Source organism: Sarcophilus harrisii, chromosome 6 (assembly GCF_902635505.1).
Source record: "Sarcophilus harrisii chromosome 6, mSarHar1.11, whole genome shotgun sequence".
NCBI classification, from domain to species: domain Eukaryota; kingdom Metazoa; phylum Chordata; class Mammalia; order Dasyuromorphia; family Dasyuridae; genus Sarcophilus; species Sarcophilus harrisii.
In genome coordinates, this window is record NC_045431.1 from 80,783,794 (window position 1) to 80,927,972 (window position 144,179).

Here is a 144,179-nt window from a genome sequence, read left to right on the forward strand (position 1 = left end):
GTCCTGCAACAATCTTTTTATGTGTTAGGGAATCCAATGATTCCTGCAGATTTTGAAGTCTTCCACCAGTCTTATGATGTCTCAGAGAATCCAATGATTCCTGAGGGTTTTCAAGTCCTACTACAATCTTATTACAATTTTTGATGCCCATGAGTCAATTGCCATAACTGCCACACTCTTTCAGTGGTGGGCACAATCAGCGATGGAACCACCCAATGTTTCTTCTGTCTTTTCCTTCATTTCAAGAGTCTGCTCCGTCTCTCTCCAATAGACAAGGATATGGCTCATTGGCCCCTATTTTATTCCTTCTCCATCTGTGGAGATACAAACAAACCCTCTCCCCCAAGCAGTTAACCTATGTGGTCCCTTCCATTCACCACTTCCTGGGTCTCTCCACATCACCTAGTGATTATCTAAAGATAGTGGAGATCCTTGTACTGGACACTGCCCTTCTGGTGGGTTATAAAACCTGTCTGCTGGAGCCAGTGCATCTTTGTCAAAAATCAAGAAGTTAATTGTATAAAGAACTAAATTTAGAAGTTCTCTAGGGTTACCTGTGACTCCCCCTTTGTTTTGTTTTTGGAAGAGCATCTTAATGTCTCTGTTTCTCCTCTCTATTGCCTGTCCTTGAGGATTAAAGGGTATGCCAGTGGTGTGTAAAATCTTATACTGTTCACAAAAGTGTGCAAAATGTTTAGAAGTATATGCAGGTCCATTGTCTGCTTTTATTGCTTGTGGCACACCCATAACTGCAAATGCTTGTATAAGGAATTCAGTGACCACTCAGGCTATCTCTTTTGCTGCTGGTATTGCAAAAGTGAATCCTGAAAAAGTGTCTGCCACAACATGGATAAAAGACAGGTGACCAAAAAATTTATAATGGGTCACATCCATTTGCCAAATTTCATTGGGTCTCAAACCATGAGGGTTCTTCCCTAGAGGGAGTGTAGAAGTGTGGAAAGGAAAGCAAGCCGTACAGGCTTTTACTATGCTCCTAGCTTCCTCTCTTGTTATTCCAAATTGTAAATGTAAAGCTTGAGCAGCCTGATGATATTTAGAATGAGATTCTTGGACTTCTTGAAATAAAGGAGTATTGGACAACATGGTTAGAAGGCTATCTGCCTTTGAATTGCCATCAAAAGCAAGATCTGAAAGTCCAATATGCAAGTGGACATGTGAGATATAAATCTTACCTGGATGCTTTCTCACTTGCTCATTAAGTTCCTTAAAGAGCTGAAATATATTGGAGGCTAAAATTTTATTTGGGCTGTGGCAATTTTTTGTACCACACCTATTGAATAGGCTGAATCAGATATTATATTTATATCTCCTGGATAATAAGCAAGATCTAGAATGATTTCATACAATTCATTCTGAGTGGCCTGACTGAAAAGGAGTTCTTACTACTCTCTTTATAGTTACATCACGAGGGTATACAGCACAAATATTATTTTTGGATGCATCTGTAAAGATAGTTGGTCCTTTAAGAGGAACTTTAGAAACCTTTTCTTCAAGAATCCATTGCCAATTATGTAACAGCAGTCTGGTTATCTTTAATGGAGACCTGTTGATAAGATTTGGCATCATGGCTAAAAAAATTTGCCACTCTGGGTTGCTTTCACAGCATACATTAATTTGTATATTAATATAAAAGATGTATATCTTGTCAGGTCTTATCCCAGATAATTATACTGCTTGCTTAATGGCCTTTAGTAAAATTCTAGCCACAAGCACTGGGTAAAGGAGTAAGGCTATGTTCTCTTTGTGCTGGGAGGTTCACCTACTCTATCACACTGTCTCCTTGATGGACTGCTATGGATACCTCTTTTGATATTTCCAAACTGATATTTCCAAGGGATTTTGAGTGACTCTTTTAACCACATTGGATAAAGCCAGTTCAACTTCTCTCAAAGCCTCTTGAGCTTCTTTTGTAAGCTGGAGTGGTGAGTTTAAAGCACTGTCTCCCCTTAAAATGTCATATAATGGTTGCAATTGATAGGTAGTCAAGCCTCACACTGGACGCCATCCATTGGGTATCGCCTATCAATTTCTGGAAGTCATTTAAGGTCTTTAGCTTCTCTGTTCTTAAGTTTTTGTACTGTAAGACCTTTAGAGTATACTTCATATCCTAATTATTGAAAAGGAGCATGTCTTTGAATTTTTTCTGGAGTTGTATGCAATTTGTATTTCCTTAATGTTTCTATGGTCTTTTGTAGACATGCTTCTAATATTTGTTCCTCAGGTGCACATCCCAATATATCATCCATGTAATGTAATAACATTATTTTTGGAAATGCTTTTCTTACTAATGTAAGAACAGCAGCAACATACATTTGGCACATAGTAGGGCTGTTTTTCATTCCCTGTGACAAAACTGTTCATTCATATCTTTTATAAGGCTCAACTAAGTTAATCCTGGGCACTGAAAAGGCAAATCTTTTCATATCCTCCTTATCCAGAGGGATAAAATAGAAGCCATCCTTAATATCTATGACCCAAAGAGGCCATTCTCTAGGCAATTGAGTAGGAGATGGAAGTCCAGACTGAAGAGTTCCCATAGTTTCCATCTGTTCATTTACCTTTCTTAAATCAGTCAACATCCTCCATTTTCCAGATTTCTTTCTTACAACAGATACAAGAGAATTCCAAGGACTTAGAGAAGGTTGTAAGTGTCCTTGGTCAAGTTGCTCCTGTACTATATTTAATAAGGCCTGAATTTTATCTTTGGCTAAAGGGCACTGTTATGTTATATCCACACTGGTTGTATCAGTTTTCCATTGAATAGGAAAGGTGAGTGTGTTGGCAGGCCTTCAACAGCAGCCCTGCCTAAAAAAACCGAAGTACTTATTTGTAATCCTGTTTTAAATGTCTCTTCCCCACAAATTGACAGGGATTTTTTCAACTATAAAAGGCATACAAACTCCTGTTTCACCTTTAAATGTCCTTCTCAAAGAAATAGCACTAACTTCAGCTGCTATTGATCCTCTTATGCCAGACAATGAATGCCTTAATCTTTGGCCAGTGACTGTGCCAGTTGGTACCTCTAATGACTGTATGATTTGCAACTGTGTCTACCAATCCTTCCATGGTATGCAATTTATATAAATAGTGAGCATAGGTCAGTCAGCTGTCACAGTTGCTGTCCAGAATATTCCTGGATTCTGTTGCTTGGAGTCAGAATCTGGGTGACTATCACCAGATTGCTTCTTAGTAGTCTGTATCAGTAAACCTGATGCTACTGCTTTTCCTGATTTATAAGTCACATATTGTCTACCTGTATTAGTGACTGGAATATTATCTACACATTCCTTAGTTTCCCACATCAGTGTATGGATGCTCACTGTTTTGTAAGTACTCTCAGGAGGTGAAATGGTCAAGCCTACTGTGTCTGGATACAAGGGATCCATAGGTTGGAGAGGAACAGATTTCACCTCTCCAGGGGGTATTCTCAGTTGTCCCAGCTGCATACAACTCTATTCTCCCCAATTCTAATCCCTTTCTCCCATCAGGTTGCTTTCTGGCTGATTGATTATGCAGTCCCTTTCTCTCATCAGATGGCTTCCTGGCTGACTGGTCATGTCTGGGTATTAAACTTCTAAAGGCTTTCTGGGTATAGCATCAGTTGACATCATGCCCCAAGTATTTTTTGCCTTAGGCCCTGGGGCTGGGCCCCTCATCCCATTTCTCTGAATCAGTCTACATTCTGATGCCCAATGGAAGCCTCTGTTGCATTTTAGACATGGGCTTTTGGGTCTTGTTCTCCCACCCTGTTTTCTCACTCTGTCTCTATGCCAACATTGAGCTTTCAGACATCATATTTTACCACATTGAAAGCATTGACAAGTCTCTCTGGAAGTCCCTTGCCAGAAGGGACCCTGTCTACCCATGTTGGGATCTTGGGAAGTATGCATCATAGCCTGGCTATAAAAGTTATTTGTGCCCACTGTGGCATAGCGTCTTATGATCTCCTCTGAAGGAGCATCCTTGCATAGTCCTAATATAATACTTTTACAAACCTTATTAGCATTGTCTTTAGCAAGTTGCCTTATCATAATTTCTGTTGCTGCATTTTCATCAATAGTTCATATGACAGTGTCTGCAAATGTCCCACAAAATCAGCAAAGGATTCATTTTGGCCCTTGTGCTATTTTTGTGAAGGTCTCTCCTTTGTTCCGTTTATCTGGGATAAAATCCCATGGTTTGATACCAGCAGAAGCAATTTGCTCATATACTGCTATGGGGTAATTAATCTGTATTGAAGTGTCTGCATAAGAACCTACACCTGTTAGTTGGTCTCAGGTGATTGGAGTATTAACTCCACTTTGAGTGTTTCGTTGGGCTTATATACTATAGAGCTCACTATATTCAGAGAGTCACAACAAGTTTTGTCCAGGTTCTAAGCATGTCCTTGCTATAGATTTCCAGTCACTAGGGGTTAAAATTTCTTAAGCCAAATTCTGTAAAAACATCTTAAGATGATGTTACCCCATAGAGTGCCAGTCTTTTTCAGGTCTTTGATGATTTCTAGATCAAAAGGAGTATATCTTCTACTTTCTTGACATGAAGAGTTAAACTGTTGAATTACAGGATACATATCTATTCTCAAATCAGCTATATCCTGTCCTCCTTCTGTGGCTTTAAATAGTGCCTTTTGCAATCTAGTCATAGGAGTTACAATCAAACCCTGTCTCTTTTTATCAGTTTGAGTATGCTTCCTGTAGATCTCCTTCAGGGTGGGGTTGGGGTTGGGGAGAATCTTTTCCTAATATCTGCCCCATTTCAGCTAGAAAATGAGAGTTAGTAGTTTAGCTCAAAGTTAAGTTCCCTGTTTGTCTATTAAAATACCCATTTTCCTGGTCACTGGGACTTCAGTGAAATTAAGGTCCTTGGTTCACACATTGGACATCAAAAGGTAAAGTCTAAGCTAACTCCCAGGATGCCTCAGGATCAGCCGGAGTCAGGATAAGCAAAATTCCTTGGTCTTTAGGGGGAGAAGTGAAGGGGATGGACAAAACTGCTAGGAGTTTTGCCAAGGATCCCTCCTTGATTCTAGAGTGCAGAATCTCCACACTTTTCTCCTCCTTGTCTTGTGGCCAAGTGAAGTTCTCTCGCCTCTCTCACTCCACCCCCTAATCCTTACATAGAATTCTCTTAACCCCAAATATTGAGGCAGCATTAACTGAAAGAAGAGAAATTTCCAAACATATGCTAATAGAGATATTGTCCAATAGGTAATTAGCCTTAAGTGATCGATTGTCTGATTCAAGCACACCTTTTAAGAGTTTCACCCCTTTACAAAGCATAGTTCTATATTGCTCTCCAGAATGGATGAATCAGTTCACAACTCCACCAACAATATATTAGTGTCCCAGTTTTCCCACATCCCTTCTAATATTTATTATTTTTTCCTAACCAATCTGAGAAATGTGTAGTGGTATTCAGAATTGTCTTAATTTGCATTTCTCTGATCAATAGTGATTTAGAGCATTTTTTCAAATCAATAGTGATTTAGAGCAAGCAATGCTAGAAATGGTTTTAATTTCTTCATCTTTCAAATTATCTGTCCATATACTTTGACTATCAATTGGAAAATGTTTTGTATTCTTATAAATTTGAGTCAATTCTCTGTAAGAAATGAGGCCTTTATCAGAAACCTTAGATGTAATTTTTTCCCCATTTACTGCTTTAACTAGAGGTAAAGCTTGTCTGCATTGATTTTGTTTGTACAAAACACCTTTTTAACTTAATATAATCAAAATTATCCATTTTGAATTCCATAATGTTCTCTAGTTCTTCTTTGGCCACAAATTCCTTCCTTCTCCACAGATCTGAGAAGTAGAGTATCCTTTATTTTTCTAATTTGCTTATAGTGTCACCATGTCTAAATTATGAAGCCATTTCAACCTTATGTTGGCATATAGGGTATTGGTTAATGTCTAGCTTCTGTCACACTAATTTCAAATTTTCCCAGCAATTTTATCCCAAAAGCTATGGCCTTGGAGTTTATCAAATACTAGATTACTATAGTCATTGACTTGTGTTTTGAGAACCTAATCTGCTGATTTTACTGATTGACTGCTCTATTTCTAAGCCAGTACCAAATGGTTTTTGAGGACCACTGCTTTATAATAGTTTTAGGTCTAGCACAGATAGGCCACCTTCATTTGCATTTTTTCATCAATCCCCTGAAATTCTTGATCTTTTTTTTCATATGAACTTTATTTTTTTCTAGCTCTGTAAAATAATTTCTTGGGAGTTAGATTGGATTAGCATTGATTAAGTAAATTAATGTAGGTAGAATTGTCATTTTTTTCTATTAGCTTGGCCTACCCATGAGTACTTGCTATTGCACCAATTGATTAGATTTGACTTTGTGTTTTATAATTGTATTTATGTAGTTCTTGATTTTGTCTTGGCAGATAGATTTCCAAATATTTTCCACCATAATTTTAAATGAAATTTCTCTTTGTATCACTTGCTGTTGGACTTTGTTAGTAACATAGAAATGCTGATGATTTCTGTGGATTTATTTTGTATTCTGCAACTTTGCTAAAGTTATAAATTGTTTCTAATAGTTTTTTAGTTAATTCTCTAGGATTCTCTAAGAATACCATCATATCATCTTCAAGAATAATAATTTGGTTTCCTCATTATCTACTCTAATTCCTTTAATTTCCTCCTTTTCTTCTCTTATTGCCAAAACTAACATTTCTAATGCTGAATAATATCGCAATATTACTATTGTAATTACTATATGTAATTATTGTAATATTACAATAGCAATATTGATAGTAGGTAACCTTGCTTCCTCCCTGATCTTATTAGGAATGGTTCTAATTTATCCCCATTATATATGATGCTTGCTGATGGTTTTAATTAGATGTGACTGATTGTTTTAAGGAAAACTCCATTTATTCTTGTACTCTCTAGTATTTTTAATAGGAATAGCTATTGGATTTTATCAAATACTTTTTCTGCATCTCTTGAGATAATCATATGACTTCTGTTAGTTTGGTTATTGATATAGTCAATTTTGCTAATAGTTTTTCTAATATTGAATCAGGACTGCATTCCTGATATAAATTCTACTTGGTTAGCTTGTATTATCCTGATAACTTATTTCCTTGCTAATATTTCCTTTAAGATTTTTGCATCAATATTCACTATGGAAATTGGTGTACAATTTTCTTTCTCCCTTTGATCCTATATGGTGTAGGTATAGCACCATATATGTCATGAAAGGAATTTGGTAGGATTCCTTCTTTTCTTACTTTTTCAAACAGTAGATTGATCTGGCCCTGGAGATTTTTTCTTAGAGAGTTGATTAATTAATAGGTTGTTCAATTACTTTTTTCTTTTTTTCTTCAGAAAACTTTTATCAAAACTTATTTTCAAAATATATGCATAATTTTTCAACATTGACCCTTGCAAACCCTTGTGTTCCAAAAATTCCCCCCTCCTCTCCCTACCTCCTCTAGATGGCAAATAATCCAATATATGTTAAATATGTTCAACTCTTCTATAAATATTTATATAGTTATCATGCTACGCAAGAAAATTTAGACCAAAAAGGAAAAAAATAAGAAAACAAAATGCAAACACCAACAAAAAAAGTGAAAATGCTATATTGTGATCCATTCTCAGTTCTCACAGTTCTCTCTCTGGATTTAGATGCTTTATCACAAGATCATTGGAACTGGCCTCATCAATTTATTTTTCTAATATTGGACAATCTAATTTATTTCTTCCTCTGTTAATCGGGGCTATCTATATTTTCTAAAAATTCATCCATTTCACTTAGATTATCAGATTTATTGGCATACAGTTAGGCAAAATAGCTCCTAATTATTGCTCTAATTTCCTCTTCATAGAAGAAAAGTTCTCCCTTTTCATTTTTGATACTAATGATTTGATTTTCTTCTTTCCTATTTCTAATCAAATTAACTAAAAGTTTATTTTTGTAGGATTTTTTTCATAAAATCAATCTTTAATTTTACTAGTTCAATAGCTTTCTTACTTCCAATTTTATTAATCTCTCCTTTTATTTTCAGAATTTCAAGTTTGGTATTTAATTGGAGATTTTTAATTTGTTCTTTTTCTAGCTTTTTAAAATTGCATGCCCAATTCATTCATTTTCTTTTTATGCAAGTAAGCATGTAGAGATATAAAAATTTCTCTAAGTTGCATTGCTCAATTCATTGATCTTCTCTTTATTTTATGCAAGCAAGCATCTAGAAATAGAAAACTTACCCCAAGCCCTGCTTTGATGCATCCCATAAATTTTGGTATATTATCTCACTGTTATCGTCTTGGATGAAATTATCGATTATGTCTATGATTTGTTGTTTCATCCACTCATTCTTTAGGATTAGATTATTTAATTTCCAATTAATTTTTGGCCTCTTTTCCCTTGGCCATTTATCAACTTTTTAAAAAAACTATTTCTGCCTTTCTGAGTTTAATTGAGATTTTTATTCCCTAATCCATAGTCATTTTTTGTGTAAGTTACATGTACCACTGAGGAAAAAAAATATTCCTCTATCCATTCAATTTTCTCCAAAGTTCTATCACACCTAAACTTTTCTAAAATTCTATTTACCTCCTTAATGTCTTAGTTACTCAATTTATCTAATTTTGATAGAGAAAGATTGCGATCTCCTACTAATGTAGTTTTGCTATCTATTTCTCCTTGCAGCTCTCAACTTCTGTAGGAACATGGATGCTATAACAGTTGGTGCATATATATTTAATAATGATATTACTTCATTATCTGTGGTATCCTTTAGCAAGATGTAGTTTCTTCCCTCTATTTTAATTGGATCTATTTTTACTTTTGCTTTATCTGAGGATCAGGATCACTACTTATGCTTTTATTTATTTTTACTTCAACTGAAGCATAATAGATTCTGGTCCAGCCTTTTACCTTTACTGTGTTTCTTGTAAATAACATACTGTATGATTCTGGTTTTTAATTCAGTCTGCTATCCACTTCCATTTGAATTCATCTCATTCACATTCACAATTAAAATGACTATTTCCCACCATTTTATTTTTATTATATTTATTATATTACTGAAGTTATATTTTTCTTTCTTTTCTCCCTTTCCATCCCTCATCAATGTTTTGCTTCTGACCACTACACCTTGCTCTCTCTTTTTATAGTCCCTCTTTCTTATGACTTTCCTCTTCTCTTTCTGTTAGCCTTTCTGTTATTTCCCCCTTTTCCTCCTATACTTCCCTATAAGAAATGACAAGTTTCTCTGTGAAACCAATTATGTCTAATATTCTCTCTTTGAGTCAAGTACAATGAGATTAAGGTTCACACAATGCTCATCCCTCTTCTTTCATCTTTTTTTTTTACCTCTTCATGTGATGTAATTTATCCCATTTTATCTCTCCTTCCCTTTTCTTCCAATATAATCCCTTTTCCACCCATAGCTTCTTTTTTATATCATCATAGTAAATTATATTTATTCCCTCTAAGTATACCCATACAAAGACAAAGTTCTCAGAAGTTAAACATGTCATCTTCCCATATAGGGATACAAACATTTTAGCATTTAAAAACAATTGTTTCCCTTCCCTTTTTATCTTTTTATGCTTCTCTTGTGTTCTGTATTTGAAGATCAAACTTTTTGTTCAGCTCTGATCTTTTCATCAAAAATACATGAAAATCCTCTATTTCACTGAATTTCTATTTTTTTCCTCTGAAAGAGAATGCTTAATTTTCCTAGATAGTTGATGTTTGGCTGTAGTCCAAACTCCTTTGCAAGCAGTTTATATTCTAATAGTTGAATACAATAAATAAAAAAGAAGCTAAAAGATTGGGGAAGTAATCTGTGAGGGGGATAGTATAATCTGGAAAAGAAAGTATGGTTTGGAACTTGATTCTTGGTCTAGTGCTCTACTATTGAGTCACCTAGCTTTCTTATATATATATACATAGTTATATTAGACATATGAAGGTACAATAGGAATTATGTAAATTCTACATATGGAAAAAATGATTTATATATAATTAGGAAATGAATGATAATTTTAAAGAAGTATTTATAATAGAATTACTTTAAATATCAGTCATGCATGTAGAGCCAATATCACTACATAATGAAGTAAAATATTCTTTGGTTATTGCTTTTAATAACTTAAGCATCAGAGTAAATCAATAGCACCAATATGAGACACATTTTTTAATATTCATCTTCTGGTAAACATCCATAAACCCTAACATCTCTCCTAAACACTAGTGAGAGGGGAAAATTAATTGATATTATTATTAAACAGTTTTTGTCTAACATAACAATTTGTCCAAAATCTAAATACATTTCAATCTCTGAGTCATAGAATTTTAGAGCTGGAAGAGACCACAAATAAATCCATAAATATTAGCATGTGGATAGCATTTACATTTTATTCTCTTTAATATAAGATCTATAAAAATACATTTAAGACATTTTACTTTGTGAAGAAAAAAATCAATCAAGATCTTTGTAAGTAATCATATTCGGGTTATAGCATGGGTATCTAGGGTTGTAATTTAGGGAACTTTTCTGTGACTCTTGTCTTTAATTGCCCTCCCCCCCCCAAAAAAATTTCTTTATTATAGGAACTCATTGCAACTTTGCCATTTTTCCATTCCAGGGCAATTCCTTCTATGTTCTTTAGAAGGAAACAAAACCTCATGTCTCCCCCTGCCCCAGTCTAAATGGAAGTATAGAGAATGACTTATTTTAATTTTAAAGTGGGAATGTTATCACCCAGCTAAGAGTAAGATTCAGGTTACTGTTGAAGGAAGAAAGCCATCAGTAATAACACTGCACTTAACAGTACCTGTGTAGGATTGGGGGTCTATGTCAAATATTACAGAAAAGTTGACAGGAATCTACTTAAGCTTACTATTGCGAAATAGCTTTGGCTGTGAGGGAAAAAAAAATCAGACTCAATGTAATTCAAGTATTTGGGGAAAATATCTCATATTTTAGAAGTGAAATAAAATTCTGACCCTCAAACTTTTAAAACATGAGTAGTTTTTTTTCTCCTCCCAGACAGTTATTTTTCTGAAAATTTCTTTAAAATCCAGTGTCATATCAAGACACTTTGTGTAATTCATTCATTATCCTGCTATTGGTACTTTTGGAACCTTGGAAATATTTAATAGTGTGGTTTTTGGTATTAATGCTTCCTTTCATCCATTATTATACTGCTAACATAGTTTTTAGTAATCTTGTCATACACCTCTCATTTCTTTAAAAGTTAATTATTTTCAAGATAAGCAATCATATGATAAGCTTTTATAAATTTACATGTTTAATTAGAATATTTTAACAAAAATTTGCCTCATCAGTGAGAAGTGATTCATCAAATGCCACTTATTTCCACAAAGTCTTTTTTCCTGAAGGGGACTCAGTTTTACCTGAACTGATAGTACAATTTATTCACCTCTTGTGGCAAATGCATATTTTTTAAATACCTTGAAAATAGCGGCCATGTGTCATTTATCTTTGCATCTCCCATAGGATCTAGGCCAGTGCATTATACTCAATAAGACACTCCAATGTTTGTGACTTGCTGAAGACAAAAATCAAGTAAAGAAAAAAAAAGCAAATTGTTTCTATAGTTTAGTTTACAAAAAAGAATTGTTACTTCCAAACTGGGAAAACATTTTTACAGTTAAAAGGTTCTGATAAAGGCCTCATTTTCAAAATATATAGAGAATTGGCTCTAATTTATAAGAAATCAAACCATTCTCCAGTTGATAAATGGTCAAAGGATATGACCAGACAATTTTCAGATGATGAAATTGAAACTATTTCCACTCATATGAAAGAGTGTTCCATATCACTATTGATCAGAGAAATGCAAATTAAGATAACTCTGAGATACCACTACACACCTGTCAGATTGGCTAAGATGACAGGAAAAAAATAATGATGAATGTTGGAGGGGATGCGGAAAACTGGGACACTGATGCATTGTGAACAACCAACCATTCTGGAGAGCAATCTGGAATTATGCCCCAAAAGTTATCAGACTGTGCATACCCTTTGATCCCAGTGCTACTACTGGGATTATATCCCAAAGAGATACTAAAGAAGGGAAAGGGACCTGTATGTGCCAAAATGTTTGTGGCAGCCCTGTTTGTAGTGGCTAGAAACTGGAAATTGAATGGATGTCCATCAATTGGAGAATGGTTGGGTAAATTGTGGTATTATGGAATATTATTGATAAGACCAGCAGGATGAATACAGAGAGGCTTGCAGAGATTTACATGAACTGATGCTAAGTAAAATGAGCAGGACCAAGAGATCATTATATACTTCAACAACAATACTGTATGAGGATGTATTCTGATGGAAGTGGATTTCTTCGACAAAAAGATCTAATTCAGTTCCAATTGATCAATGATGGACAGAAGCAGCTACATCCAGAGAAAGAACACTGGGAAATTAGTGTGAACTGTTTGCATTTTTGTTTTTCTTCCCAGGTTATTTTTACCTTCTGAATTCTTCCTGTGCAATAAGAGAATTGTTCAGTTCTGCACACATATATTGTATCTAGGATATACTGTAACCTATTTAACATGTATAGGACTGCTTGCCATCTGGGGGAGGGGGTGGAGAGAGGGAAGGAAAAAGTCAGAACAGAAGTGAGTGCAAGGGATAATGTAAAAAATTACCCAGGCATATGTTCTATCAATAAAAAGTTATAACAACAAAAAAGAATTATTTCATAAATAATGTAAAAAGGTCTTAAGGCTAAAAAAATTAAAGATGGGATTTTATTTTCTTTTGAGGCTTTCAAGAGAAAATATTAATTGCATGTTTTAAGTTTATTTCTGAAGGGTGGGAGGAATACTGCTGCATTTGTATGATTGAAGCACAGGTTATTGTTAAATAAGAAATAAGTTGTCAATTACATAACGGAAGTTTGTTTTAAGGGTTTGGGACTCCCCTGTTTGCCCTACTCACAAGATTTCCTTTAATAACACAAAATTAAAAAAAAATCTTTTCCATTGATAAAAATCTACCTTGTTCCTCAAATGTCCTCAGCACGTGGGCAATATAGCCTTTGCAGATGGGATGGGGAATGGGCAATCCTCTGTCCAGTCCAGATGTATAGTGATGTCACAGAATCCATCCTTAAAATTCTTGATGGTCTGTTTCCCACACAAAGGGGTCAGAGAGATTCATTCAAATCAATTCAACTAAATTCAAAAACTCATTTAAGCACATAGGTGCAAAGTGTTATGCTAGGTGCTCTCCAGGAACTTATATTCTACTTAGGAAATAAAAAAAAATAGATGCAGATAAACAAACAGAAAATAATTTCTCCAATATGGGAGTACAGTACTAGCTAGTGGGGTTTAAGGAAGGGCTTAACAGTCACAGGTTACTAGAGTCAGGGCTTGAGGAAAAGAGGGTTTCTGGGAGTTGGAAGTAAGGAACAGAAATCATTCTGCAACCTTGCCTTCAAAAGGCAAGAAGTAGATGAAACATCATTATGTGGGGGAATAGCAATTAGACCAATTTGTCTGGAATATATAATGTGTGAACAGAGAATATGAAATCAATTTGAAGAGACTGACTCTAGTCTAACAGCTTGTTTTTTTTAACTATTTAATTAATTAATTAATTTTTATTATAGCTTTTTATTTACAAGATATATATATATATATATATGCATGGGTATTTTTTCAGCATTGACAATTGCAAAATCTTTTGTTCCAACTTTTCCCCTCTTTGCCCCCATCCCTTTCCCCAGATGGCAGGTTGACCAAGACATGTTAAATATGTTGAAGTTTAAGTTAAATACAATATATGTATACATGTCCAAACAGTTATTTTGCTGTACAAAGAGAGTCGGACTTTGAAATAGTGTACAATTAGCCTGTGAAAGAAATCAAAAATCAAGCGGACAAAAATAGAGGGATTGGGAATTCTATGTAGTGGTTCATAGTCATCTCCCAGAGTTCTTTCGCTGGGTGTAGCTGGTTCAGTACATTACTGCCCTATAGGAACTGATTTGGTTCACCTCATTATTGAAGATGGCCATGTCCATCAGAAATGAGCATCATATAGTATTATTGTTGAAGTATATAATGATCTTAACAGGAGTCTCCTGTTAGGCTAGAAATAGCAATTTGGAAGCTCTATAGAAGATAGGTTAAAAAGGGAAGAGAGGGGAGGGATGCCGGAAAGTCAGTTGGGAGGCAATAATTTAAGTGGGAGCTGATGAAGGTTTGGATTAAGACACAAAATAGGTATGAGAAAGACTATGTAAAACTGACAAGGTTTGGAAAATGAGGGAGAATGAAAAAGTTGAGGATGATTTTGAGACTGAAAACCTGGGCAAATGGAGAAATGGTGGAACCCTTCACAGAAAAAGGAAAGTCAATAAATAATGAGGCCAGAAAACTGAAAAAAAAATACAAATTTAATATTAAGTATAGGGGAGTTCACAAAATTCTGAGGAAGATTTAAATAAATCTTTAATATTAAGCCTACTATATTTTATTACAACCAGGAAATCTCACAGACAAAAAGAAAGCTATATAGTCCCAAATAGAACATACTGCTAACATTGAAACTGAATCTTTGTCACAACTGGCACCATAGTATTTATGTTTCTCTCTCAAATATGCTAGCTTCTGGTTAACTTGATCTTTTTCAGAATTCAGTGATATCCTTCAGATGATATCACAGATAACACACTTTTCCTTAAAACATATTGTTAATTCCCAAAACAGTGCTACTGACTTTGCAAATATTTCACACATCTTATGTAATGATCAAAATCATCAGTGCATAGTCTAAACTCCTAGATGACAGTATGAAGGATGAATAATGTTTTTAACTTGCAGTGTTACTGGAAAATCTAGCCCAAGAGCAACTACTAGTCTGTAATATTGTCACAGTTGTGTAAAAGTTTGAATATAAAATCGATATTATGAAATCCTAATTTCATTCAACAAGTGATAACTACATTGGATGGGTGTACCATCATTTTAAAAACCACCAATTTCTTCACAGTATGAATTTCTTTGGACAGTTAGACTAGCTCTTTGGCTGTGAGAGTCCAACTACTTTTTAGAAAGCTGTTTTAATACCAAAATCTTGCTAGATTTTACAATTTTCCTATTATTTTCTATGTATTCCATTCGGGACTAAAGCAACACTGTAATTTTGAATGCATAGAAAAGGAGACCCCTTTACCAATTTTAAGATGCTAATGAATCCAAAGGGTTGTGATTGTATGCAGGAAAAGAAATGCTTGCCCTTAGTCACAAGGAGGACCAGGCAAGATGGCACAAGAATTGCCAGTGTCAAATTTACTGCCTTCTTGAAAAATATTATTAATGGCACGATCTTTGAACTTCTATGGAATTTTCTTGACAAATAAAGATAACACTATAGTTAGAGAACTTAGTTTCTCTGGGATAATTATAAAACAAGAAAGAGTTTGGAAGGAATAAGAGGGGTTTTAAAAAAAATTATTTGTGATTGTCACTTGAACCTAGAACAAAGGTGTTAAAAGTGCACTTATTTTTAAAAACTGCAAGTTTGTTTGGGGACAATGAGGGGAAATAGCACGATGATTTTTTTTTAAAAGAGAAGATTTGAGAATTATTAATTTGATAGAGCAATCTTCACTCACCAAAAATTAACTTGGCATAGTTTCAAAATTCTTCAGTGCAAATACAATAGCTTTAAAATAAAGAAAATGTTACATATATTTTCTAATAAATAAATATGAAAAAATAGACCTGAAAGTACTATCAATTCACATATTTAAATAGTGCCTCAATGATAATAGTACCTTGAGGGTTTGCAAAAGAAAAAAAAAAGATTCTGTTTCATAAAGAAATCAGAAACTAAAGTCGTCTAAACCGTGAAGAATTTTAAGGACATGATAGATTTTTTTTTTTTTTTTTTTGTCTAAATGGAAATCTACTTCTTGGCTTTTGATGCAACCTGCTTAACTATACCCTGTACAGTGCTTTCATCATTTAACTCCAAACTACTTTTTGTATTACAGCAGTCTTCTGGAATTGCAATATAAATAGAATTCCTATTCTAAAATAAAATATACAAAAGTATGTTCAGAAACCCCTTTTAAACTGGTTACTGTTAAATAAGGATTGGGCAGGATTGGAAGAATTCTCAATAATGTTTTGATGGTGCAAGTTTTCTTGGAGAACTCCATCGAGGAAATGATTCAGATGAATAAAGAACATGATGTTTCTTTTGTTTTCTCTCATGTTTTTGTTTTCTTTCTTTCTTCTCCTAAAAATAAAACAGAAGGCTGTAACTATTCTGTAATGCTAATAATAATTATTACATAAAGGGCTTTACAATTTTAAATTGAATTACCCATGTTATCATTTTTAACCTACGCAACAACCTTAGGAGGTGGTCATAATGCAAAAATTAGTATTTTAATTTTAAGATGAGGAAGCAGAGGGCTCAGAGATATTCAATGACGTGCAAGTTTTCCCAGTTAGTAAGTTCTAGAACTAAGACTCAGACTCAGGTTGGCCAAATGTAATTGAACACTGATGAATCATGAAGGATATTTTACTGCTCTACAGATTAACTTACTATAATGGAATATTGTTAATTAGTAGGGATTTAGGATACATATGTGCATTACATTTTTACCAATTAATAAAAAGTTTTAAATTTTCCCTTTTATTCTAGGTGGTGAGTAGGAAGAAAAGGTCAGTGTATTTAGAATTGGTTGTTTTTTATAAAAAGAAAAGCTATAATTCTGGACAAAAGGCCATTGAAATGGGGATATAGTGGTAACAATTTTGCTAATGGATAAATATTAAAACTACATATAAATACACAGAGATATCTGAATGAACAAAAAATATCAGGTAAATTGTCATAGACTGTGTTTGATTCATATACAAAGAACATTTTTTCCCAGAAGAAATCAAATTTAAAAAAGAACTATATCTTTATGTAAGTAATATTATATAGGTAAAATAATTTAATAGATGAAAAAGATTGATTTTATTCTGACAATCCATATATTCCTTAAAACTTCTATTTTGTTTTTTCCTTTGATTAGATTGTATACAGACACAACTATATGGCTACATATATTTTATGTCTATACCTATATATATATTTTCTTTTCCTTTTTTTTTTAAATTTGATTTCATCTGGGCAGAATACTACTGCCTGCATGTGTTTGCTTATGATGTCAAAAACAGTCTTATTATCCAAATGTGCTGCCAATGTCAATCAAATTAACCATCCTTTTACTTATAGTGTGATGCTAAACAATGATTTCAACTGTATTTGGTAAGCTAAATAGTATCCTATGGTTTGAAAAAAGCTAATCTACTTCTTTAGGCACCTAATTTATTATCAAGAAATTACAAATTTAGGAGAAGAAAAAGTCTTGCTACATAGCTGGAACTAGAAGAATAAAACTGACTGTGTACATATATTAGAAGGTGGTTACAAAGATTAAATATATGACTTAAAATGCTAATTAATTGCAATTTCCTGAGGACATCTGTGACACGGTCTGTCATCCAATTCAACTCAATAAATATTTCTGATGTGCCTATTATGGGGCAAAGCACTTGCCTGTTGTTAAAGAGAACAATTTAGTAAGGAAGTAGGATTAAAAGCCCAAGTGTAAAAAATTGATAAATGGTTTGTATGGAAACAGAGGCAGGGAGGGTAAATAATTATGTATTTGGCAATGAAATAGAGGGCAGATGTTGAATGATAGCTTGGCTGGGTTAACTCAAGTTAACAATTATTATTATTAATAGTAACTCAAACATGTTTGAAGGCAGTGGGAATAAAGGGAGAAGATATAAAAGATGGGGTAAGCTCCTGAAAAGTCGAGGAAAGGATGGATGATGACATAGAAGAGTAATCAACAGCCTAAGAATACAGGAAAATGGAGTGATGATTCCAGAGAATAATAGCAAGATGAAACAAGTATAAAGATCTCATTAGATAATGTCATCTACCCTTGTGTCCTGTGTGCTGTTTGCTAAATAAATTAAGTCTTTCTTCCCATGGGGCCAGCAAGCCCCATTCATAGGAAAGCAGAGCAAGTACCCTGAATAAAAGGTTGTGAGTTGTGAACACTTCCCTTTTCTCTATTTTACCTCTCAAAAGTGCTTTATAGCTCCCTCTGCTATTTCTTCTTTTATTGTAGTCTCTGAAAAAAGGGTGACCCCCCCCCTTTCTAATTGAGTCCTTGTTCCTGTCTTCTCTCTGAAGCTGCCTATAGGAATATCTATTTGCTCTCGTATTTTCATTCTCTCACTCTTGGGAAGTGTAGCAAAGAAGACCACTGGGCCTGGACTCAGGGAAACACCTCAGTCTATTCTCAGGAAGACCTCACATCATAATTATTAGTTTGTGACTCCTATGAGTATCAGTTTCTTCATCTGGAAAATGAGAATAAAAACAGCATCTACTTGAGAATGAAGCATACAAAACATTTTGTAATTCGTAAGGAGCTATGTAAATGGATAGCAATAATAATTATTATTTCATTCTCATCTTTTTGGATGAAGTTCAAATAGAAATGATCTTTAATGTCCTGATATTGCTTTATTTTCAGTGTTTTTCAGACTACTCATCCTGACAGAAAAAAAAAATTCTGTTTTGTTGTATTAAGATGCAATAGATTATCCTCCATATGCTTACTGTGAACATCCTTGATATCGGGGGTCCAGTAGCAGACAGAACAACAAGAACAGCAGCATCTTTATATTTTCAAAACTTTTCATTCCATGTAATTTGGATAAGTATTTTTGACAACAAAATTAATTGGTAATATTTTTATGATCATTTATTAGATAATTGAGCAACTGTACAGGTTATTCTGAGAACTCTATTTGTATTATGGAGATTTATCATATGATTATGTGGAAAAGGAAACTTATAGATCAAGCACATATTGATCAGAGACTGTTAGCTAAACTAATTGAAGCCTTAAAGGCCTCAGTTTTGGCTTCTCTGGAAGCATGTGATTTTAGATAAGGTCTGGACTTCATTCCATTGTCCAAAGAAAGATACATGGTGAGGAAGCTGTACATCACCTTATCTACTACATTCCACTGATCAAATAGGGGAATAAAGACTTAGTGACCAATCACACCATATAGAGAGTGGGATTTTGGGGGTTCTTTGTCTGAAATGTATAAAAACTGTAAGCATTCTCAAGGGAGTGGCTCTCTCCTGCTGTGAACTTCGGCTCACAAACTGGGATGGGTCTGCTTCTCGAGATTCTAATAAATAATTCTGCTTTTTATGAGTGATCTCTGAGTAGTCAATTTGGGTAGGTGTCTTTGTCCCAAACATGATGATCTATAAAAGACTGTGAACTTCTGATGCATAAATCTAAAAACCAGGGTCATGTCTTGCCTGTGTTTATTTAATAGGTGTGAATTTTTTTTAAACTTTTAGTGATATTTTACAAGATTATGATTTACTTGGATATAAGCTCATCTTCTGAATACTTGATAATGGCAATTACAAAGACAACCGTGGTAGCAGACAGAACCATCAAAACATTATATACCTTGGCTTCTTCACACCTTTTTTTTTTCCTTGAGGTAATCAGGTCTAAGTGTTAAGTATCTGAGGTTAGATTTAAACTCAGTACTTCTGACTGCAGGGCTGATGCTCTATCAACTGCAACATCTAGCTGCCCTTTTCCACATACAGTTTTGACTTCTTTTAGTTCGTCTTTATATTTCATAAGCTTTTTGATTACCCTCAATTTACCAATCATTAATATTTTACATGGTGGCATTTATTAAAAACCAGTTTTAAGCTTTTCTCAATGTTGTGTACTGAGCAGTTGTGGACAAAAGCTTTGTTTATAATATTTCAGATCCAGTGGAGTTTACTAGTTGAGTTCTAAATGATTTAGTAATGTTTGTTTGGTTTCTATCATTTTTTGTAAAGTTTGTTTTAAATACAACTGACCTTTTCGTAATTCCTTGTGGTGATCGGATAGTCCTGCTTTGCTATCATAAAGCTCTGTTTTAAGACAAAAATTAATAACCCAGCAATTTGAAGATGGTGGGTAGATTAGAAAATACCAGGCTTTCTAAATTTCCCCCCCAAGACAGAATATCACTTCAAAATGAATGCATGATAGAAATAAATAGTTGGGGGTCTAAGCCAATTTGAGAGGGTGTTGGGAAAAGCCTGATTCCTAGGGGAAAAGGGTTGGCTGGTGCAGTAAAGGGCAAACACTTCTGGGCAGACTGCTGAATCAACAAACAAGTTTTGGGGAGCAGCTGGGAAGGCAGCCTCACAGCACAAATTTTCAGCTTACAATGTTGGGGTCAGACAACTGAATAGGGGAGATTTTCTAGTGATGGCAGGCCCAGTGATAATGATCAGAGATGGTCCCAGGCTGGGCAAAAAAGCAGCAGAGGGGCAGGGACACTGCTGGTTTGGGGAACTTGCTGGAGAGTAGAGTCCCTGGTTTTGGTTTTGGAAACACAAAGTTTTACAAAAATGAATGCTGAAAATTATCTTCACATATATTTGGAAAAATAAAATACTATTAAAAAACATAAAATGGACTTCAAACAGATCTCTCCTGTTTGGAGAAATGACAGCAAAGACAGTTATTAATTAAATCAATCAAATTAAGTCAATAAAAAAAAAGATCCAAAAATTTGAGAATAACTCCTTCAAAATGAGAACTAAAAGGAAAATCTAATGGCATTATAAGATACCAAGGTATAATAAAACAAAACCAAAAGAAAGAAAATATAAAAGAGAATATGGAACAGATTGAGGAAAGAATAGTTATACTATTTCAAAGGCATGATTTTTAAAAGGGTCTAAATACAATATTACAAGAATTTATGAAGGAAAACTGCCCCGCAGTTTTAGAATGAGAGGGTAAAATAGAAACAGGAAAAAAAATCCACCAATCAGCACCTGAAAGATGAGGAAAATAAGATTGGGGGGGACAAATACAATTAGTAATTATTTATAACTAAATAAGAATGGGACAAATTCACCTATAAATCTGAAACATTTGGAGAATAGAGAAGACTGGGGAGATAGACTGGATTAAAATTAAGAATATGACAAAAGGTTTACAAGAAACACAAAAATAAAAGATACACATATAATTAAAATAATAGTTAGGCTGGAATGGAATTTATAATGCTTCAGTTGACATAAAAAAAAGCAGGGGTAACAATTTTAATCTCAAAGTTAAAGCTAAAATAGATTTAATTAAAAGAGTTAAACAGTAAACTATACAATGTATCATCAATATTATTCAATATTGTTTTAGAAATGTTAGTAGTAGCAATAAGAGAAGAAAAAGAATAAAGGAATCAGAATGTGAAATGAGGGAATGCATTATCTTTTTTCTTTGCAAGTGAGATGATGATCTATTTGGAAAATATTAAAGCTTCAACTAAAATGTTAGTTGAAATAATAATTTTAGCAAAGTAGTAGGATATAAAATAAACTCATAAAAATCATCATTTTTATATGTCACCAATAAAACTCTGTAAAAAGAGTCAATGAGAGAGACATTCTACTTAAAATAACTGTAGACAGTATAAAATACCTTAAGAGTACACAAACCCAGGAACTACATGAACATAATTACAAAACATACAAATAAAGTCAGATTTAAATAACTGGAGAAATATTATTCCTTAGTAGGCAAAGTCAATATAATAGAAATGACAATTTTACCTAACTAATCTATTTAATGCCATCCAAATTATCAAGTAACAAACTTCAGTTGGAAGACAAAAAAGATCAAGAATTTCAAAGAAACTAATGAGAAAAAATATGAAAGAAGTAGGCTTAGCAGTACTAGATTTTAAACTATATTATAAAGCAGTACTTATTCAAAACTAGCTGGTACTGTCTAAGAAATAAAAACCAGATCAGTGGAACACAGTAGGTAATTATTATGGTAACCTTCTACTTTACAAATGTAAAAGATTTAAATTTGGGGGATAAGAATATTTACTATTTGGTAAAATATTTGGTAAAACTTGATGGAAAAGCAATCTGGTAGAAATTAGGCATAGAACAATATCTTAAACCATTTACTAATAAAAGATCAAAATGGATATATTTCCCAGATATAAAGGAAGATGTCACAAGAAAATTAGAATATGGAACATATTACCTATTCAACTTAGAGATAGGAGAACAATTTATGTATAAACAAAAGAAATAAATCATTGTAATATGTAAAACAGATAATTTTGTACAACTAAAACCAATTAGCAGGAAAATAGAAAATCCAGGGAAAAAATTATAAACAATTTCTCAGAAAAAGGTCTTGTTTCTCAAATATGTATAGAACTTTGCCAAACTTATAAGAAATTTAGAGATATCATGTTATACTTATTAGATTGGCTAAAAAAACAGATGCTCTTCAACTGAAGAACGGCTAAGGGAGTTGTGGTATATGAATGTGAATGTTACATAATAATAGAAATTCTGTTCTAAGAACAACTTGGAATGATTAATTCATTTTGAGTATTATAAATAACTGACTACAAAAGACATATGAAAGAAGATGCTATCCATGTCCTGAGAAAGAACTGATTTAATAGAAATATTTAAAGTATGGTTTTAATTGTAGCCTTTTTTAGGGTAGGGGAAGGAATTAAAACAAACAAAATAACAAATAAACAAAATAACAAACAAATAAATTGCACAGCAGAGAACAGAAGAAAACTTAGGAGAAAACATAGAAAATAAGGATATCTTTAACAACAATGCACAGTATTAGGTTTTTTTAAGTAAACAGTTTGAAATGGAAATCCATGGTTTTATAATGAAGACTGTTTATGTTTTTCTGTGTACACAGTAATGGCAGAGTGTAGGGTTTGGAGTCAGGAAGACCTGAATTAAAATCTGGCTTCAGATACTAGCTGTGTGACTGGACAAGTACAGTTAACCTCTGTCAGCCTCAGTCTCATTCATTTGTAAAATGGGAATAATAATAGCACCCACCTTTCAGGATTGTTGTGAGGACAAAATATGACTTAGGCAAAACAAAGTGCTACATATGAGAATAGTAGCTATTACTATTGTTGTATTGATACAACATAATGCTCTTTTGCAGGTCAAGAGATTTCTCAAGGCATTTTTGCCATGGTGGTATTTTCCATCTATCCTTAAAAATATTACTTGATAGCTCTATCTCCCTACCATTATCTTATAGTGATAACGATTGTAGCATATGCTGTTGTATTACAAGAGCTGAAATGCTATTTAAATTTACTGAAGTTTTTTTCTAAATGAAGATTTTCACTTCAATTATCTTAGGTTTTCCCTTCAGATTTTAGTTATTCTTTCATTTTATTTATCTTTGTCATCATTTTTACTGTCCTACAAATATGCTCAGATTTCCCCATTCTTAAAATTTTTTCCCATGATGCCTCCCCCCTTCTAACTTTTTCTTAAAGGTGTCATTCTACATTTCTCTTTCCTTCTTCCTAGCCTATATCAGTAGGGTCAAACTCAAAGAGAAATGGGTAACAAGCTGTACATAAGATTCCCTGAGCCTTGCAAACTGACTCAGAAAATCATCTATTAACATTTTCTATGTTCTACTGCATTTATACTTATTTCATTAAATATTTCCCAATTTTTAATCTGGTTCTGATGTTAGAGTATATTTGATGCCAGATTTAAATCCTAGAAAGGGATCCACTCTTTTTGCTTCTACTTTCTTATGTCCTACTTCTCAATAATTTGTAATTCTTGCTTCTGACCTCCATTCCCACTGAAGATACTCTAATAATTTAATTGATAAATCTCTCCCCTTACCCCCCAGTCTCTTCCCTTTGTCCTCTTTGCAGCTTTTCTCACTGTTGACTAACTCATTCCTTAAAAATTGTTCCCTGCTTCTTCAGTTTCCAGATGCTGCTTTCACTTGATGTGGCTCTGACCTCTTTCCATCTTAGTCTCCTCTGTTGGACCATCGTAAGTCCTGCCCCTATGATTCAACTCTTTTATCCTATTTCTCTATTCCTCATCTAGGTAATCTCATCAATTCCCTTGGATTTAACTGTCATCTGTAGGAAGATGACTCTCAGTGCAGCAACAAGACGGCTAGGGTTACCACTTGTTACCTTAGGCAAAAATCTTCATTTCTTTATTTGTAAAATCAAGACTGGAACTAGATTATCTCTAAAAACACTTCTAGTTCTAAATCTATGCTCCTATATGTCAAGCTTCAACTGTTTTCCCGAATTATGGTCTCTTGTGACTGTTTCCAAATGGACATTTAAAAATGTTACAAGTCCAACTCCCTTCTCTCACTACAAACTTGAACCTTTGTCTTCAGGGCACCACTAGCATTTCAGTTACCCAGGGTTAGAATCTCAGCATTACTCCTGCCTATTCACTCTCCCTCAGCTCTCAGATCCATCATTCTTGTCTGTCTTTATTATCCCCTGGCCGAGCTTAGTGTGATCACCTGCCTAATTGGTGTCCCTAACTCCTATCTTTCACTTTTCCCCATTCACCTTGTCCAAGTGGCTCCCAAAACAATTTCTAAAGTCAGGTCTGAACACTCAACTCCTCTGCTCAAGGGGATTCAGTGGATGCCTCAGGTCCTTAAAATTTTTTCACACTTCAGTCATTTAAAGACTTTCACAGTATGCTTCTGACTACTTTTCTAGACTTATTTCACACCTCAGTCCAGATGCTCACACACTCAATGTTCCAGATCAAGTGATCTACCTCCTATTTCCTGAATCAGTCTTCTCTCTAGTTTCCTTTAAGAGGTTGTGGCCCAGACCAGAAACCCTCCTCATGTTGGAGGCTCACCCTCCAGTGTCACCTCTTGTGGCAGAAGCTTTTCCTAATCTACCAAATTCTAAGACCCTCCACTTAAGAGCCTTAGATGTTGCTTCTTTTGCAGATAAAGAACCTGAGATGAGAAGTGGCAAAGTAAGTTGCCTCAGGCCACACACCCAAATCCAGCCTCCAAATGGAATGCAGTTTTTAATTGGTACTGCTCCCTCCCATGCACATAAAGGATAGCTATCTGGCTGTGATTATTATTATTGCTGGTCATGGGCTGGATTCACAGTTTTTCAAAAGATATCCCTTACCATTAAAAACCAAAAAAGCTACATTCCTAAAAAGCACTGACTGAGCCCTAATGAAAATAAAAGTATTCAAACTCCCTACATTTTTATTGCTTAGTGATTTCTTGAGCTGTTTTTATGCAAGACTTAGCAGAATAAAAAAGTATTTTGCTTCCACCATCTGGTCATTTTCAAGAGAAGAATGAGTAATGAAAATAGCAACAGTTTATAATTACAAATAGATCTTTTAGATGAGATATGATGGATGAGATAATTAAATGGTTACATAAGAAAAACAAAGTTGTATAGTAGAAAGAGGTCTAGGATTCAGAAGGTTTGTGTTTCCATCTGGGCTCTACTCATTACTTTCAGGATAACCCTGCCAAGGCCATTTCTTTCTTCTAGATCTCATCTATAAAATAAAAGGGTTGGACTTGATGTTCCCTATAGCCCTTTCCATAATGATATGACTAAATTATTCAATTGTCTTTCCAGGACTGATTCTGGATCTCTTCTACATTCCTACGATAATTTCTATCATTTCTATGTATTTAATGGTACTTTCTCACGTTCCTACCTTCTAGTTGGGGGCATTCCCCAAGCTGCCACTGGTCCTCTGCTCTGCTTCCCACACCACTGATTTATTGGAATTCTCCCAGCTTCAATTATCTTATGTAGACAACTCTTAAACTTGCACTGTCCATCAATCAAACATTTAATAAACGCCTATTGTGAGCCAGACAACGTGGCAAGAGACAACCAAAGGATGCTGTAAGAACTCAAAATTTAATGGGGGAGACAACTATGTATAAACAAGTTATAAACAAGAAATAATTAGGAAAGGAAAAGACTAGATTTAAGATAAGTTGGCAAAGGTTTACTGCAGAAGATGGGATTTTAGTTGGGACTTAAAGCATGTCCAGGAGGGAAGTGGTCAAAGTGGAAGACGGAGTGTGTTCCAGAATGGGGGGGCAACTAGGGAAAATACCTGGAGTCAAGAGTTGGAGTATCTTTGGATCAAACAATATATAATGAAGAATACATGAAAAGAGAGGAAAATGCAAGAAAGTTAGAAAAGCAGGTTTGGGGTAGACTATGAACATCTTTAAGTGTCCAACAGAGGAATTTATATTTAATCCTTGAGGGAGCAATTGGACTTTATTAAGTAAGAAATGGCTCTGGATCTCTGCTTTAGAAAAACTACTTCAGAAACTATATGAAAGGTGTATGGAATGGGGAGATCTTTGAGGTAGGGAGATCAATTAGGAGAAATAAAATTCTAAATATAAATATAAAATGAAATAAAGTTCAGGTGAAAGAATGAAAGTCTGAGTAAGAGTAGTGGCTGAGTGAGAAGAGAGAAAGGGATAGATGCAAGGAAATAAGATTAAGCAATTGAATATGTGGTGGGAGTAAGACTGCAGAGTTGGGATGGCCTCAGGATTGTGGTCTTGGTGACTGGAGAGAGGATGGCATCTTGGATCTTTCCTTCAATACTAACTTTCCTTTCCCTGGGGTGAGGCCCTTACAAACTTAAGAGCAGGTGCTGCTTTTGACGTTGCACTCATACTATTCTCTAAATCTGTAACTTCCTTTTCTCCATGTTTACTTACTCCAATTCTATCTATCACTCAAGAAGATTTTTTTTTTTCTAACTATCTGATGTAGGAATGCAAAAGACACATAAGAAACAAGCCTTGAGCTGCAGGAGCTTACAGTCTAGTAATTCCATTTAACTCAACCCAACAGTCATACAATAGACATCTACTAAGTGTAAGGTACTGTGAGAAGGAAAATGGTGCTCTGAATACTAAATGCTTCAGGAATTCAGATGGAAGGAAAATCACTTTGTTTAGGACAGGGCAGCTAGATGGCACTGTGGGAAACAGTACTTGGTCTGGAGACAGCAAGACTCATTTTGTTGAGTTCAAATCTGGCCTCAAATTCTTACTATCCAGGTCACCGTAGGGAAGTCACTTTACTCTTATTTGCCTTAGCTTCCTCAACTATGAAATGAAATAGAGAAGGAAATGGCAAACTACTCCTTATTTTTTGTTGTTGTTGTTGTTGTTAAATGGCATCACAAAGAATCAGACATGACTTAAAAATGGCTGAACAGCAACAAAATAGGTTACAGAGATGACAACTTTATAAAAGACACCACTGACCTAGTCCTTGGCAGGATATACAGTAATCTGCTCAGGAGAGAGGGTGTAGGATAGGTACTTAAGGATCATGAACAAAGGCACTGACAAAGTAAAGCACAAAGTAGGTTTGAAGCACAAGTGAATAGACCAGTTTGGCAGGAGTAGAAGTATCTTTGATCAGAGTGTAAGAGATTGATCTCAAAAGAGTTTATTTTTCTGGAGCACAATGGGCTTTGAATCCAAACTAAGATGTTTACAGTTTATTTCAAAATCAAATGGGAAGTCACTGCAATTTTAAGCAGAGTATATAAGCTGCCTCCTGGGAATATGAATCTAAAGGTTTGGATAATAGACTGAAGAACGTTTAGGTGAAGAATGAAATTATTGATGGGAATTTAAAACTGATTAGATTTAGCAATATGGGATATGCAATAAAATTTAAAGTGACTGTGGTCTTGGAGTCAAGTGGTTGAGAAAATGATTGCTACCATTTGGAGAAAGGAAAGATGTTTCGTTTTAGACATATTTAGATTAATATGATGGGAAATTCAAGAAGAAATGATTGAAATGGAACTAAAGCACCTTTTCTTCATTAATTATTTGTACCCACCCACAAATCTTCAATCTTCTTTCCATTCTACCTGCAACTATGCAAAAGTGTCCCTTATCTTAAAATGTTCTTCTCTAAATTCATCAAACTAACATTTTCTTTTAAATTGAACTGCCTTCAGCAAGGTTTACAAGAGTCTACAATTGCTAGCTACAATTCCTCACCATCCATTCACTCCTTAATCCTTTGCAATATGGCTTCTATCACTAGCACTTCTATTTTAGCACTCAATTGGAATTGCCATCTTTATGATTAACAACCTTCCTTTAAAGTTAAAAAATCCAATAGCTTTTTCCATATACTTATCCACATCAATATTCCTGCTTGATTGGATACTACCGATTACATTTTACTTGAAACTCTGGTTCTCTGGTTTCAGTTACTCTTAACTTTCCTGGTCCTAACTTTAGATTAGGAGGTTGAATGTTCCAATAAGGTTAATATTATTGCTAAAGGAGATCAAACACTGGATTTGCAGTCAAAGAATGTGAATTCAAATCCTACCTTTGGTTTACTTATATGAGCATATGAGCATGGCATTTTCCTGCTATCCTATAAAATAAGGAGATAATATTAGATGGTCTCTTAAGATCTTTTCCAGCTCTAAATATTCTTTGCTATTACTAATTTTTAAAATAATCTCTATTTTCTTCTTCCTATTTCCTCAATGTAAGAATTTTTTATGTTTCTATTATATTTTTTTCCTTTTTACACATTAAAAAAAACAAAAAACCCTCTCCTATTCATTTTCCTTTAATCTCTGTGTTGATTACTCCCAATCTATCTTCCTGAGATTGTCTAACATTTGTTCTTGCTTCCTGGATATCTGCATTTTGTGTTTAGTCAGCAACTTAACTCAACATATATTGAAGCTGGATATATTTTCCCCATCAGTCTCTCTACTAAAGATTTTTTGAATTTCTGCAATAAGATTATTGCCATTACCATCATCTTGACCACTCACGGGCTTCAAAATCTTAGTCTTTGATTTCTTACTTTAGCTTCTCAAATACCAAAAGGTACATGTGCCTCAGGCTGGCACACAAAGAAGCCTGATCTGGTTCTAACCTTCCTTTCCAATCGTATGCTCTCTCTGCACATACTGCTTCTCTATTTTCCAAAGTGGACTGCCCTTATGGATCTTATCTTAGCTCATTCTAGTCCTTCAACTTGAATTTTAATTCCCTCTATGTCAAAAATCTACTTATCATTTAAGCCCTAGCTTTAATGTCAGCTCTCTATGATGTCTGTTGTCCTGAGCCCAGCAACCAAACCTATACCATTTTCATCTTTGTATTCTTCATGAGACTTAAGATAACTTCTTATATGTTATAACATAATCCATATGTGGTTTTTTTTCTCCTCAATTTTTTTGAGAATACTTAGCCTGGTTTGCTGTTTTTTTGGCTTCAATATACCCTAATCTATAATCATATTATTTTATGTAGATGTCTCAAATGTAACCTCCCCCTCACAGGTAGAATGTAAGCTCACAGAAGGCAGAGATCATATCATTTGAACCCTCCCTCTGCCAACTCACCCTGTTCTAAGAACTACACATAAACACAATTAAGTGCTTATTATTGAAATAAATAATAGGCAAATAGGTAAGTAAAATTGAACATTCCAAAATACTGATTACAATGCTTGAAAAATACAAGACTTATTAATAAAATTCACTTGCTTATTAACATGACAAGATACAAGATGATCATTACGAATGACAAATTGAAAAATATTGAAAAAACAAATAGAAACATATTAAAGAACACATACCAGCCATCTTTCATATTCACTAACAGCCAATTTGTCTTTATCTTCTTTTTCAATTCTCCTTATTTCTTGCCTCCTTCTTTCATTTATTTTCTCTTTCATCTTCTGTCTGATGAGGTAGTCCTTCTGCTCATGCCTATTATTATAGAATAAAAGAATGAAATATTACAAGAAGAATTTAAGAACTCTCAAGGTACATTTTCTCTTCCTTTTCATTTGCCTTGTCATATTTGCAGTTGATGTGGGCCATCGCCAGTCATCCTGATCTATATCTGACCATTGGACTCAGATGGTTCCTGAGAAGACAGGGAAGCTGGTGACTTTGCACAGTTCTCCTTCACTTAAATCCAATTCACTTGAATTTTATGGAATCACCCTGATGTCATGGTCATCTTTGAGAATGAAGGACAGACAACAATTGCAGTTCTCTGTGTATATGTTTAATAAAGTTATCTGAAATGACGAATTTATTTTTAAAAAGTATATTTTGAAATAGTAATAACTCATCATTTTTGTGTTCTGTGTGGGTATTATGTATTATAAGAATTAATAGCTAATAACTTCACCTTATAGATGAAAAAAGGAAACCTGTGAGAAATTAATTGGTCTGACCAAGACCAGAAAGAACAAATCTCTCCGCTAAGCTTCACATCAAATGTGGCTATGAATGTGGTCTTTTTATCACAACATAATACTATGTCTACTTATTTCTTAAAAGTTTTAAATCCATCATTTCCTCAAAGACCTCCTCTGATGTTGTAGTATAGAGATGACACAAGTTCTCAGAAGCTACACAAGAAGGGAAGCTCTTTTATGTGAGTATGGAGAGGAAAGATTCTCAGAGAAGTTAGAAGACCTGAAATTTGAGCTTCAGCTCTAATACTTGTCACCTGTTTGACCCAAAGCAAGTCATATAACCAAGTTTCCTCCTTTATCAAATGAAAGGGTTGGAATGAAAAGATCTCAAGAGTTTTGCAACTTTTTATCTATGTGATCTATGAGCAGTCTTAATAAATCTGAAGAAGAGTCTCACTAGAATGGCTTTAGAGTAATTCATGTTTTGGTGTTAAAATTAGCTAGAAAGATGCTGGAATCCATAGCAGGGGAGGAAGCACTCTCAATGAAAAAATCATAGATCCTTGAAATATTAAGTATTAAAAAATTATTAAAATATTTAATCATTGATTTTACCATCTTTCAACTGCTGATAAATTGTCTTTTATCTTTTCAGCATAATATTCTTCCTCTTTCTTTTTCTTTGCTCTTTCATATTCTCTTTCCTTTTTGTTTTTCTCTTTAAGATATTCCAACTTTTTCTCTTTCCACTTTTCAAAAGCCTAAAAAAAATTAGAAATATTTCCTTACTCCTTGCCATGAGAGAGCATGCCTTTTCCTATTATTTGTTTTCCAAATTTATCCTATGTGCTAAAACACAACTGAAATGATAAGTTTTCATCATTAATTCTGATAAAATCTGATTAAAACTGAATTTCACGAAAGCTAATCAAATTCTGTCATTACTCTTTGTGCTTCTCCTTTCTTTTCAGCATTCTCTTCTTCAATTTTCCTCATTTTTTTCTCCTCAATTTTCTTTTTTGCAGCTACTTTCTTTGCTTCCTTTTCTTTCATGGCTTTCCAGGCTTCAAAGGATGCTGATGATGCTTCTCTCTTGGCTCCTTTCTTTTTGGGGGGAAGGCAAGGAGGGGGAGAGGGAGAGAAAAAGTGATTGGGATGAGGTAAATGAATGCATTTTATAGTGTTGTCATGGAGATTTATGATTTTCATATTAATAGATATGATAAATCTAATGATTACATTATTTAAATTTGTTAGAGCTTTCCTACTTTCCAAGGAACTCTGACCCTAACCCTAACTCTTAGGAGCACTTTGCAGCTGACATGCAGCAGGTGAAAGTGACTAATCAGATCTGTGACATATTAACTAACAATCCTCAGGCACCAAGTGAACTGAATCAAGTTCCTCACTCCTATTCCTACTATTCAACTATGACTGTGCTCGGCTGAAGAATCACAAAGCTCAATGTCCCTAATTACTTGGACACTGTTCGCACAGGACCAAAGAGTCCCTATGTTGTGGTCCAGTCTTTTGTGGTTTTCATGCTTAAAAACTCTATCCCTGCCAAAAGTGAGCAAGACCTCTTTCTTCACTTGCAAGCTGTTTTCCTCACTTTGAAATTAAACTTCTGTTTGATTCCTGACTCATCAGTCTCTAGTCTGCTCTATTCAACTCTGGCCATCCACAAGTTGAAAGGCTGGTTCTGTCCAGTTAATATTTAAATCTTTAATAACTTTTATCATTTGTCATTTATCACACACACACACACTTATAGCATGGAGATTGTTAATATACATGTTAGTACATATGTATAATATTTTTAAAATAAGGAATTTATTTATTTGTTTGTTTGTTTTTTGCTGAGGCAATTGAATTAAGTGACTTGCCCAAGGTGGGTCACACAGGTAGGCAGTGTTAAGTATCTGAAACCACATTTGAACTCAGGTCCTGCTGACTTCAGGGCTGGTGCTCTATCCACTGCACCACCTACCTGTCCCAGGAATAATTGAGCAAGTCAGTTATTAGAGAATGGATTTGTATGTTCTAATCTTGACATATCTCTTAACAGCATAGATACTCCAAAGACAAAAACTGGTCTCAATTATGGGAGACCTGAATTTCTGTTGAAATAGTAAGTAGCATGTCAAATAACATTGGGAAAATGTTAAGTTAATAATAATGACAACTGTATCATCATACAGTCTGGTATTTAGTACTAAGTAAGTTTTCCTAATTCAGCTAAATCATTCACCCATAAGACTTAAGTAAAACATAATCTAACACAATCTTAGGAAAATTATATTAAGTTCCCTGGACTGATTCTGCTCCTGAATGTCCTGTATCTGTTGTCAGTGTTTACTTATCTTTTACCTTATACTGCTACTCTTTTTGCTTGGGGTCCTATTATATCCTAACTTTGTGCTGGTCCTTTGCCACTCATATTGGAGATCACTAGTTGACTGATTCAGTGATGTCCTGACTGCTGGGTATACTTCTTGACTTTCTTTCTGTCTCTTACCATTATAGCTATCTTCCCTAATTATATCTCTTAATGACTTTTGTCCTAATTTCAGATTATTTTCTTTGAGTGTGTTCAAGCTTTAGTCATTTCAAGCTTCTAGATACCTACCCTCACAGCCTGTGAATTCCCTATACATACCGCTGACCCTGCTAATCTCAGTTATTCTAGTTCTAACTTCATGCCTGCCTAAAATTTTTCCTCCTGCTTACTGGTCTTGCCCTAAATAAAAAACAAAAACAAAGCAAAACTTATTATAATTGTGATAGACTTCAGTTTACCTTAACAAAGCACATAACAACTGAACCTTGCTTAGGTGCTCCCCTCTGTTAGAGATTATATTTCATGAAAGCAAGGGAGTAATGTGGAACCTTCTAGAGTTGTGTATCAGGTCTGGAATATCTTGGAGATCCAATCAATATATAGCTATTTTTCAGTGTGCTAATCTTCTATATAAAAGTAATCAGGTGGCACAATAGGTAAGACTTGGAGTCAAGAAGATTCTTCTTCCTGAGATCCAATCTGGCCTCAGACACACAAGCTGTGTGGTCCTGATTAAATCACTTACTCCTGTGTGCCTTGGTTTTCTCATCTCTACAATGAGCTGGAGAAGAAAATGGCAAACCACTCCAGTATCTTTTGCCATGAACACCCCAAATGACCAACCCCAAAAGTCAGACATGACTGAAAATGACTAAGCAACAACGAAAGTCTTCTGAACTTTCTGGATTACACTAGAGTTCACAAACAAGAACCTTCATAAACAAAAATCTCTAAAGTAATTGAACTAGACTTGCCTTTTTGAGGGCAACTCTGACAAACACTGAATTCTGCTGTTTTATAACTTTAGCTATAGTTTTAAAGGTAACTTTAATAAAACACTAAACCTCAATCATCTAATCTGCCCTTAATGATAAACATCCATAGAGGCTTTATGATGAAAGTTTTAATTAAATGATGGAAAGTTAAAATGGCTGATTTTATTCTTAGAACTAATACTGTCCAAGTTCATATCATAGTACAATTATTAACATAATTTCTAAACATAAATGTAGAATGTAGTGCTTTTATGGATATTATGCATAAAACTGAAAGATTTCCATAAGTTCAATTAATCATTATAATTAAAATTTACATTTACATTACTTCTTTCTTTACACATTTTTCCAGATACCTGTTCATTTTGTATCTTTAAATTTTCAGCTTCATTCTTTTTAATCCTTTGAAGTTCTTGAAAACACAAATTTTTCTTTATAAGCCAATCCTATAAAAAGCAAGGGAAAAAGAGGTTCACCAAAAGAATGTTTTTCAGTTTTTATTTTATTTTATGAAATATTTTATTTCTTCTTAATTACATATAAAAACAATACATTTTTTTCCAATTTTGAGTTGCAAATTGTTTTATTCCCTTTTCCCCTCTTACTGAGAATACAAGAAATGTGACAGAAGCTATATGTGTATAGTCATGTGAAATACATTTTCATGTAAGTCATTCTGTGAAAGAAAAAAAAAACACAAGGAAAGTTATCTCTATCCTAAAGAATTAACTAAAAACTTGAAGAAACAACTTTAGCAAAGTTAAAGTTGCAGGATACAAAATAAATCCACATAAATCATCAGCATTTCTATACATTACTAACAAAGTCCAGCAACAAGAGATACAAAGAGAAATTATATTTAAAATAATTGTAGACAATATACTATCTGTAGGTAATATACTATTTGCCCAAAGTCAGCAATTATATGAACACAATTACAAAACACTTTCCACACAAATAAAATTAGAGCTAAACAAATGGAAGAATGTCAAGTGTTCATGGGTAGACCAAGCTAATATAATAAAAATGACAATCTACTGAAATTAATCTACTTATTCAATGCCACACCAATCAAATTGCAGAGAAATTATAGAGCTAAAAAAAATAACAAAATTCATCTGGAAGAACAAAAGGTCAAGAATTTCAAGGAATTAATGAAAAAAAAAATGCAAACAAAAGTGGTCAAGCTATACCACACCTAAAGCTATATTATAAAGCAGTGATCATCAAAACCATTTGGTACTGGATAAAAAATAGAGTAGTTGGATCAGTGGCATAAGTTAGGTTCACAAGACACAGTAGTCAATGACTATAGTAATCAAGTGATTGATAAATCTAAAACTCCAGCTTCTGGGATAAGAACTCACTATTTGAAAAAAAAAAAAACTGCTAAGAAAATTGGAAAATAGTGTGGTAGAAACTAGGCACTGACCAATAACTAACACTCTATATAACAATCCATACCTTCAAGATAAGGGTTCATGAACCCATGAAATGGGTTCATGATTTAGACACAAAGAGTGATACAATAAGCAAATCAGAACAACAAGGGAAAGACTATATCTCAGTTCTTTGTAAAAGGAAGGAATTTATGGCCAAAAAGAAGTAGAGTATTTTATGAAATACAAAACGGATAATTTTGTTTATACAATAAACAAAAAAAAAGGTTTTTGTACAAAACCTTTTTAATTTAATATAAACAAAACCAATGCAGCAAAGATTAGAAGTGAAACAGAAAAGAAGAAAAAATTGATTAAAATTTATAATACAAATAATTCTCCAACTGATAAATGGTCAAAGGATATGAAGACAATTTTCAGATGGAGAAATTAAAGTCATTTCTAGTCATATGAAAAAATACTCTAAATCACAGAAATGCCAATTAAGGCAATTCTGAGATTGTCTTACTACACACTTCTGAGATTGGCTAAGATAACAAGAAAAGATAATGATAAATGTTGGACAGGATCTAAGAAAACTGAGTCATTAATACATTGTTGGTGGAGTTGTAAACTCTGTTTTGGAGAGCAATTTGGAACTATTCCCAAAGGTCTATCAAACTATGCATACTTTTTGATTCAGCAGTGATTCACTAGTGTTTCTAGTGGACCTATATCCCAAAGAGATCATAAAAAAAGGAAAAGAATCCATATGTGCAAAAATGTTTGTACCATCTTTTTGTAGTGGTAAGAAACTGGAAACTGAGTAGATGCCCATCAATTAAGGAATGGCTGAGCAAATTATGGCATATGAATGTTATAGAGCATTATTGTTCTGTAAGAAAAGATCAGCAAGATGATTCCAGAGAGGCCTGGAGAGACTTACAAGAACTGATGCTAAGTGAAATGAGTAGAACCAAGAGAATATTGTAGAGAGAGCAATAAGAAGATTATGTGATAATCAATTCTGAAGGAGGAGACTCTTTTCAACAATGAGGTGATTCAGGACAATTTCAACAGGCTTGTAATGGAGAGAGCCATCTGCATCCACAAAGAGGACTGTGGAAACTGAAATGTGGATCACAACATTACGTATTTTCACTTTTTTTGTTGTTTGCCTTTTTCCATCTGACTTTTCTTGTGCAGCATGATAAATATGTATAAAAGAAACCTGCTGTCTAGGGCAGCAGGTAAGGGGAAGGGAGGGAAAAAAATTTGGAACACTCTGATTTTGCAAGTGCAAATGTTGAAAACTGTCTCTGCATTTATTTTGAAAATAAAAAGCTATTAACAACAAATGAATAATCATAAAAAGAAAAAAAATTATCTCTGATCTGCACTCAAAATCTACCACTTTTTTTCTGGAGATGAACATCATCTTTCACTAAAAGTCCTATAAAATTAGATCATTGTATATTTGAGAATAGTTAAGGTATTCATAGTAGATCATCATACAAACTGCTGTTACCGTGTACACTATTCTGGTTTTGCTCATTTCACTTTATATAATCTTATTTTTTTTTTAGCGCATTTTGCTCATCATTTCTTTAAGCAATATTCCATCACAATCATACACCACAACTTGCTCGGCTATTCCCTAGTTGATAGGACACTCCTTCAATTTCCATTCTTTGCCAACATAAAATTGGGAGATACAGCTGGTAATGGTAATTGTGAAAAGAATTTTGAAGCAAATTTCTGATAAAGCCTCATTTCTTACAGATATAGAAAATTGAGTCAGATTTATTAAAAAGAAAACCATTCCCCAATTTATAAATGTTCAAAAAATATAAAGTTTTTAGATGAAGTAATCAAATTATAATTATATGAAAAAATACTCTCATTATTGAACGGAGAAATGCAAATTAAAACAACTCTGAGATACTACCCTCATATCTATTAGATTGGCTATTGGGCCAGAAAAGGAAAATGACAAATGTGGGAGAGAAAATGAGATTTTAATGCATTGTTGATAGAATTGTGGGACTGATTCAACCATTTGAACAATTTGAACATTTTGCCTAAATGGCTATAAAACCACTTTGACCAAGCAATACCACTATTAGATTTGTATTCTAAAGAGATCAAAAACAAAAAGGTAAAGGACATATGCATACAAATGAAATGGGCAAAACATTTATTCTATTATTAAATATACATTTAATTTATTCTCTCTCCTTTTCATCCCCATTTCATATACCCTTTTTCTCCTTTCCTGTAGGATAAGATAAGATTTCTATACCCATGTTTCTAATAAGACATGATCAGAACTCTCTCAGAAAAACCTGGAAAGTCCTCAATAACCTTGTGCAAAGTGAAATGTACTATGTAAAGCAATAGCAATGTTGTGTATGGGGTGATTAGTTATAAATGACCCAACATTACTCTGAAGAACTGAAGCAGGTTGTGGTCCCTTTAAGAAACTGTATTTCCTATTGATCTGTGATCCCTTTCAGATTCTCAGCTCCTCCTGGGGAAGGCATATCCCCCTAGATAAGTTATCTTTCCAAGATGCCAAAGCCTTTGATTCAATTAGAAATCCTGGCCAAAAAGGAACTCTTTGAAGTGCTGTTAATTCCAAATAGTAGATTCCGGCTGTCCCAGGTGCCCCCCACCCCCCTTCCCCACTGGGTTTGACCTGCTTGGGCTGCCCCAGCCCTCACCAAGATACCCAATATAATAGCTTCCATCAACTAAAGTCTTTGCAGATGGACCTAGATAGCTCACTCAGCTATCAGGACCCTTCTGCTCACTAAGAACTGTATTCTCTCAGTGCAAAATTCCATTTTCCATACATCTGCCACTACAGAAGTCAGTCTCTTGGTAAACTGATTTCTATCTAACAATAAACTTTCATTTTGCAACTAATAATTCTGGAATGAGTGAATTCTTTCATTCCTAAAGCCTGTGGCCAAAAAGAGGATTCTTAACAACTCTCTTATAATTACTAACCTCTAGACCACTCAAACCACATCCTATTTTATAATGAAAAATGCCATCTATATCCAGAAAAAGAACTGATCACATATGATACAAACAATTTTTCTTGAAGTTTTTTTCTGGGGAGGGGGGAGATAAATCTATGTTTTATGGAAATGTTTTGCATAGCTTCACATATGCCTTCTCAATGGAGGTGGTGAGGAGGAGGAGGAAGGGAGAGAACATAGAACTCAAAAGTTTTAAAAACAAATGTTAATTTTTTTTTTTTTGCTTGTAACTGGGGAAAAATAAAATATTAAATAAAAAAGAATACAATTTCACCAATGGTATATTGTTTTAATTTTCCCACATGCCTTCCAACATTTTTCATTCCCTTTTCTGCTATATTAGCCAATCTGACAGGCATGAGATAATTGTCCAGAACTGTTTAATTTGCATTTCTCTCATCAATAGTGATCTAGGAACATTTTTTTTTCAAATAATTATGGACAGTTTTAATTACATTGTTGGAAAATTGCCTGATCATATCCTTTCACCATTTATATCAATTGAGGAATGGTTCTTATTTCATAAATTTGATTAAAAAATTTTATATTTAAGAAATGAAGTCTTATCAGAAAAACTCAGTGTAAACAATTTTTTTCACAGTAATAAATAGCAATTATATATTTCTCTCCATCCTATTTTTCCTACTTGTTTTTCTCTCTCTCCTTCTACCCCATCCATTCTCAAAAATGTTTTGCTTCTGAATTTCACCTCTCCCAAATTGCTCCTCCTCCTATCAGCTTTCCCCAACTTTCCTTTTCTCTTATCCCCTTCCCAAGATCATGTCTAGGGCTTTTTTTTTTTTTTTTTTTTTTTGGATCATGACTTTCAGGTAATCCAATAATTCTTAAATTATTTCTCCTGGATCTCCTGGATCCAATAATCTCCTGGATTATTTTCCAGATCCCGTTTTTCCAATGATGTATTTCACATTTTCTTTTCTTTTTTCATTGTTTTGATTTGTTTCTTTCTTGATGTCTTATTAAGTCATTGTCATTTACTTCCACTCAAATTCTAACTTTTAAGAAATTAATATTTTTAGTGAGCTTTTGCACTTTCCATTTGGTGAATTCTATTCCTCAAGGCATTTTTCTCTTTGTTGGATTTTTGTACCTCTTTTAGTCATTGTCTAATTTGTTTTTTAAAGTATTAATTCTTCAATTATTTTTTTGTATCTCTATTTTTTTCATGTTTTTTTTACTTTTTTCATGATTTTCTTGCATCACTCTCATTTTTCTTCCCATTTTTTCCTCTAACTTTTTGAGCTCTTCTGTGGCCTGAGGCCAAGTCATATTTTTCTTTGAGGTTTTGGATGCAGGGATTTTGAATTCGTCTTATCTTCCTTGCCTCTATCATGACTTTCTGTGGTCAGAATTGGTTTTTTCACATTTGCTAATTTTCCAGAGCTAAAATGGAACTCTGCTTCCCAAGTGCAGAGGACACCGTTCCAAGTTTGCGGTTTTATGCATAGCTGTTTTCAGAGGTAATTCTGGGGATCTGTAGGTTTTTAGCTCTTTCAAGATGGTATTGAAGTGGAAAAGCACCCAAGATGGGATCGTGAGAAACATAATTTTGAAACTCTGTAGTTAGAAGTTTGTTACTAGTCCTTCATGCCCTAATGTAGATGGTATTTTTACACACCCATATTTGCTGCCCTAGAAAAGCTAAGACCTTGACAACTTGATAAACAAAGAAATACTGTCTTATTGCAGTCTGGGAATGATACCCTTAGTGTGATAACCTTTGCCTTCTGTCTAGAATAGAAATTCCTTTTATTATGACAAATGTATCAAGAAACATTTTGATGTCTCTCTCTTCTTTCTATAAATATATGGCCCTGAGAGCACTCATTCACTGACTCCCCTGTTCTGGTGGGGTTCAGTCGCTAGCTAGCAATAAACGCTCTTAAATTTTCATTATTTTAGCTGTTCTATATTTTCTCTCGCACGGGCACTTCACTATGATTTAGGGAGAGTTACTTTTACTACTCTCCTGTTCTATGCACTGGTTTGTGATTGACTACAGCGCTATTTTAACCTTTAGAGCTATGACTAGGGTGCCTGCTCCCCTGCAGTCACAAGCTCTGCAATGCTAATGCTCTTTCCTTCTCACATTGGAACTAAGTCCCAGGACTATGACCCAGATTCAAATATAGGCAATGCAAAAGAGCCCTGCCCCTGTGGCAACAAAGAGTCTCCTAGAAGTCATCTTACCCACTGTTTGATCATCACCTTTACCATCTGTCGGCTGAATGGTCTGAAAACCCTCACAGCTACCACTGATTTAGGCCCCAAGGCATGCTCCTGATTTGCACTGGATTGTGCTCCTCTTTTACCCCAGATACAACAGACCTTTCCTGTAGACCTCCTAAATTATCTTGGGCTGGAAATTGTTTCTTTCTTTTCTTTTTTTTTTTTTTTTTTTTTTTTTTGAGTTCTGCCACTTTATAATTTGTTTAGCATCATTATTTAAAAGCATTTGGAGGGTCTGGGGAGGAAGCTAAGGCGAGTGCTTACTTTTACTTTGCCATCTTGGTTCCACCTTAAATGTGGCTTTATAATCAGCATTTTAGAAAATATCTGAACCAAATTTATTTTTAACATTTTAATCTTTAACATATGTAAAACCAATTTTTAAGTATACCATATTTATAAATTCTAATTACCTGGAAGTCAGTGGTTTCTACATTTTACAATGTCATTTCAAACAAACAAACCCCTTACAGAAAGAAAAACAAAATTGGTAACTCGTTCACTTCAAGGTAGATGCTAAGACCATATCAGAAGTTCCTAACCTGGGATCCACAGATAGATCAATTATACAGTATATAGAAAATTGAATGGGAAAATAATCCCCTTTTTATTTCAACATAATTTGTCTCATTTGTAATTCTATGTTTTTAAAAATACTATTCTAAGAAAGGGTCCAAGGGTCCACAGGCTTTACTAGTCAAAGGAGTTTATAATACAAAGGTAGTAAAATAGTCATGTGTGCATGTGTGCATGTGTGCATAATATAAATAAAAATGTATATATATCTACATATATGCATACACACAAAATATGTATCTATACATATATACACCATATATATATGTATACACATGCATATAAAATGCCTTTCTTTCTTATAAATAGAAGGAATTCAATATCAATTTAACTAAATTGGCACCAAACACACTTCTCTCTCTGAAATCTAATGGTTCCTTAAATCTACACCAAATAGGAGACAAATTCTCTTTTTAGAATTAGTGATAAGCTATGAAATTTCATTTTTCGTTGAACAATAAGAGTATAGTTTTAATTTAAAATAATACACTGTTGGAAAATTTATTATCTATACTTTCTTATACATGACACAAATTTTTAAGTAGATACACATGCATATTGCATATAACAATAATCTATTCCTTTATTATCAAAATATAACGTATTTTATTGTACTTTTTGCTGTTCTTGAGCCTTCCTCCTTGCTCTACCCACTTAAAGTCACTCTAAAAAAAATAACCATTTCAATTTGCTATGTAGCTTGTTGAATATTCTGGCTGCTCACCAATTGTGAATAGAAATCTTTTTTTGAAAAAAATTAACACAGATATCCTTGTCAAATTATTTTTTCTTCTGAAAAATATTATGATGTCTATTATCACTGTTAATATTTTACCTGATAAACAGCTGCCCGTAAGGAATCAGCTTTGTCAAGCTCTAGGCTCTGTTTCTGTGAAGGTTTCTGGTCCAAGATCTTTAAAGTCCCCAGGTACTGGGAAGATGCAGTTGTAGGCAGAGATTTTTTCCTAGAAGGAGATTTTTCTAAGAATTCAAAAGTCGCCAATTTTAAAAGATCCAGATGGATCAAGATAAAATTATACAATTCAGTTTGTAGAATGTCAGAGTTTGCATCTCTTGTAGAAAATTAAATGTCTTACATGAATGGCCTAATTATGACAAATTAAGTTATGACAAATTATGACAAAATTAAAATAGCTTTATTTGGATTATTCAATCAAAATTTAGACTAAATAAACAAAACAGATTTGAGGCAAGGTGAGTATTTCCTACTTAGATGCCTTCTAAATTAGCAGAATTTGGGGATTTAGCTCATCTTGTCCAGTGCTTTCCCTCTTTAATTATTCAAATTTATTCTGTTTATAGATTGCTCTGTATACATTTACATGTAAATGTGTACATTTACAAGTACAATATGTACTTATTTCACCCATTAGGCTATAAATTCCTTGAGAGACTACCTTTTCTCTCTGGTTTATATCTCCAGCACTCGGTACAGTATCTGGCACACATGAGATGATTAGTAAATATTAATATATCATGAAAAGTTGGAATTACAATGGCTAGATCTGACAAATAAATAAATTATTCACTTGGATATTTGGATATAATGTCAAAAAGTATTTTTGTATATATATATGAATTGTTGAGATATGCTTCAAGTCAGGAACACTTGGGTTTATATACCACCTTTTTTGACACTTATTAGCTAAAAGTTCTTGGCAAATTGCTTTCCATGTGCCACAAATAACTGTACAGATGGCATCTATAAAGACATAGATTTGCATCACTGAAGGCTTTCCCATATCAAGTGGTCTCCTATAGAGGTAGGGACAGAGAGGAGAATTGGGAGAGTTCCATTTGACTTTTGACATCTTTAAGAAGAAACAAAAATTGGTTAGAATTCCTTTGTTAATGCTAATAATTTTTTTGTGATTTATGTATTTTTGAATTAGTAATAAATGTCAATTTGGACAAACAGCCTAAGATAAGGGGTTTGCCTTCTGGTTATTTTAACTGATGATCTAATTCTTATGGTTTTTGAGTGAAAGAAATTTAGTATGTAAGATTTTTTTTTATTTTATTAAAAAATTTAAAAAAAAATTTTATTCTGAATTTGTCAGGTCTATTTACTATAGGATACTATTTAACAACCTGCAAGAAGTTGATATGCTATCACATGCTGATGAAAGAGGGAAAGATATCTTCTGTTATAACAACAACAACAACAACAACAAAAAACAGTGAATACAAAAATGTAATCTCTACACACAAAAGAAAACTACCTGGTCTAGGAAAAGGAAAAGGAAAAACACTTTCTTCATCTGCAAAAAAAGGAGTCTAACTCTCTAATATTCTTTCCTGTTCTAAATTCTAAAATGGAATGGAATATAACTGCAAGAGAAATAATCCTAGAGCACATGAAGTACTATATAAAATTACTCTCAGTGTCAGAATACCAAGAAAGTACTTTAGTGACTATGAAAATGTTTTCCTCACTTGCTACTGGGAGATGGCTCTCTGTGGGAACATATTTCTGATTTTATAAGGAAAGCCAATGAGACAATCTTGTCTTCTTCACAAAAATAAGTCTGGTCAACTCTGCTAAAATGCTAATGTATATGAAATCTTTGCATTTTATTACCTGCTTGATTTTGCTCTTTTAGATGTTCTCTTCTTCAAATTCTTATCTTCATTTTTTTTCTTATAAATAGAAAAAAATACATTGTACAGACAGCTACATAATTATTTCACAATTAAAATTAGAAATCAGAAGAAAATTATTTAAAATCTTGTAATTATGAGCAGAGAAATATATGTTAATTTTTTTTTTTCTATCTACTGGCTCAAATTCACCTGTTGTATCTTCTAGGAAGTTTGCTAAGTTTCTGTCAAAGCCAACTCTGCCCTCTAAAATTTCTCCTTAAGTTTTAACAAACTCCCAAACATTTGTTACTTTAATAGAACTTGAGGCATAAGTGGATCAATGAGGGCCTGGAAATAAGGTGGAAGTACAGAACTAGTATTCATTTGCCTTGGCTGCAAGTAGCAGTATCTTATGCTCCAAGGTAAAAAGCTGCCTGTTGACCTCCAGAAGATTCTGGGAAAATATACTTTTAAGAGGTCTATCCCTTGCTTTCTGCTGACAAGAAATATCTCTGCAGTGTCAGAAAAGAGGAACTTCTCTCTATACAAATAAATGTTAAGCTTCTATTTTTAGGTCATTTATCTATCTAACTGGTATTCTAAGCAGGCTAAGCATAGCCTTTATTCTGATGTATCATTATAAAAATTACATAAATTAATTTTAGAACAATATCCTTTATTATATCATGATAGTGACAACTATGAATGACCTGATATACATAGCATTTGGTTTATGCTTTTTTTAATTACCTTTCTATGTTCTATTTTTTATCAGTTATTTGTGTGTAACATTTCAATTCATAATTTATTTCTAAACTTCACCTTGACCTCATTAGCTACCACAAATAGTTCACTTACATGATCAAAAACTCTCCTAATGTTTTAACTTCCTCACTAAATCTATTCTTTATTTTCACTGTGGCTTTTAATCCCTTTACCAAACTCAAAATTTTCTCCAGGTCATCTGACCACTGCTCTGACATCACTTTGTTCCAATTCTACTCTTTAACCTATATTCAGCCAGTTCATCTCCATACTTTTCTCTAATCTCAAAGCCCTTGTTTTCCTTGTCCTAATGATGGTCATATACTTTGCTAAATCCAACTCTGTATTATCCCCCAAATCCTTTGTTTCTATACAGATACTGTTGAATGTAACATGCATGAGCTGACTGGGTCTACTTATTCTCTCCACCCCCCCCCCCCCCATCCCAATTCCATTATGTCCTCATATCCCCCTTACTTCATACCTCTACTGCACCCTCAGATAAGAACCTTACTTTATATTTTGCTGAGAAATTAGAGAGTATCATGTTCTTCTTCATTCATTATTTTACAACCTTCCTTCATATGTCATTCCTCTATCCTCAATAGGAGAGACATGTCTCTCCTCCTCTATCCAATTTCTGATGATTAAGTAACCTTTCTCCTTCCTGTCCAAGGCCAACTGTTTTACACATACCTTAGGATCCCATCTCCTTCAAATTTACCTAATAGATTTTCCTTCCCTGCATAATCCAACCTTTAATTTTTCCCTCACTACATTCATCCAACCTTCAATTTTTCCCTATCAGCACTAGTTTCTTCCTTACCTACAAATACTAGCAAGTCTCCTCATCTTTAAAAAACCCTCCCTATAAGGGGGGAAAAAACCCAAAAACTTGAAACACAAGGTTTTGCAAGAATGAATGTTGAAAATTATCTATGCATATGTTTTAAAAATAAAAAACTTTAATAATAAAAAATTTAAAAACCCTCCATAGGCTATCATCATCTTTACTGTCTTTCTTGAATTTCTAGAACTTGCCTATACTCATTGCCTCTATGCCTATTACTTTTAATTCCTTTATATAATAATCTGTTTTCTTGATAGAATAGAATGACTATTTCTTTTTGATATTTACTACAGGATATTCTACCAAGAGTACAAAAAGAGTATTAACAATCTGCACAAATTTGATATACTATAGCATACTGCTGAAAGAGGGTTAGCATGATGAATTGCTTTTTTGTAATTCTCATCCTTTATTACCTTTCTGCAGCATTTGACACTGCTGACTACCCTCAATTAATGAGTCCTGGCTCCTTCTATATATTTTCTTTACCATATTATTATCTGTATTCTGCCCCATAACTGTAGATATTCCCCAAGGCTCTTTTCTGAGCCGTCTTCTCCCTTTACAATCTCTGACTTGTATCTAATATACTTGTTGACCACATAAGCTCCATGAGGGCAGAGTTTTTGCTTTTGTCTTTTGTCTCAATATAGTGCCTTGGATATAGCAAGTTTGTGATACTTACTGATTAACTCACTGACTACTATTAATTATAATTTCAGCACAGTGGTATGCTAATTATTTAGAACAAGAAATAATTTTGATATGTTTTTCATTTTGTGACACAATGGTCATATATTAGTACTTCCACTGACACTAGGATGGACTTGAAACATATGTTACCCTGACCTGGTCTTCCTACCTTTAGATGGTTCTGTAAGGTGGGTACTGGATTTCAAACCATACATATTTCATTGCTCTTTTGCTATTTTTTTAATTATGTTTTTAACTTTTTTTCAAGTTATACTATATAAATATTGTAGCTCTTAAAAAACACATTTTAATCGTTATTAGATATATTGAAGCAACTGTGAATATGGGGAGAGAAAGCATTTTAAAGTTCATTTATGCCCATAATGAAATGGGTTTTACTGCACCAAGTCACAAAGTGCAGATGAAAATGAAAATCAACACCAAGAACAAATGATTATTATGAATCAACTTAATTCTCAGAAAGACCTTCTGAGGAATATAACAGAAAAGTTATTAAATTTATATACAAAAGGAGTTCTTGAACATGGGATCCATGAACTTTAAAAATATTTTAATAAGTGTATTTCAGTAAAATTAATTTTCTTTAAAATACTGTATATATTTGATGCATTAAAAAAACTTCATTCTGACTGCCCAAAGGAGCTCATGCATGACACAAGAAAGGTTAAGAACACCTTAAATTATGCTTAAAACATAACTAACTCTACAGCAAGTATCTGTTCTGGTTCTCAAATAATGTGAAAATGTTATTTATTCACTTCTCTCCACTTACAGAGTTATTATCACTTTTTGTTGAGTACTTCATCTCCCTCCGCCCATCACTGGCAGTACCTTCAGTATAGTTTCCTAATTGGTCTCCCTGCTTCAAGTCTCTCTCTCTCTCTTTTTTTTTTTTTTTTTTCCAATTTATGCTGTTCCATGGATCTGCCAAAATGATTTCTCTAAAAGATAGAACTAAGTAATTCATCTACTTAGTAAACTCCAACGACTATCTATTATCTCTAGATCAAATTTGAACTCCTATGTTTGACTTTTAAAAACCCTTCACAACTTAGTCCCTGCCTTTCCTTCCTATTACACACTTCTCCCCATTCAAATTTCTATTAGCCTTCTTGTTGTCTTTCACACACATTTCATTTCTCACTTCTAGGGCTTTTACACAGGCTGTCTCTCCCAGGTCTGAAATGCACTCTCTACCTTTTCTAGGTTTTAAAATTCCAAGGTTTCTTCAAACCTCAGTATAAACACAGGCATCTACATGAAATCTTTCTTGATCCCCTTAGCTTCTAGTATTGCTCATTATATTGTATTTATTTTCTATATATTTTGAATATATTCATATGTCCGTATTATGCCATCTAACAATATAAGCTCTTTGAGATCGGGGCCCATTTCATTTTTGCCTTTGTATCCCCAGTACCTATGTGTCTGGCACATGGGCACTCAATAAATGCTTGGTGATTATTAACCAATTGGTCACATTTCCTCTACTACCTTCTAACATTCATTTAAGGGCACAGTCTCAGGCTTAATTTTCTTTTTATCTTCCCTAGCATCTAAGAGTGTTCTGTAATGAATTCATAGGTTTAGAACTGGAAGAGACTTTATTAGTCCGCCGGTTCAATTCCTTTCACTTCACAGATTTGGAAACAGGTCCAGAATGGTGAAGAGTCTGACCCAGATCACACAAGCAGTAAATTGCAGAACTGCAATTAAAAGTCAGGTCTTCTGATTGTACATCCCATGTCCTTTTTGGGGTATACACAGTGCTTAATATCCATCAGCTGAATACTTAAGAGACATTATATAAAACACAGTCTCTGAAATTTAAAGCAAATTATCAAATAGGAACATATTGCTCTCCTGAATTTATGAGGATTTAATAGTCCAACTAATATTTAAGTTTTTAGAAAACTAAGAGAATAGTAATCTTTGACATCTTTTCCTATTACTGCATCAGAGGTCAAGCTTAGAAGGAGTTAAGCCCTTCAGATTTGGACTTCCAGGGACCATCATTCTTCATTCATTATCCAGTTTGGTAATGCTGCTGGTTTCTTCAGCTTCCAAATATAGAACTCTACATTTACTGGGATTGTTTTCTGCCCTAATCCCTTTAAGTAACCTTTCTCTATTTACTTTTCCACCTCTTTCCCAGAAAACTATAATCCAATCACCATTATCATGGAGTCTGGATGTGTTAATGGATTGCCCTCTTGAGCTATTCACCAATTTTTGTAACTTTTCAGAACATAATTCTTTTTCTGGTCACAAATGCTTTATACAAGGTGTCTCAAAAGACTTATTACAGTTTTAAGTTATTAAAAGTTTAAAGTATATGTGGTGGTCTCCATTAGAATGTAAGTTCCTTGAGGGCAAGAAATATCTTGCATTTGTGTTTTCAATACTTAGGGCTTGGCACTGTGCTTGGAAAAAGTAGCAGGTATTTAATAAATACTTTTATTAATTCATTCACTGACATAAGGAAATCTTAAAAGTGCATTGAGAAGCCAGGAAGATAAATAATATCATATATAAAGGGAGATGACCACATGATACAAATTTTGTATTATAAGTACTGGGCAAATGAAAAGCTTGAGAAAACAGTGCACAGTCAAATTTGTCACCTTCTTGGAAGAGGTGGTTCTTGAAGTCTTGATCTGGTTCTTGATGGAAAAGTAGGATTTAGAATTGTAGACAGAAGGGACAAGCAGATAGCAGGTTAGGGAGAGGGGAAAGCAAGGAAAATTAAAAATTGGGATGAATATAATAAGTTTCTGATCCTAAATTTATAATTTATCTATCAAAACTATCAATTGAAAGTTGCAAAGTAACTATAGAAATATGTGAAACGTAGATATTTGGCAACCCCAGTTATTTAGAACACCGTGGAATTTCAGGAAGTAAGAAATAAAAGCCCATGAGCAGTCACAATAGATACCATAATAGATATGTATAAAAACATGGAATAGATACTTTATTCATCTACTAGATGAATGGGTCTACTAGAACCACTCCCCATCTCAAGAAATTTACGCATAGGCAATTCTAATTAGCAATGTGGCTATAAGTTTAATGAGAGCTAGAGCAGCTCTTATCGAAATGTTATATCTCCCTCAGCTTCTAGCACCAACAATTAGCTTTGTGTATAACTTAGAAAGTTCATAGAAAATGAAGCTAGGCTATCTAGCTTCTAAAGCCAAAGTTAATAAAAGCAGTAAATACAAAAGGTGGTGCTATAGGCAAGTAGCTCAGACCCTAAAAGAACAACACTCTTCCCCTACCCCAAATGCAAAAAGTCCAAACAAGAACACAAGGGTGGTACTCTGGACCTTTTTTTTTTTTTTTTACTGCTTTTTCAGCTGCTTTCTAACCCTGGGGATACCTTTACCCCTAATATCTCCTTTCTGTTGTTGAATTCCTGGCTGAAACTTTAATTTGAGGAAGGGTCATGTCCATCTGAGCTCATTGCTCTCTCAGTTCTGTTCAAGGCTCTGCAGATTCCATACCTCTACCCTCATGGTCCCTTCCTTTGGTGAATTCCTGCCTGGAGCCTTTGTTTGAGGAAGTGCTCATGCCAATCATGCTCATTGCTTTCCCAGCTCTGATCCAGACAATAGATTTTTTTCACTTTGGGTATGTTCTTCACACTGCAGACACTTTTGCCTTTGTGCCCCCCTCTGATAGATGAGTTCCTATCTGGACACTTCAATTAAAGAAATGCTCTCCTGGGTCTGATCCACACTCAAGACTTTTCCGTCTCTTTTCCTGCTGCCTTCTCACCTGGGAGATTTCTCCCTGCTTGTGGGCCCCTCCTTGACTGATGAGTTTCTCCCTGAAAACTTCATTTAGGAAAATTCCAGGCTAGTTCTTTTCACCCAAAGAGTATCTAGGTCTTTGAACATCTATCCCAGCTTCCTTCTCATGTTAAGGCATGTTTCCATCCCATGGCTTCCCTCTACTAACTGGCGAGTTGCTTCTTAGCATTTAATTTTGAGGAAATGCCAAGGCCAGCCTTGCACACTGCTCTCCCAGCTCTGCACCAGTTTCTTTGGACTATTCCACCTTGATCCCAGTTGATTTCTGTCCCTACTCTCCAGTGTACTACTACTTTGATTGGTGAATTCCTTCCTGTAAACTTTTGAGGAAGTGCACAGTCAGCCAGCTCTTCCTGACTATGAACTTTTATACTCTTTCCCCTTTTTTTCCAGGTATTTCTTCCATCTTTTCCACTCCTTTTAAATACTGTCTTCTCTCATGAATATGAAAGCTCCTTAACAACAAGGACTGGCTTTCTTTTTGCTTGTATTTTATTCCTAGTGCTTAATATAGTGCCTAATACATAGCAGCAAATACATAATAAATGCTCTAAGGGACAAATAGGTCCAAACCACTTAAAAACAGTCCTAGCAGTATATTTTAAGAACTGATTTTATAATGATGAAACAATTAAGAAAAGGCTAAAACATACAGTACACTCTATTTTATAGAAGGGAGGAAAATCATGTCATACATGTTAAAATATTTCAATACAAAACAATTAAAATAAGGGTTTTGTTATGTCATCTAAAGTGGCAAAATATTAACTGTCTGAAGGACTCAGAATGAGGGTAGTACCAGATAGCTGGTAAATTTTAATTCATTAAGATCTTCAAAATATCAATGAATGTTAGCATCCACTATGAAAGTTCTAATGAAATATAGCAGGAAGATGTGTAATAAGTATATGCAATAATTTAAAAATTCTTATTTAATTATCTTATTCTCAATTACTTTAAAATATAATTCACCCTCTCTCACAATACAACTTTTATTTTAAAAACTACTTTATTCTATCCACATATCCAGAAAGAAAATTTTAAATTAAAACAGCAATTTATCAATGGTTCTCCTAATCATCAAATCAGCTAGGACACTTCCAAATGTGTTTAAGTAATTTATAAAGTAAAAATTCCTAAGTAAATATCTTTTAACCTGTAACCTGGCATATTTTGTATCTGCAAGTTTTTTTTTTTTTTTTTTTTTTTTTTTTTGGTAATAAAGCTTCAGGTTTTATATCATTCCTCAAAAATCTAAATTAATATGAACATCTTACAGGATTTACTAAACTCTTCCATGAAGCATCTTTAAACTCCTAGTTGCCTTCTGTCTCAATTTTATCCTAACTTAGCGTCTTTCTGAGGTATTTGTATTTGTTAATTTGCATATATGATAACACTTTGATAAATGCCTCATTGTGATATAACGTAACTGAATTTTTTAAAGCTGGAATCAAAGGAGAACAAATTCTGACAATCCCTATATAGATGGAAAAGCTTGAAATAAAGGACTGATAATAAACAAATTTGTCATCTGGAACTATACTAGCTAAGTTCTAAAAGGATCTAGAAATAAAAATATACTTTAAAAAGAATGACTCTTTAAGACCATCTACCAAATCACAGAATGACTGTGTTCTGCATCTGGGAAAGAAGCATCTAAACCAATGGATCTTGAAATAGTCAAATATAACTAATTTTTTTATATGTCACATATTCCAAAATACTGTTAACTTATAAGTTCCATGAACTCATGATATAGCTTATTTAAATTTTGCTCTGCATAGCATTTGCTGAATGTATACAATTGCTAAATTGAAATGAATACTAATCACATTATATAAAACCACAACTAAGTGAAATTTCCAGAGGCCTTCTTCAGGAGTACACAAAGATTAAAGCAACAACAACAACAAAACCCCACTTATTAATAAGTTTAAAAAAAAAAGTGAATGAAATGATTTTAAAAAATACCTTAAGGGATGTATTTGAACTGGAAGATTTTCTATCCTCATCCACAAACAATTGTAATTTCTTCATATTTTCTTCAAGCTCATCGATGGTTTCTTGATTTTCTGCTGCTTTCTCCAATGTACTCACCATTAGTTCTTCTGAAGGGGAAAATGTATCATCACTGTCTTCTGATTTCATAACATTATGATTTTCATCTATTGTTTCTTCTGGATCTATTTTGAGAAAGAAAAATAGGATTGAAAATAAATTGTAAGCCAATAACTTGGCAACAAATTAATTTGTCTTTTTTTAACTTAAGACCTTTATTTTTTTTGACTTGCAAAATAGATTACACTTAAAAGTATAGTTACTTTAAGTAGCTTTTAAAGGTAATCAATAAAAGAATATTTACAGAAAATTCATATCCAACACAGCATAACTAGAGGAAATATCTTTTCTTTCTAATAATTCTGTCTCTAAGAGTCCTAGTAAATCTTTTTAGGCTTTTTGATAGTATTCTATCAACAATGGGCAGATCATCAGGGCCTCTTCCCACCAGGATCTGTATGTTTCAACTCTACAAAGCTTTCTTATTTTTTCCAATGTGGATCTCTCTCAGGTTTACTTTTACTTTTAGTCAGCTCTTTTACTATTTCCTAAAAGTGATTATCTTTAGTTGGAATCAATGTCTGCTGTCAGCTAGAGACTTGAGAACTACAGGTTTTAGATAGCTATCAAAGCTCAAAAACTTCCAGTTTACTGGAGGGCATCAGTTTTAACTTAACAGTTCAGTCTTGAAATTCATATTAAAAAGTGGAACCAAGACATGTAAGCATGTAATAAGCAAGTGAACAATGACAGCAGTGATCATATCTACAAGTCTAGATGTTATACAAATAAATCATAACCAACCAAAGCAACATGACTGATATTTGCAAAACGAAATTGTACTTTTCTGTGTGTCATTATAGCAAAAAGAGGTATCTTTGTGGAAAAGAGGTTCATCATTCTCATGAAACAGTTGCTAACCAACTGTCATGCAAAAGGCAGGCAAGCCAACCTAGCTGAAGCAGTGGAACACCCTGAAAGGAAGACAGGATGGAACATATCAAGACAATCAAATAGCGACCCATCCTCCATGGAATCCTGAGGGAATTGACTTAGAACTCCCATACCCAAGAGCTGTGGGAACTGCAATATTCCCTCAAACTAGCCTCTACAGTTAACATCACCAATAGCAACAACAGCTGATTAAATACTAGTGGCAGGCCACCAACAGTCAAACAACCACCCTGGGGGTAGCACCCAGCACCATGCCCGACAATCAATCCTGCTTCCAGCCTCACAGATATGATCGGAGGAGATGGCTTTTATGAAGAAGAAACTAGCTATTCCCACTACTTCCAACAACCCCTTGCCTCTTCCAGAGCAGGTGAGCCAACCTAGCTGAAGTGCTAGGATCCCCAGGGAGCAGGATATACCAGGCAAGCCAAACCACTCCCAAAACCAGTGCTTCTCAGAATCTAACAGAGAGAGTCAAAGACTCTGAACTCAAAAAGCTTTAGGAATAATGCTGCTTCTGGCCAATGTCAAATGGTTTTGATAATATTAATTAAACTATTCCTTCAAACATCACGACTCATCTTGCCCTTTACTATTATGGGAGTATTTCATGCTCTCCTTGGAATATTCAACTCTGAATAGGAAAATCCTGCATTTCAACTTATTTAACTAAGAGATCAAGTGACAAAGTGTAAGACAGATTAAGCTGTCTCATTCATACAGAAGAATGATGAATGAAACTGCATCCTACAGTTACTCAATATTCTGAGAAAAAAATACCACCCTTTATAATTTGAAATCAAGTTATAACTCAATTAACTTTTATCAATTTAGCATCTATTTCTTTGTACTTGTATAGTTCACTAGTTGAAAAGAAGCATTTTAAAATTTTGATGATAAATATGAAGTCTTAGAAGTAATTTTTATTTATAATATATGACATAAAAATAGGAAAAAATTATATTTGTACCGTTTTTAGAAGATCTTTCTGCAGATGAAGGGAAAAGGTAGTCTCCAAGATTTTCAGTTTCTGGTAGCTGGTGAGGAATTGATAATGATGTTCGTGGGCTTGTTAACCACGGACCCTTAAAAAACAATATTTTAGGGATAAGTTTTAAATAATACACTAGAAGAGTTGAACCTAGTTTGTGATTTAGTCCCCAAAGAGTAATTTTAACAGGCCAAGTCCTTTGATTTTCTTTATGCTTACTTAAAAAAAAAAACCCAAAAAACTTAATCATCATTTTAACATATTTTTATATTATACCACCATAACCCCTAAATACCTCCCCCCCTTTTATTACCTTTGTAATAAAAAATTTCAGCAATGTTGACTGATAAAACAACTACATCTGACTTCATGCTTACTTTAAAAAAAACAAAAAACTAAATCATTGTTTTAACATTTTTTACGCTATACCGTAACCCCTAAATACCTCCCCCCTTTATTACCTTTCTTTGTAATAAAAACATTTCAGCAATGTTGACTGATAAAACAACTACATCTGAAAGTTTATACCAAATTTCACCCCCACTTCTCTAAAGAAAAGGTTACATTATCAATTCATCAGAACTAATATTGGTTATCATAGTTGTTAATTATTGTAATCATAGTGTGTATTTTATTCTTGGTTCTGCTTTTTCATTTTGTATCATTTCATGTAAGTCTATGTTTCTCTAAATTTCTCATATTTGTCTCTTTGTATAGCAATATAATACTCAATTATATTCACATATTAAAATTGGTTCAGCCATTTCCCAAAGGATGGCCACGCATTCTGCTACTGCTATGACTATTTTGTTATACATAAGACCTTTCTTACTGTCAATGACCTTCTTGGAGTATATGAATAATTGGAGGATTATTAAATCAATTATGAAAAACAGTGAATTTTCTTATATAATTTCAAATTAATTTCCAGAATAACTAGGCCAATTTATTGTTCTATCAATACTGTATTGATGCACCTGTTTTCCTAACACCCTTCTAAATCAAAAATATTTGCATTTCAGTTATTGGTAATCTGAAGTAATATTTCATGTGGTTATTAATAATGCACAATTATTTTTTTTAATATCTTGTTATGGATATCCTTGGTTTTTAATTCATATGCATTTGCAAATTGCTATAGTTATCTCTCTCTTTTTCCTACCAAGAAAGATGAAAGCTTTAACAAAAGACTTTAAAAAGGAAATTAAAAGTCTTGCAAAACTAAATAATATGCTGATTTTGCCTCAGAGGATATGCAGTATTTCATATATCCATCGTTCTCTTCTACATACTTCAATGAGGAGAAGGAACATTTTCTTAACTTTTCATGTGGCCAGTCTTGGTCAGTAAAATGGGAAAAAAACATGGTCAAACTACAATTAATCTTGTAAATATTATGCATATTGGAGATTTTTTTCTTGGTCTGATTAGTTCTGGTACTGCTTATTTATAATTCTTTCCATGATTTTCTGAACTCTTTATAGTCATTGTTCTTATACACAATAACATTCCATTAAATCTATTTTTTATCACAAAAAGTTTTATTTTTAATATTATGACTGTCATGAAACTTTTCTGCCTTTGACCTTGGAATATACACTTAGAAGTAGAATCTATCTCTGGGGATAGATGATTTAATTACATTTTTTTAAAGCATAATTCTAAATAAGCAATTATATTTTTACCATTCTATATTATGTACATTCCAGGCCAAAAGCCCCACAACTCCTGTATTTTAATATATATTAAGGAAATCTAAAAATCTGTAGAAAATAGTTTCTTACTCAATTCTAAAATTTCCATTTTCCTTCAAAACCTCTATATTCTACCTGCATTAGTGATTAAAACATCATTTGTGTTTTGAAGTCTTAAATTTCTTTTATTAAATTTTATACTCTCTCAAAATCCTTTCTAAGTTCTTTCTGGAATTATCATTACATGGGTCACCAAAAAGAAGTAATAGTTACATTTAATAAGTTAACTTTATATTACATTTATTGAAACATGGATGATTTCTAAGATGTGTTTTGAATAAAGGCTGTTCTATAATTTCCCATGCTCAATATTAACAATTCCAGGTACATTGTTCACCCTCTTGATCCTACCTGATTTGCATTTCTTCTTCTGAAAAGTTATATTCTTTGATTGCTTTTATCAGCTGAGGAATGTCTTGATCTCCTATGCTTGTGCTAATTTTCCTTCTACATCTATATTTTCTCATCGTATTGCTTGGATATCAGGATTTTATCACAGATGTTCATTGCAAGGATATTTTCTCCAACCAACAGCAAATCTCCTTACTTTGGATGCAGTGACTTTATTAGGGCAAAAACTTTAAAATTTTATGTAATCAAGACTATTTTTTTGTTGTTTCTACAGATCTCTTGTTTGGTAAAGAATTTTCCCTTCTCTCTCTCCCTGGTCTCTCTGTTCCTCCTGCCCCAGTTAGAGCTATATGAAAGATACTTCCTAATAGGCTCCTCTACTGTTCAAAAAAGTCAGGCCCTTTGTATAGCTTAGTTTGAACCTGCCACTTACTGGCTGTGTAAACTTAAGCCAGTACATAACCTTCCTGGCTTTCAGCTTTCTCATTTGTATCTTTCGAGGATAAAATTAAAGAGTCTCTAAGGCCCTTCTATCACTAGGTCTATGATCCTCAATTCATGATGGACAAACTAAAGATAATGTTTGTCACATGCCTTCTAGCTCTTCCAAGTAGTTTTTAAGGAAAAGTTCTTTCCCTGAGTTAGTGTTATTAGCTTTCTTAATCACTGGAATACTGCAGTCACTTATTCTTGAGTTTTGCTTATCTAATCCATAACAACTAATTGCTATTTTTTTCACTAGTATGAAATAGGTTAGAAGATGATTACTTTAAAATAAATAGTTTTAATAACTGGTCCTGCAACCCTCTTTAATTATTGCTTTTTTCATAAATCAAGAATACATAATTTCTGGAAAGAAACAGTAAAAGAAACGTATTTTTCTTTTTATATTATGAACTCAACAAAAATTAATCATTTGCTAGAGCCCAGCTTCTTAAACGGTGGTTCACAATGCCATAGGGGGTCTTATGTGGGGATCACAAAATTGTGATTATCAGTAAATATTTAATTTATATACCTATTTTATACATCTATATATCCTGGATCACATAAAAATTTCTCAGGTGAATAGGGATCACAGTAGAAACAGTATAAGAAATCCTATGTTAGAGCACAGTAAAATTATAAATACATAAAGATAGAATAAGTACATGCTTTATAGACTATAATGCAATAAAACTAGTAAGCAAAACAGGGGACCAATTGTGTAAAATACAAATTTAAATGGAGACTAAGTAATAATACTTGTTAACACTGAAGGGAGCAAAGAACAGATTATAGAAACAGTTTATAATTATGTAAAAGTGAATGCCGCAGTGAAACATACCAAAAATTTCTAGGTGTAGCTAGCTAGTGAAGTTCTCAGAAATTATAACTTTAAAAACATAAATTAACAAAATAGAAAACATTAATGAACTTAGTATGTGATTAAAAAAAAAAGGCAAAACAATCCACAACTAAAAATACCTAAGAGAAAAAATAAGAGAAAATGATAAAAATGAAAAGCTTCTTTAAAGACTACAAAAGTGCTAAGCAAAATCAAGAGTTGTTATATAAAAATCTAACAAAATTGATAAATCATTAGCTAATTTTCATTAAAAGAAATGAACATCAAATTACCAAAAGGAAAAATGTAATCAAGTGAATTCACATTGGACAGTGGAAAGAAAAAAATCATTAAAAATTATATGCCAGAAAAATTGAAAACTGAAAGGACATGATTACTTCTAATACTCCGAAAATAAACAAAACTGATTATAGAGATCTTAAAAAAACAAAGAAAGAGAAAGTGGACAGTATATATACTATGAAAATGATCCCATGTGTGGTGGTAGGGGTGGTGATTGAGAGGACAGAGACAAAGAGTCCAGATAGATCTCGAAGTGAACTACTTTATTTTAAAAGTCCTTCTTAAAGAGATTGAAAATTTTTATAACTCTTCACACATAAGAGTAATGTGAACAGATGCTTCATAATTTTTTTTTTTTTGCAGGAGAATAGGTACCCACAAATGAAAGACTATCAAAGTAAAAGGATTAAAAAAAACTATTATCCTTTTTTTGCATTGAAAACTATTTCTATTTTTAAATGTTGTGTGTATGGCAAGTGTTCATACATTATAAAATACCCATCATGAACTAAGATTTTTTTAAAATAAAGTGCCTAAATTTAAAATTTGATATTTTCTTATGAAGTTTCATATAGTTTACCTGTCTATATGTGCATATATGTGTGACATTTTCTAAAAAAGTAAATTTTCTAGTTTTATGACTATGAAATTTGTTTGAAAAGCTGTTAACATTTTATCATTAATTATTCGTGTTAAAACAAAAACATGACACATACCAAACAAGAAAAAATTAAAAAATATAAAAATATCTTAAAAAGTAAAGAATCTAATTTGTTAAATTTCATTTAGTATAAGACAATTTAGACTTTAAATTCCTTAAGGGCAGAACACGTATATATTTTATATATGTGTATATATGTATGTATATATATATATATATATATATATATTATATCCTTCTAGCATATAAATAGAATATGTTCAATGAATATTTGATAAAAATGAATAAAATAAAAAGAGCGCCAGTAGACATTTTCCCCAAACAGACAAATGGATTATCTTGTTTATTGCTTATGTAATACCATTATGTCCATGTCCTTTCTTTGTCATTAATAATACAAATGATAAATCTAACAAACCAAAATTCAAATAATGATGATCAGATGCAAAGGCTTACATTCAAAAACAAGACTCAATGTTTCAGACACAGTAGTTACCTCAGAATTTGGACTTTCAGAGAGAGTTCTTTGCTCAATTTCTAACATTTTGCCACCCAGCCTCATCAGAGATGAAGGTGCAGAATGTGAGAATTGTGTTTTGGAAAAAGCAGAAACATCCTCCTCTTCTAGTACGTCTTTATCACCCACATGGTTACTCTTTCTTAAGATGCCTCTTAGCCGTGGTAAAGGTTTAGCATTAGTATCTTTTTCAAGATTGCTGATGTTTTCTGTTGAGAAATCAAATATTTCAATTTTAATGCACAAACTTTAAATAGTAGAGATCAGTGTCAGGGACATACTGTTGCTCATTGGTCATCTCATCTGGATACTAGATACTAAAAAAATCTGAATCTTCTTAAGACAAGGATATTCAATTTATCTTCTACCAATCCGCAGTTAATACAATTTTAGGTTTCTTTATCTTATGACTGCCCTCACCTAGGCACAGTTTTTCACTGCCTCTCCTTCTACAATAAAATGACTAGAATGGAGCTCAATTCTTTTATCTGACTTCCAGACAATTAACTTAAAAATGAGATACTAGACACTAACAGTGGAAAAATGGGACATCTGCCTGTAAAATGCAAATTTATCTAAAACTAATTTTCTAATATTAAAATTTTAAAAAATCTAAACAGTACAGAAGATCTATTTTGATTTAAAATAACGAACCACCACTAAGTACACTAAGTACTCAGAAGAACAGAAGACAACTGCATTTAAGGGAGCAGTAAAAAATGTGTCCTTAGTGACCACCATTTTAGATATTATTACTATTTGTATAAAATGACTTGTCTAATCAATTTTAGTTTTCTAAAGGGAGAAAAATTTTCCAAACTTAACTGAACTTTTTTTGGTGATTAAAAAAAGGAGAGAAAAAGAGATTTTTGTTGACAAAGAAATTTTTAGCAACACTTATACATAAATACACACACACACACACACACACATGCGTGTGTATATCCTGTCGATTTCATATTTTCTGTATGGTTAAAGATAAGTAATTTTTTAGTATGACATAGTGGGTTAACCTTGCAATCACCAAGCTCTTCCCCATCATACATACTAACTACAGGTCACAACTTTTTAGCATCCCTGGAGACTCTGGAAAATTCAATTACAGACAAGAAGTCTATTTTAATATATTTAGAAAATGGCTTTTAAAAGTTCCCTACATGAGGTCACAGGTCCAGTACAAATATATGTATATATTTGCTTATTTCATGGCATAATCAACTATATTATGCACACTCTCCAGTCACACTATACTTGGTTCCTGATTTCTGATGCATTATGTTCATTTCTGGTAATGGCAATCTGAAGAGAACAAGAATGGTAAAAGGTCTCAAACCATATTAGGTGAAAACAAGTGAAGGAATCAAAAATGTATATCCTGGAAAAAGCTGGGAGGGAGAGATGTGTATCCTCTGTGAACCAAGATTAATACATGGAAAAGGAATTATGATTGCACAGGGGAGGAGGAGCTGCAGACATAAGAGAATCACAGCAATGAATCATTTGCATAATAATATTCTGATACTTATTAGATGTATGGCTCCCAAATAAATCCTTTCCCTCCTGAATCTTAACTTTTCTCATTCTTACAAAGAGGATAATGCTATTTATACCACCCATTTCCAATAGTGCTATGAGGAAAGTAATTTGTAAACTTTAAAGAACTAAATGAAATGCTGATTAATAATATTGTTATACTTAAGATTGATTTTCCCTAATAGTATATTATCCAATGGTACCAAATGGTTTATTGATTTAATTAATGTCTCAGGAAAAAAACCTACAATAATATCTCCTAGTGGGTGACCTCTAAATTCTTATTTTTAAAAATACTTGATTTTATATAATTTATGAGGGTCAGTAGAAAAAGAAAATTATCTGTTCTTTCCTTAAAAATTAAATATTAATTTCTCAAACTTCTACAAACTTTCTGAAACAATGAAATTTAATTGGAATAAAAGTAAATGAAGACAACAATGTCTCTACTGGATCTGTATCCCAAAAAGATCATGAAAGAGGGAAAAGGACTCATACATGCAAAAATGTTTGTAGCAGTCCTTTTTGTAGTGGCAAAGAACTGGAAACTGAGTGGATGCCCATCATTTGGGCAATGGCTAAATAAGTTATGGCATATGGATATAATAGAATATTGTTCCATGAGAAACAATCAGCAGGATGATTTCAGAAAGGCCGAAGAGACTTACAAGAACTGATGCTAAGTGAAGTGAGTAAAACCAAGCAAACATTTTACACAGCAACAAGAAGATCATTTGATGATTAATTGTGAATGACTTGATGATGATACTTGATGATGATCAACTGTGAATAACTTGATCCTTTTCAACAAGTTGATTTGAGGCAATTCCAATAGGCTTGTGGATGGAAAACACCATTTCCATCCAGAGAGAGAAGTATGAAGACTGAATATAAATCAAAGCATAGTATTTTATCTTATGTTGTTGTTTGCTTATTTTCCTTTCTTGTGTTTTTTCCCTTTTGATCTGATTTTTTTTTGTACAGCTTGACAAATATTGGAAATATGTTTGGAAGAATTGGACATGTTTAACCTGTATCAGATTGCTTGCTATTTTGGAGAGGGGGTGGGGGTGGGGGAAGACAAGGAAAAAAATGTGAAAAACAAGATTTTACAAAGGTGAATGTTAAAAACTATCTTTGTTTGTATTTGGAAAAAATGAAATACTATTAAAAATTTTAAAAATAAACACAAAGGAAAAAGGGGAACAGACAGGGGAAAACAACATTATTCACTTCCACTGAATTAAAAATCTTTTTTCCCTACCTGTTAATACTCTACAGAAAGATTAAGCAACAATTCTTTCATTTTTGTCCCTATAACATAGGAATAATAAAGCTTTTTGACATTTGATACTTCTGATAAAAATTCCATCATAAAATAGAAAATTATTGTCTAATAAGTTTTTTGGGGGGAAGGGAGGGAAGGTTGGAGATTTATGATTTTATCAATGTAGAGAGTAATATCAACTTGCTCCACCAATACAGAATGAATGTAAGAGCTTTGCCTTACATATATCCAAGGGTCACACTGTGAATCTGGCTGACTCCAAGGTCCACTCTTTGTTCTGCTGCCAGACTGCCTCTGTGATAATCATGGTAAGAGAATTTAACTAAAATGCAAAAATAAGTTTATGTTGTACAGTTAAATGAATTAAATCATTTAAATTTCAACACAAATTTAAATTTTCCTTGTATGAAATACTAATTAATATGTTGTTCTTATTCCATATGAAAAATTATAGTATTGGTACTTAAATCTTGCTGCCATCTTGTGGTTAGAAATTAATTTTAAACAACTCTAGTCATAGTCAAATCTTGAATATTACAATGTGGGTTTTTAAATTATCTTCCACAAGTATTTAATCCTATCTTGGAGCATACTTTAAGTTGTTTTCTCTTCTTAATTCCTGTATTATACAATTATTTTGTATAATTAAAATGTAATTAGGAATGAATTAAATAATTGTATTCTTCAGGGCATTTAAAAGGATGAGGAAGGTGAACAGAAACAAAGGTGGTAGACAGATGGTAAAAGGAGGAAAGGGGAACCAAAGTTGAGAAATTTAAAATAATTTCCTGAAATATAGTTTTGGTGGAGAATTTTTTTTCATGCTGCTTCATCAGGCTCCCTCCCCAACTACAAATCAGAGTAGTAAAATGCTTTTGTTGCATCATACTTTGTTTTTAACAGAAAAAAATCAGGAAAGGGAAGATGTTACCTTATTCAAAAAGTGTTAATTTTTAAAGACATAATTCTTGACTCTCAGCAGAAACAATGAAGATATGCCATAGTTTGGCCATGAGCAGTAGGGGGAAAAAGCCTCAAGAGTTTAGGGAACAAAGAAAGATAGCAAAAGTTTTCTGTCTCATTTTCTACCACTGAACTTTTCCCACCCTGTTCATTTAATAAAATGGTTGAACATTTTTTTTTTTTTATCTTAGGGAATAAAATTTCTTCTAGTCTTCAACTCCTACCTGTAACTACTTTCTTTTGTGTTCTTAAAAATGATACATCCAATTCATGATTTTCTTACCAATTTTCCTATATTTTCACTCTTATTATTAACCATATAGTTCAAGATTTCCAACATTTGAGAGAGCACATTATTACAAAAGTTTTTTAAAAGGACCCCATTCCTCTGCCCTCCAAAACATCTTAAAAGGACCCCATTCCTCTGCCCTCCAAAACATCTCACTCCCTCTTACAGGATCAAGGCTAAAGTGTCCTAGTAGGAGGCACAAACTCTTTGCCCATTCTACATAGCCTGCCTAGACTACTAGACTGGGCTTACCCTCCTATTCCACTAGATCACCTCCTTAGCCTTCTACACGGTCATATTGCCATTCTCTTTGTGGTCCCCTAAATGCTCATCCACCTTTTGTGCTAGGAACCATAACCAAATCAATGTCAATATTGATTTTGGAAAGGGTATGTCCACCTAACTCCACTAATACTGTACTATGTTATAACTCTCCAAGACCCAACACTCTTCTCTCATATGTATGGTTACCCTCTATTAGGATGTTAAGCTCTTGGAGTTCAGGAACAATTTCATTTTAAAATTTTTATTTCAGCACTACATATGGTGACTGGCAGCACAGCACAGTAAGCACACATTAAATGCTTTTTATTTATTCCCTCAATCATGCACTCCTACTTCCTTCTACAGTGACTCCTTTACCCTGATCTAAAAATATGCTCAGGTTCCCCTTATCCTAAATAAACTCTTTTGACCTGGATCACTTTTTCTGCACTAACTAACTTTCAGAATTTCTGTCTCCGTTTCTTTTCCATTCAATAACTCTCAATCCCTTATAATCAGCTTACCTCATAATCATTCATTCTACTGCACTGAAATTACCATCTCCAAAGTTAGTACAATACATACAATGGTCTTTTTCAAGTCCTTATTTTCTGTGACTTATTACTTATTACAGTATATAATTTTGCCAATTATTCCTTGAGTCACTACATTCTCATGGTCCTTGACTTTATATAGTATATAATTTTACCAATTATTCCTTGAATCACTATATTCTCATGGTCCTTCATGGCCATGATATCTCTCTTTCGCTCTTAGAGTCTGTTGTCTATTTTTCTTACTGCTCCTTTTTCGTCTCCTAAATTCTCTGCTCTGGTTCCTTCATTGAAGGGTTTTCTCCAATACCTTATCACAATGTGACCCTGGGTTCTTTTAAGACTGTCAAGAATACAAGCTTGGGATGCATGGTATAATGGACTGTCTCTACTATCTAAAGAATAGACTAGCTAAATTTGGAAACATTTATGACCAGAAAATTGGCAACTAGGCGATACATGTTTTTACCCAAAGGTACAAAGAGTTGCAATGTGAATAAATAAAACTGATTGACAAACTTGACAAATCTTTAAGGTGAAAGGTGAAGTGAGTGACATCCTTTAAATGAAGTACCTGATGATACAAATTTGACTAATCTAGGTGTAGATCTTGTTCTTGTTTCTTCTTGTTCAATTTCCTGATCTCTTCCATGAAACTTCGATAAAATCATTCCAAATTCATCTAAAGTATCTGGTCTTGCTTCTTTTTCTGTTTTCGTGGGGAATGTAAGCAAATCTTTTGTTACGCTGCTATTTGTTGTCTTTGTTTTCAAAAATGACACTTTTGGAGAACTCTTTTCTTCATCATCTGACACATAAAAATCATTAGTAAGATTTTTAGTAGCTGACTTTTCATCTACTGATGTGTCAGAAAAACCTCCCAAAGAACCTGAGAAACAGGAAAGAAAAGAATTTCAATGCTTGCCATGCAATTAAAAAAAAAAAAAAACATAAACAAGTCCATGGTGACGAGACATTAGCTTCAAAGGTAAACAAGATTCAATGACTAGCAAATGGTATTACTTGATACCAATCTGCCCCACTAAAGCAAGTTAAATGTTCTGGTGTTCAATTGTCTTATGGCACCTTCCACAATTCATGAATGGATTTATTACAGTGGTGGTGTCAAACTCAAATAGAACTGAGTCACTAATCCATAAATAAGGATCCCTGAAGCTATATATTGATTTAATTTTAAAAAGTAATATTACCTATGGCTTATTATTAATTTTATTTATTTTTTTAAAATATTTCCAAATTATATTGTATTTTGGTTCAGCTGCTTTTAAGAGTACTGTGAGTTTCATGCACATACAGATTGCGAGCTTGATACATTTGTAATAAGGATGACTAAAAATAATGATCTCTCATAATACAGTTAAAATAGTTTTCAACTCTTAAAAATTAAACTCATAAACAATTTTACTGGGTAACTGTCAGGTACATGTAAATAACACACTTTGAAAATTTATAACCACTATTTCACCAACCTGATCATTTTTACCTTTTCTACAAAAATTAATGGTGGTTATATTTAGTTCAAAAGATTCAAGGTTACTACCCCCAAGTGTAGGAATCTGTCTTTACCTTTTGGAAATTTTTTTCGGGAAGCTTGAGAGGATTCCAGCATTAAACAGGTGAACCCTCAGCCACCTCTTTTTCCTCCAGCCTCAGAGCAAACATCTTTTTCTACTGTCTCCACCACCCCCAACTATATATCTAAGCAATCATTAAGATATTAAAGAAAATCAGTAGGTCTTTACCAAAATGTTATGGACAAGCTTCTGTTGCCCAATTGAATTGGCATAATTCTATATGGTTCTCATAGCTTAGATACAAAGGGAAAGAGGAAGGAAACATACCAACATCATCACTGTCAAAATCATCTGAATAATCCTCACTTTGTTGTCGAGCTGTACGAGCTGAAACTGCTTTCTGTAATTCATCCTGAAATGATATAATTCAGTAAGTTTCTTTTCAAATATAAAATTCTCTTATCTAGATACTACTTCCTAACAGAACAAATGATGCTCTTCCAAAAGAATTAATTTGTTCTAAACTATGACTTAGTAAGAAATTTGAGTTTCTGTCTTTGTTACAGACATGGACTTGATGAACGCTGTACATTCAATGGCTTAGTCCACAGATACAGTGAACTGTATAAAAATTGATAGGGGAAAACTTAAGAAATCACCAGGAATCAGCAACAAGATCCTTAAGCATTACCAAAAAAGGTATTTATAAACTTGATGATGTTTAATTCATTAATATTTTAAAGGTTTATAGTTAGAATATTACAGCCCAAAATAATCAATTAAAATCTATAAAAAAATAAGAATCTAACCCATATATAGATGGTCCCCTATATAAATACCACTTATGATCACAATTTCAGGTTATCTTTGAAGGTAACCAAATTGAGAAGCTGCTTTGTAAACATTTCTTAGTGTTGGAATGAGGGGTTCCACAATATGGTTTATTTAAGTTAAATCATTTTGTAGCTCAAGAGAGCGTACTACAACCTCTCCCCAAATTCTTTCATAAAAAGTTCCTCACTCTGTTGCTTCTCCCTCTTATTTCTGCTTATGCCCTTTGCATCATCTTAATATTAACTATTTTGTGTTATGTGCAGAATAGAGGTGTATTTGAACCTCCTTTTCTTCTGTAGCTTAGTTTTTCTTTATCTTTTGATAGAAAACTTAGAAGAGGACAAGAATTAAACTTTCTCCTCCTTGTCCCTTTAACAAGTCATTTCATCCTAGTCCTAGCTAACTCCAATCAACCCCCCAAATTCTGTTACATTCTCTACCTAGATAATGCTGAGAAGGGAATGAAATAAGTCATTGATGCTTCTAAGCCACAAGGTGTTTTATCAGCTTTATAAAAACTTCAGGCAACTTGAGCCAGCTAGTCAAACTTTATAGTCTGTTTCACCCTTTATACTGAAACACGCCCCCCCCCCCCAAGTCTTTTCAAGTTAATATTTCTTTTTCATTGTTTCATATTTAAATTTAATAAAAATTTAAAATAACTGAATTTATTTTACCTGGAAAGTAGTTCTTTTGGTGATTTTTGGACTTTTGGTATAGGCCAAAATAGTGCTATACAAATCATCAGACATGGTGATTTTGTAAATAGGTTAAATAAAGTTGTTAATTTCTTTTCTTGTTTAAGTTACACAATGGCCAGTATTAAGAATGTTGATTCAATCTATATGAGGAATTAAAATATAGGGAGATAAGAGCAAAAAATTAGATTTGACACATTTTGTTCAGCAGATACATAAATTATATGTGAACTTACTTCATTGTGACTACATTTCACAACCTTTTACTTTTTTTTTTATCTGGACCTAGGGTTTTATAGGTGAAGGAAACTCCTAGTGTGAGAATTCCTATAAGGAAATATCCCTTCCAATGTGGATTAATTACTGAGTTTGGAATTTAAAGTCTTAGAAAATTGCCTGGTACATTATGAGGTTAAGGAATTTACTTGTAATAGCATAGTTAAGTCCATGCTAAAGGATGAACTGGAACCAAATCTTGCTAATGCCCAAGTTAGATGTCCCTCCACTAGATAATGCTGCCTCCTTTGACATAATTAAAAATAATAAAATGATACTTTCATAATATATGTGTAAGTCTTTTTACAAAGGTTTAAAATAAAAACAAAAACCAAACAAGAACACAAATTATATTATGATCCCATTCTTCTGAAAAATAGGGGACTAAAGAACTATATTTGTTTAAGGGATCTAGAATATGCTCTTCTATTTCAACTAATGTGATGCCCTTTCTAATTCATGCCCCACAAATCAAATACAGAAATAATACAATCATTGAGCCGTACCTTACTGAGCTACAACTTGTAACTGCAAAGCAGTATTTCTTTCTTTGTACTCTTAATTGTGAAAAATTGGTATAAACATTTTTATGTGAAATAGTTAATTCTAGAGCAAAACAAAAGACAATGTTCCTTCTCCCCACCCCAGGTCTTTTGAAAGATACCTCTAAGATATTTTTTTCTAAAAGTCTCCATTCTATTTCACATAATTTACGAAACATGTTGGACAAAAAGGGTCTCCAGATAGACAGGAACAGAAAAGTAATTTTTAATAGAAAGTTTTTTCACCCACTCACTAAACATCAGGTGGAATGATGAGAACTCTGGATTCAAGTCAGAACACCTAAATTCCAGTTTTAGCTTTGTTAATTACAATTTCAGACAAAATCATTTAAGCTCTCTGAGTTAGTGTCTCTGTCTGCAAAATGAGGAACCTGTTCTAGTCTTCAAAATATTTAAGTTTTAAATTCTATTATGAATGAATCATTTTATTCATACTGGTCACAGCTCTTCCTCACTGAACTAAATTATCTCTGATACCTTCTGGCTCTAAAACTTCATTTCTCTAAAACCTGGCTTCTAATCTGCTCTGCCATTGACTAACTGTGACTTCTGGCAAGTGTGACTTCCTCTCTCTGGTATTGTTTCCTCAACTAAAATGGTGGTTGGAGTAGATCTCCCAAGTAGTTCTTTCTACTTCTACCTCTGAATATTTTTAAAATCCTATACTGAAAAAGACCCACGTGATCACTTATTTGAATATCTATTACTTTTCTCTATACTCTCTGACAAGCTTCCAACTTCTATTTTACTCTAATATTCACCACCTCCAGGAAAAAAAATTATTATGTATAACTCTTAACTGTACTATATACCAGCCCTGGTAGGCACGCTCTCTTGGGGTCCATTGTCTCTATTGGTGGCTGCTTCTAAAGGAGTTAAAAGTCATTTCTACTCTTTAAGACCCCCAATTTCTTCCTTGGGTAATATGAGAAAAGTTACACTAGATGATCTCCAAGGTCCCTTTGGTGACAAAAACCTCTCTTATATCCGTTGACATGGAGTTAGACACCATTTGCCCTCTCTGAGGTCTTCATTTTTTCCCTATAAAAAGGAGTTGTTCTCTATGGGGCAGGAAACCTTCAGCCCATAGGTGGTATAAGGCCATCAGAGGCAATGATGAACTGATTGATAGCTAGGTACAACAATCTCCTACTGCTTTGAGTATTTTAAATTGATAATTTTGTATAAGTTGTGGATGATGTTATAAATATCTAAATGGCCCTTGGAAGAAAAAAGGTCCCTCACCCCTGGTTTATATGATGTCTAAGATCCCTTTCAGTATCTCTTTCAGTAATCTCTGGATGCAGAGACTTTGAGAACACTTTCTGAGTTTCAGCAGAGAAACAGACTGGCTTAACTTCCCTGCTGGATTTTAAGGCAAGAAGAAATGTTTTCAAACTCCTCATTAAGACATTCACTTCATGAAGCTCAGAAACTCATTTAGCTGCTCCGAAACTCAGTTCCCTTACGTAAAATAACACCCACCTCAGAAGGTCGTTGTAAAGTCCATGTGCGATAAGTGCAACATGTTTGCAAATGTTAAGATACAGTATCAGTATGAGCTATCATATTAACTTGTCATGCTTTAGTGGGAAAAAAAGCCAATTTTGGAATAAGAGGAACTGGCTTCAAATCAAAGGTTAGATGTGTCAAAGATAACGTGGATAGGTACTACTTGGAATAGACAATGCTTCAGCCTCTTCCAACTCTGAATTTAAGGAATTTTGGATCCTGACTATAATTACTATCTGTATGACCTTGAAGTCATTTGAAATTGTCTGGTCCTCACTGATAAAAAATAAAGACAACTGAACTAAGATAACCTCTGAGGTCGCTTCCAGTTTTAAATATCTAATCTGAAGAACTTCTGAATCTCTTAGGCTATGAGGTCTATTCTCCTTGGTTCTGTGGATTTCACAGGGTATTAGACTCGGAGCCCAAAGGGGCTTATTCACAGGGCAGCTTCCCTACCCCCTCATTTTGCAGATAAAGGAACACAAGAACGTGACCAAATTCCCCAGGGCAAGTGACCCTCCAGGTGGGATTTCGAGCTTTAGGAAGCTGCCTCCCCGCCCCCACTCTATCCTTTCCTCCTCTAAGCTTGATGGTATGACCTCCCAAATCCTGGTCTGCTTTAAAGGTCTGGCAATAGTAATAAAATTAGCAGAAGCCATCACCTAGATAGTATAAGCAGATTAAGGCTCGTGCCTCTGGAGCCAATAACAAGACACAGCTCTAAGTCCCAACTCCCGTACTTTTTTGGGGGGGAGGGGAGGGGGTCCCTGAGTTTCAGCACAGTTCTACCACCGGTCAGGCAGGTGCGACTGCGCACTGGCGGGGGAGTTTCTACATTAGCTCCCTCAGAAGAGCAGCCCTTTCCTGCAGCACTCACAAGGAAGCTTGGGGCACTACTTATGACTACAGACTTGTTCTGTGTCCGAGTCCCCGCCCCGCCCCCGCACCATCCCCAGGAGCCCACGGGGTCGGGTAGCTCTTTAGGTCTGGCTCCCCGCCGGGCATCCCCACCCCTCCTCCCACCCGGGACTGCTGCGGCTCGTGAGCCCGCCCCGGAAGCCCCCGCAGCCCGCCGGAGCCTCGCGGGGAGCCAGCCCCTCCCCCCAGAGACCCCGCGAGGCGGGGGTCGGGGCCGCGTACCCACTCCCGCGGTGGCTCCCCGGTCTCACTGAGGTCCGGGAGTGGTGCGTGGGTGAGGCCCAGAGTCCGAGCGTGAGGGACTCGGGGAGGTCTGGTCGTCTCTCTCCCCCCGCGGCCTTGAGGCCAAGGCTGGACTGAGTTCTCCCTGCAGTGTGGAGGCAGGAGAGGGGGCGGGAGCTTGCTAGTTGCTCCAGCAACGGAGCAAAGGGGAGGAAATGAACTCACAACACCTGGCCTAGTGCTCACCCCTTTCCTCACCCTCCTCTATACTCCCGCCCACCAGGTCTTTCTTACCCAGCCGTTGCCAGGGAAACGAGGTTGACATAGGAAGTGATGTCACGGTAGCCGATTTCACCCCGCGGGGCGGGACTCAGCTTCTGCCTCCTTTCGGTTTCCTAGTCTTGGAGTCGCTGGCCCCGCCTCTTTGCCTCGGTGGGAGGGATGGAGAGAGAAGGGAGGAGCGTGGAGGGAGGGGCCCGGGAAGGGTGGGGGCTAGGCCCCGCCTACCTCCGGTCTGGCTTCTGTGTCTGCCACTGGTGGGGTGAGAATGCCAGAAAGTTGTAGCAATCTGACTGGAGGAACATCTAAGTTCCAGAATGTTAGAGGGGAGAACCAGGGGGGTCAGCGGGCCCAGCCATCCCGGGGGTTACATGTCCGGGAAGAAAGGGAAGCCGCAGCGGGTGGTGACTCATCCAAGGTCACACACGGCCACTTGGGTGGAACTAGTGGGAGGAAAACCAAGCCCGAAGGTGGAGGGGACTCAGGGATTATCTGCTCCACCAGGACCGTAGCAATAATGTATTCTACAGCGTAATAATAATCACCGCCACCATCATCGTCCTATCTAACCGGTCCGGTAGCAAAAATGTATTCTACAGCGTAATAATAACCGCCTCCATTACCGTCGTCATCGTCCTCGTCACCGAAATCCTATCTAACCAGGCTGGGAGCAAGAATGGATCCTACAGCTAATGATCATTATCGCCACCAACACCGCCGTGGTCACCATCATCATCATCTAATCAGGCGGCAGCACGTTGTGCCTACAACGCAGTCCTCATCGTTCCTGTGTCTGCCTAGAATTGTAGCAAGAATGTTTCTGCTGAGGCAGTTGGGGCTAAGTGACTTGCCCAGGGTCACACAGCTGGGAAGCGTTAAGCTCTGAGGTCATATTTGACCTCACGTCCTCCTTACTTCCGGGCTGGTGCTCTGTCCCCTGTGCTACTTTGCTGCCCTGCAAGAACGTTTTCTGCAACATAATGATTATCACCATCATCAACAAAATATTTAACCAGCATTATCTCAGGAATATATTATTCAGTGTAATAATAATCCCCACCACCATCATCATCAATATCATATTTAATCAGGATGGTAGCAAGAATGCATTCTACAACATAATAATCATATCTAAACTGTAGCAAGAATTATTGTAAAACACAATAATAATCACCATCATTATCATATCTAACCAGGGTTATAGCAATAATATATTATTCAGTGTAATAATAATCATCACCAACATCATCATCAACATCATATTTAATCAGGATGGTAGCAAGAATGCATTCTACAACATAATAATCATATCTAAATTGTAGCAAGAATTATTGTACAACACAATAATAATCACCATCATTATCATATCTAACCAGGATTATAGCAAAAATATATTCTATGGTGCAATCATCATCATCACCATCATCATCATGTATCTCTACCTACAAGTGTAGCACGAATGTATTCTTCAACATAATAATAATCACCATCAACATATCTAAGCAGGATTGTAGCAAGAATGCATTCTACAACATAATAATCATATCTAAACTGTAGCAAGAATTATTGTACAACACAATAATAATCACCATCATATCATATCATATTATAGCAACAACATATTCTACAGTGCAATCATTATCATCACTATCATCATCATATATCTACCTAGAACTGTAGCAAGAATGTATTCTTCAACATAAAAATAATCACCATCAACATATCTAAGCAGGATTGTAGCAAGAATGCATTCTACAACATAATAATCATCATATCTAAACTGTAGCAAGAATTATTGTACAACACAATAATAACCACCAACATTATCATATCTAACCAGGGTTATAGCAAGAATATATTCTATGGTGCAATTATCATTATCACCATCATCATCATATATCTACTTAGAACTGTAGCAAGAATGTATTCTTCAACATAATAATCACCACCACCACCATCATCAACATCATATTTAATCAGGATGGTAGCAAGAATGTATTTACAACATAATAATCATCATATCTAAACTGTAGCAAGAATTATTGTACAATACAATAATAATCACCATCATTATCATATCTAACCAGGATTATAGCAAAAATATATTCTACAGTGCAATCATCATCATCACCATCATCATCATATATCTACCTAAAAGTGTAGCAAGAATGTATTCTTCAACACAATAATAATCACCATCAACATATCTAAGCAGGATTGTAGCAAGAATGCATTCTACAACATAATAATCATATCTAAACTGTAGCAAGAATTATTGTACAACACAATAATAATCACCATCATCATATCTAACCAGGGTTATAGCAAGAATATATTCTACAGTGCAATTATCATCATCACCATCATCATCATATATCTACTTAGAACTGTAGCAAGAATGTATTCTTCAACATAATAATAATCACCATTAACAATATATCTAATCAGGTTTGTAGCAAGAATACATTTTATAATATAATAATCAAATCACCACCACAACCATCATCATCATATCTAACCAGCTTTGACAGCAAGAATGTATTCTTCAGCAAAATAATAATCATCACGATCATCTTTTCTAATCCGGACAGTAACAGGAATGTATTCTACAGTGGGATAATAATCATTATATATCTAACTAAGGGGATATTAAGAATGTATCCTATAGCATAATAATAATCACCATCATCATCTCATCATCATATCTAACCAGGATGACAGCAAGAATGTAGTCATGGTTGTCATCATCTTCATCATATCTAATCAGGAAGGTAGCAAAAAATATATTCCATAATAATAATAATAATAATAATAATAATAATAATAACCACCACCACTACCCAGTAGTAAGAATCTATACTACAGCATAACAAGGCAGCAAGCATCTATTCTACATCAACACAATAAGATGACAGCATGAATCTATTCTACAACATAATTATAAATCTGATCAAATCAGGACAATAACAAGAATCTATTCTATATAATATTAATAATAATAGAAATCAGCAATAATCTATAGCATAATAGATCTGATCTAATCAAGATGGTAACGATTTATTCTACAGAATAACAAAACAGTAAGCATCTATTTTACATCATAATAGAATGACAACAACAATCTATTCTACAACATATTAATAATAATAACAGAAAGCAACACTAATCTCTTCTATACTATAATAAGGCAGCAATAATCTAATCTACATAATCCTCACCATAGATAATAGCCAAGAATCAATTCTACAGCACAACAATAAGGCAGCATTCATCTAATTTGCATCATAATAAGAGCAACAATTGATTCTAAAGAATATTAATAATGATAGCTAGCAAGAATATTCTATAGCATAATAACTACAAGGCAGCAAGCATCTACTATGCATCATTGTAATAGGATGACAGCAAGAATAAATTCTACAGCATATTAATAATAATGATAGACAGTAAAATCTATGATGATGATGACTAACATTTATAGAGTGCTTCAAGATTTGCAAATAGAATCTTTGTTTTTTATCCTCTCAATAACCCTGGAAGGTAGGTATTAATATTGTCTCCATGTAACTGAGGCAGGCAAAAGTTAAATGATTAAGTGCCCAGGATTATATATATAGTAAATGTCTAAGACTTGATTTAAACTGGATTTTATTCCTGATTCCTGACTCCCAATTTCAGTGCTTTACTATAAAGTTCACTGCACCATCTCCTTAGGTGTTTTGTTTTTTTTTATTATTTGATTGTTTTAAAGACCGACAACATTACTTCCCAGAAAAGCCCATTCCATTTTCAAATATTTATTTATTTACTTACTTTAGTTACTTACATCAAATCTGTCTTCCTCTTTGCTATTTTCATCCATGACTTTTAATTCTCTCCTTTCCAAATAAACCTCATCCCTCTTTTAAAATTCTGTGGCAATACTTGAAGGTTGCTATAACGTCCCCTGTATGTAAATCTTCTCATCTCTAGACTCAATAATCCCAATTGATATCCATTTTAGCATGCTCTCCAAGCACTTCACTCAGGTTCTTTGCATTTTTATATCAAATCCTGGAGTTAAAAACTACTTTAAATTTCACTTTTTCCAATTTTCTTCATTTCCTACTTGAGAGAACTGTGACTTCTCAAACTCACATACATAGTTAGCAAGTGATAGAACCTAATCTCTAATCTTGCTCTCTTGATTCTACACAAAATTTTGGACAACTAAATTATTGTGCCATGAAGGAAAAGATAGCAAATTAAGGATAAGGGATTTGCCTGCTGCCACCCAGTGGCTCAAGTGAGATTAAATATAGTCCATAAAGACTCCAGAATCTTCCCCATCCACTCAAATCCCCCACTCGATAAGAGTTTTCCTAGCATCGGGAGTTTGAATGTCATGTGTCATCAATTCCTCAAGTCTTACACTCAACTATTATGAATCAACTCTAGTCCCTCAGGTCCTGACTCTCTACTTCCTTCTTCCCCCAATCTCCCATGCTTTGGGATCCACCAAGCTTTACTCATTTGTGCAGTCAGTTCCACCATGGGACCCTAGCAGTCCTGACCTATTTCTGCTAATTTCCCTAATTTATTTTTGTTTCATTCATGTCTGATTTTTTATGATTCCATCTAGTTTTGTTTTGTTTTGTTTGGGCCAAGATTTTGGAGTAGTTTTCTGTTTCCTCCTTCAATATATTTTACAGATAAGGAAATTGAGAGAATCAGCTTAACTGACTTCTTCAAGATCACACAGCGAGTGTGTGAGGCCAGATTTAAATTCAAATTTGCCTGATTCCAGGCCTAGAGCTCTATCCACTATAACTTTATTCCCCAATTATTAGTGTTATTTTGTCTATATCCTTTATCTGTTTTTAAAAATATATTCTCCTTTGTAGAAAATAAATTCCTTAAGGATAGAGACTGTCTTTTTCAAATTAGTATCTTGAGTGCCTACTATACTGCCAAGAATCCCTCAAAATGTTCATCGATTGATTTGTTAAATGAGATAATATTACTTTTCCTATCCCCCATTAGACGTTCGGATTATAGATATTATGTGTGAAAGTATTTTTAAAAGTGTAAGAGCTTAAGAAATACAATGTTTCATTTCTATAAATCATATTTTCAAAAGTGAAACCAAGGATGGCCCTGAAAAAGATTTTGAGGCTTATGGAATTGACTTGAATCCCTATAGTTACCTTAACTACTTGTTTAAAAGCTATTTTTAGGAATAGATAATTTGTAACTCATTTGTATTGTAATATGAATTAAAATTTTACTTTGTGAAAGAAATTGCAGACACTGGATGGTAATAATATTTTTGCATAAATCAGGCCTTTGTGATGTGATTCATGGAGAAAAACTAGCAGTTGGTGATTAACTTATGGAAAGCCATGCAATAATTGTTGATAAAAATAAAACAGTTTCCCACATTATCCCTCTTACCATCATTCTCATCTTGTTCTAGGCTTAGAAATCAACAATAATCAAATCAATATAATCATAACATCATTCATGTAAAGGGCATGTTAACTAACTGCCTTTGGGATTAAATCATCATTCCTGTGATTCTCCAGATACTCCTTTCCTTGACTACCACTCCCCTATATTTGTTGTTTCTACCATTATATCCTTCAGGACAGTAAAGGAACTGTGTTTTGTATGTATATCTCTAGTGGCTAACATAGTGCCAAGCACGTAATAAATACTTTAGTAAATCTAATTTTTTTTTTAAATTCATGTATTCATTCATGATAAGTCTTTTTATCCTTTAACTTTGGTCTAGTCTATTGATGATGAAATCAGTTGTCAATTGGACCTTCCCTTAAATAATTTTTCCTCTTAGTCTTTTAGATAAGAACCTCTAGATAGTAGATAAGAGTGCCTGCATGCAGACCTGAGTTCAAATTTAGCTTCAAATAATTAATAATCATGTAACTCTGAGCAAGTCACTTAATTGCTGACTGCCTCAGTTTCTTCAATTGTAAAATGGGGATGATATTTAGCACAGATAAATTATATTATCACAGAGTTATTGTGAGGATCAAATGAAATATTTGTGAAATGTTTAGCATAATGGGGTGCACATGATGTTTAATAAATGCTTGTTTCCTTACCTTCTATAAAGCCCTAGAATTTCCTTAAAAACTTTATGATGGGATGCTTAAATCCCACAAGGTGGCAGCAAAGGATTTCAACCCAAGACGTAGGCATAAGTGTAACTTCACTGTTCTTTTCCTTTTCACCCATTTTACTTGTCATTTAATATTTAAGCTTTATTGTAAAGACAGAAATGCATATGAATTATTTATTATGGTTTTAAGACAGGAGAATACTGTACTCATATGTATTAACCATATTAGAAGACCAGATTTCTTAATATTTATACAACCCAAATTCCAACACACCAACTAGCTTCAATGTTTCAAGCACATTATTGATTTGATCATTCTATGAGTTAAAAGATACTTTTCTTTGTTAATGAGTAGGATTATATCTGTACATGTGTGTATATATGTGCTCTGTACATATATTTTGCATATACATATATGCATACACACACACACATACTGTCTCCTTCTCTATCTCTGTCCCTCCCTCTCTCTCTCATAAATACATATTCATATATATGAATGACTGCTCGGGGTCTCCAGGAATTCAAAAATTCTAAAAGGAGAAAAGAAAAAAATATTTATATAGTACCTATTATGTGTCAGATACTGGGCTCAGCACTTTATTTATTTATTTTTTTAACAAATATTATTTCATTTGAAGTATTACAAGTAAAAATGTTGTTTTTATTTAGCATTTTATATTAGGTCAGAAAGTTCTGTGTGTGCCTATAAAATATACTGATGAGACTACAATAAATCTAGAATGAAATGAATATTTTCAAATATGCCATCTCTATATTTAGAAGTACTAATAGCAGAAAAAGACCGTTTGAGGGAACACATGTGGTGACAAGCATAACAATTCAATATAATTTATTGCTGCAAAAACAGGCAACAAGGTGGAATGAAATGTTGAAACACTGCTAAATTGTAACAGTTGGAACCAATGAATTTGCCCAATCAGATTCCATTTCAGTCATTTTATAGAAACATATTAAAGAACAATTTTGTATTTTATTATGATAGTTTTCCTATTAGGAATATTTCTCTTAAAACCATCTTTTGTCAGTTCCTGAGTATAACATACTGTTTTCCTTTGCATAGATTGAATCCAGATGTCAAACATTTATTTTTATAAGAGCAATTCACTGCAACATTGCCAACTTTTCTTCTATCTGGGATAAAGTTATCCCTTAATAAAAAGCTTAGACTGACTCACAATAATCCTCCTTTTCCTGAATTGCACATTTATATAATCTCTCTTCCTGTACTTTTCTTTATTCTTGTATTCAAGCTATCAAAATTATTCCTTAGAACAACAACAGAAGCAAAAGCAGCATCACTATTGAAAATAATGGAGAATGTTTTATGGATTACCATGGCCAAAGAAATCATCACCAGTTATCAGCTTCTTGTTAGATAGATTTAATTCAGAAGGCAGAAATAATTCTATTGGTAAGCTAGTCATGTAACAGGAGCAAAAGATAAGTAATGTACTCCACTGATATTCACAAAATATCAAAAGAATTACAGTCAGAATAGTCAGAAATCCCTTTTCCCCTTGCATATTAAATGAACCCCAAGATGGAAGGGCTTGGATGAAATTTGCTCAAAGGGGTAGAGACCTTATGGTAGCTACTAATGATAGTGCCCACATTGATGGAATCTCAGATACACGAAGTATCAAAAAATAATGTTCCAAATTAAATTTGATGATTGGCTGTCAAAGAATAATTCTCATCTTTAGTACTTTTTTGAGTTTTTTTTTTTTTTAAATCTTCATTTTATAGATAGAAAAACTGAAGTTTACTGGGATTAAGAAACTTATTAGCAATCACATTGTTAGTCTGGCTAGATGATCTTTCTAGTAAAAATGTTTAGAAATCCTTGAAAGTTACAGAAACAGGCCCCCCAAATTCTGGCCTGGGCCCTTTCTCTCTTCTATTTCTCTGTGCCTATTTCCCTCATAAAGAATATATAATATAGGGGCATCTAAGTGAATAAAACACCAGCTCTGAAGTCAGGAGGACTTGAGTTCAAATCTAGTCTCACACACTTAACACTTCCTAGCTGTGTGACCCTGGGAAGTCATTTAACCTCAATTGCCTCAGGAAAAAAAAGAATATATAATATAGTTTTATAATAATATGATAATAAAGCATCAAGGATCAGACCAATTTAATTTGTGAAACAGGGTCCCAGGAAAATGTTGTGATGGGATCTTTTAAAAAAGTGATGAAAAATTAAAAACAAAATCTTTAAACTATTCCCAAGCAAAAAGAAAGCATAGTCTTTGTCATAGGTAGAGGCTTTAGAGGTAATCTAATCCAGGAGGATCCAAGAGCAATATGATAAACGCTTCTTTACAAAAACTCTTTCAAACAGACCTAAAAAATGCATCAGACCAAATCCTGATGGGTAAATGCAGAACAAGTCATAGTGAGTCCTTTATCCAACCAGCTCAGGATAGGGAGATAGGGAGAGACTGGGGGTAGCATGTGGCAGAGAGCACACCATATGCTAAGCATTCTAGTATCTAGGAATAGGCTGGGTAACAGGGTAAAAGCTCTACATCCAGATTCACACTGAGGCTTTGTGACAGTAGCAGTTTTGCCACCCTCTGGGTTCTGGGTAACTGATCCAGAATAAAGAGAGAAATGGACAATGTGGCATTCCTGAGTAAGGAGGTTCTAGATGTTGCATCAAGAGAGGAAATTCTCATTTCCAGCATTTAGCCCAGATAATACCCAGAACAGGAATTTTGAACCAAAGAAAACTGTCTCATAGTCTACTCTTGCAAACCTAAACAAAGGGATTTGCAGAGTTTAGATGGAAGGAGGGTGGGGTGGGTTGGAGAGGGGCGGCACTAAATAGACTTCGCCCTGGATCAGACTGGAAGCACTGAAACTGTGAAGCTGCCTAGCTTGGCCCTGAAATCTTAAAACCCACTAAATGCGCATGATACTATATCTTCCCACCATTTTCTTTGACTCTGGTTAACAGCAGCCCCATCTTGTGAAAAAATTCTTCTGCCTCTCTCTCCTCACTCTCATCCACATTCCATCCCCAGATCCCATACACAGTTACCAAAGAGATTTCCCTGAAGTACAGGTCTGACCATGTTACCTTCCTACACAATATATTCCAAGGACTTGTTGAGCCCTGAATAAAAGATTATGGTCATCCCCCCTTTCCTTGCCATTAGGACTGGAAAAGTGAGTTTAAAAAAGAGCTCAGGGAAAACCCTGGAGTTCTGATCTCCTTTACATACTATTGTGTCATAAACACCAAGTGCATTATCTCGATCCTTGCTAGTATAATTCCCCCTCCTTTTGAGTATTGCCCCCTGCCTCCCTGTCTCCTTCCCTCAGCCTTCTTATCTTGATCCCTATTCTGTCAGGATTAAGTTAGGATGCTTTTCCCAGTGTCCTTGCCTCCCTTATCTGCCTTTGTTTCCCTATAAGATTGTATACTCAGGTTTTGTATTCTGTTTGCAAATTTTACTTGACTAAAACCCCATGTAAGTTCCCTGCCTGGGTTCATCTGGGCCAAATGCTTTGGACAAGAGTCCCATGAGGCCAGCTAGCTTAAACTCTCCACATTAAAGATTAAAAACTAATTTCTGTCTGCCTCAGTTTCTCTGGTATTACAGACTTTCTCTTGCAGGATTGATATATTTTTCAATAAAAAATTTTAATGTAATGTAATGTGTTATAGAAATACTTGTTTTATTCTGTGAATTGAAAATAAAATAATTAAAAAAACATAGAACTTGGATTGGGAGGGGAGAAAGGAAGAAGAGACATCAGCATAATTTGTCTGCTTCACTGAGGAGAAGGCAGCATATTCTCAGGCATTATGAAGGTTTTGCAATGCCACGATCATTCAAAGGCTCAATAAGAAGGGAAATAATAAGTTTCTTTAGTAAAGTGCTTGTCAGCAGAAGCTTATATTTTTACCTGTCTTCATTCTCAAAATATAATCATCCATTCCTATCCCTTAACCTGGAACCACCAAGAAAACAATTATTCTATGTCTAGGGTCTGGCAGGCTTAGGGACCTCCTCAAAATTATTATTATTATTTTTGCTTAGACAATTAAGATTAAGTGACTTCTTCAGGGTCACACAGCCAGGAAATATCTCCTCCTTTTTTTTTTTTTTTTTTTTTTTTTTGCTTTTTGCTTTTTGCTGAGGCAATAGGGTTAAGTGACTTGTCCAGGGTCACACAGCTAGAAAGTATTAAGTGTCTGAGACCAGAATTGAACTGAGGTCCTCCTGATAGATCTGGTGCTCCATCCACTGCGCCACCTAGCTGTTCCTACCTCCTCCATATTCTTGAACAAAACCTGAGTGTATCAAGATTATGGGCCACTTCAAAACTAACAAAGGCTAGTGATCACAGAGACCAATGAGACCCAACCTTCATTATCAGGATCAGTGATTTAAGATATTAAATCTCTGTGGACTATTGTGGGAGAAAATTAAGAGAACCATATTTTGGAAGTCATGGTTCTCACGTGTTTCCAATGATACTGAAGCCTAGATGATTAGTTTTGCATAATCCAGACATTTCATTTGATATGCTCTTTCAATTTCCTACAAAGTAAGGGAAAATAGGCAAAATGTTATGTGTTAAATTTTCCCTTTAGAATCATATAATACTCTCCTATGGACAGGACATTTTGAGAGAGCAGTCTCAACCCTGCCTGTTCCCCAACAGTAAACTGAGAATTTTGTGATCAAGTTGGCCCCAAGCATCTCCATACTCTGAGTTGCATTTATTTTCTGACCAGACTGAATTAAAAAATGTACTGGAAATTCCTGGGGCAAAATAACAACAAAAAGGGTTTCTTGACTGGAAAAAAAATAAATCATTGCAACTTAAAACTCTTCCATGACTAATGAATCCCTGGCCTTTAAGGTACCTTTTTGTTGACCTGTTGAATTTGAGGTTAGTGAAGTAGGACAGGAAGAATGGGGGAAGAGAAGGGAATCGACCTTATTTAGATTCAAAAAGAGGAACAAATGATATTTTGGATTTCTCAGAAACAGTCTAAATATAGGGGTCATAATTTTTGAACAGTAAACTGCCTGCCTGTATGTGTATGTATTTTAACAGTTCAGGAATACTGACTTTAAAATTTAAAAGAAATCCTCCAAAAACTTTAATGTTGCTTTCTGCCTTTACTGAACTCTGATTTTTCTTAACACTCCCATCCTCACTCTCAAACCCCGCCCCTCTCCCATAACCACTACTGAAAACTTGCTTGTAACAAAGAAAAATATTTAAACAAAGCCAACTGACATGGTAACTGGTAGTATATATTCAGTTTTACCTCTGTAGACCAACCCTTTGTAGACAACCGTTTGTAAAAAATTACAAATTTGCATTATGTAAATGACATTATTCATTTACATTACATTATTTAAATTTACATTATGTCATTTACATATATAATCTGCTATAAAGCTTTACAAAAGGACATCATGTAGGTTGTTCCTATGGTCCTGCTTTCTTCAATATGTATCACTTTATGAAGTCTTCCTATGTTTCATTGAATTCCCAATATTTGTCATTCTTACAGCACATTACTATTCCAATATAGTTGAAGTGTGTTGCCCCATGAAGATATATGTGTCCACATCTTCCTAGTGCTCATGGAGAGGTACTGACAGACATCTCTGGAATCTTGCAGAACTCTGTAAAAGAGAGATTTTGATTGCAGCTTGAAAAGGAACTGGAATCATAAGGCAGACAACTCAGTTCTCTTATGAGGTGGTAAGTAATTCAGAACTTTATAGCTATGTACTCCCCTCAAATATTGCTAGTGTAGGGGAATAATTTTTCTTTTTTTAAAGTTCAAGCTACTTTTCTCTGTCACTGTCTTTTAGAGAGGAAGAGGTAGTCAGTCAGTCATTAAACATTTATTAAATTCTTTTTTTTTTCCCTGAGGGGATTGGGATTAAGTGACTTGCCCAGGAGTCACACAGCTAGGAAGTATGTTAAGTGTCTGAAGGCAGATCTGAACTCAGGTCCTCCTGACTTCAGGGCTGGTGCTCTATCCACTACACCACGTAACTATCCTCATTTATTAAGTTCTAATAGTAGCAGGTACTATGCAAAGTATAAAGAATACAAATACAGGCAATGCATACATTCAGGAAGAATTATATACATAAACACATGTACCTATATACATATACACAACACACACAAACATATGTATATTATGTATGTGTACACCCCTAGGGAGCTTCAATTATAATGGGTGAAGACAAAACATAAAAAGAAGCTGAAAGGAGCTAAAGACAATGGAGGAGGAAAGAGATGGCAGAGAAACCAGAAGTGAAGCCTGATAAAAAATAAAGATGTGACTCTCCTCAATGGATATTCTGGGCAGAGACATCAAATCAGTGGAAGTAGTACAGCGAAAGTGGGCACTTTTAAGGTTTGAATTCAGGGCTTAAGTGATCTTCAAGGTTGAAGAGGTTTCTAAGATTTATCAGACACATCCAAAATATAACTTGATAAGAAATGAAGACCCCTAAGCTTACATTTATGAGTTTGATTCCTTATCAAGTGTTATTCACACTTAAGACTATTACAAATAGTCAACAGCAACCTTAGAACAAGATGAATTTTTAAGTCCATAAAATGTATAAAGAAAAAATTAATTCCAATATTACAAAAAAGTTGTAAAAAGGAGATGGAGGATAAAAGGACCACAAAGATGAGAAATTTTGATCTACCCAATGGGGATAACTAATGATAATTTGAATGACTTCTGGCAGAGAACCTAGGCTCAGTGCAGACTGAGACTTTTTGAGATATATGGCCAAAAGTGGAATATGTTTTGCTTGACTATATATAATTGTTGTTATTGAGTTATTTCAAACATGTCTGACTCTCCATAACAATATTTTTAGTTTTTTTTTTTTTTTTTGTATAGATACTGGGCTATAGATACTGCCATTTTTTTTTTTCAGCTCATTTTATAGATGAGGAAACTGAGGCAAAGAAGATGAAGTCACTTATCCAGGGTCATACAACTAATACATATCTGAGGCCAAATTTAAACTTATGAAGGTGAGTCTTACTGATTCCAAGCTCAGTGCTCTATGTTCTAGACTAATGATTTATCCTCTATAAATTTGTGACAAAGGTTTTATTTTTCAATTGAGGAGAAAGGTAGGAGGGAGAAAAGGTGGGATTTTATTAAATGGATTTTAAAATAGTGAGTAATCCATTCACCCAAATAGCAAACAAAAAATCAAAGAAGTTACATTAGTTATACAGATTAAAATGTACCAGAAAATCAGAATGTATGAACTGATCCACTGAGTTTAAGATGTATGGTGCAGAATGAGTAGGGATAGAAAGGAGGAAGAGAGAGATCCTAGTCTTATTCAAGGGTAAATTTCTGAAAATCTCCAGAAAAAGCTGGAAATCAGGAATACGCTCCCTTATATGTCTACCTTCCAAAGTCTGTCACTGTTTCTCTTTTCCTCTACCTTGCCCTAGCAATCATCCCCAAAAGGATTTGGAATCATGTATGTCTTCTTTAGAAATAGGAAAATATGAAAATTATCTTCTCCAAAGTAAACTTTCCCTTTCATGCAGGGACTAAGTAAATTTCTTTCCAATAGTCTAAAATCATACCCAGAAAGCAACATGTAAAATGTCCCTAGCTAGTTGAGGTAACACATTCATAGGCCATAATTTATTCAGCTATCCTGCATTAGGTATTATTTCCACTTTTTTTGCTGCCACACTTGTTAACATAAATACTTTAAGATATGTGTGTATTTGAATAATAATTATAGCTATCATTTAAACAGTGCTTTTAAGACTACCAAAATACATTACATATATTATCTTATCTTATTCTCACAACAACTCTGGCAGTGATACAATGATGATTAGGGAGAGAAAGATAAAAGCCCTAGCAGGTGTTATGTGATGAAAGTTCAAACTATATAGAGTCTGGGTATTTTATACTTGACTCCAGCAGCCTTGGCCACTGCTTATGAAAAACAAAACCTGATGGAAATGGCTGGAAAAGCATGAAGTTTTTGAACATTAGTGCCTTTGAGATCAATTAAAAGACCTTGAAACTAATTCTCTCCTATCTTCATGATTGTCTGAAGCTCATAGATATTTTCTACTTGAATTTACTATTTAATGTTTCTACTTTTTGATTTGTTTTGTAACAGACTCTTGTTAAGCAGAACTTCTTTGTACTGCAAGTTAATTATACATATGAAGATTACAATGGTGGAAATTTGTTAATAGCTTGTGAAATGGGAATTAAAAAGATCAGAATATTTCTGTTGGATTATTAGAGATATCATGGAATGCAATTTTTCCACTACTCTGCACTTGGAGATAAATTGAACAAGAGAAACTTTAAAATTGTTGGTTTAATTTTTTTTATTTTATTAACATTTCTTCAAAATTTTATTTTATTTTCAGTTCTATATTCTCTTGTTCCCTCTGCCTTTCTTCCAACCACTGAGAAGACAAGAAATACAATATCTATTACATACACATACACACGTGTGTATATACAAAGAGGCATGTAAAACATATTTCTACACTAGTCATGATTAATAATTCTTCAAATTCCTAAATAGAAGACATAGATGACACAGATGAAACATGCTACTTAAGACAATTTACCCCTAGGCTTTGAAATACTGAGTCTCAGACATTCTAAAACCAACCCCTTCTGTATATTGCTTATATGCTTATGGCAACTATATAGGGGTAATTGCTTGGTTTCATCTAGATTAACATTTTAATTTGTGGGTAATGACATAGTTGGTATGGTTATCAAATGTATAGATGACACAAAGCCAACTATGCAAAGTATAAAGAATACAAATACAGGCAATACATACATTCATGAAGAATTATATACATAAACACATGTACCTATATGTACATGTGAGGCAGTAGTTATCTAAAAGAATATTTATGAGCTAGAAGGAGAGTGGGGGAGGAGAGAAGGAGGCAGAATCAGTAGGCAGAGACAAATAGAGGATGGAAAAGCAGTGGCCATTTTGTTCTTATTTTTGTGTTTAGTTTTAGGGTTATCTCACTGAACAAGCTAAGATTTTAAAATTATACTGATTGGATGCCGTCAGATCTCAGTTTATCATTTACTAATGAGAGAATTAATCATTTGTATCATCTGGATTAGATCTTGGTACTAGCCCCAGATCTTGGTCTTAGATGAGGAGTGAAGAGGCAGGAACCCATGTGAATAGTCAAACATGGAGTTCCTTTATTTCAAGTTCTCTCAGCCTTAAATACCCTAGTACAATTACATCATTATAGCACACTGCACATGTGCTAGCTCTAAGCACCTTACTATTATTATGTAGATGCCTCTTTACTGCAAGTATCTCTGCTTCAAGTAAAACATAGGTTGTCATGCCCCTGGACTTCTCAGGAAGGCTGAGAGCCCTTGGGGGAGAGGGAGAGCTGAACCAGACATTGTCAGCAGGTTCCCTCTGGACTGAAAGGTCTTCTGTCTCACCCAGAGGTCCCTCACTGTCTGTGGCTCTCTACACTCATTAAAGATATATATGTATAGATTGACTGCTTCCATTGTGATAGGGAGAATATAATTCAGTACACTAATCCTTGAGGAATGAGTTCAGGCACTTTATCATCCTCATTCAACATTTCTAATCCTGTACCAGCTTGATATTTACATGATTTTCCAACACCTTTGAAGAAGGTTTTTATTATTATTATTTATTATATATAGTTTTATATATATATATGTAATAATTATAAATTATTATTAAAGTTTGAAGAACTTTAATAACTCTCAAATCCCTTCCTTCACAGTAGGGTTTGATGCTTGTTCTTAATAGTTTTCCTTTCTAACTTAGCTTTACCTTTCATGCTTCACATTGTAATGGCTGCCCAGTGCAGTGTTTTGGTCCACAAATGATTTTATTCTGTCAAAGATTGTAGAAGAATGTTTTCATTTGTCATGGTTGAAGCAGAGATCAGATTCTGTAAATTATTGTTTTGGTATAATCAGGATCCTAGTTGTATTTTATTATCAAACTCAAAAGGAACTTGGAGAATTTTAGTTTAAATTCTATCCATCTCGTTTAAAAGGTCATTTGAAACAATGCTGTTTTTTTCTTCTATTTCATTATTATATAGAAATTTTAAAGTTTGACTCAAGTGAAGATTTTAAATGACTTCAAGTTGTTTAACTTTTATCTTTTCAGATTTTATTAGCCCCCCTGGATATCATCTCTCATTTTGCTTGATTTAGGTTGTGTTGTTGATAAATTCTTGGACCTAGAGTCAGAAGATAAGTTCTTAAGTAGCTTTAGATACTAGCGTTGTTACTTTGGATTTAGTATCACTAAACTCTCTAAAGACTGGTTTTCTCATTTATAAAATGAGGCTAATTAAATACTTCTAGATCCTAGAGTAGTGCAGGTACAATGAAATAATATTCTTAACATTCTTCACAAATTATAAGTGCTATAAATGCTAGCTACATTATCATTATTACTCATATAGATTTTTTTTAATGATTATGCTGTACTGGGTAACTATTTTTATATTACTTGGAGGTGAGAGTATTATTAATAGAAATAAGTGGGAAGTTTTTGTTTTCTAAATGCTAAGATTTAGTTCCAATTTGTTAATAATATAGTTCTGCTACATAATGATAGCATTTATACCTTTACTCATTTCATAAAAATTTGTGCTTTGCCTGCTTTAATGGCTAGTACCATGTCTGTTGAAGGATTTCCAGCAGGTGCTGGTATTTCTGATTTTTTTTTGCAATTGTATCTTCTCTTTTCATAGCACCAGAATGAGTACTTATTCTGCTGTTATCCATGTAGAGCCAGGCCATTATAACAGTTTTAAGTTGCACCAACCTGCATACTCTTTTTACCCCTGTCTATTCCTCTGATTGTTAAGAATCAAATTCCAGAAATTTTTTGGATTTTTTTTCCCCTTACAGTCAGGATTCTGAAAATATCCACAATTGGATGAAATATGTTCATGTCTCTTGCTTTCAAATTGTATTTTTGTCCTCATTGGAGAGCATTTCTTAGACTAGCAAATCTGTGGGAAATATTAGAGATCATGTGGTCCAATCCTCTCATTTTAAATATGAGGAAAATGGGTCTCAAGAGACTTGAAATGACTTGTCCAGTCCCATAGAATCAGTCAGAGGCTTACCAAAGCAACATCCTTGACTTCAAGATCAAATTCTCATTAATTAGTATTGTATTGGAATCATGATGTTAGAACTGGCTACAGAACTGGTTGATTATTAAATTTTCAGTGTCATCAATGTTGAATTGCTGAAGATGTCCACATCCATCAGAATTGATCATCATATAGTATTGTTGTTGAAGTAAATAATGATCTCCTGGTCCTGCTCATTTCATGCAGCATCAGTTCGTGTAAGTCTCTCCAGGCCTTTCTGAAATCATCCTGTTGGTCATTTCTTACAGAACAGTAATATTCCATAATATTCATATACCACAATTTATTCAGCCATTCTCCAATTGATGAGCATCTACTCAGTTTCCAGTTTCTGGCCACTACAAAGATGGCTGCCACAAACATTCTTGCACATATAGCTGCACCTTCTTTTAAGATAGAATATTCCATGACCTTTTCCCACCATGCCTTTTCTTTTGAATTATTTATATCAGATTTTTGACATAAGCAAAATTTTGGATCATCATGGTGTTAAAGTTAGCAGGACTTAGATGCTAAATTTACTCTATAAATTAAGCAAAATATGATATATTTACCCAGCTAGAAGAGTAAAAGGTAAATTGTATATAAGATACAGTAAGAGGAAAGAGTTTATTGCAAATGGGAAGGAAAAACAGGTGGAAAGGAGAAATAATAAAAAAAGGATAATAATTGAGATTATTTAACAAAATCAATTAAATTACTTATAATCATCTTTTTTTATCATTCTACTATATTGTAGAAATGCATGCTTTATTCCATAAATTAAAACAAAAATAAAATTTTAAAACATTCAAAAAATTTAATAATCTTCTACTCTGTGAAATTAAAAAATAAAACAAAATAGTTTGTATGCTAGGAGCTCATGTTCTACTGCTTAATAAGTAGTATTTGTGTCATTGATTTGAATGAATAAAGCATTTATTAAGTACTTAATATATACAAAGCATGATGTTAAATGATGAGGCTGCAAATAAAAGGAAAAGACAGTTCCTGTTCACTTTCTATTATTTATTATGCAATATCTGTGCTAATTTTGTTGGATCTAGTGGTTGTAAAAGTTTACAAATATTGAAATATGTGACATGTAGCTTCCATGATAACAAATTTATAAGAATGAGATGAGATCATATGCGTGTGCATGTATGTGTGTGCACAGTATCCCATATAAAATTCTCTGAAAAGCACAAAAACTTATACACATGAGTGTTAAGGTCATGATGATTTACAAATTGCATTTGATTTCCTAATTTTTTTTTCCTATCTAATCTTTTGCTCTTAGACTGTTTTATGTTAGTAACCTTGATCAGTCAATAAGCATTCATTAGATTAGCACTATGTTCCAGACACTGTGTTAGACTAAATACAACTAATAGATAAAGACTAAATAAATACTATAATGAATAATACATATAATGATAATAAAACAGTATAATATTAAAACTGAAACAATTCTCTTAGGGAGGTTACATTCTAATAGGGGAGAAAATAAGTTTATAAGTAAGTATATAGAGAACAATTTTAAAGATAATATATTCAAGATTGTTAAATACAAAGTATTTAGGGAGGGAATTGCTATTAGGAGATATCAAAATCAGAGAGAAGATCATTAAGTTTACTTCAGATAAATCATAATTTACCTGAATACTCACTCTCAGATACTGGTGTTGAGAAAATTAATTTTATAGTAAAAAGTTAACTTTTCTATACTGTTTCAATATTAGATCCTATTTTGTTCACTGAAGAATATTGCAAAGGATTCAAAACTTAACTGCTGTGCTTGAGAGGGTTAACTTTCATTTGGAGAGATGTAAGTAATATTTAGGAAGATTACTGTGTACAAAAGTAATTTACTATATGGAAAGAGAGCCATAGGTAAAGTGAGATATAATTGTAAGATACAACTTTGAAGGAAATTATTCTGGGATCATTATATTTCCTCATAATAAAATCTTATGTTTTTAGGCTAATCAAATTATCTTATTTTAATAGTAAAGAAAATAGTTCTCTGAATTGAAAGGAATTTTTATGTCATCCATCTGTCTGAACATACTTGAATTTCAAATCCATGTTCAAAAACTTAGGATTCTGAGGTGAGATCTTACATTTAAGGAACACTATATATTTGTTAAGGGCAGTAATTGTTGTCATTTTATGTTTTCTTAAAGTTGAACACAAGTTGACTAAAGCATAAAAAATTCTTAAAGCTATTTGGACAGTGTACACACAATTAGCTGGTCATCCTTGAAGCCATTCAATCATGTCTAATTTATGTGGCTTTAACTTACTTAACTCCCTTTTATCTAATTAACTTTTTCCTAAGATTATAAGTCTAACTCTTTTTTAAAAGCAAATAAAAAAGAGAATTATTTTGAAAACTAGGTCCCTTCCAGTTTTCTTTAAGTAGGGGAAAGATTTAAGCATCTCTAAAGACACTACAACTATTACACGATGGTGCAAGAAACTGTATGATAATATACCAACAGTGCTGAAATGCAATTTTTGAAAAAAAAATTTGTGTACAAAACAATGAAATAGCATCAACTTTGACAATTTTGCAGTGAAGGAAACCAGAAAAAGGAAGGCTGGCTCACATATGTTATTTGATGAAGCAAGGAACAGAGTTGTTTTTATGGCATGCCCAAAGGCAAGAAGAAACGACAGTCTACAGGATATTTGATGATCTCATGCTATAGTGCTCATGGTAAGCATATACATAAAGATCACTACAAAAATAATTGCATGTTAAACACTAGCAGAGGATGATGAGGTAAAAGAGTTCTTTTTTGGGGGTGGGTTAGGCATCTGGGATGAAGTGACTTTGCCCAGCTTCACACAGCTAGTAAGTATTAAGTGTCTAAGGCTAAAATGTGAACTCAGGTTCTCATGACTCCAGGGTCAGTCCTCTATCCATTTCATCATCTAGCTGCCCCAGATAAAAGTTCTATGAAAACAACTCAATGAGATCCTCTAAATTGAATTTGATACAGGTTTGTGACCTCATTGCGAAGAAAGGAATAGGTGAGAACTCTGAGAAATATTTTGGAAAACATGGATCAATGAACAAGAGAGGTAAAAGCCATAGGTTACACAGAACAGCATACCTCTGCATCAAAAATAATTTAATCACGAAAAGAATAGGGCCTTAGGTGAACAACAAATAACATACAAAATTAAAGTGATGATATTTTAAAAGACAGGAAAATATTACTGAGATTAATTTCTAAATTACCTATTTATAGTATGATCACTGACTTCTTAGAGAAAAATATTTTTATAAAGCTAGGAAGAAAAAGAGTAAGAAAAGAATATACCTACATTTGAACTTATTCAAACAAGTTATTAATAATAAGAAAGTGGATAATGTAGAGTAGAAAGGGCATTTCTACCAATCATCAGCATTCATTGACAAATTGGTTCCTTATGTCTCCCCCACTTCCCTTCTCTCCATCTCTTTCCTTCTACTCTCTCTCTTCCTTGAAGAACATCTCTAGCATATGGTGAATTTATGGGAAGATAAGAATAGAAGTTGTATAGGATGAAGAGGCATGGTTCTGTTGTGATCTATATCCTTGGAGGGAATCTATCAATGAAATTACAGTTTCATCTAAATTTCTGAGCATTGACTTAAGTAGAGGGATATTAAGCATTGATTTAAAATTTTTCCTTTCTATTTTGCAGGAGAGTGACCCCAATACTGCAACATATACAAGTTTTGGGAGTAGCTACAGGATATTTTTCCCACAGAAGGACAAATCAAGGCCATGGGTAACTGAGGTTATATGAAGAGAAAAGCAAGGAATAATAATTAGAAGTATAAATAGCATTTATCCTCCTACCCCCACCCTCCTCTTTGTTACAACTAGATTTATATTTGGCATCTATATTTTTCCCAGGGGTTTTCTATTTTGAAATTTTCTTACTGGATGCTTAACTGTTTCTGAATTTATGTATGTATGTATGTGCAGAGTATATTATGAAACATGGGTTTCACTTTTGTAAGGACTTCAACTCTTATTGAGTTCTTTATTTCTAAACTCTAAATATAGCAAATATTCTAAATATATTTATATACATATATATATATGTACATACACATATACTCTTATACATGCATATTGTATAGAAATATTTATGTAGGGTTTTCCAAAAGTCAGTTTCATTTTAGCTTTTACATCTTACAGTTAAGCATCAAAATGGCTTAAAATGCCATTTTGAGTTTTGGGACACATAATGCATATAAACAAAAATATCTACCCATGTGTTTTTATATATGCATTATATATATACACATATGCATACCTATTTGTATGTTAAACATAAGAGACCTGATGAAGATAATAAAAGTGAAGAAAAAGAAGAGGGACCCAGATAGGATGTTGGGATGCTCCTATAATTTGGAAGCATGGTATGAATGATGAACCAAAAGAGGAGATAGAAGAATAGTCAGATAGGAGAATCAGGAGAGACTATTGTCACAAAAACCTAGAAAGGACATTGTATCTAGACAGAGGAAATGGTTAATACAGGCAGATGCAGTAGAAAGATCAAGAAAACAGAAGCTAGGAAAATATTCGGTCACTAAGAATTCATTATACTAACTGGTTAGTTCTAATCTGTTCATTACCATGACAAATCTAGACATTGTATGTTGATACCTCTAGAAATTTAGTTAAACCTATTTGCCTAGTAAAGGATTCATAAAACTAAAAAGACATCCTTGGGAATATGTAGGAATAAATCTTCCTGGAAAAAAGGTGAAGGAATCCTTTGGCAGTGCAGGCAGCTGCCTAAGCTTTTTAAAAGCTTTTCAGTGGCAGATCATTTAGGTGGCTATAGTCTTGGGCATTCCCATAAAGGAGGAGAAAAACTGTGGTTTAGATGAAACAAATTCCCATGTATTTTATTTTGTTTATCTTTTCTTAGCTAAAGAGATATAAAGAAGATATTTCTCCCCTCGGACAGAAAGAGGTTAATGCAGAATACTGGCATTGTGGGAGGAATATATTGTTTGAGGAGAAGGTTGTACTTCTGCATAACCTTATTAATACCAAGGAATAATATCAAGGAAAACCCAGGAAATCCAGTGACAAGGCCCAAGATTCCAAGAGACATGGTTTTTTCCCAACCTGTTTTTTTTTTTTTTTTTTTTTTTGTTGTTGTTAAGCTTCTGAAGAACTCCAAAGATTAAGTACTTTCTGCTTCATAGAGAAAGAGCAGTGTTTTGATTGAACAAATACTACCCAGGTTAAAAAAATTAACAATGCTACCATATCCCCACTCAATCACTTGCCACTTACTACCTCTGTGACAATTATTGTCAGATAGAGAGACTTAACCTTCTACCTCTATCCATAGCCATCTTGTCCCTCTATTATTTACCTTCTCCTAGATCCACCTTATCCCAAACCTCCATGATGTGGGCTGTTGAAAAATTAAGTTACATGATATAGAATATCTGCATTACCAAGGGAGGGAAGCATGTTGACTTTCCCTGTAGGCTGTTGGTGCCTGAGATAATATTTTAGCTATCCTACTATACATATAGCTCTAGATAATGGCAAACACACATTATCAAAAAGACTATTTTATGGAGAATTCATGCAGGGCAAATGCTCACATGGTAATCAGAAAGAAACAATACAAGGACACTCTCAAAGTCTTTTTAAAAGAATTTTAAAATTGATTTTATGACATGGGAAACGCTGACACAAGATTGCTTAGCATGGTATACTCTTTTTCAGAGAAAGTACTGTGCCCTGTGAGCTTAAAAGGAATGCAGGATGAACAAATCTAGAAAATCTTCCCCAAATACTCAAATAGACTAATTATGTCCAACCTGTGGTAGAGCATTCCAAGCTCATAATAGCTCTGATCAGCCACAGTTGGATACACTGTAACTCAACTCTAATGTAATGGCATCAATTTGGTCCTCTTTGAGTGTGAAGGACAACAACCAATTAACCAACCGACATTTGGCATCCAGTAATTCTTTACACCAAGAGAAAGAGGGGAATAATGATTTTGTTTTGGGAAGAAGGAAATGGAAGAAGGGAGGTAATCAGATTGAGGATGGGAGAAAGAAAAAGCCATCTTGTCTATTATGAGCCAAAACCCTCTTGAAATGAAGAGAGGAAGAATATAACTTGTCTTATTGCAACTAGAAGTAGAAATATGTGTACTTATGAAATATTTTCATTTTCCACACAGCTACTCATACAAAATGTTTATTATTCAAAAGAAGGTAATATGCTGAGGGTAGTGAATAGGGAAAACCCTAATTTTATTTTAAAATGATAAGGCTTATGGCTCAAAGCTACCATAGAAGTGATATAGTAGAAAAAGCAATGAAGTTTGCAGTATTAGAATTTGACTCTGTCCTCTACTACTTCCATTAACTTGAAAGCTATCTTTTCATTTTTAGACAAAGAATCATCTGATCCTCTATTTACAAATGAAAAAAAAAAGAGAGAAAAGCTGGCAAAAGTTACATAGCCATTTCTACCTTTACATCAATAACCTTCTCAACCTAAAGATGGTTTTGTCCTGGCCAAGAACTTGTGCTTCTGAGTTGGAATTATACAACTACGAATAATCTGATGGTTTTCCTTTGATCTCAGGAAATGTAGATATTCCACCTTGTAGACATAAATGTCTAATTACTGGTCACAAGATTCATTATTCCATCTTTATATCCCTATAATGTGATACATATTTCCATGTATGTCTATAAGACAAGAGAAATGTTGGGCTATGTAACTGAAAGAACACACTAGGCTTGGTATCTTGACAAATTAGTCCTAATCATGTACAAATTGATGTCCCTCTTGGTATTTTCTTTTAATGAAGTTTCAGGCACTTAATGAGAACTATAGCTTATTTTAAACATATATGTTCAGTCTCTTAAAGGTCACACATTTTCTCATGATTTACTAAAATTTAATATAAGCAGACTAATAACTAAGTCCTCTGACTGAGATTAGTTATATTTTTTCAAGAGAAGATATCCATTTGTATTCACTAATCATTCCATTGATAAGTATAATATAGCATCCATTAATTGCTAAATTCGGTTTCTTCCCTTTATAGATCTTCCATCTCCACGTAAAACTAATTCTGTTCATCACTTCTCTGGTTATTGATTTCTGCTGAACACCTGGAGCAATGGCTAGACACTAGCTAATTACATGTTTTATGGCTCATCGAGTCAATGAGAATACCCAATAAAATGAAAATTAATGATGGCTTACAATAGTGTTCACTTGTTTGCATGTAAATATCATAAGGGTCATTTGTCCATTTGATTAACTAATGCTTCTTGAAATCACTTCTATATTTCTGAAGTATGATTTTCATTATATCTTGAGGTCAGAACTTTTCCCATGGTTTAATGGAAGTCATTTGGAAAGTATGATTTGAAGTATATGCTTTGCAAGAACACTTTCCCCAGATATAATTTTATGATCAAAATAATATCAAATTATAGGAGAAAGCTTTAGTTATATAGATATGTGATCATGCTGCAAGATTTTAAAAAATTCTATTTTTTATTTCCCAGTTTCTCTTATTCTCTTCCCCTATCTCAACAGAAACAAGTGAATTCAATAAATGTTTAAATACCTGATATATGTTGATTTAGAAGTGGAAAATGCCTATAAAAGTTCTTAAACCAAACTCTGCCCCCATCAATGACAGTAGAACCATTTCCATTTGGACTTGCAAAACATAGTATCAGATGTGGCATATAAAGTGGGATGGCACTGAAGACACCAACAATGGAAAGATCAGCCAAACTAACCTTGGAATTTCTTTTTACGTCCTAGCTTTCCTTTTATTCAGTCATTTTTGGTCCTGATCAACTCCTCATGCACTTTTTTTTTTTGCTGAGGCAATTGGGGTTAAGTGACTTGCCCAGGATCACACAGCTAAGAAGTGTTAAGTGTCTGAGAGCAGATTTGAAGTCGTCTTCCTGATTTCAGGACTGGTGCTCTATATCCACCTAGCTGCCCCACCATTTGGGGTTTTCTTGGTAAAGATAATGGAGTGGTTGTTCATTTTCTTCTTTAGCTCATTTTACAGCTGAGGAAATTGAGGCAAACAGAGACTTATTGAGGTTTATAGAGCCAGTAAGTGCCTGAGGCTGGAAATGAACTCTGGAAGATGACTTCTTGACTGAAAGTTTGGCACTCCATCCAGCACTGGCCCCCACACGCCCTTTTCTTGGTTTCTTTCAAATCTCTGCTAAAATCTCACCTTTTGTGAGAAGCCTTTCTGATCTCTTTTAATAATAGTCTTCTTTCTGTTGATTATCTTCAATTTATTTTCTATGTATCTTGTTTGCACAACATTAGAATGTGAGTCTGTTTCCTTTGTCTCCTGTCTCTCTGTCTCTGTATATCTCTCTGTCTCTATGTCTCATTCTCTCTTTCTCTATTCTTCTCTGTCTCTGTTTGTGGGTCTGTTTATCTCTCTTTCTCACAGCCCAATATAACTTGGCAATTAACTAAAATTGGGGGTGGGGAAATGGGGAAAGAGAGAGAGGAAAAAGCTCAAGTATGACTTTGAGATTGCAATCTGAAAAGATGGTACTGCAGTTAATAGAATAGAAATAGTAATGTTTGGAAGAGAGTAGCTTTGGGAAGATAAAATAAAAAAAAGACTTAGCTAGAAATACAGGGGCCTCTCATTGGGTCAATTCCACTACTGATCAGCACCAAAGTTTTAATCTTCTCCTGGTCAGGATCATCCTCCAGAGTTCATTAAATTGGCATCAATTTGTGAGAAAACTCAATCAGCTTTAGCTATTCTGAAATATATATCTTATGAGTTCCTTGTCTACTAGTCAGCTTTGTTCAAGAGCAGAGATTACAGGAGATACAAATCTTAATTATTCTTAAGGAATTCTTCATGAATTGTATTTATTTTTCCATGTCTATGTGGATAAAGGATATTGTGAAGAAGTATAGATGTTTTAAAGGATATTTTTTTGCCTGCAAATAGTGGCCAAAGAAACACTAAATAAGTATTGTTGGAAGTATTTGTTTTTACTGTGAAGCTGATTTAGTTCTTTGACATCACAGAGATGCCAATATACTGACTAAATAGCCAAAGCAACCATGTTTACAATTTAAGCCTTTGAAGAGAAATAACAATTACTGTGAACTTCAGAAAATTGAGGGGATTTCATGCTAACTTTACTTCATAGACACTATTAAAAAAAACAATTTTGAAAGACTTAAGAACTCTGCAAGGATCAATCATAATTTCAGAGACCAGATGGTGAAGGATGCTATCCAATTTCTGATGGAGAGTTGGTGGGCTAAAATACTGAATGAGACATATATATATTTGGATATTACCAACATCGGAATTTAATTTCCTTGGAGATGCTTATTTGTCACATTGGATTTTTAAAATTTCTTTTCTTTTTTCCAACATTGGGAGAGATGGAAGAGAGGAAAAATGTTTAGTAATTGAAAAAAAAATAAATCTTAATTAAAATATTTTTGTTGAATTGAATAAATGTAAAGTTTGCCACTTAGCTTTTCAAAAATCAGTTATAAAATCAGGAATTATAAAATTAAAAAGTTACAAAATTAGGTATACCTGCCTTTTTAGAAGTTCATATAGAAAAAAAACCCTAAACAAATGTGGGCAATGTTTGGTTGATTATAAAACACAAAATAAGGTAACTAGGATATAGTGACTAAATAAAAAATAAAATTATTTTAAAAGAATAAACTAAACAATTTTTTTAAATAAAAAAAAATTGATAGACCCTACTATACTCTGTATCAGAATTCATAGACTATGCAACAGTGGAAATGGCAACAGAAATAGACTGAGGTCTTGAGTCTCCAAAATGAAACCATTTTAAACCTGTCTAGAGATTTTCAAAAAGTTTTGTCAGTCTGTTATTTAAGAATTGGTATATGTAAAAAGATGAAAGATCAAAGTTTATTTTTTTTTCCATCTCTCAACCATGTTTTTCATTGTTAAAAGAAAATTCCTAATGAGAAAAATCCCATTTCCAATGTAACTCTGCAACTCTCAGAAAGTTTTCTCAGTCATTGAGAGGTTACATAATTTCCCCAAGGTCACATAGACTTTATGTGTCAGAGATTGGGCATGAAAAATAAACCAATCTTCAAATGCAATGAATAAATTAAAAAGCATTTAATTAAAAGCAAGTCAGCCTCCAAACTTAGGGAGAGAGAATATGGCTACACAGATTTTTTAAGAATTCTTTTCTCTCCCCTTTTTTTCTCCCATTTTGAGTGTTAGAAATGAAACAAATCTCTCTCTCTTTTGATTTTCAGTTTTCCACATAACGTTATCAAATATAATTGATGAAAGAATTTCTGAGTTATTCTCAGTATATGCTTGTCATTTTCAATTAAATATACACTTAACCAATGACACTAAAAATGGTATGTGACATTTTGTTCTTGAAAGAATCTATTTCTAGCTTTATTATCTTCCACTATAATGGCTTCTTTGTTCAAGATAAGCAAATAGGCAAGTCAGCTGCAATTATTAAAGAAGTATTTCTATTTTATGGTGGAAGTTATATTGTAAGCCTGTGTAATGATGGCAGCCATTCCCCAGGATGACCTTTGCCTTTAATTCAGGTATGGCTAAAGATATTGGTATATTCAAGGGTAACTTAGATTAAGAATGCCTTAGTTGAAAGGTAAATATATACTTTAAGTTGCCCAATTACACGTGTCAGGTGTTTAAATACTGATTGTTTTGAAAGACATTTTCATTGCCTATTTAATTCCTGATGACCTTTTTTTTGTTCCCTGTTGACAGAAGGGAGATGATCATAAGATCATGAATAGAACTGAAAGGGGCTTTAAAGGTCATCTAGTTTAATCCTCTCATTTTACAGAGAAGAAAAGGCCCCTCCCCCCAAGTTAAGTGATGCTAAGTGATGCCCATTGTTGGCCTTCATTCTTGAATAAGACCAAAGTGACATGACATCACTGTGTTAGGGTCAAGGTACAGTGTGCCTGACTGCAGCTAATCAGACCAGTATGAGCTTGGAGGGATCTACTGATCAGGTGTGAACTGTTCATGTAAATATTTGGAGTGGAGATGTTGCTAACTCTGTGCATCTCACATTTCGTCTTCTCATTCAGTTCTACTTTGCTCATTGATCAAAAAAGCTCAAGAATATCATCCATAATCCAGAACCTGTGCAAGCATGCCCTCGTGCAGCTGGCATAAAACACTGATGAACTTCTCTGGGTGACCAAATTTTACCATAATCTATAAGCTCTGCCAGTAGACAATATCAAAAGCCTTGGTCAGATTGATAAACATTGTGTAGAGATGTTTGTTCTGCTTCTGGCTTTTTTCCTGGAGCTGCTGGCAGTAAACACTATACTGACTGTTCCTTGGCATATTCTGAAGTTACACTTCTTGGTTAGATGAACATCTTCCAGGTGAAAGATCAGCTTCTTAAGAGGACTGGGGCAAGAATCTTACCAGTAATGGATTAAGAGAGAACCCTCCCCCCTTTAAGGATCCCTTAACAGGGACAGGTCAATTCTTCAAGAGCCTCTACAGCTGTGGATCATAGCATCTGAAGGAGTTTCAGGGCAGCCTTTGCTGCTGACACAGGTGTTACAGACTGGGAATGAGATAAATTGGTGGCAGAGGGAACAGGAGAGAGGTCAGACAATGAAAACAGCCTCTCAGTCTCCTTGTATCATCCTCTCACAACTCATTCTGGGTTGGATCTCCAGCAGCCACTATTAGATGCCACATGAGAATAGCCTAATGGCATTCAAAATCTTTTTTCAGTTGGAAGTTCAACTAGGGAGGGATTCAATTTCAACTTCAATTTGAAGCAGTATCAATGATTTTAGTATTAGTTGATGATGGAATGTTGAAAATGCTATGGAGGTGTATCTCTTCAGAATCATGCCCTTATCATTAATCAGTATAGTTCCATCAGTGATGAGTGCTTGATGTGAATCAAATCTTTGGCCCATAAATAGCTCTCAGGACACCATATTCTTTGGATTATTGTGATTAGTATAAAACAGAATCATATCTACCTTCTAATAGAGCCACAAATCCTGCATTTTTCTAAGTTTTGTTTGTACTTTATTTTTGATGGAGTTAAATGTTGTCTTCTTTGAGATGGATAAACTATCCCATTCGTAAACCATATGAAATTCTCTTTTTTTGTTTATAAAAAATCAATAAAAAAAACAATTTTCATATTTGCAAGTATTCTGGCCCAGGTGAGTAAATGTGTACAACAAATCCCTGAAAAGCTGCCCATTCCTTTTCTGCTCCACTGATGTCACCTGTGTTTTGGCTTAGTATTCTCTCCAAGTTAGCAACAAACTGTTCATGCATGGAGATGTGCTCTAATCTATTGGCAGTAAGTCTTTGGATAGTTGTCTTATCTTGGGAACACTGCTTTTATTGCATGTAAATATATTTAACTTGGAGAGGATAAGTCTATGATCAGTCCAGCATTCTGCTACACATCTCCATTGTCACTCAAATCTTGTTTTTCTCTTCTTACCTATGTCTATTATATGCCAATGCAAGAGGGCAGCCACAAAGCATTTAGGTAAATGGAAGACAGTGGTCATTAGGCACACAGATCTTCAATAGTAAATGATCATTGCTGCTATTTACAATACCATTCCTTTCAAGAACTTCTTATTATGTCTAATTGCCTGTACCTATCCTGGCTTTAAAGTTAAGTAGAATTGCAAACTTTTCCTCTTTAAGTATATTGATAATGAGGATCTTCAGATCTTCATAAAATTTTACTTTGAATTCATCAAGATTTGTCATGATGGGAGCATATGCAGGGATGATGGTGCTTTCCTGCAAATGGCCATAGCATTGTCATGAGCTTGTCATTTATTCCTTTTGGCAGGCAAACAAATTTGTTGACTAGATTAGTTGTGATTATGAAACCCATTTCAAGTTAATGGTGCTCCCCATCACTGAGGCATTCTAGGAAAAAAAATATACCAGCTTGGACTTCAGTAAGCTGGCCTTCATTTGCCAGCCTTGTTTCACTCATCTCATGACTGTTATTTGGATGCAGTACCGACTGAATTATCTCACAAGAAGAGCTATTTTTTCAGATCTACTGGATTTCATGTTCGTAAGTATGCACACATTCTATGTACTAATGGTGAGTAGAATCATCTTTGCAGAATTTTTTTACGTGTGTGTGTGTGTGTGTGTGTGTGTGTGCATTTTAACCAGAATGGAATCACTGCTTGTGGCAGTAAACAGGCCAAGGTTGGTAAAGCAGAAAATTTTTAGGTAACGTTTTATAGCCCCTTCTTTATAGCAAGAGGTGAGCAATGTGGTCCTTACAAGGCTGCTCAGACACTTAGGGGGCTATCAAATCCTACTTTGCTCTCAGTAAGATATCTGTATGGCCAGGACCAGAGATGCCTGTGTATAGGATTATGACTACAGCACCCAGTGTATCTGTACTTACTGCCTCATTTGCCAGTCGCTGCAGGTCTTTGAGGTGGGTAAAGATGACAAAATGGTATGGATGATGTCTTGATCCATGTATGAGCTGGATTTTAGTGAGGCAGAATTGTGTGAAGACTTCATCCTCACATTCTTCTAGAATCATGACAATTCAGTGGCAAGACAAAGTCAAGGCAATTGGTGATGGCTTGGGATGCAGTTCATGAACCGGATGTCTTCAATATCTGAACAATTTCTGAGCACCCCATAATACCTGTTTCAGCTACTTTCCTGGCGCCCTGGAACATAGTGTTCACCTCTACCTGTTCTACCAGGAGAATCTTCACATGCTAGTGATAGACACTTCCCCAACTCCCCAACAGGTTTGGAGCCCCTCAGTTATCCTTAGCCTGGCATTCCACATGCTGAAACAGTTTACTGGGCTGTGGTTGCTGAGCATACTGCAACTTTTGGGAGTAAAAGGTTAGTCAGGTGGCAGGTGGACACCAAAGATGGAAAATAACCCTGAAAAAAGAAGCTTAGCATCCCTCACACCAAAGATATCAATTCTTTCTAAACACCCATACACTCCACTTGACATATGTGGTAATTAGTGGGGGCAAAGAACCTCTAGAGCATAGAAATTACATAAAGCCTAGCATTGAGACAAATAAATAGCATCAGTTTTTGAAACATTACACATGATAAGCACATTAGATTTCAAAGAATCATAAATGAAAACTAACCAGTTCTATTAGAATCAGAGAGGCAAGTGAAGATCAAAAGGAAGTGATCATCTCCTGAAAGAAACCTGCAGGAATTGTCACAGATAAAATCTAGAGCTTCCACATCAAAGAAAAAATTCTGTAAGCATCCAGAAAGAAGTAATTCAAGTACAAAACAACTATTTGTCAATATAATAGAAGATCTGGTAGCTTCTGCTAAAAACCAGAGATTTGGAATACAAAATCCCAAAAGGCAAAAGATGCAAGTTTATAACCAAAAATAACTTGACAATAAGTTTATACAAGGCAAAATGGATTTTTAATGGAATAGAAGAGTTTTAAACTTTTCTGATAAAGACAAGAACCAAGGAGGGATTTAAAAATGTAAATGTAAGGAATGAAAAGAAACTTGGAAAGTTTCAATTATTTGAAAAATTGACAGGAGTTAGTTGTATGATGACATTGTGTTAACCTTTTGGGGGATGGGGAAAAAGAAACAAATATCTCTTTAGAATCTCAATGTATTTAAAGAATATTGAGAGAATTATATAAAAGGTCCTAGCTTTGGAATGATTCCACAAGGCTTTAAAATCCTTGATTATAATGATTTTAAGAGGGGAGAAAGTTGAGAAGGTAAAAAGGGAAATTACAAGGTTAAAAATGATGAACAAATGATGATTTTTAAAAATTTTCAGAATCAGGCACATAAAAAAATATAAAAATTAAGATGATTTTGAGGAAGTGAATATCATATGAACTTTATCTGAAATAGACAAAAGATAATTTAATATACATAAAGTGCAATTTAAAAATTCATCAAACTTAAAGAGGAAACAAGGGAAGATGGAAAAATAGTGAAGAAGGACAGTTATAGGGAGGGAATACTGTATGTATATATATATATATATGTATATGTGTATATACATATATATATGCTAGTAAATGTTTAAAAACTACTTTTTTATTAACGCCTTTTATTTTTAAAACATATGCATGGATAATTTTTCAACATTGACTCTTACACAGCCTTGTGTTCCATATTTTCCCCTACTTCCCCTCATCCTCTTCCCTATGTGGCAAGCAATCCAATGTATCTTATACATGTTAAAATATATGAACAACTATCTTTCTTAAAAAAGTATGCATGGCATACTATTAAGCTTAATCTGAATTGAATCACTTTCTTAAGTATAAACAATCAATAAAAAATAAATCAAGGACTGATTCACAGCACTGACCAATTTCTGAGCTGTATATGCTTATACTAAAAAGTTAATAATTAGTTCAAAAGTTGGTTTGAAGTAGCTCTCGCACACTTTGGAAAAAATATCAAGAAAAATAATTCTCAATCTGGAAGGGAAACTTAAAATGGGGAGGAAAGGAAAAAAAAGAACCTAATAGGATATTTTATATCCCCTACTAGTCACTTAGAGAGTGATAGAACATATTGTAGCCTACAAATGTAGTAAGATATAATTGTTGTAGAAGAAATGACAAAAGTTATAATTTTAGAAAAATGCTGGGGAAGTAGGAATGATAAGAGTAAAGAGAGTAGAACTAGAACAGTTTATTTAAGAACAATGAGATTTTAAAGAAAAACAATTTTGAAAGATTTAAGAACTGATTAAGCAATGACAACTTTGTCTTCAGAAGATCTAATATGTAGTATGTCACCCACCTTCCTAGAGATAGGTAATAGACACAAGTTACAAACACATACGTTTTTGGACTTAGCCACTCTGTAGATTTGTTTTACTTGGCTATTCTTGTTATAAGGGTGTTTCCCCCCTTTTCTTGGCTAAGTGTGTATGTGAAAAATAGTGATACTCATCTCCTTTTCAACTCCTGCAAATAGACAATGCAACATTTTTTAATGTAGAAAAGAGAACAGAAGGAAGTTTTGAAGGAACTACAAAGAAACAGGACTGTTTTGAAAGTAAGGTTTAAATTTTGTTACATACTTAAAAACAATCAAGCAATATGAAATGGAAACAATTTCATATACAATTATTTTTGTATATGTATATATGAAAATGTTCTTTTTAATATTCAAGTTTAAAATAAGAGAAAAACTAAATTAAAAATTAAACCTAGATTTATCTCCTCTCTTTTTACATATTCTCACTATGTCTTACCAGTTTTCATGGATTTATTACCTCTATCTAGATTATTCCTAAATATACATAATCATTGCTCATTTGTATCCTATATTCTAAAATCGTATCACCAGACGCCTTTTGAGCTAGATGTCTCATATACATCTTATATTCGACATGTATCAAGCAAAACTCATTCCCCACCCCCCAATCTATCTTTCCTAATTTCCCTAATTCTTTCAAAGAAGCTATCACTTAGTCACCCAAGTTCATAACCTATGAGTAATCTATGACTCTTCCATCTAACTAATCCCTTAAAAATAATCATTTGCCAAATCTTTCAATTTTTTCTTTACAGTATTTATTTCCATTGTTATTATTATCCTCTTTTGTTCACTGGCTGATACTCTAGTTTGGGCCACAATCCCACCTCTTTACTGTCTTATTCCAGTTATCTTCTTATTGGCTTCCCTGCTTCAGTTCTATTGTTACTCCAATTCACCTTCCATTTTGGGTCCTTACTCCAATTCATCTTCTGTACATCTGCCAAAGTAATTCTAAAGCACAGGTCTGACAATGTCAGCTTTTGCATTCTGTTGTTTTAATATACGTACCTGTTGTCCCATCCTGTAGAAAGGTAGTTTCTTTTCTTTCTTTGCTTTCTCAGATTGCTTCACTGTGTCTGGCAAATAGTAGGCATTTACTAAATATTTATTACTTGATTTCTTGAAGTGTCTACCATGTGCCAGGTGCTATGTGAGTTACTGAAGATACAAAGAAAGAAATAACACAGTTCCTGTCCTCAAGGAATTGGCACTCTATTGAGAGTAAGCAATGTATACACAGATAAGCTAACTACCAAATACATTAATTTGTGGGCACATTAATGACTAGCAACATTAGGAAATATCTTTTGTAAGACTTCACCCTTGAGCTATACCATTAAGGGAACTAAAATTTCCAAGAAGCATAAGTTGGGAGATGATAATGTTCTGATGGGGGAGGACATTCCAAGCATGGGGGATAATCTATGCAAAGACATAATTTCAGTTGTCTAAATGTTGTTTTTCTTTTTTGAAGAGAAATATAATATCATAGAGGTGATAGCATGATATTTGAGTTGGATTTAAGTGAGGGCAAGCTGTACTAAGTCACCACTCTTACTCTCTCCTTCAGAGTCATTTGAATTCAGTGGCAAGAAATATGGCTGGAGGACTGGAGACAGCTTTGGATGCAGTCTAGATACCAAACCTCCTACTGAGTTTTAGCTCTCTGTTAGCATTTTGTGGTTCTATGGGGTCTATTCTGTTAGTCAGATACTCCAAGCGTTTTGTTCAGTATCCTTATTATGTGACTTTTCCATTGTCCTTTCCTATGATCTGCTTTCTTGATATATTAGGCATTCATGGTTTTCTGTAGTTTCTCATTTGTCACACAGTCAATCACAGAGTTTTTCTTCTATCATTCTTCCCACTGCACACTGGGATTATGTAAATTTCTAATTTTCACAATCTTCTGTTATTGCTTATATTGCTTCTGTTATTGCTTATATGCTTGTATAAACAAGTATGATTTTTAAAAATATGAACAATTTAATAAAAAATAGAGGATTGTAGTTGAAAATAAACTTCAAACAATGAGCATTTATTTGGGACTTATTGTATACTGTGCTAAGTACTGGAGATACAAAGAAAAGCAAAAAGTCCCTGCCCTCAAGTAGTTTACATTCTAATGAAAGAAAAAATGCATACATATATAATTTATAAACAATATATACATATATATATAGTAAATAAAAGATAAGCTTTGAATCTTAAACTATATTATAAGGCAACAATTATCAAAACTACCTAATACTGGCTAAGAAATAAACAAGTCTTTTCTAAGAAGAGATGTATAAGGTGCTTTACTTTCCATGCAATAATAATGAAAAGCAAAAATCAACAGCCTCTACTCCCAAAGAATTTTCACTTGGTTTGTTTTTATTATGATAGTCAGTATTAGAGCCAAGAAGAGTGCACTGCTATTACAACTCAATGAAGTGAAGGTTTGATGGTTAGTTTGCATATTTGCCTTTGTTCAGTTCAGGGAAATAAGTGTACTTTAATAATGACATTTTCTAATCTGAAAAATTCATATTTTCTAATTATTCTCACTAAATGGAAAATTTCCAACTGCACATGGTGTATATTCTATGGATATATTATAATGCACATATTGCTACGTCTTCATATCATCGACTTTTTAAAAAAAATATACTTCATCTGATAAAATACTTAGTTCTATTGTGAACAGAGATATATAAAAATAACTGACCCTCTTCCTACCTTTCCCTGCCAAAACACAATTACCCATAGAAACTCAATATTATCCTAGGATGAAGACCAACACATTTTCACTGAGATTATTCATCTTATATGGTCAAAATTTATTTTTTGATAAATGCCCCTAGTTATTTTTAGTGATCAACAGGCTCATTCTGTTCTCCAAAAGAATTCTTCACTTTGGCTTCTGCTATCTCCCAGCATGGCATATAGTCTTTATACTGTGCTATCTTGAGATAACATTGTTCACTATATTGAATTCATAATAAGGCTGGTATATCTTGGACTCAATCCAAGGGAGGTTCATTAGCCAAGAGAAAAACAGGTTTTGTTTTTGAGGCAGCCTCAACCTATAAAACAAATCATGAGGATGGTACTATAATAAAGCTCCAGTCAATTAAATAGCTATTCTTGTCCTTTATTTAAATCAAAGCATTACAGATAAAAGGAAATTACAGGTCACCTATGCTACCACTTTCATTTTATTCCAGATGAGGACTCTGAGGTTAAATGAAGTTGACTTAGCTTATGATTCCCAATGCCAGTCCAGATTTCTGGATAATGAGTATTTAGGTTTATAACATTGGAAGGATATGTTATTTTGCACTAAATTAGAGGTTCTTATGTTGATTTGCCTCATGGACCCCCATATAATCTGATGAAACCTGTGGACCTGTTATTCAGAATAATGTTTACTTAATGTTATGTGTAGTTTTTTTTTTCCTTGAAGCAATTAGGGTTAAGTGACTTGCCCAGGGTCACACAGCTAGGAAGTGTTAAGTGTTTGAGATCAGGTTTGAACTCAGGTCCTCCTGATTTCAGGGCTGGTGCTCTGTCCATTTGCCACCTGTATTGAGATAAATTTGCTCCCTTTTTTTTCCTATTCAGGTTCACCGACTCTCAGAAATTTATCCATGGATTTAGTAACACTTCATAGGTTCTAGGTAAAGAAACCCTGCTTTAAGTTACATTCAAATCTAACTTTCTTCCACTACATCAGACTACTATTCTAGAAAATGTGATCTGTCTTTGAATCTCTGCTGTAACTCATATGACCTCCACAAGTATTGACCATTCCTTAATTAGCTTGAGTGACATTTAATGTGTACCTACAATTGATATCATAAATCATACTCTTTCAATGTTGTGAGGAAAGTACTTTTTAGACTACACATATGTTATTATTTGTTGTTTCTTTTTATAAATCTTTATTCTTCCTTTTTGGTGATATATTTAGACAACACACTCCTTCAGATTTTTGATGTTTAGAGTATCCTTGATGAAAGTGGGGAAAAGTGCTTCTGACTAGACATTGCCTAGAAGCAAAGGACAAATTGGAAGGAAGCCAAGTCACAGAATGAGAATCCTAAGCTCTCAGTGTGATGGGAACAAAGGCCCAAACTATATCTTTTTGAACAATGAAAGACCAAAGCAAACTGCACAGGAAAATGTTATTTCCTAATATCATTATGCCTGAAAACATTTCTGTCCTGTTGATTCATTTGGAGACTATTTTGACTTGTAGTGCTTGAGTTATAGATTAATATTTAATAATAATTATATTGGTCAAAATGATAGGAATTTAAAATAAAAGCCAAGAAGACATATTCCTGTACAAGGGTGTATTTTTAAAAGCATGATGTTGTATATGGAAGGTAAATTTCACATTAAAAAAGGAAATCCTTTCATTTCTATCCACCTAGAGGATACAAGTATGTAGCAGATGTGAAACAGCATATGTTTCATTGCTTTTAAATCTACTGATGTGAAACTTCACTTTGGGATGGGGGGATCTATATGAATTAGATAGCCAAACATTATTAATCTATAATATAGGTCTAATGAAATAGATAAATATGGTCTGTGTGACAGCAAATCATCATTTTCTTTCTTAGCCATTTAAGTTACTAAGATTATTAATTAATCTATCTATACCATGGAGGATTACCACCTTGTGGTTCTTCTCATTATAAGGAGTAGAGTAGATAAAAGAGGATCTTGCTGAGAAGAAAAAATAAAGGGGTTTAATTTCACCACAGGAACAGGAAAAGCATAAATGTGTATATAACACCTTTCACAATATTGAAAGGAAAATATATTCTAAAAACATTTTGTTAACTAAACTTTGATTCATTACATGCTCCATTACATGTATTTAAAGACTAACAAAATGTTTGCTTATTATGCACACAGGAGATTCATCATCATTGTTCCCTAATGGTGGTTAAGTAGAAGCAACATGGCTTGATGGAATGCTAGATGTGAAATTGGGGATCTAAGTTCAAAACTGTTTCTACCACTGTGTGACCTTGGGTAATCTGAGCATCATAATTTCCTTATATGTAAAATGAGACTAGGAGTTGCTAATATTTTCTTTGACATGGGACTCTTTGGCTATCTTATGAAGTTTATAGACTTATTTTTAGAATAAATTTTTGATTATTTAAAAAAATTAATAATGGAAATGAATGGTAAATTTTAGTTAGAGGTTAGTGAAAATAAACACCTAATTTTGTCGTCATCCAATTTAACAGACCTCTTGAAATCAATCCAGGGACCTTTTAGGGATCTGGGTACTTCAAGTTAAGAACCTTTGGATTAGTGATCTCTAGGTTTCTTTCTTAGAATAACTCTGAATAAGCAATTATTCAGGGCAGTAGTAAACTGGGCAGTGAAGTTGTAAACTAAGTTTGGAAAGAAAGTCTCGAATTAAACTAAGACGAACCTAACTCTAGATTAAGGAATTGTCTTTTTGTGCTAAGGGCAATAAAGAGCTGCCATAGATTTTTGAGCAGTACCAAGTCAATTTTTTTGGTATATTTGTGAAAACAAATATTTAAGAAACCAGAAGTAGCAAGTCCAGTTAGCAGGCTGTGACTATTGTAGAATCAAGTGTAATAGGTATTGGAACATAAAATGAATGGAAAAGTTGAATAATATATGAGAAATCTTACCAATGTAAAGTGAGAATTGGCAAATGAGTGGATTTGGGTTTTGAGGGAGAAGGAAAAGTCAAGATTTTGTATATGGGTAACTTATAGAATAACAGTGACATTTAAATTAGTAGGAAATTAGGAGGAAGGGTAGACTTGGGAAACAAAGATGGTCAGTTCTTTTTAGGATACTATCACTTTGGAATATATTAAGTGTGAAGTGTTGCTGAAAGAAGTCGAAAAAGCAAGATCAAGAAAAGGTATTTTGTTCTGAATGATATAGAAGACCAGAAGATGTGTGAATACTTGTAGCTGGAGAAGGAATTTAAGAAGAAAATAAAAATACCAAGAGAAGGTAAGCAACTTGACCATAGTTACATAGCACCACTGAGGAAATTAAAAAAAAAATACTAGTAATAATAGGCACTCAATTCATTGCTATATAATATGGGTATTTCTAATTATTTAATAAATATTTTGATGAACTGTAGAATATTTTGCTCAAATTTTCATCATTCCCGACTTGTACAACTTCTATTTTCCCTCTACTTCCATGATTCAGAATGGTGCATTTCTGCCTCTCTTCTTCCTTTTCAACATATGATCTCATCTTCTACTTTACTGAAAGATTGAAGTAATCCTTTGTGAATTCCCTCATCACTCTATTGTTGTTCCTTTGTGTCAGACTTTTTCTGACCCAATTTGGGGTTTTCTTGGCAAAGGTACTGGAGTGGTTTGCCTTTTCCTTCCCCAGAAATGCACTAGTGGGAAAAATGATTTAGAACAGCTGCACTGGGGAAAGGATACTGTGGAGAGGGCACAAGTGAGACAAAACTGCATAACTCATAGTATACCCAGCATATTTCATGATATCCATAGCAATGGATAAAGCTTGGAAATCATAAAGAAGGCTTGAATTAGGGTTTTCCCTAAAAAGGACTAGCAAAGGAAGGGAAGGAAAAGAGTCAAGGGATTCAAGAAGAGAGAATGGCACCTTATTGAATGATTGGCTATAATGGACAAGAATGTGAAGAAAGGGATGGGAAGACAAAATAGATAAACAATCCAGGATGGGAAAGAATAATAATCAAAGGATTTCTGTTCATAATGAGGTCAAAGGAGAAGTTTAGAAGTAGTGAGATAGGCAGATTTGTAAGGACAAGAAAAATGTGTTGGAGGGGAATTTCAGAGTTCAACATCTTGGAGGCAGAATCACACAATTCAAGAGTGTCCAAAAGTATAAGCACACTCTTTAAAGTGATTGGGAGTAGAGGGAAAATAGAAATTGTAGAGGTTGGGGATGATGAAGATCTGAGAGGGATACTCTATGGATTATCAACAAGCTTATTAAGCAATTAGTTGAGTACCTATTAGCATTAGTATTTTTTAATTTTTTATTTTCCTCTGTAAAATCATATTCCAGGGATTTTCCATTACTTCCAAAATCAATATGAAATCTTCTGTTTGGCTTTTTAAGCTTTTTACACCAGGTTCTATCTTTCTGACATATTTCCCTTCATGCATTTTATAATCAAGTTACAACAGTCTATTTGATAGTTTTTGCATACACTATTCCACTTCCTCCTGACTCTCCATTTGCACTGACATTGCTTTCCTTTCTCACCTTCAATTCAAGATTTTCTGTCTTCCTTTCAGCCAGCCCAAATATTTCTGTGGGGGGGTTTTTCCTATTATTCTCTGAGATTACCTTCCATTTTCAATGTTTATACCTTATATGTACAGAATAGCTTACATCTTCTCTCCCCCTTTAGAATGCAAACTCCTGGAGAACAGGGACCTTATTTTGTCCATTCTTTGTATTTCCAGTGTTTAGCCCAGGGCCTAGTCAGACAGCAATTAATAATTATTGAATTTTAATGAATTTTTAAAAAATGAATTAAGAATGATGATGAGACTTATCTGATTCTTTTTTTTTTCCCCCTCTCTGGATCCCACAGGGTGTATTGTTTTATTTTTTGCTTTATCTTTTTTCTTTTCAATTTTATGGTGGTGGTGGTAGTGTCTGAAATTATAGCAACTACTAGCTACAAAAGCTTTAATGGTCATGCAATCAGATGAAAAAAGGCTAAAGGGCACAATTCTTTTATCAGCTTGAAATCAAAACTGAGAAATATTTCATTATCTCCCAGTAGTGATAGACAATGATGTGTCTTTGCCACTAGCTAACTTCTGGGTGCTGCTTCCCCTGCCCCTAGTCACTCTGTGTTGATCCAAATATACAATGACATATATTAATTATTCAACATAAATTGTCTTGATCCCTATTTTAAGGTTTGTGTGTGAGGAAAAGAGGAAGAATAAATATTCTGTGAGGATTTTGCTAAGTGACCCATAAAAAGCATTCATTGGCAATATATGAGAATTGTAAAACACACTTAAAAGGACTCTGTGTGTGTGTGTGTGTGTGTGTGTGTGTGTGTGTACGTGTGTGTGTGTGTATTTTGGTGCAAGACTAAATATCCACTAATGATTGATCCAGGAGGAAAATATTTAGCAAGTGTAGGAGAAGTAGACTATGTTATAATACAAAACAGGAGATTTGAGAGGCTTGGATTCAAGTTCTAGCTTTGCCATTAAAGGAATTTATGATCTTCAACAAGTCACTGTATTGCTCTAGGGCTTAGTTTCTTAATCTCTGCAGATAAAAAAGTGACCCTCAGTTTGTACAGTGGGTCCCCCAGATAAGATTATCCAGGTTCAAGGAGTATTATAGTTCTTCATCTACTCATAAACATAGCTCACAAGCTGCTACTTGTATGTTTACATTTACTACTCAGAAGAGATATTTAATTCAAAGCAAAGACTTTTAATGAAATATCATAGTAAGAAAAGTGGGATGAAAATATTTATACCCATAAATCAGGTTCATGTTTTCTTATAAAAGCACCCTCAGTGGAAAGAGTGAATACCCCCATGCGAGAAACAAATATAGCAAAACATACATGTAGGAGATGTGTAAACAGGGCTCATGTATCAAGAGGAACAAACATAGGGAATATGTGATCAGAGAACATGCTTGAAGGGACAACTTATACCTTTAACACTAAAAAGTCATGGAAGTCCTTTGGTGAGGTCCTTCACTTATGGATTCCTGGTCTCTTCTGAATATATAGCCTCTGAAGGATGCTTGGAGCATGATGAGTAGTATCTGCTGTGTATTGTTCCTTAATAGAACTGCTCTTTTCTGTTAACATCTCGTATCAGTTGGAGTCTTCAGTTGGGGAGCTGAATCTCCCTCACAATAGCAAGAGGAAAGATTTGCTATCTTTCTTATAGTTTGCTTGGCTCTTTTAAAATGTTAAGGACCCTAATACCCCTAGTAATCATAAAAAGAAAATAAAACAAAACATCAATGAATTGTCCTCCTATGTGAAGATCTGTAGTTTTCTCTACTAGGTTAGACATTTCCTGTCTAGAAGGAAATAACTTGCCAGAGGCAAAATTATTTGGCACAAAGAACCAGAACAACTCCAGCTAATGATTGTCTTGAGACTAGTCTATTTAAAAAATTATTTTCAATAATTGAGAGCCCTGTATTGGTCAGAGGGTTCAATCTAAAAATTGATATTCTAACAATTTCCGATTGAGGAACTACTTCTGCTCAACTGCAAGACCTTTTTAATTTTCCATGGAGATGAATGGGAGAGGAAAAGAGCATAGCAATAAAACCAAGCATTATCAGAGAGGCAGACAAATGCAACCAGGAAAGAGAAAGACAATATCATATTCTCTGAGCTTAGTTCTGTTTCTGTGCCACATATATGTAGACATTAATCTACTCTATGGCAATCAAGGACCTTCACATACAATGATGATAAAGGTATGCTTCTATAAAAAATGGGAATACTTCCTCCAAGAAATAATCATTTTCACTTGGATAACAAATATGCAAGGCATATGTATTCTTCATACAATATCAAGGAAATGTAATCAAAGCCTCAGGTGGAGATGTCAATGGAAATGTTCACATTTTATGCTGGGAAAATAAGATCATATGGACAAAAACTATGCTTAGACCAACCATTTATATATTATTCTAGAATAAATTCAAAAAAGACATATGATTTGAAAACTAAAGATTTTACCACATAAACATTAGAAGAATAGCATGTCACAGGATTGCATATTAATGGGTTGGAGATGAATTCTTAACCAAAAAAGGATGGAGGTACTTAATAAGAAATAAAATGGATAATGTTGATTGTGTGCTATTAAAACGTTTTTGCAGAAAATTACTAAACTTGGCATGAGAAAGAAAAAAGTTGACTTGGAATAAATCTTTGTATATATTGATTAGATAAGAGTTTATTGTCATATATACATGCATATTTATATAGATACACACGTATAAATATACGTATACATATGCATTATATAAACAATATACATGTATGTGTATACATTTACATGTACATGATATATATTCATACATAGCAATCAAAAGCCGTTCTCCAACATGTAAGTGGTCTCAACGAATATGATTGAACAGTCCTCAAAAAAGAATTCAAAACTCTTAATAACATGAAAGAATATTCCAAATCACTAATAGTAAGAAAAATTCAAATCACAATTGGTTTAGATGACAAAAGATGGGGATATTAAGTGTTTGAGGGGTTGTGGGCAGATTAGCAATGGAAGTACATTGTTGATAATGCTATAAATTAGTTCATCCATCTTGAAAAGCAATTTGGAACTAATGCAAATAAAGAGAAGAAAATTTCTATATCCTTTAACTCAGAGATTTTATTTGTAGCTATATTCCCCAAGAAAGTCATTGATAAAAAGAAAGTCACATGCTAAAATAACTATAGCAGTATTTTTGTGGTGGCAACGATGTGGAAACAAAATAAATTCCTACCAAAAGATGGTTAAGCAAATTATTATACAAAATAAATATTACTGTCATGGATGAAATTATTAATATGAAGAATACAGAGAAACATGCAATGATTATACAATGGATAAAAAGAAAAATAAGCAGGGTCAAGGAAACTATATGGATAATAAATATAATGATTTAAATGGAAAGTTTAATAAAACTGCAAAGATCAAACTTAACCTAAAAGAAGATATAAGACACCTCCCACCACTCCTTTATGGAAAGGTATGACATCCACACATATGGAATATTGCAGTATATTATTTTGACTAATTTTGCTGACTTTTCTCTTCTTTTAAAAAAAATCATCTTCGAGAAGGAGGGCAAAGCATATAGATGGGAATCTTGATGTAAAAACAAAAGATTTACAAAAAAGCACTGAAAAATAAACCCTATGTAAAACTTCAATTTTAACCTTGCTAGCATGACCTTGCTATATTCCCTATCATAATACTTTACTCTGTAAAAATGATAGTATTATGACCTTAAAAATACTTGTTTCTTTGAATAGAAATGACTATATCACCTCCTCCTTACGTCCACATAGATTTAAATTTCCCATGTCTCTGATAAATTATTCAGGAACAGTATATCTGAAAATTACTCAGGAAATGCACAATACATTCTTCTTTTTATAGGTTGGTGTTTCCTGTTGAAATTTGATAAAGTCAGTGTTAAACTTTCCTGATTTTTAAAAAACACACACAAAGATGATTAACATAAAAACATTCCAAAGATAATAGGAAAAGCAAAATACTGGGAAATAGAGGAATGCATGCATGAAATTTTCACACTATAGGATTAATAGCTGATGATATTAATTTTTTTATTTTTAATTCTTTAATTATAAATATACAGCTGTATTGCATATTTTGTTCTTGTGGAACTGTAATTTTGGAAAGAAAATATTAAATTAGCAAGAATGGAACACATGATTATTTAGCAATTGGAATAAGTTAATCAGATGCTAAAAGGTAAGGAAAGGGCATTACTAAAAAGGCTAATTTTTACCAATCCATTAACTATGGCCTTCTCATGGGTAGATGAATTTTAATAAAGGACTTTTAAGACAAAACCACAGCCAATTAATTCTAAAATGGTGGACAGGTCAAAATGATGGGATAGGACTAATATTTGGAGATAGGGACTCACTTCTTGAAATCGGTTTATATCAAGTGTGGATTTTCTACTTGAAAGACCATCCCAAGGTAAAGTTCTTTAAGATCAGTGAATAAGGTATTCAACCTATTTTAATTTTCCTTTGGCCCAGCTCAAATTAATTGAACAAATTCCCAGTATAGGAAAACACCCTGCAACCATAATTCTAAAAACACTCTGAAAATCACAAATCTGCATATTTACATCACTAATTTTTATCATTAGGGATAGGTAGTTCTTTTTCATTTTATACAATTCAGATGTATGTATAATAGTCTTGGTAAATATTGCATAATTTCCATTATAATAAATGATGATTGATTTACTTTTCTATTTTAGCCACTATATAAACAAAAGATATTAGATCATCACCCCTGCATACTCCTCTCTGAAAATATCTACAACACATATTAAACCTTGGGGATTAAAAAAGGGAAAAGGATCTATTTGTACAAAAATATTTATAGGAACTCTTTTTTGTGGTGCTTAAAATTTGGAAATCAAAAAGATGCCCATCAATTGGGGAATGGCTAAACACTATGTGGTATATGTTTATAATGGAATATTATTTTGCTTTATGAAATGACAAACATGATGATTTCAGAAAAACCCAGAAAGATTTATATGACCTGATGCATTATGAATTGAACAGAACCAGGCAAACATTATACACTGTAATAGCAATATTGTTCAATTTAGAACTGGGAATGACTTAGCTATTCTCAGCAATACAAGATGTAGCTCTTTTCAACAGTGTGGTGTTTCAGGTGAGTTCCAATAGATTTGTTATGGAGAGAGCCATCTGCATCCAGGAAGAATTCATATAGAACTGAATGTGGATCCCAACAATATTTTCACCTCTTGTTGTTTGCTTGCTTTTTGTTTTCTCATTTTCCTTTTTGATCTGATTTTTCTTGTGCAGCACAATAAACATGAAAATATGTATAGAAGAATTGTACATGTTTAACATATATTAAATTACTTGCTGTGTAGGGGAGGCATTGAGGAGAAGGACAGGAGAAAAATTTGGAACACAAGGTTTTGCAAGGGTGAATGTTGAAAACTATCTTTGTATATGTTTTGAAAATAATAAGCTATTATTTGTAAAAATGCAATGATCCAAAATAATCCCAAAGAATTAATGCATAATATCTGTCTCCACAGAAGTGATAATGATTGAATACAGACTGAACTATTTTATTTTTCATTTTCTTTTCTCCCTTTTTTAGTTTTTTTGTACAAAAGGACTAATATGGAAATACTTTACATAATTACACATATATAAGCTATATCTAATTGTTTGCCATCTTAGGGAGAAGGGAGAGAGGTAAGTGGGAAGGAATAGATTTTGGAACTCAATATTTTAAATAAATGTATTTTTTTAAATGAAAAAAAAACACCTTTAGATAAATCTATTACTATGGTCTCAACTCCCTAGAATATTTTATAGAATAATAAGATGCTGATTATACCATGGAAACAAGTCAGAATATGTTAAAAATGAGTTGTATTTTCTCTGTTCATATACAATGAATAGGATATCCACCTTTTCCTTAGAAACAAAATAATTTTTTATTGCTCTTTGTGCCCATGTATTTGACATAATGGCTGAACTTCTATTTGATTTAGTCTTTAATACAGGAGATCTAAATCTTTTTTATATGATGGACAGTCTAATGAAATCTACAGTTCTCTTCCCAGAAATAATGCTTTTAAATGTATAAAATAAAATTATTATAAAAATCAATTATATTGCAATACAGTTGTAAAAATAATTTTTAAAAGTTCTGCCCCAGTTTAAGAAACAATGCTTTAAAGATTTAAATTATGCTAACATAAAAGAGAGGTAGGATTTGCATTATAGTGTCAATGTTACCTCATAAAGATCAGATGATTATTTCCTCATCACTCCCATCAGAAAAGCAGATCCAAACAACATTTACAATATTTTCAATATGAAGAACTACAACACAGTTGTAACAGGACTTTGGGGCATATATAGATCACCTAAGATGGAGACAACCACATTAGAGATGACATGGACCCGTATCAAGTTGAAGACTATCTTGTAGTCCCATGACTTTGGGAAAAGACATTCTACAGTCTCCTAGCACAAAGGTAAGAACAACCCATTTTCTTTGTCCACAGGTTCAGAACTGCTCTTTTTAAAAATTACTGACATGGTCACAGTCTCTCTGTGCCTTTGTGTTTTTGTCTCTGTTTCTCTCTCTAGGAGCGTACATTAGCAAAGGTTTCAGTCACCTACAGCATGGACATTATGCACTAAGGCAGGTAGGGAAAGGGATCTTCTTCCCCTCCTCTTAGGTGCAGAGGCCCTGACAATCTGGTTTTGAGGTTTTAATATAAGAATTTGGGTCACTGTGAGTGACTTTGGATATAAGATATTAGACAAGATATTGCCAGTCTAACAGGAAAATCCTGAGAATGGAAAATGCTGGGAAACAGAGATGGGGAGTTCTGGACTTGGAACTTGGTTGGTTTGATGCTATTTAGAAGCTGAACTCAGTTGTTAATCTAATCCTCCCTTTTTTCCCTAATAGCTCTCTACAGGGGCTATAGAAAATTAAACCCCCCACTTCTTATTTGTTTTTATTATACCTTTGAAATCAAGAGAATCTGGAACTGTGTGTCTTCTCTCTCAAAGCTGGTTCTTAGAAGACCAAGACCTTTTCTTCCCAAGTGCTGATCCCTGGTCAAATGAGGTGCATTGATTAATCATCCTCCACCAATGAAGAAAGTCTTGTGCCAAAGGCTGCATTGCTGTTTCTTTGAAACAGTCCCTGTGATTATAGGAAGGGCAGCAGTTTCTTTGGTCTCTATAAGTAATTATAAAATAATAGATTTAGAGGAACATTGAGGTCATTTAATCCAACCCCATTTTAAAGATGAAGAAATTGTGACCAAAGTACTGATGTCACAAGTTTAAACTAAGAGTAATAGAGTCAGAATTTGAATCCAGGTGCCCTTACTCTAAATTCAGGAATCCTTATTGTAAACCTATTACTTGAATGGCATGTTTATTGAGTTCTGAGGGTATCCATGGGTATTGGAATATTTGAATTTTCCTTGTATTCTAGATTGTGATTATGATGCTTTTGTAATACAATCGCATGTTCCTGAATATATTGAATAAGGGAGCAATGAATTGAATCTCTTCATTTGTGATTCCCAAACATAGTGAACTCATTATCTCTTGTCTTTCGCTTATTTCTCTATTTTATCTCTTGTCTCTCTCTTTTCCACCTAAATAAGTCATTTCTCATGTATATGATATTAGTCATGAAATCATATTGTTAGTAGGTCAATAGGACTTTATGATCGTAAAAGTTTAGGGCCAATAGGTCTAAAACAAACATTGTCAAAAGGATTGTCTTAAATCCCTGTTCATAATAATATAGCTTAGATTTGTTTATGTATATGTAGGGCCACAAGTTAATACTTCTATATATCTATGATCTCATTAATGTGGTCATTCCTTGCAATAATAAAGGTACAATATATTTCTAGTTACTTATCCAGAGCAATACTTGGCTGGCTATGACCTCCCCAAATTCTTCATCAAAATGTCAATCAATGGATTTTCTCAAGATCCCTTGATAATGAATGGATGCCAATAAAAAGTTTATCAATTTCTTATCCTTCATGTTGACTTTATCACTTTTCAAGAACTTTTCCTGGTTATGTATATTTTTTTATGACATTACAGATAGAAAATATTCAGAAATGAGAGGGACCTTTAGATCATCTATTTCACACTTCCCATTTTAAGATGACTCAATGAGGCCCAGAGAAAAACAACTTGATTAAGGTTACACAAATCCTCTGATTACAATCCAACATTTTTACTACATTAAGCTAACATAGAAACACACACACGCAATATATACATATATATATATGCAGCTATAAAATTATGTTTATTAAAGTTATATCTCTTGATACACTAATTACATTTTGACAGTTCTTTGACAACACTGAGAACCCTTGGAATAACTGGATACATAATAAAAGTATTTCCCAAACCAATGAGAATAATCCCCCCAAAGATATTGCCATCTGATACCATGTGACAACAAGTTCAAAAACTATCCTTGTCTCTCAACTTGAATTCAGTCATGCACCAATAATTTTGTGGCAATTAGAAAAATATGCCACCTGGAATTCTTTTTCCTTTTTCACTTGGCCATCTAGGGTGCAACACAAAAGGCTGCTTCAGATGGATGATTTCTTGCCATTTGGCTAAGACAGAATCAAGACTGAAAACAAAACTAAAGGATAAATGAAGATCATTAGTGTAACACTGAGGGGAAATGTTCTTTAATGGATTGGAGAGCAGGAGATGGATGTGTAAATTGCTCTTTGTCTACAATTTTCAGGGCAATCAGTTTCAGAGTTTGTGGTTATAAATTAATGGGACAAATTCTTCCTGTTGGGTAATGAAAAACACCCAAGGGAATACATTTTCCAAGTAAATATTTTTTTTAAAAAAAACCTGTTGTCTTGCAGCTGGTCAAAGCTTTATCCTGTAAGATGTTGCAACTTCTCATCAAGTAAAACTTAGTTTTTGTCTAGTTACTGTGTTATATTAGAATTCTTCTCAAAAGAGCTGGACTTGGCAAAATCATGATATTGTTTTGTATTCAGTACCATATCCTTTTTCAGGATTCCTCTTATTTCCAGCCAGTATCCTCTCTCATCTGGGTGCTTCTTTCCTCATTGCTTCTATCTCTTCAGGAATCTCTACTTTTGTATCCTCTTTGAAATCAAATTCTCCCTTAATTAATAATTATGTAAGAACATCAATTATGACAAAATAGGCCAGCAGATTATCTCCATATGGTCATTGGAGAGTGCTAAGAACATTTTAGCTTAATATTATTCATTTTTAGCACTCCATATAAATTCTGATGCAACTCTTTCTAAATTCTCTCTGAGTCAGTTCAAGACTTTTTTGTTGTTTTAAATAAGAGACCTTTAATTTTTTCATTGTAATTTTGCTTCCTTCTGAAAATAAAACAAGTTCTTTTCTTTCCTATTGCACAAATGACATTCATTTTTCAGTCTTATTTTAAATACTCTGTTTAAAACTATTTGATTTTAAGATCCAGAAATCATTTATTTATTTAATATTTCTAAATTACCAAGTGCCAGAAAATATGCTAGGATATTCAAAGGTTATAAAGATGATGAAGACCTAATTTCTGCCTTCAAAGTCTAAGAAGGCATATATGTATCATGCATATGAATCAATTCAACAAACTTTTTTAAAGTATCAATCCTGTGCTAGGTCTATGGGATAAAAGGATAGTCACAACATTTGTATAGTTACATCTCATGAAACATTATAGTCTTGACAGAATTAAAGTTAAGTAATACCCAGAAGATCATGGAGAGACACAGGATGGGCATGAAATAAGCCAAAGCACAAAATAAATATGGAACAATGGTGAAGGCTATTGTATAGCCTGAATAAGATACTTATCAAAGAATGTTATCAGAAATATGGAATTATAAAAGAAGATAGGGTGCTCAAGTGACAAGAGAGAACTATCCACTGTACTCCACTGATATTCTCATGATGTCACGACAAAACAAAAAAAAAAAAGGTTAGGTGGACCCTTTCTGGCAAATTTATTCGAGGAGGTAGACAAGAGTCATAAAGGAAGAGCAGGCAGGGATAGATTATTACTTGTACTATTGGATAAAGCAACCACTTTGAATAATTTATTTTCTTTTAAGTCATCTTCCCAGGTTCCTCTTAAAGTATTCCTTTCATCATTTCTTGTGGCACAATAATTGAACATTATGTTCATTATGCACAATTATGTTCATACACAATTTGTTTATTTCCCAATTGGTCATTTCCTTAGTTTCTAGTTCTTTAATATATTCAGAAGAAGTACTATATTTTTATTGGGTGATTTTTTTCTTATGTCTTGTGAAAAAATACATACATACATACATATATATCTATCTATATAAATATAGATATGTAAGTAGTACAGAATAAATTTACAGATCTATTTACAAACAAACCTTTTTTCTGCTCTATTTTATCTGGTTTTAAGTTCAAAATTTTTAAAATAACAGCCACACGATTCTCAATTCTTAGTTTAGTGGAGGGGAAAAGGTTTGCATAAGAATCCCCATAAGTGCCATATCTATCATTTGTATGCACCGGCTATGTATGTATATTGTTGTTCGGTTGTTTTTAGTTTTATTTGACTCTTTGTGATCCCATTTGACCACCCAAGATATGAATGTTGAACTTTATGTAAAGTTGAACTCCTGAAGAGGACACATTTCAAAGTATTTAATTTACATATTTTCATTGCAGGAATTTCACTGTAGAAATAATAAAGTTCACATTTTATTTTTGTTAGCAAATCTTTTGTTTGATAAATATAAGGCTGAGAAAATGTATAATCTGGCAATCCTATAGCTGGAAGATCATGCTATGTTTACATGACAAAAATTCTCTAGGTCAGTATCTCCTATGAAATCACCGACACCTTTAGTGAGTCAGCTCAGGACTGGGAATTGTAAGAGGAGACGGAGGGAGGTGATGCAAATGGAAGGTAGATGGCTACAGCCCAACTGATTAATTCAGTGTGCTGTTCTCTCTCTAGGAATATATATTTTATAAGTCCTAGAGAAGAATAACATTTAGATTTACATACACTGAAGGAGAAGTGTAGAAATAATTCCTTCACAGCCTAACAGTTACTCTTCCTTTTTGACATCTAATTATAATGTCTGGCCTTGTTCCAAAACTAGAAAGTAGTATTATGCACATGAAGGATCCAATTATTCAAATAGATCAATCATCTCAGGTGAAGAAATCCTTTCCACCAATGTCCACTAATATCACAAAAGTTCACTACAGAGAATCCATCCAATACTCTTGAGGGTCTCCTTCATCGTCTTTTCTCTTGACATGATCAATTAAAATCATGGACAATCCATTGTAGTTCTAACCACATGACTGGTCCAGCTTCTTTCTCCTTTTTTTACTTTTCCTCCTCCTGCTTCTTCTTTTCTTCTTCTTTTTCTTTCTTCCTCCTCCTCCTTGTACATGATGTGTATGATAATAATAGCTAATGATAATAATATATAATACAACATATAATAAAATATAATATATAAATATTTATATAATGTTTAGTATGTACCAGATACCAGCATTTTTCAGTTACATCATTTGATCCAATAATTTTGGCAAGGTAGTGACTATTATTTTTCTCATTTTAAACATGAGAAAATTAAGGTAAATAGGGGATAAATGACTTGTTCAAGAGTCACACAGTTGGGATATGTCTGAGATCAGATTTGAACTCAGATCTTCTTGATTCCACCCACTGCATCACTTAACTACCCTACAAATTAGTGATACTGAAGCAATTGAAGAACCTGGGATTCCATCATCATTAGATGTGACCTGTCCTGGTACATATTATAATCTCTGCATGGTTTAGTAGAGAGTTTCTTTGAAAAAATCAATACCCTCAGGTCAAACTTCTGGTGACTACACTTTCTGAAATTAACCAAATTAGTCCTAGGATAATTTATCACCATACATACATTTATAGGCTTTCTACTTTGTGTAGAAGTTGCTAAAACATGCATTTTGTTGGCCCAGAATTGCCAATTCGAGGTGATCTCTATGCCATGATGGAGTTTCTAAATATTTAAATTATATCTACCTTAATGCCTGTCTATCTGTTTAAAACAAATAACTTCATTTATTTTCCAGGAACAACTCTTTGTTAGGTTTGCAGATCAATAGAATTAAGTTCCTTGGATGACATCCTTCACAGGATATTTGGCACAAACTAAGTGTGCTTAATAAATATTTGCTATTATCTTATTATTATTATTTAGTATTTATTGCCATAGTAATAAACATACTTCTGCAGGGTTTGTGTCATGTGCATAACATGGCATTGATTGAATTATAAAGCTTAACCTCCTACCAGGAGAGAATTAGAGATTATCTTCAAGTAGGTGAATGAGCCTTCGCAATTCTTTGTTGTACCATCAACTAACATCTTGGCTTTATTACACAGTTCTTTCTTTTATCTGAAATTTCAAGTTCTGCAGAGAATTTGGTCTGTTAATATTTTTTTTATTGCCTAGGTTTAAGAAAGTGATGGAGAAAATATTAATAATGCATATTAATTTTCAAGTGTGTTTTTGTGCATTTTCTTTGGGGTTGGGGGAATTAGTTATAAAAGATTTACCAGCACTTCCCTGTTTCAGTTCATTAAAATATAGACTTTGTTTTACATAGTTATTTAGTCATGCTTCTTAGATGTTGTGACTGTTAAGTTAAGTTTTTGAACCCAAATATAAGACTTTATATTTATATCTGTTGCATTTCTTATTATTTTACCCCTTGTATTAGTCCATGGAGATCCCTTTTTACATACTAATACTGTAATACTAGTATGAATTACCATTTTTGAGTTTCATATGAGTTTGATTAGCAGGTGAACTATGTCTTCATCCAAATCAGTGTTAAAATGAGTGCAGGACAAAACATGAACTTATGCAAGAGACATAGAAAAAGAGAACTCACTCTAATTTGACACTGTCAATCTCTAATAGTTCTTTTATTTTCTTGGCTATTTTGTGAGTGTCAAATCTTCCCTTTCTAACTTTTTTCCTTTCATCTTCCTACATTTCTTCATCATGTCTAGAAGGATATGAGAGATTTATCTTTTATTAGGAGGTATTTTTTTATTATAGCTTTTTATTGACAAAACATATGCATGTGTAATTTTTCAGCATTAACCCTTGCAAAAACTTCTGTTCCAACTTTTCCCCTCCTTCCCTTCACCCCCTCCCATAAATGGCAGGTAGTTCCATACACGTTAAATATGTTAAATTATATATTAAATACAATATATGTATACATATTTATATAGTTGTCTTGCTACACAAGAAAAATCAGATTTAGAAAGAAGGTAAAAATAATCTGGGAAGAAAAACAAAAATGCAAGCAAACAATAACAGGAAGAATGTAAATGTTATGTTGTGTTCCACACTCATTTCCCAGTGTTCTTTTGCTGGATATAGCTGTTCTTTTCATTACTGATCAATGGGATCTGATTTGAATACTCTCATTATTGAAGAGAGCCATGTCTATCAGAATTGATCATCATATAGTATTATTGTTGAAGTGTATAATGATCTCCTGGTTCTGCTCATTTCACTGCATTAGTTCACGTAAGTCTCTCCAGGCCTTTCTGAAATCATCCTGCTGGTCATTTCTTACAGAACAATAATATTCCATGACATTCATATGCCACAATTTACCCAGGCATTCTCCAATTGATGGGCATCCATTCAATTTATTAGGAGATATTCTTGAAATGAACAGAGACATTCTCCTTATTTGAAGGCGAGTTTCCCATATTCTACATGAGTTACATATTCAGATACATTTGAACAATGAGATGTGGAAGTAAGAAGTGAACATGATAAGAAGCTCCTAGTTATGATTGTTTTTGTAGAGTCATGAATCTACCTTTGATTTGACCCCTGGAGAAATTGGACTGTTTGATGTTAAAGCTGCAGAGCTTGTTGATTATGAGAGAAATCTTGCGATAAAACTGGGTCTTCATTGTCAGGGCCAAGAGTAAAAATAAAAAAAAGAGAGACCACATAGAGAGTATCTATATAAGGAGGTGGCTACAGATGCATCAAGAGAAATAAAGGTAAATTGATTTTTCAGTTAATTTTTTCTCTGTCTGCCCCTTTATAGCGGATAAATTTTCTTTTCACTGTAATTGATTGAAACCATTTTTGAAAAATAATTTCTTTTTTGGGTCTTTTTGATATGGATATTGTCTTTGTTTGACACCATCTCAAAAGGTTGATTAATTTTCCCCTCTTTCTTTCTTTCAAAGCTGTTCAAATTTAAAATTTATTCTATGCACTTGTATCAGTATTGGTAGGCAATACGTTCTACTCTGTCTGCTCAGTCAAAAGAAAATGTTAAAGTTGTAATCTTATCTGTTTCACTGCAAATTGTATTAAATGAAATAATTCTTTCATTTCTATTAGGAAAAATATTTTTGTGGGATATTTTGTGGGTAGTTTTTTTCCCCCATCTCTAAAATAATTTTGGTAGAAACAGACAGGTTGTAGAATTCAGAAACATGCCCAATCAGTGGCCAAAGGTGGAAAAAAATCACAATTGCCCATCAACGTGTAAATCCAGAAGATCAAGAAAGGGACTCTAGCATAACTGAGGGGCAGAACCAGCCTGCCTGATCTCATCTAACAGCCACTACACCAAGGGAAAAAGTGACCTGCTAGCTCCCAATCAGTATTTTAGGCCATCACAAGCTGGTACAATTACCAGGTGATCTGCCTGACCCAATCTAGCATGGGGAGGAGCCATTAGAGCCACCAACTGTCATGCTTAACCAGCCCAACAGGAGATTAACCTGTCCCCAGTGAAAGAATTTGTCCTACAGGTTCCTCTGGTGTTCATGTGAGTTAATTCTTTGTGCTTAATTTTTTATTAAAGCTTTTTATTTCCAAACATATGCATGGATAATTTTTCAACATTGACCCTTGTGTTCCAAAATTTCCCCTTTTTCCCTTCATCCCTTTCCCTAAGTGGCAAGTAATCCAATATATGTTAAACATGTTAAAATATATGTTAAATCCAATATATACATACATATTTATACAATTATCTTGCTGCACAAGAAAAAAATCAGATCAGAAAGGAAAAAAAATGAGAAAAAACAAAATGCAAGCAAACAACAAAACAAAGAGTGAAAATTGAGCTTGTGTTTAAGAAGATAAATGCTAAAATAGAGGGTTACTCCTAAAACACTAAGAGTAGTAACGGTTACTCCTCTTAATCAGCCATTAAAATATAAATATACACACATACATATATAAACACATAAATATATCAATATACATATATTCACTCATATGTATACATTAACAGTTAATACAAATATTTATATAAATATTTTTACATATACACATGCATATACAAATGTGTGTACAAATCATACATACAGACACATATGTATGAACACACATAAATATCTCTATCTGTGCACACACACACACACACACACACAAAATCACTATTTGAATGGTATTTTTGAGCACATAGCCCAGTTAGACATTTGGGACAAACATCAATCCTACCACCAAACGCTGTGTTCCATCCGAACTGTCCTATCTGCTTTTCCCTGAACTTAATCCTCTACCTCTGAGGTACTTATAATGAAAAATGCTATTTATCCCTAATGAAAGAACTAATGGATCTGAATACAGATTGGAAAATACCTTTTTTACTTTATTTTTCTTGAGGTTTTTTTTTTCATATGACTAATATGGAAATGTTTTGCATGACAACACATGCATAACCTATGTTGAATTGCTTGATTTCTCAATAGGAGGGGCTGAAAAAGGGAAAGAATTTGGAATTCAAAGTTTTAAAAACAAATGTCAAAAAATATTTTTCCATGTAACTGAGGAAAAATAAAATATTAAATAAATTTTTAAAAATGGATGTTGAAAATTGTCTACTTTTTATTGGAAAAGATAAAATACTTGTAAACTATTTTTAAAAACGTGGTTATTAGAGCAACAGTTTTAGAGGGAAATTAAATGAAGCAAACAAAGACAGAGCAGAAAAAAATGAAACCTAGCTATAAACTCCACTATTTAGAGAGTAGGAAAAAATACTTTAAAAAAGTTAACCTTTTATAAGAGTAAGGGTTTTATCATCACAGAAGACAGCTGATTTGAAAGTTGTATAATGAAAAGTGTTAGCTCTCATTATAGGGAGTTATTCAATATAAAGGACAGTGGGGATTTCTTTTAGAAAATAGGCAATGGTATAAAGTTGAAGAGAGAATTGTGAATGGAAAAATGCCATTCTATATATGTGTGGATGAAAGTAATTGAAAATAAATAATGAGAAAGAAATGAAAGGATGGAAAACAAGGATATTGAAGGGAGATAGCTGTGGTAGAGGTGAAGTTGTATCAGATGAAGTCAGGAAATTGAGGTGAGGGAAAATGAAGATTTAAAGGTGATAAACAAAAAAAAAGGTAATAGGAATACAGAAGGGCGGTGAATGGAGAGAGGGGCAGAAGAAAAAAGAAAGCAAAGCAAATACACCAAAAGTCATATATTTACTTTCTAAAAGGGAATGATTTTTATAAAGGAAGACCAAAATATAGAGGTCTCATTTCCCTGAGTGTTAAAAAAGGGAATATTTTAAATGGAAACTGAATGAGGTTAAGTGACCAAGGCCACTCATCTCATTAGTACCAGAACTGGGATTGAAACCCAATTTTCCTGACTCTAGATCCAGGAAATTTTCCATTGTTCTGTTTGGCTTCTCTCTACCTGTTTGATCTTGAGTATGGAATTTAATCCTCAATGAATCCAAATTGTGGAGCAGTAGTCAGCAAGACAAGTTCAAATTCAGGCTCAGGCACATGTTAGTTGCATTATTCTGGGAAGGTGTTTGTCTCAAGTTTCCTCAACCGCAAAATCGAGATAATAATAGAATAAATGTCTCAAGTTGAGAGGATCAATGAGATAATGTTTGTAAAGTGCTTAGCACATGGTAAGACTTAATTAATGCTAGTTTCCTTCTTCAAGTTCTTCATCCATAAAATGAAGGGGTCACACTACATAATTTCAAAAATAAAGTTGTGCTGGTAGAAAGGGAGTTATCTTCATTGTACCAATGAAATCACAAACCCAGACCCTATGTCTATCCTGTCCTGCTTGGACAGCTCTTAATAGAGCTTGGAAGCTCTTAATAAATGGTTTTAGATTGATTTAATGATTTTAGGGATTAATGACCTTTTACTGTCTGTGCCATGGAACAGAATCAGTTTGATAAAAAATGTAAGGAAAAAATAGCAATTTATGTACTAGATTTTTGCTTGTATTTTCCATGGGATCATAAATTGAGTACTGAAAGAAACCTTACAAGTCTTCTAATTTACTTTTAATTTAATTTTTAGAAATGATGAACCAAGGTTTAGGAAGATGAAGCTTCTTGCCCAGAATCACATAGGTGATATCCATTTAATCATAAATGCTGACATTTATAAAGTGCTTTAAGGCCTGAAAAACTTTTCTATGAATTAGCTTTCCTTAAGATGAGACAAAACTGTCCTCTGGAGTTGATTGGCCCTGGCTTCCACAACATACCTTCCTGGCATAGAGAATCACAGTCATGGGGAGTCAGATTTCTGAAGATGTCAGGTATCAGCATGATTCAGAGTATCCAGCTCTGATGACCAGGTATGTTTCTACATGGAAAAAAGAGAAGAGGAATCCAAAAGATTAGTAACATTGGAGCCTCATTGTTGAAGACCAATGTTTGTTAATTGTTCAACGAATTTTAAGTGCCTCATTTTGTTCCAAGATTGGATCTGAACTATGAGAATGATGACATCTGAATCACTACAATAGACCTGAACTGAGATCTGAACCTGGCTCTTCTAAATTCAAAGTTTATTAAATCTTACTGACTTTTATGAACTGAATGAAAGAAAAGAAGCTTGAGGCAAATGAGACCCTTCTTCTTCATCATCATCATTAGCATTTATATGGTAATTTAAGATTTGCAAAGTATTTTAAAAATGTTATCTCATTTGATCCTCACAACTCTGTGTTATTTTACTCTCCCATTTTATAGGTGGAAAACAATGGCAGATAATTGAGGCAGTATTTGAACTCAGATCTTTCTGATTCCAAGTTTAGCACAGTGGTCTAGTTTATTTAAATTGTATTTCTGGAAGAGAAATGTAACACAAGGAACTTCTAACAATCTATGTGGAACTTGGGGAAAAAGACTCCCACAGTCTCCATATAACTAGATGAGAACAGAACAGAAATTCTTCTACTTAAAATACTTATTAAGGTGTGGGATTATGATAGTAGTTTATCCTCTCTAGGTATCAGTTATTTTTTAATCTGTAAAATGGGAATAATATTATTTGATTATTTTTCTTATAGGATTAAAATAATAGAACATATATTTAATGGAATTTATAAATCTTTGAGGACTACATACAAAGAGTAGTTTTTAAAATCACAAATATATGGGTTTTATTATTCTCCCAAGGGATACAGTTTAACATAATATATAACAAATTATTTTACCCTTTACAAGATTTTTCAAATATTTTCAAAAAATTCTTTTTTGGAAAAATTGGTAATATTGGTGATGAAGTTTTTTTTAAATGTTTCTTCTTTCTCCTCCACATGGGAAACATTTGAAATAAAGAGTGGAGTATTTTAATTAGCATAGACTTGTGGAAAGTAGAGTTTGTAGAAAGATTGATTTTTAAATAAACCTTGGACTTGATTTTGAACAGCACCACTATTTCAGCTTTGGGCTGACATTTCTGTTTGACAGTTAACTCAGAAAAAAAATAAATACACTTCCTTGCTTATTAAAATTTTCACTGAAAGGTGGTAAATTATTTTTTGTCTTCCCTTAAGTGGAGTTTACTTCTGGATTTCATACTGATATAATTTGAATCATCTTAGGACCAACTGAAAATGGGCTAATATTCTTGTTGATGTAGTAAGTAAACTTGGTTCATTCAGGATCTAAATTATTTACAATGAGTTGGAGGCCCCTTTTCAGTCCTCTTTGAATGTTTGGGCATTTTGAGCCAGGAAAAAATCCAAGAATCCTAAAGACTGAAAACTCCTAGAGCATAAGAAAACCAGGCTATGGTGCCATGTGGCTTGGGTCCAGAGACTTGGGGGCGCCATTGATTACTCCCCACAGTTTTCCTACCCCATCTTAAGAGAACACTGCACTTTTGCCCTATTCAGCTTAAAATGCAACTGACAAGTGCCATCCATAAGGTTTTTTCCCCCATCTAGATTTCTTGAGTTTTCTACCACCCAGAATTTCTGTGGAAGAAAATCACAAGTTTTCTTTTCTTTCCTTTGCTTTCTGATAAAAAAAAAAAGGGACATTATTCCCTTTAATTTTTTTCTTTAATGAGGTTAATTAAATTAATTTTAAAGGGTTAATTCAATAAACCAATAATTCCATTCTACCCAAGTGAATGATAAAATGGTTCACTGATATTTTAACTATGTGGCAATTATTTCATAGCGAATCAAGTCAATCAGTGATATTCCAAATAAGTATGAAAAGGTCTTGATCAATATAAGCATCTTTTATGAGTCATTAGGTGAGCAATACCAGAGCAAAAATGAGAGAGTAATTCCAGTAAGTGGTGATTGAAGAGAGTATGTCCCCCTGAGAAGGATTTTATTGTTTAGAGGAGGGAGGGGGGGGAAGAAGGTAGTTTGGGTTCAGTCTCAGTCTCCTTCCATCCATCCATCCTTCACTTTGGTCAGAAGTCCTTTCTTGGATAGAAGAACTTCAGATTTCTTGGAAATTTCCCGTGAACAGCTAGAAGTGTCTACGTTGGAGCCAAGGATAAGCCAGGTATGGAATCATAGCTCTACAAGGAATGAAGAGGCTATACCCTCCCTAAAGGAAACTTTTTGATAGAGGAGAAAAAGGTTTCTAGGATTTCCCTTTGTGAACTGCTGTAAGTATGGCACATAATCTGGGGAAGGGAAGAAGGCTATTTTACAACAGCTATACTTCCTATACTAGTGTGGTAAATAACCCTTCCAAAAGATAATTGACTGACTAATTAATAATCAGTTCACAAATTTAATGCTAAACCCAGAGGTAGGGCTATGACATTAGAAAGCCCAATCCTTTAGGTTAGAGGTCTCAAGGTTTTACCAGAACCTTGAGAGAATGTAGTAGAACTAAGCCCTAAGGACCCAACTCATCTGAGGGAGTTGCAACAGAGATTTTATTTTTTACATTACTTAAATGGTGCAGAGAATAAAGTGCTAAACTTGGATTATAAAGACCTCAGTTAATATTCTGCCTCTGACACTTATGTGTGAGCAAGCCATTTAACTTCTGAGATCCAGTTTCTTCATCTATCAAGTAAGGGAATTGAACTTAATGACTTTGAAAGTCCCTTCCATCTCTAAATCTACCATCACACAATTCTTCCTTCACTATTTCCAGTTACTCATTATAACCAAAATTAGGAGGAAAACAACAATTCATCAAAACTAACCAACATACCAAAAAATTAATAATAAATTTGACTTTATATATAGTATTGCACATCACCACTTTTGTAAAGTATGATAGGGAAATGCCTTCCCATATCTCATCCACAAAGTCAACCTTTATTATTGTAATTTCTAAATATTAACCTTCAATTATTTTGAGACCTTTTCATTTAAACTGGTATATTTTGAAGGTTTTTTTTGGTTCTGCTTCCTTCATTTTGATTCTTCCTATGCTTTGTATCACAGCATATTCATCATTTCTTAGAATGCTTTGATATTACATTGCACTTTTCTCATTTATTTAGCCATTTTCTAGTCAATGAACACTTTTGTTTCATTCTTTGCTACAAATATACTCCTCTAAATATGTTGGTAATTATGGAACCTATTTGTCAGTCATAATCTTTGACTTATTATGCCTAGAAGAAAGTATACATAGTCAAGTCCTGGAGACCCATGTTATTAGAGAAACTGAGAGTTGGAACAGTTGCCTCAAGATCCTGAATTACATTTTTTTAGAAGTGGAATCTCTGAGTCAAACTTATGGATATTTTAGACAATTTTCTTTACAGAATTTGAATGTAATCTCCAGAATAGTTCATATAACTCACAACTCACAAGGATTATTGTTCTTGACTTTTTGTAACTCTCCAATATTCATTATCCCCATCTTTCTCCATCTTTGTCTGTTTGCTGCATGTCAAATAAAACATTTCCACCTAATTTTTTCCTTATTTATGACTTGAGCATTATTATGTATAATAACATTAATCATTTGTAATTATATTGGGGGCTGTTTGTTTATATCTTTTAATCACTGATTATTGAAGAATGAATTTTGGTTTTATATATTTATATTGTTAAGGTATTTTGGATATTAGTTGTATATCAGAAATATTTTACATAAAGCTTCCCCTTCCTCTTTCCCCAATAGATCATTTCCCTCCTTATCCTAATTGCTTTAATTTTGTCCGTGCAAACTTTTTAATTTTATACAATCAAAATTATTTTATATTTTATAATTGTCACTAATTCTTTCTAGTTTGGTGATAGGCAATTGGTATAATTCTTTTCTAGTTATTCATTGGATGAGCTTTAATAATCAGTTAATGGATTTAATTTTAGATTCTTATGGTATTTGGCATAAGTTGTTACTCTTAACTCACTTTCTGCCAGAATATTTTCCATTTTCTTTAAAAAATAGAGTTCTTATTTTTAATATCTTTTTATAAAGTTTTTTTTAATTTTCAAAACATATACATACATAGTTTTCAACATACACCCTTATAAAACCTTGTATTCCAAATTTTTTTCTTCTCTATTCTCTCCCCTAGATGGCAAGTAATCCAATACATGTTAAACATGTGCAGTTCTATACATATTTCCACAATTCTGCTGCACAAAAAAAATCAGATCAAAAAGGAAAAAAAATAAAATGCAATCAAACAATAGCAACAAAGTAAAAATATTATGTTGTGATCCATACTCAGTCCCCATAGTCCTCTCTCTGTCACAAGATGCCTCTCTCTATCACAAAACCATTGGAACTGACTTGAATCACCTTGCAGTTGAAAAGAGACATATCTATCAGATTTGATTATTGTATAATCTTCTTGTTGCTGTGTACAATGTTCTCTTGATTCTACTCACTTCACTTAGCATCAGTTCATGTAAGTCTCTCCAGGCCAATCCTGCTGATTGTTTTTTATAGAACAATAATATTCCATAACATTCATATGCCATAACTTACTCAGCCATTCTCCAACTGATGGGCATCTCTTATTTAGGCATTTTATATTTTGGGATTTCTTGAATATCAGTTTATTGATTTCAATTTTTTCTCATGCTTTCCCTTGACATATTTTAGTCACTACTAAATGATTTTTAATTCTTTTTTAAATGTACTTTGAGGTTAAAAAGTTTTATTCTCAATTTATATCTACTTTCTCATTATTTCCCTTGACATTCTATATCTTGTATTTATTTTTACAAATTGATTTTGTTACATCTTGTTTAACTCTATTGAAAATCTCTTGGCATTTTGATTAGTATAGTGCTAAATCTACAATTTGATTTCAATAGTACTGAAAATTTTATTACAATATTAGGACTTTAGCACAAGAACTTAATATTCCTTTAATTATTTGTGGTTTTATTTTTATTTTTTAAGGAGAATTTTGTAATTTCTATGTAGAGGAATTCATGGTACCTCTTCAGGGTAATTATCTCTTAGTTATATATTTTATAGATTTTTTTGAAATGTGATATATTTCTATTTTTCTCTTAGATTTTTTGGTTATCATTAGACCAAAATACTAACGATTTTATGATCTTATTTTGTTTAATGAAGTTATTGTCTCAGTTTCTTTGCTGATAGCCCACATTTTTTAAAAATAAGTCATCATGTCATCAGAGAATAAGGGCAGTTTATTTCTTATTTTATCATTTTATATTGAATTTCTTTTTTTTGACATTACTATTGCTAGTATTTTTAGTAATATGTCAAATAACAGTAAGGAATTCTTGTTTTTCTCTTGCATTTATAAAAAAAACTTTTAGTATTTTTGCATTGAATATGGTACTAGCTTACATTTATAAATAAATGTATTTATATGTTTCACTGTATTTTTTTAAAGTTCCTTCTATGGCTGTGCTTTATAAGGCTTCTTTCTTTCTCTTTCTTCCTTGCTTCCCCCACCACTCCCTCCTCCTCAAAATTTTTCTTCTATTTTAACTGGTCTACTTAAAGCAAATTTGAATAGCAAGATTTTCTAGGCTAATTATATTTTTTTGTGGCATATTGTCAATTTTATTTACACTAGCACTGAAATTGAAGGCTTCTTTGACCTAGAGCTTTACCAGGACCCTTTGAATTTAGGTCTTCATGCAATTTGCCATGAGGTTTCATAGTTCAGACTAACTTTGTCTTTAATCTTCAACCTATTCCTATTGCAATCCTATTTTCCCTCTCTACTTATTGGCAACGTTAAGCTTACCTATGCCTCCTAATTCTACTCATTACTGAGCACATTTTTTTCATTTCAAAAAAGAGTTCTAATCTTCCCCAGTTGATAAATAATGAAAGAATATGAGAAATTTAAATCCATTTCTAATCAAGTGAAAAATGCTCTAAAACACTATTGATTAGAGAAATGAAAGTTAAGACAACTCTTAAGGTACCATTTCATACCTCTCAGAACAGCTAAGATGACAGAAAAAGATAATGATGAATGCTGAAGGGGATGTGGGAAAATTGGGACACTGATGCATTGTTGGTGGAGCTGTGAATGGATCCTGGAAAAATAATTTGGAGCTATGTCCAAAAGGCTATCAAATTGTGCATACCCTTTGATCCAATAGTGTCTCTACTGGGTCTGTATCTCAAAGAAATAATAAAAGAGGAAAAAGGACCCACATGTGCTAAAATATTTGTAGCAGCCCTTTTTTAGTGACAAGGAATTGGAAATTGACTGGATATCCATCAGTTGGATAATGAATGAATAAACTATGGAATATTATTGTTTTTTAAGAAATGATGAGCAGCTTGATTTCAGAAAAACCTGGAAAGACTTAAATTAATTGAAGCTAAGTGAATTAAGCAGGACCAAGAGAACATTGTACACAGCAACAAGATTATATGATGATCAGCTATGATGGACTTGGTTCTTTTTAACAGTGAGGTAATTCAAAACAATTCCAATAGACTTGTGATGGAAAGTGCTATTCACATACAGAAAGAGAATTATGAAAACCGAATATGGATCAAAGCATATTATTTTGATCTTTTTGTGTTTTTGTTGTTCTTTGTTTTGTTTCCTTTTTCCTGTTTTTTTTCCCTTTTAATCTGATTTATTTTGCTCAGCATGATAAATATAGAAATATGGTTAGAAGAATTGCACGTGTTTAATCTATATCAAATAGCTTGCTGTCTTGCAAAGGGGAAGAAGAGAGAGAAAAGTTTGGAACACAAAGTTTTTTAAAAGTGATTGTTGAAAACTATCCTTGCACATATTTGGAAAAATAAATTATCATTTGCAAATGATTCTAATCATTCTAAACATATGAAAACTTATTAGTAAATGCTTGTCTCCTCCCTGAATATTGATGTTGCGATTAAAATTGTCCCACCAATAATAAAAAAAACTGAGACAGAGCTCTGGGCTAGTATCATTCTATTAAAGGAGTCATGATCCTCTTTAATGAAGTGGGCCTCAGAGTTACCTTTCAATTAGAGATGTTCTCTCCTTCCATGGCCTATGGCTAGATATTCAAAAATTAATATCTATACCAAATATGGAATAATTGTACTTGTTGGCATATAATGCATATGCTAAAAATAAGCAAAATAATATGTTGACAGGGTCATGAGTTGGATGAAGCACTTAAGACGAACTGTATTTTCCTTATGTTAACTAAGAGTAGATGGTACAAGCTCTCACAGTCAGTCATCTAAGTGGTTATGATTACCTGGACAAAAGGTTGATTTGGAGGTACCAAAATATATTGGGGGACTTCCCATGCAGTTGACTTTCATCACACTAGACTTGGTCACCATGACAAGAAAAAACAAGGATGGAGGCCTCCAGTTAACTTTTTGTAATTTAGCAACTGAACTTAGGCTCTGGAGCCTTCTATACAGAACTTTGTTATGAGTCTGTCAAATTGATTAATACTGATTAGAATAAAATTCTAAAAATTTTTCTTTTTCTTTTTCCAAAGATACTTATGAAAATCCAGTTTCATTTAGTGCAATGAAGAGCTAGCCATAATTCATTGAAAAAGACATTATTCTGTCTATGCATAGTAATAATAGCTCATATTTATATAGTATTCTAAGGCTTACAAAGCATCTAGTTTGTCACAAGCCTGCAACATAGGTAAAGAATTGTTATCCCTAGTTGTCAGTGAGGAAATTAAGACTCAATTTAAGTTAAACAAAGTCCTAGGTATTGTGGAGTTGTGAAACTTGGTTGTGAACCCAGTTTTCTTATTTTGCATGATACCTTTTCATAGTGATGAAGGAACAATTTCCTCAAATTAAGCAGTTAATTTGGCCAGTGAAGATAAGATTTTAAGATAATCCATTCTTTTGATTGAATTAGTTTACCTGTCTGTATTCACTAACATATCAGATAATTGCCAAATGTCACTTACTATTTTTACTTTCACATAATACATTTAGTACTTTGGGAGTTAAAGAAAAACAAATGTGCATTCTGATTACTGAATAATTTACAATCCATGAAACTAGAATAAGCTTTTTTAAGGTTGGCAAAATTATTCAAAATGAGAATATTTTTCAAAGGATTCCTATTTGAAAAGAATAAGTAAAGTAATCTATTTTTTAGATTTTTGATTTTTTGATTGGTCTCATATGATTATTATTCTCTCCTAAGTCTTTCAGGTCCTTTAGGATCTGTTTAGGAAGACAAATGAATCAGGTTTCCTTGCCTACTAGATTGTACGTATGATTGATTAGCTGCATTTTTAACTGGGCTTCTCCTGAATAATTACTCTTAAATCACAGTTATTGGGTTTTGTACTTCCTTCCCTGGTCTATTGTGCAGTGAAGAAAGATCTAAATTGTTTCTCCGTGTTTATGAATTCCTAGTATGTCTTAATGCTCAGTACGCTAAGCTGGAAAATGTCAAGTGCTATTTTAAACCTTTCCTGACCTTTTGTAGATGCTATTTGCACCTATTTCTTATTTGGGCCTATTGTATTAGGGTCATTTTGCACTTTATGGTCCCAGATAATTTCACAGAAATAGCAAAAATGCTAAGTAATAATAATGTCCCTTCACACTATTAAACCATTGATGGAAGCCAGAAAACTTGCATACTTTGAAAAATGAACTCAAAAATTAGACTTTAATGTATCAGGAAAGGTAGTTTGGAAATGGTACAGGAAGAACCATTTTATAGAGAGATGGCTTTGGGTGAGAATTCCTTTTAGCAAGTTGATCTCAGGATGGTTCTATTTTCATCCCTTAGAAAGAAAATATATTGTGATAATTATGTTGTAAACGACCCATATTGGCCTGATCAATTTTTAGTATAATATGCAAAATATTAACATATATTAATACATTTTAATATAATATAGGCTAAAATAATGACTTTCTCTACCTAATCTACTGAGGATGTTGTAATATATTGAGCTTATTTAGCAAGAGAATATATTTTAGGCAAATAGTTCACAATAAACAGATCCCAACATATTCTAGGGTTTTAATTCCAGATAAAAGACTGATGCATTTACATTGGGATGACTAAGTGGAAAGTAAAGGGAGGAGAAGGTACATACTATTCATGACAAGTAAATGAAGAGTCGAAAAATTATCTTTCTTTTAAATAAATGGAACTTCTCATCAAATTGTACTTGACATAGGCAGATGTTGAAGTGAAAATTGTTTCCTGCCTTTCATCCTTCCTTATCAGAGGAATAAAAAAAGCAACATAGAGAAACAAAATCTACATGTCATATCTATATTTTATTTTACAAATTAAATTTAGGTTTCTCTCACATCAAACCTTTCACTAGCTCTAGCTCTAATTTTAAAAATTTGAAAATTATTGTTCCATTCCTATTTCCCATTACATTCTCCAACTTAGCTTCTGGTGCAGTTGTCATGAGCAATTTTGTCAAAGGGTAAGAATCATATTATTATTTCATTGAAGATACCAAAAGCAGCCAAATGTCCAATGATGTGAAAGAGTTCATGCATCTTTCTAAATAATACCTTAACTTTTTGGTTATATAAAGTTGAATCAATGGAAATTTTTTTTTGCATTCCATCTATTTGCTAGCAAATTGCCTCTCTAGTTTCAAAATCTTTCCCTTTTGTAGGGAATCTAAACTACAGAGTGACATTATGAATTTAAAAGATATTTCTGGGACAACTAGGAGGCATAGCAATAAAGTGTCAGATCTGGAGTCAGACAAACTCATCTTCTTGAATTCAGATATGTCCTCAAACACTTACTAGTTGTGTATCCTGGGTAAGTTCCTTAATCCTATTTGCCTAATTTGTAAAATGAGCTGGAGAAGAAAATAGCAAATCACTCCAGTATCTTTGCCATGAAAACCTCAAATAGGGTCCCTAAAAGTCAGACATTATTGAAACAAATGAACAATAGTAGTCCTTAGAGTAGGTAGAATATTGCTTATGCCCTAATGTGAGTCCTTCTTTGCTGTGGGGTAAAATAAAGGCTCTCCTCTGCACAAATACATTGTTCTTTTAAATGCTTAATTGTCCTTTTCTTTATATCATTGGAGATTTAGAAGATATTTTTTGAGTTTCCCAGAGGAATTCTGGAAAGTAAATCAAAGATAGAACTTTTGGAGCAGCTTACAAGACAAACCTTGTCTATTTAATCTCAGGGCTTGGGGTGCTAGGGTTCAGAAAACATTTACTCTGAGGGAACAAGTAATAGGTATTGATAAGAAGATGATCCAAAAATCTCACCTAGAGAAGTAGAGTGGAGGACACTCAAGAAAATTGATACCTAGTTTTCTGTCTGGGTGGGCAGATCTGAGAAAATACCACCACCATTGGCAACAAAAAAGATCATGGACCTTCATAAGGAAACTTCTGGGACAACCAATATATTTTTGCCATTTCCCTCTTCCTTTCTGAAAGGTAACGTGATATTGGTGGGGAGATAAAAACCTGGGCTTTGGGTGGTCTGAGCTCTGCCACTAATAAAATTTTTGGGGTAAATCACCACCTCCTAAGACCTTTTTTCATTAGAAAAGTCAAGAAAATGGTACTAGATGTTTTATAAGATGACTAACTCCTACATCTAATGATCTATGATACTTAATTTTTTTCCTTTCATTATTTGGATAACTATCCTGATGATCGTCTCTTTTTTTAATCCTCATTGCTTCAAATCCTTGGATCTTACCTAGGATCATAGGTTTAGTAATGGAACCAAACTTAAAGACTATCTACTTTAACTCCTTCATTTTGTGAATGAGGAAAATGAAATCCAGATTGTGTCTTATCCAGCCACCACAGATTATAAATAACAGAGATGAGATTAAACTCAGATCCTTTAACTACTCCCTCAACACTGCTGTTAGCCATGTGGCACTGTGTATTAGCTCTGGAGTCAGGAAGATTCAACATTCTGGCTCCAAATTAGGCCAGTGACTCTGGGCAAGTCACAACCCTGCTTGCCTCAGTTTTCTCATCTGTAAAGTGAACTGGAGAAGAAAATGGCAAAACCATTTCACTATCTTTTTGAAGAAAACCCCAACTGGTATCATGAAGAATGAGAAATGAAAATGACTGAACAATAAAAAATTTTCTGTCACTTATATGATATGTGCATTTCTGTTGGGGCTCCCCCTTACAAGGCAAAGCCTCCATTTTTTACTGCCTTACTGTCTATGGCTCTGCACCCATTCAACAAATGTTAGTAGCACCTCCTGTGTGGAAAGTGCTATTGATATGCTTTGGTAATACAAAGTCAAGACCAAATAGGAATACTTTCCCATAAAGAGCTTGGGTTCTATGGCAAATATGTCATTAAATTTTGCTTATTCTTTTCTTTGATTTTTCCCTTTTATTTTTAGAAGGAGCTAGAGGCATAGGGGTAAGAATCAGAAAGATCTAGGATAACTCTGCTCTCAGATACTTACTGACTACGTGTCCCTCATGTGTACAATGGGTACACAATCCATTCATTGTTGTGAGGATCTAATGAGATCATATTAGTAAAGAGATTTGCAAAGAACCTGGTACATAATAAGTGCTATAGTAATGTTTTCCCCATTTAAAAATTAGGGACTGTCTTCTTTAACTTATTTTCAGTTAGGTTTGTTAATTCAGGTAGTCATTTTCTTAAGAAGTGCTTCTCTGACAGCATGGTGGTTTTGTTTTAGAAAGTCCCTTCCACAGATATGGCAGTAGCTATGGAGTTGACAGGGAGATAATACATAGGGCTGTGTTATGGCAGTTCTTGATTGGATCCAAAGCCAGGCTGCTCAGTAATGGGCCTCAGAGTAAGCCTCTGCTGCCAAAGGATGCTCAGAGTTCTGGCAAGCAGAGCCACAGTATGTGTCTTATCACTGGTAAGGAAAGGAAATAGAGCAGTAAAACAAGACGGATAAAAGCAGAAACTGCTCCCAAACACTCCCTGAGCAATTATCATTCTGGTTTTTGGCAACCAGAGATCTAGTTCTGAACTAGCATCTTATATGAGAGCTCCTATGGTTCTGCTATTCTAATATGATCATATATTTAGATGTAATCATAATAAAAGTGAACATTTAAAATAGCTCCTTAAGCTTTGCAAAGCACTTTACATATGTGATGACTTTCCATCCTCACAACTATGAAGGAGGTGCTCTTATAATCCCCGTTTTACAGATGAGGAGACTGAAGATGAGAGGCTGAGAATCGCCCAGTACAATGCAGTTGGGAAGTGTCTTAGGCACAATTTGAAATCCATATTCCAAGCCATTCTATTCTCTGAGTCACCTGGCTCTTAAAAAATGTGTATGTGTGTTTCTGCATTGTAGAATGTTTCTGGAGCTGAAACAAGGAACCATAACATGAGAATGGGGGGAAGTTGGGAAGATGGGAGAGGGGGGAAGGAAGCTCAGAAAAGATAGGTACAATTTTGTCGGTAGAGATGTAGTTTATTTCTTCCTCATTGATCAACTTTTGTCAGTCCATGTTCTTGCTCCATCATACCCTTTTGGGAAATCCCTTTCCCCAATCACCATTTGGACGTGGGATTGTGGGTTTGTTGGAAAACACAGTGGTTTCCCAGATATTTTGGGGAGAAAATAAATCTTTTCAAAGGAATTTTAGGTCTCTTCATTTTAGTGTCTGGAGAAAAGTCTTGGCTATCTCACCAGAATTATGGATTTGGCAAGAACATAAAGTATCTCTGAAAATCATTTTAATCCTTAGAAGACTGATAAGAGGCTAAATGTTTCCATTACTAAGAAAAGTGACCCTATCCAGGTCACATAATGGTCTTCATCTGCCCTTTGGTGAGAAAGATGGAGTTCAGGCAATCAAAATTAAACTATTTAAAGAGTACCGCAGCTCAGAAGGGGTCTACAGATGTAGTTATTGTGTGTGTGTGTGTGTGTGTGTGTGTGTGTGTGTGAGAGAGAGAGAGAGAGAGAGAGAGAGAAGAGAGAGAGAGAGAGAGAGAGGAAGAGAGAGAGAGAGAGAGAAAGAGAGAGAGAAGAGAGGGGGAGAGGAAGAGAGAGAGAGAGAGAAGAGAAAGGGGGAGAGGAAGAGAGAGAGAGAAGAGAGAGAGAGAGAGAGAGAGAGAGAGAGAGAAAGGAGGGGGGAGGGAGACAGAGAACAGAGACAAAGAGAGAGAAAAATAGGAAATTAGTTGTATAGCATAGCTCTGATTGGCATATGGAAAGCAGTTCAGGACCTCAGGCAAATCAATTAATTCCCAAGGCTTCATAGTGAGCAGGCATATGCCTATATTCTGAGCTGTCCTACAGAGAGCTCTGTAAAATAATTGATGTAGAAAGATGATAACTTCAAGAAGTTTTAATTTCCCTGAAGGTTACTAAACACCTCTAGTAAACACAGTGCATCATGTCTCCTTGGTTATATTTTTAAGGACCACGTTTATGAAACCATGATATGTGCCTATGGTTTTGCTTTATCACCTCACTTCTGTCATCTATGTTCAAAGTTTGTCTTGTATTTTAAATGGAGCTACTTGACTCTACCTTAATACCCAGACCTCTCTGGCTTTTATTGAATGGACAATAGTAGCCCAAACTAAGGCAGGTTTTCCTATCTTGGAATGAGTTTAAATACTAATTGTTTTCTGTTAACCAGAAACTCTGAGGGTCTTCCTCTCCCAGATTGATATCTTTGTGATGGATGATAAATTGAGTTTTCATTCAATTCATTCATTCAATTACTTGGGACTGAAAGGGAACCCTTTCTCAGTCCCAAGTAATTGAATGAGCATAGTGTCAGACAAACTGAGACCTGGGAAAAGCCTCAATTTATGAAGGTCAAGGTTATCCACTGCATCCTATGCTATCACAAGTTGTCTTGACTTTTGTCTTACCATCAACTTCAATAACTCTGGTGTTGACTTGGAACAATTTTGCCCCACTCATATCCAATTCACCTGAACTTTAAGACATCACCCTCATGACACCATTATTACTTCTCAAGAATAAAGAGCAAACATTTTTATTTATACTTGTTGGACTGTTGGCTAATATTTTCTCCAAATTATATTTATTTTTCATATAATGAAATTTGCATGGGTTTGGGAAGAAACTTGATTAAATTATCTTTCTTTCTTCACTAGATGACATAAAGTATAACTTGGATAAGACTCATAGGATATAGAGGCATGAATGGATTGAAATCTGAATTATTGGAAGTGTCCAAATTAGTGAAATTATAGCTATCTTTGAATGCTTAATTCATTATTTATTATCAATTTGGTTTATGGAGAAACTTGCCATTTCTGTCCTCTTAGGCAGCAAGAAAGTAGCATGCCATTGCCAGCTGTGATCTTGTGAAATTTTACCTAGTGCCATGAAATTCCAATTAAATTCAATTCCTCCACCCCAATTCCTGGAACTACTGCAAGTAAGATATTGTGCTAAATACTGGGGAGGTAGAGAAATTAACAATTACAAACACTTGACTAGTCTTCAGGAAGTCATCCAGTCTGAAGTGAAAATCCCTCTAAAAGCAAAGATGAAGAATCATTATGAGTGATCACCATTTTTCCCCTGCTCCCTCCTCTGAAACATCAATCATTGAGAAAAGCAAGGGAATTAGCAGAAGCTTCCCTTTATGTTTTTAACTTTTAAATGTAATGGGTAAAATCATTTTAAATACAGTGAAAGAATTCTGGCAAGACTGCATTTTAGACACCCTAAAACATTTATTTTTTGTTTTTCTGACAGCTACTTTCTTCAGGGAGTCAACTCATTCCTTTAGATCATAAACTCCTTGAGGGAAGATATTATCTTCTATAGGTATTTTGTAGGTGTTTTAATTCTCAAAATAATGGACTAAACATTTAATTGTCCTTCACATATGATGACCAAAAAATCCTGCAAATCTTGTTGAAAGTTAGTATTTTCACTTTTTACAGAGTCCCATGAAGTCTTATTAATGCTAGTAATCACTAAGCAGCAAGAAAAAAACATCATTTAATTGTTGAAAATATTTGGATAGGAAAAAACATTATTATGATTATTCATTAAAATGATTATTTATGTAATATTATTCATCCCATGTACTGGTGTCTATAAACAAGAATAGGACTTACATATTTAGCTTTTTTTATTAAGCTGCACCAAATTTCAGAGAAATTATCTTATTAAATATGAACTACATACTTACTGAGCTCAATAAAGTAATTTGAACAATACTCAAATAAAATCATTTGAAATCACTGTTGAATCACAAGTTGACCTTGGAGGGTATCTGTCCTGCTCCATATCCTAAAATAATTAATAGATAGCTCTGAATTCTGTCTCAGGAAGAGGCATGAAGCTACATCTGAGATATAAAAAAAAAAAAAAAAACAGACTGAGAAAAAGCTTCTGGGACTTAGAGTATATGTACCTTTGAATTAAATTGTTTGAAAAGAAATTTGCTTTTTTCATAGCCTCAAAGTATGTGTTATAAATGATAGTCAAAGAGTACCTATTTTTATAGGTAAGCAAGGAGAGAGGCAAAGATAAGGAGCAAAAACAAATCTATATTCTGGAGTTAGATGCAGTTTATCTGGCAGGTTCAAATGAGGTACTTAATGTGCAAATATCTTATATGCTATAAAATGTTATGCAAAGTGTATTTCAATTGTATTTTATTCAAATTTTATTGTATGAAAATATATTTATAAAAATT

The 144,179-nt window shown here is 33.7% G+C and overlaps 1 protein-coding gene and 1 long non-coding RNA gene across 9 annotated transcripts; both read right to left on the bottom strand.

Moving 5' to 3' along the window:
• Positions 1–14,414: 14,414 nt before the first annotated feature.
• Positions 14,415–71,014, bottom strand: MAP9 (microtubule associated protein 9). Of its 8 annotated transcripts, XM_031943365.1 has the most exons (18): positions 70,806–71,014; positions 70,198–70,436; positions 66,389–66,552; positions 65,205–65,289; positions 63,917–64,231; positions 58,431–58,660; positions 53,518–53,632; positions 51,507–51,718; positions 48,342–48,380; positions 43,387–43,445; positions 41,620–41,749; positions 33,889–33,978; positions 31,142–31,300; positions 30,812–30,957; positions 29,624–29,756; positions 28,352–28,399; positions 19,974–20,027; positions 14,415–16,283 (listed from the first exon to the last, which is right to left on the bottom strand). In XM_031943365.1, exons 3-18 carry the CDS (start codon positions 66,461–66,463, stop codon positions 16,161–16,163), a joined length of 2,013 nt encoding a protein of 670 aa, XP_031799225.1. In that variant the 5' UTR covers positions 66,464–66,552; positions 70,198–70,436; positions 70,806–71,014; the 3' UTR covers positions 14,415–16,160. The 8 variants fall into 8 exon arrangements, with proteins under 8 accessions (XP_031799225.1, XP_023361682.1, XP_012407609.1 ...); XM_023505914.2 differs by lacking the exons at positions 70,198–70,436; positions 70,806–71,014 and adding an exon at positions 69,933–70,176; XM_012552155.3 differs by lacking the exons at positions 70,198–70,436; positions 70,806–71,014 and adding an exon at positions 69,904–70,176.
• A 9,541-nt stretch (positions 71,015–80,555) lies between these two features.
• On the bottom strand, positions 80,556–118,196 carry LOC116419824. The gene is made up of 4 exons (XR_004230133.1): positions 118,132–118,196; positions 117,761–117,978; positions 117,018–117,148; positions 80,556–81,984 (listed from the first exon to the last, which is right to left on the bottom strand). It is a non-coding gene; the product is annotated as an uncharacterized LOC116419824 (long non-coding RNA).
• Positions 118,197–144,179: the final 25,983 nt, after the last annotated feature.

Excerpts from the sequence above, each read along its gene's own strand:
- MAP9 (XM_031943365.1), bottom strand. The coding sequence starts at position 66,463 with ATGTCTGATGATTTGTATAGCACTATTTTGGCCTATACCAAAAGTCCA. Across the intron at positions 31,301-33,888 it reads TAAAGATACAAAATGAACAG|AAAGGAGCCAAGAGAGAAGC; the intron begins GTATCTGGAAAA and ends CCCCCCAAAAAG. Across the intron at positions 20,028-28,351 it reads CTCATATAAGTAAACCAAAG|AGCTTTATGATAGCAAAGCA; the intron begins GTAGGATTTGAA and ends GTCTTAAAACAG.